The sequence below is a fragment of the Neolamprologus multifasciatus genome, chromosome 22 (assembly GCF_963576455.1).
Source record: "Neolamprologus multifasciatus chromosome 22, fNeoMul1.2, whole genome shotgun sequence".
NCBI lineage: Eukaryota > Metazoa > Chordata > Actinopteri > Cichliformes > Cichlidae > Neolamprologus > Neolamprologus multifasciatus.
Genome location: NC_140459.1, coordinates 15181065 through 15325243, shown reverse-complemented (window position 1 = coordinate 15325243; position 144179 = coordinate 15181065). Strand labels below are relative to the sequence as shown.

The 144179-nt window shown below is 40.6% G+C and overlaps 1 protein-coding gene and 1 long non-coding RNA gene across 6 annotated transcripts; both read right to left on the bottom strand.

The window, feature by feature from the left end:
* Positions 1-23477: 23477 nt before the first annotated feature.
* trps1 (trichorhinophalangeal syndrome I) lies at positions 23478-143533 on the bottom strand. Of its 5 annotated transcripts, none has more exons than XM_085147899.1 (11): positions 143066-143533; positions 123822-124342; positions 94518-95234; positions 94030-94145; positions 87888-88500; positions 87421-87635; positions 86738-86948; positions 86371-86611; positions 79875-80673; positions 37069-37191; positions 23478-32934 (listed from the first exon to the last, which is right to left on the bottom strand). In XM_085147899.1, exons 2-11 carry the CDS (start codon positions 123832-123834, stop codon positions 31318-31320), a joined length of 4665 nt encoding a protein of 1554 aa, XP_085004025.1. In that variant the 5' UTR covers positions 123835-124342; positions 143066-143533; the 3' UTR covers positions 23478-31317. The 5 variants fall into 5 exon arrangements, with proteins under 5 accessions (XP_085004025.1, XP_085004026.1, XP_085004027.1 ...); XM_085147900.1 differs by lacking the exon at positions 143066-143533 and adding an exon at positions 142539-143059; XM_085147901.1 differs by lacking the exon at positions 143066-143533 and adding an exon at positions 142543-143059.
* Positions 89329-94023, bottom strand: LOC146493195 (uncharacterized). Its single transcript, XR_014871838.1, has 2 exons — positions 90941-94023; positions 89329-90908 (listed from the first exon to the last, which is right to left on the bottom strand). It is a non-coding gene; the product is annotated as an uncharacterized LOC146493195 (long non-coding RNA).
* Positions 143534-144179: the final 646 nt, after the last annotated feature.

Below are 144179 nucleotides of genomic sequence, written 5' to 3'. Positions count from 1 at the left end.
AATTTTAGTGTTAAAGTGTGTAATGAATTCTTTGTAAATGAAATACATTGTCTTGTCGTTGGCATCTTGAAACACGAAAGGTCAGATCTTCAGATTCCATTTATTGCAGTATGTTCAATGTAAAATCAATAAATGATATTAGACACAGTGCTCAGTTCTGGTCAGATGTGTAGGTTGCCGTTTGCAACAGTGCCATCTCGGGTCTTGGTTAACTTAATTTGTGTTTTATTTTCAACAGCAGGGATAAAGCACTGTAATGTTAATGAAGTAGTCATATTCTAAATTTTATGTTGCCAATGCTTTTTTCAGTTTTAAACAAATGGACCCACATTGTTTGCTGCTATTATGCAACAAGAGCTCATTTAAACACTGAAAAAAATATTCTAAGTGTCTCATCTGTTGATCTGATATTCTTCTCTTCCTCGCCTCTCCAGGAACTGTTTTATGTACCATCTCTGTTTCTCACACTTGTTATTTCTTTTGCTCTGTCTTGTCTAGCTCACAGAAAGGAGGCAATTGGCAAATTTTTGGGATGTGATGATTAATTTATAAACCCAGTTTATTTATCCATTTAGTTTATAGATACAAAAACCTCTCCACTTACTGGTACACAACAGATGTTCCTTTGAAATTACTAAATTATTATTGCTATTTATTTTTTGTTTATTCTGCTATAATTAACATATTCCTTGCAATTAGTTGTTTCCAGCAATGCTGTGCATCATGACAAAATATATTTGAAGACAACAAGTAAAGAGACTAGTGCTTGTAGATGAAGCAGTCAGCGTCTAATGTTGAGCGCTTTTGCATGCGGGAAAAATATTTTCTGTTTTCAAGAGTTTTTATGAAAAACTGGCAAAATGGGCCTTAAGCAGTGCACATGTTGTATTTGTGTTCACTTAATCTCAGTTACTAACAGCAGAGCAACTGCTATGTTAGCTACAGTTGTACAAATACAGTCCAAACATAGCTTCATACCATACATATGCAAACGTGTCATAAGATAAGATAAGATAAGATAAAGACTTTATTGATCCCACAACGGGGAAATTTTTGCGTCACCTCAGCTCAGGTACAGATATCATGTGATATCATGTGTGTTGTGCTGCTTATGTCAACAAGATCTGCAGAGCTAATATTGCATTGGCTAATGACTTTGTCACTCAGCCCAGGAACCAGTCTGTGATCAACTGCAAGTAACTTTGCAGCTATTCAGTGAATACTCATTGTCCACCAACCAGTCTCTAAGACTGTGTAACTGGACCCTAAAGAATAAACTTTATTCTTATATAGAATAAACTGGGTCAAAATTAAAGAACCTTCTTAATAGAAACATGGTAATGTATATAAAATAATATATTAATGAGTGTTTGTCTTTCCGTAAGCTTATTAACCTGCTTTGCACAACTTGTAAACATGTAATAGAGTTGTGGTAGAGTAGGAATAGCTCCCATGATGAAAGAAGGACTAAAGACAACAAAAGGAAAGCAAGTGATAGACAGTGTAAGGCAGGAAAAAGGAAGCTCTTGAATGACATCATGACAGTGAGTGATAAAGTATGAGAAAATGAGAAAGGAAGTGGGACGAGGCAAGAAAGACCTCCACCTTTCTATCTCTGTTGTCATCTTGTACTCACCATTCATTTCCCTCTGTTTCCTCTTTCTCTGACACTCCCCTCATCCGTCACTCTCCCTATCTCCGCCAATTGCTCCTTCCTAATACTCTCCCCCTTAACTCCTCAAGGATCATTATCATTCCCTGCTTTCTCTTCCTGCTTCATTTATTCACTCTTTAACTCCCTCCGATGCATTTGTTTCCCATTTCTCTCGCCCTGACACCCTTCCCCTCCCTCTCCCACCACCTCTCTTTGATTCATTTATTCATTCTCCCGTCCTCTCCATGTTCACCACTTGGCCTCCCCCTCTCTCTCTCTCTCTCCCTCTCTCTCTCTGCTGTATCTCCCACACTCGCTGAAGACATTGAGTAGTTTATTCATATCACTTGGTGGGAGCTTTCATTTTCTTTACAATTCATGTTCTTCCCTCTTTGTCATGCAAGATTTTCTTTTCATTTAATAATTTATGCTCCTCTTTCATTGTCAGCCTCATCTCACCTCTGGACTTTCTTTGCTTTCCACTTTTTGATGTTGAATCTCCTTTTCTTCTTGCTCTCTCTTGCTTTTTTTTTCATGTTAACTCCTCCTTAATTGGCCATTCACACATAACTGGAGTCCATTGAATGTTATCTCACCTTACACTACCTTTATAACACTCTAAGTGTTGTTATTCAAGGCCTTGAACTGTAACAGCATTCTGATTCTCCGTCCCAGAGAGATTATCTAATCATCCATCTGCTGAGTTGAGTTTTTTAAATTCTTTTTCTCCTGATGCCAATACTCTTTCAAGTGTGTTTAGAATTATTTATTGCATGATCTGAAAGTCTTTTCACAGAAGACAAATATCAAATGGGAATTTATGATGTTGTTTCACGTTTTGCTATGTACTCTCTTTTTAAAATTTCCTTTTTATTTGGAGCCACTTTGTTGTATTCCAGTTGCTTTTATTGCCATTTGTTTTGTTTTACATCCGTTTTGAATACCCGCTGTGTTCAATCATGCAGTCAGTTCAGGTAGTTTATTTGCCACACTGTTACTCTCTGGAGCCAAGCATTCAAGTCTGTTTGTTTGTGTTGTCAAGTTTCTCATTAGATTCCATGTGTGTGATTTTTACTTTGACTTTAAGCTTGATCGTGTGATTTTGTGTTTTTGAACTATTTCTCTTTTTCTTTGTTTTGGTTTTGGTTTTTTGGGGGGGGGTTTGCCTTTCACCTCTAATTGCCTGACTGTCAACTTGTGTTTGGCCCTTGCTGTTTCACCTTGGCTTTAACTGACCCTCATGTCCTGTATATCAGTACATCTCCTCTTTTAACCTCATGTATACTGAAAAAACCTCATGGTTACCCGAATGTAAAGCTTGGCACTGCAGTAACTTAAGTATTTACAATTACTCGCAACCTCTCATAGTCATTGACTCCAAGCTTCTTTTTTCATTTGCCAGTGTTCACAGTTATCCAGTCCTGTGTCACTCAGCTTTGACAGATATCTAAAATCCACTCATTCTTGTCTTGGCCCAATTTAGAAAAGGTCAGTCCTGCTTTTATTTCCTCCAGACTTGACCACTACATCGCACTTTACTCCAGCATCAGTCATCATAACATGCACAGGCCACAATTAATTCTAAATGCTGCTGCCAGGCTTTTAACACATAGCAAAAGGAGCAGCCACATTACACCAGTCCTTGCAGCTGTTCACTGGCTGGTTAGTTTTAGAATTGAATTTCAGATTTTATTCTTTCTTTTTAAAGCCCTGCACTGTCAGGCTCCTGCCTACAACTCCAAACTGTGAATTCTTTATACGCTTGGACATTATCTCAGACCATCTAACATAGCCTTTTTAGTGGTCCCAAAGACTCGTCTGGTCACTAAAAGTGTTTGAGCTTTTGAAGTTCGGGCCCCACAACTCTCAGCAAATCACAGTCAGGCTAACTCTGAATCTTATTTTAAATCTCCTTTTAAACCCTGCTTTTTTATCATTTGGCTTTTTCAATTCATTAATGCTTACCTATGCTTTGTGTTTAATTATTTCCATTGCTTTAGGTGAATTTGGAACAGCTTTTAATTATTTTTTTTAAGTTAATTAAGTTTTTTTTTTAAGTTTTTAGTCTTAAGTTTTTATTCTTTTGCACTTAAACTTTATTTTGAAAGGTTTTAGATAAATACAAAAATATAAATGGCCTGTATTAGCCCCAAAGGACCCCAAAGCACTTTACACATCCAGTCATCCACCCATTCACACACACATTCACACACTGGTGATGGCAAGCTACATTGTAGCCACAGCCACCCTTGGGCGCACTGACAGAGGCGAGGCTGCCGGACACTGCCGCCACCGGGCCCTCTGACCACCACCAGTAGGCAACAGATGAAGTGTCAAGCGACGGGTAAGGTAAGCGACCCATGTTGTAGGTGACGTCAGACGCCGGAGATTTGGCGGAAAAAACAAAGCGAATGGTAGCGTAGAGTTTAACAAAGTTTCCTTAAGCTTCAGTACTGCCAAATAAACTAACCAACTGTCATATAACTAACAACATCTGTCTTATCATCTCTAACACCCTGGAGGACAACGGGGAGAGTTTAGACGCTCTCCAAGAATACATCGAACGCTGCTTCCAAGATTTAGTAATGAAGAAGGCCCAGAGTGCATCTTCCCCGGCCAAAACCGAGACGCCGTCATCGAAGAGATGTCGTCCGGCAGACTCCCCCGGCACAACATCGCCTGCCGGCAAAGACATCGCAGATATCCTGGAGTCAATCGACAAGCGATTGTCCAGTTTCGATGCGAGGCTGTCCCTGGTGGAGATTCTACACCGGGAATTTAAATCTCTGAGAGAATCCCTGGAATTCAGCCAGCAGCAGGTGGAAACGCTTGCCGCTGAAAATGCCACGCTACGGGAGTCGGTCAAATCTCTCGCCGATAACGTGACCCAGCTAAACACTGAAAATAAAAAAATAAAAGAGTCCGTTATCGATCTACAAGCCCGTAGCATGAGAGACAATCTTGTTTTTTCTGGTATTCCAGAATCTACCGGAGAGGACGCGGAGGCAACGGTGAAAAGCTTCATTAAAATCCACCTGAAGCTGCCGGAGGACACCGTAAAGAACATCGCCTTCGACAGAGTGCATCGCTTGGGGGGCGTGAGGTCGCGGACCGGGAGACCACGTCCTATTGTGGCCAAATTTGGTCAATTTAAACAGAAGGAACAGGTGAAGAGTCGCGGCAGGGAACTGAAAGGAACGGACTTCAGCGTGAACGACCAGTTCCCCAAAGAGATCCTGGAACGACGCAAGGTCCTGTTCCCAGTCCGACGTAGCTTCATGCAGAAAGGCTCCCGCGCTGTCATCGCCGTGGACCGGCTCTACGTGGACGGACAGCTCTACCGCGACCCCGGCACCACACCGTGGTTATATTGACTGCACTCCAGATAAGAACCCGCTACACTCTTTTCTTATTCATTCACACTTTCTCCTTTAACATGGGTTGAACCTAGTAATATCAGTATGATGTCATAGCAGATATAACACCGTCACCCTCCGTCATTACTTTAATTGGAATGTTTCCGTTTCTTTTCTTTTTTTGTTGTCGCTCACACTTTATGTGGTTTCTTTCTTTCTCTTGTCTTTCACTGCTGTGATCACCTACTTCCCCACTCACCTACAAACAACACCCTCTATTTCTCCATATATTCGCACCACGATCACGCAAACACACACGCTCAACGGCAGCACATTTACAACAGCCTCACAGCAAGCACAGACTTACAGGACACATACGCAAGCCACGCTTGTTCATATTAGTGAATAGTCACACACATAGTCAGACTTATGGAGCCTATCACCACACTTTTTTCTCTTTCTATTTACAAACAAGTGATGTTTCCACATTTTCTCCACCCGTCTAAACGGAACACCCAGCTTACATCATTAGACATACACACACAATTATGGGCATGCTGAGGTTTGTCACATGGAATGTAAATGGGGCTGGCACCAGAGGAAAGAGGTTAAAGATATTTAACCAGCTTAAAAAACTACAGGCAGATGTTGTTTTATTACAAGAAACTCACAGACCTGTTACAGGTTTAAACGAACTTAAAACACCTGAGTTTCCTAATGTGTTTGCAGCTTGTTATAATTCTAGACAAAGAGGAGTAGCAATTTTAATACATAAAAATGTTAATTTTACAGTACTTGATACAGTTATGGATCCAGAGGGTAGATTTCTAATTATTAAACTATCAATATTGAACAAAAAACTATGTATTGTAAGTATATATGGTCCAAATGTTGATGAACCCTCATTCTTCCACGGATTTTTTAGTGCACTCTCTGAACACCTTGATTGCACACTCATTCTTGGAGGCGACCTCAACCTTGGACTAAATGAAGAAATGGATAGGCTCAACACAACAGGAACTCAGCGCAATTGGCAATCCACAAATATAATCAAACAGTATATGAGCGACTATGGCCTTTGCGATGCATGGCGCTCCCTTCACCCCAACAGTAAGGAATATACTTTCTTCTCACATGTTCATCACTCCTACTCTCGTCTGGATTATTTTTTGGTCAGCAGCTCACTGCTGAGTGACATTTCAGACACTGAGATTCACCCTATAGCTGTCAGCGATCATGCTCCTGTATCTTTAACACTAATACACAAGAATAATACTACGCCAAGTAAAAACTGGAGATTTAACACATCACTACTTAAAGATGAAGACTTTATTAAATATTTTAAAAAGGAATGGACTTCATATTTAGACTTTAATGACACTCCCGGAACATCTGCTTCTGTTCTATGGGAAGCAGGAAAAGCTGTGATGAGAGGTAAAATAATTTCTTTCTCATCACACAAAAAGAAAGAAGAAAACAAAAATATTCAGGAATTAGAAAAAACCATCAAATCCTTAGAAGAAGCCTACGCGTTCCACCAAGATCAAGAAATAATGAACAAAATATGCAAAACAAAACTAGAATTAAATGAAATTATTAATAGAAAAACACAATTCCTTGTACAAAGACTTCGCTTGCAGAATTTTGAACACAGTAACAAACCAGGTCGATTTCTAGCAAACCAGTTAAAAATAAATAAAGAAAAAACAACTATATGTGCCACTAAAGATTTATCAGGGAACACAATATATGACCCTGGAAGAATAAACAAGATTTTTAGGGATTTCTATGAAACTTTATATTCACCACAAATAAACCCGTCTAAAAATGAAATTGATTTGTTTCTTGACAACGTAACTCTTCCAAAATTACTAGACAGTCAAGCAATGGCACTGGATTCGCCACTGACGCCAGGTGAACTCCAGGAAGCCCTGATAAGTATGCCCATTAATAAAGCTCCAGGTCCAGACGGCTTTCCTGCAGAATTCTACAAAGAATTCTGGACAATTTTGGCACCAGTATTCCATGGAATGTTGCAGGAAATCAAGAAAAATGGCAGACTACCACCAAATATGAATTCTGCTAACATTAGTCTCCTGCTAAAACCAGGAAAAGACCCTTTATTTCCCTCAAGTTATCGTCCAATATCCCTTATAAATGTAGACCTTAAAATAATCTGCAAAGCTCTCTCAAAGAGATTAGAGAAAATAACCCCCCTCTTAATTCATCCTGACCAAACTGGTTTCATAAAAGGTCGGCACTCCTCAACAAATACTCGTAGATTTCTTAATTTAATAGACTACTCATACAATAAAAACATTGAAACCATAATATTATCTCTAGATGCAGAAAAAGCATTTGACAGAGTTAACTGGAAATTTTTATTTGCAACTTTACACAAATTTGGTTTTGGAAACTCTTTCATAAATTGGATAAGAATATTATACAATTCCCCAACAGCTCGTATCAGAACAAATGACCAGACATCCTCCAGCTTTTGTCTCCTGAGGGGCACCAGACAGGGATGCCCACTCTCCCCTTCACTTTTTGCAATTTTTATCGAACCTCTAGCAGCAGCACTTAGACAGGCTACAACAATTAAGGGCATAAAATGTAATAACGTAGAACATAAAATCAGTCTCTATGCAGATGATGTGTTGCTTTTTCTGCAAAACTCACAAATCAACCTCTCTGAGGTAATTACTCTAATAAACTGGTTTTCAAGAGTTTCAGACTATTCAATTAACTGGCCAAAATCTACAGTTCTTCCCATTAACTGCTCCTTCCACAATTCATCTTCTGCCCCACTACAATCTGGAAATATTAAATATTTAGGTATTATTGTTTCTCCTAAGCTTTCAGACTTAATTAAATTAAACCACATCCCACTTCTAAAGAAAGTAGAAGGCGATCTGACTAGATGGAAATCTCTACCCATATCACTCATGGGAAGGGTCGCCACTATAAAAATGATGATCTTGCCAAAAATAAATTACTTATTTTTAATGATCCCTAACAAACCATCACAAGATTGGTTCAGATCTCTGGATTCACATATTTCTAAATTCCTTTGGAAAGATAAACCCCCGCGCATCAGCTTAAAAACGCTACAAAGAACCAAGGATAGAGGAGGACTAGATCTGCCTAATTTTCACCAATACTTCTTAGCCAACAGGCTTCAGTTCATCTCAGAATGGTTAAAATGTACCCTCTTAGATGAGCCCTGGCTAGATGTTGAACAGGCACTATGCAATGATCTAGAGATTTCAGACCTACCATTTATTAGCTCAAACATCAAAAGACATGAATGCTTTAAAAGCATCAACATCAGCTTTTCTCTGTCAGCATGGTGGGAGTTTCTAAAAATAACGGAGACTTCATTAATCCCATGCAAACGTACACCTATCTGGAATAACCCTGACATATTACAAAACAAAAATATGATTAATTTCCCAGAATGGAGTTGTAAAGGAATTAAATACTTAGAACATATATTAGAGGGAACAGAATTTATTCCATTTGACAGACTAGTTACACAATATGGGATCAACAAGAAAAGATTTTTAGAATATCAACAAATTAAATCCATAGTAAAAAAGAAATTTAACCTCAGTCAAGTTGAATTACAAACACCACCAAGTGTGGTTCAATTTCTTACTCTTAAATCCCCCAAACTATTATCTAAAATATACAGAACACTTTCTAAAATAGATGAATCAATATCCCTTCCTATTGCAAAGTGGGAAGCAGATTTATCAGTCAGCTTAGACCAAAACGTCTGGTCTCAGATTTGCTTAAAAACCTTTAAATTTATTAAAAATCCCAATCTGCAATTAATACAATACAAAATACTGCATAGAGTGCACTATACAGGTCATCGAATGTTTAAGATGGGCTTTACATCCGCCAACAACTGCTCACACTGTCAAGGCAATACACCAGACAGTTACATCCACGCTCTTTGGTTCTGTCCACCAGTGCAGAAGTTTTGGCACGAGATATGTGAGGACTTATCAAAGTGTCTGAAATGTAAAATTCCAACCTCCCCTTTAGTATGCTTGTTGGGAAATTTGGATGATATCACTACAGAAATTAATACAGTCCACATGGTTTTTATTGCCCTATGCATCGCCAAGAAAACGGTCCTCATGAACTGGAAAAATAAAAATAATCTTAATTCTAGCCAATACAGAAACTATCTAATAGATCACATTAGTCTCGATATAGCCTCTGCCACCACATTAGATCAATCCCTCTGGGCTCCTTTGATCGGCTCCATCACCTAGAGGGGGTGGGGGGTCGTGGTTTGGTCCCGCCTTGGCTATTGTGGTTGATGTGGAGGTTGGGATGGGCTTAGGGCACCTGGAGGACCCCTAGAGACGTTATCCCTGGAGGGCTTAACCCGGGGGTTGTGTTCATAACCTGGTTAGTGGCTCTGGTCGCTCTCAGAGGTTGTTCTCCTCGTGGCCGCGTGCAGCGGGGCTGGAGGATGGTCTGTGCTGGCGGACGTAGGTTACTGGCCTGGTGGCCTGGCTGCCCCTGAGTGGATCCGGGGCGGGCGTGGGGGTTTGGGGTTCGGGGGTGCTTCGCCTCCGTGCTGGGGCTCTGGCTGGGCCTTGGGGGCTTCGGTCCTCGTCGGTGTGTCGCCGAGGTTGTGGGCGGGTGGGTGCACGGGGGCTCAGCCCTGGTGCAGGGGGCCTCTTGTGCATCGGCCTAACCGGGGGGCTCTTGAACTGGCAGGGAGGTTGTTCCATCTTTGCAGGAGTCCACTCTGCAGGTGGGGGAGAGACATAGGAGAGGTGGAGAATGAACTTAACCTGGGTGTCTGTGTCTTGTGTAGTCTGGGAGATGATTGAATGTTGGGGTGGGTACAGTTTCCTCTGCGGTGGGGTAGAGTGGGCTGCCCCGGGTCCTGTGGGGCTTGGCGGTGTTGCTGCCGTAGGCCCCGGTCTGGATGGGCCTGGGCTCCCTTGCCTTGGTGGATACCAGAGGACGGGGGTGCATATTGGGGTCAGCGGGGGAGCTGGCCCTAGGGAGGGACACCCTCCCCTCCCTTCTTTTCCTCCCCATCCCCGTCTGCCTCCCTCTTCACGCTCCACCACACCCACCCACACAGGTAGGGCTTTGGGGTGCGGGTGTGTCACCAGGGTGCAGGGGAGACATTCCCCCCCCCCTCTGTCCTCTTCTGGCCACCTGTGCCTCAATTTTATCTCACAACTTAGACATCCACATTACTTACACTCTCATAACACACACATATATATATATATATAGGGCCTTGAGGGTGGGCACGTTAACGGCGTCCAGTAGACGGTCTGTGTATTCAAACCTGCCTCTGGCGCCGGTGCCCACCTCTCAATTTTAAATCCATGTAGACATTGAGGGTTCTCGGGAGGGGCCGTGCTAACACCTGCTGCTCTCTGGCAGCAGCACCATGCTCTCCCTTGTTTTAAATACACTTTAGAGCAACACGCAGCAACACTACACTTGAGCGGGAGGAGGGAGGTATGGGGTCTTAACACACCCCTGTTCTCTGCTAGCCATCGGGGCGGGGGGGCTGGGAAGAGATGCTGGCTGTCCGATTGGCCTCCCTGCTGCTGCGGAGCCTGGGGCGGTCTGCTTGCCTCCACCCCGGAGGGAAGGGTAACATCTCTTGGGTCTGGGTGCCGTTTCCATCTCTGGGGGTGAGGATACCTGGACCCGGGATATAGAGTATGTTTGGGGAGTGTGATTGTGTGTACATGTCCATTTACGTTTATTCCTGCGTTGGGTGAGTGCTGAGTGTTTGTATATGTGTGCATGAGGGTGGGAATGCATGTCTGTGTCTGTGTGTGCCTGTTTGTCTGTGTCTATATGTCAGGTCGGGTCTTAGACTTCACCTCTCTGGGAACTCCAAGGCCCTCCAAAGTGTGGAGGCCTATCTCCCCTCACCACACTCCCTGCCGGTGACTGATGCCCTCAGGGGTCGGTGCGTTGGTGGTTCTTGGTGTCCGGGGCTGGGCGCTCAGGTATGTACCAGCTCACTCCCGGTGACTACTTGGCGGGGCCTGGCGCCTGCTGCTCGGTCAGGCCTCTTCCGGGGCGCGGGGGGCCCTCGGGCCTCCGGCCTCTGTGCCTGCGGCTCGGTTCACTCTGGCACAGCTGGCTGCCGGCAGAGCCGGCGGGCACGCCGGTGCAGCCCCCTCTAGCTTCTGCCCGGTGGCTACTGGGTGACCCCTCATCTGGGGATCCTCAGCCCTTCCCATGAAGGTGGCACGGATGCCCCTCCGGTGGTCCTCCTTGGGCTCTTGCACTCTGGGGCCTCTGGATGTCTGGGGCCTGGATCTCCTCCATGCCTGCTTCATGCCCTGGGGGACGGGGCTATGGCTCTCTACATCCTCTAGCAGACCATTACATGGGGAAACCATTTGAATACAAGCGCGCCGATCCACACAGGTGTGCACATGGGTGTTCACTATTCGTAGACTTAAATCACACCTTTCTTGGCTGCTACTTCAAAGCACATTGTGCGCTGTCTGTCCTGCGTGCTGCACAACAACATTCAATATTTAGTATTTACTGCTGTTTTCACTTAGCTAGATTAATGCGATGGTGTTGTGTATAGTATGTTGCATTGTTTTGTTTTGTTTTTTGCTTGTTTTCTATTCTTTTTCTCTCAACAGGTGATCCCGGAGATATTTTTTCTTCCCCCCTTTCTCACTGTCCCTCTCCCCTTCTGTTTTTCTTTTCCTTCCTCTTTCTTTCTCCCTCTCCTATCCCTCACTCATGTCTGTCCCGTCTGTAACAACTGAAAATAAAATAAATAATAAAAACAAAGGTCGATCAAATGGACCAATACGGCAATGCCATGATGATCCATTTGGCAAAATAAATCCATTGGGTATCCTTGTTGGTCTTCAGACAACAATTCTGACGGCTAAAGAACCAAATGGGACAGGCGAGAAAAAAAAAAAAAAAAAAAAAAAAAAAAAAAAAAAAAACAGATGAAGTGTCTTGCCCAAGGACACAACGACCGAGACTGTCCAATCCGGGGCTCGAACCTTCCGATTACAAGGCGAACTCCCAACTCTTGAGCCACAAAATACAAGTAAATATGGTTTGCATATGTGTGACATCTGTAAATATCTAAAATCTTAGCAACACATTCATGTAGAACAGCAGAGAAAAATGGACCAAAACTTAGTTGGAGATAGAGCTTCACAGTCCTGCAGTGTTGCGTTCCTAGGCCTAAGTTACTTGATTAACAGTAGTACAGTTAGTCTGTAGGAACCCATCTGCTGATATAATTTATAAGGCCTCCCTATCAATATTGTTGTGCTCCCTTGAAATAATAAATTAGTTGAATAATTCTCAGAGGGAATAATAAATGAATGAATAAACAAATTGAAAAATTAAAACATGGAAATGGAAAGTAAATGAGGGGAAATAATACAATGATAAATCAATACAGAAGAAAATTAAAACATGAAAAAATCAACATCAGATTTAACAAACCAATGTCATTTTTTAAAATATTTTTATGCAATTTATTTCATATCCAGTTGTTTATCATTTACTTTCCATTTACTTTTGTTTGAGTTTGTTAGTTTGCATCACAGACCATGGATGGGGTCAAGGTGAGGTGAAATGCTGACATCACATATTCTCCATCACCTTGATTTCTTTAGGTACTGGTAGACCGATTCAGCTCAATCTTGTATAGTAACTTTGCTTTAGTATGCAGAAGATAAAAGATGGAAGGACTTATGAGAAATTTGCTGCACAAATCTTTCAGAAAGGAAAATATAGGTACACACATACAGGCTGACTCCATACTTAAATGAAGAAAAATTAAAGTGGCCATTGTTGAATAAAATCTGACACTTTCATATGTCTTTTTAAATTTCTTGCTGGTTTCGCTTTGCCCTGACTGTGTAGACACAGAAAGACAAAGAAGAGGCCAGCAAGTGATAAAGAACTTTTATTTGATGAAACAGTAATTAATTGATTAGTTTATTAAATTAAAAACCATTTAAAATGTTTACATCTGTGTGCATATGCCTATAATCAACCCTCCTCAATCCAAAAAAAGGGAAAAGAAGAAAAAAAGAATTCATAAAAGTTTGACATTTCACAGTAAGGTCTCTCATCCCAGAGGTCATTTCTGGTGAATATGAAAGGGTGACAGTCAGAGAGATGGAGAAAGGCAAGCTACAGAGCAGGGAGCTGGAGTGGAAGCTGCTGAATATGAGGAGGAGATGGGAAAGATGTCAAGAAGACACTGAGAGTTTGACCTGAAGGGATACTGAATAATGTATGGATGAGGTGTTGGGGAGAGGTAGGAGTTGGCATCACTTCATCCCCACTCTTGTGCTTTTCTTTGTCTCTGCTCATTTACTTTTTGTCCCCCTCTTATTTTTTTCTTTTCTCTTTTTAGTCTCATCAATACCACAAAGCACTATTATTATTAGTATTACTAAGTATATTCTTATTAAAATTATCAATCTTCTGATACCTGCCATAACTAACACACATTTTTATGCATATAATATTGATGAGATTTTACCACAGGAAATAGTTCTTTTGAATGAAATAAACTTTAACTGAACTAATCAAAACATTGCCTGCAGCTAATAACTTCACTATAATATGGCTAAACATACACAGCACTGTGGTAAAGTCTTGCACCACCTCTCATTTCTTTATGTATCTCTAAGAAAAGTGGTGATAGATTCAGCGATTCATCGAAATGCACAAACAGACTTTGAAGTACAGCATATAAGGCAAAAACAGAGTTTCTATAAATCAATATTTCCATAATTCAATATTTGACCTTCTTTATTCTTCGAAACAGCCTGGAATCTCTTCGGAAAACTTTCTTTAAATATTTTAAAGTAGTCTTTAGGAATAGTTCTCCAGGCGTCTTGAAGTCTCAAAGCTCTTCTTTGGGTGTTGCCTGCTTGTTGTTCTGTTCTCTGTTAAGATGATGCCGCACTGCTTCGATAATGTTGAGGTTTAGGCACCTTAGATATTGCTTTACAAAGAAAACTGGGTGCTGGTGGGAACAAGTTTTGTCTGTGTCCCACTGTTTAGTGTGTTTCTAAAAGCAGAAATTTTGGATAAAGGACTGTTACTCAAAAGCATATTGAATAACATGCTACATAACCTTGATAAAACAATGTGTCTTTTAAGGTAGTGAAAATGATGAAATGATTTATGGGGCAAGAAACCCACCACCAACCTTTTTTTATTTTGCTTTCTTTTTTTTTGGAAATCTTCTCTTATCGTTGTTGTTGGCCTGTAAATCATTAAATAATTATAGCTCATCAGGCCTGTCACAAATACTTCATTACAACATTGTGTGAAGGGAAAATTAGGCTGATTTGGGCACAGCTTGTTAGCATGTAGATTCAACCTTTGATGAGAAGCCACAGGTAGAACTATCTTCATTTTAAGAGGTCAAATATTATCATTTATTCTGATAGAAATAACAGATTTTGAAGCCTCAAACAGGCTTCATCTCTGTTTTCTTGTCCAAATTCCGTTTTTATAACGTTTTTATTGACGATTGATGTAAATCATTTACCAGCTAACTAACTGTAAAGAGTAATAATGCTGATTTTCAAGGTAACTTTGGTAGAACTTCTACCAATGTTACCTCAGTTGTGTTTTTACTCAAATTTCAGTACAGCTTTGGTGATGCATAGGGAGGAACCTTTGCCTGGAGCAGGCTGCCCCATTCACATCATTACTTCCCTTTTGGTTTATGTTATGTTATCAGTAAGTAGATCTCCCTATTTTTCCTCTAACCTAACTTGAATACATTTGAAATATTTGCTGTATTACTAGTTGTGGATGTGAAATGTCAATAGCATGAATCTAAGTTAAGATGAATTATCATAGAGGAAGTTAGTGAGTCATGAAGTGAAACTGCCCTCGGCTCAAATTTTTAAACCAGCAATTTTTTCTGTCAGTGCAGTTAGAAGTCTGATAAGCATGAATAGCAGATTAAATAACCCAATAAGTCACTCATTACAGTATTTTGTGGGCTATAGCGGTGCTGTGGAAGGTGCACAAGCTCCAATTGTGCTGTTAGAGGAAAGGTTTTACTTACCATATTAATGAACACCCAGGGAGAAACACAAACAAGAGAAAAAATTTAAGCTAATCTGACTGAATTTCTTCACTAAACTATCATAAGGTTATGTCTTAGACTTCATAATCATAAATAAATAACAGCAACCGACTGTTGAGCCATAAAAATGAGTACTTGGTGTGTAAAGATTTGTATTTGTGTTTTATATGTTATTTGTAATTGGCCCAGAAGACATTTTACGTGGCCTTACTTGAGTCTTAAAGCAGTTCTCTGTTAATGCTACAGTTAGGTCCATAATTTCTTAACTAAATAAAGTTTTAGTAGTTTTGCTTCTGCACACCACCACAGTGGGTTTTAAATCAAACAATCAAGATGTGATTGAAGTGCAGACTTTCAGCTTTAATTCGAGGGGTTTAACAAAAGTTTTTTGCCTTTAGCTGTTTAATGATTGAATTGTGGAGTTTTTATACACAGTCCAACATTGTCAGAAGCTCAAACTAATTGGACAATTATTTGAATTTTATCCAATTGAATTGTTTTTAGTGGATTAAAATATTTTGCAATCAATGACTGCCTGAAGTGTAGGATCCACAGACATCACCAAATGTAATGTATCCTCCCTGCAGATGGTATGCCAGGCCTTTACTGCAGCCACTTCAGTTCGTGTGTCCCTCTGCCTTCAGTTTTATCTTCAAAAACCGAAAGCATGCTGTGATGGGTTAAGACGGACTGGGCCATTGAAGAATCTTTGCTTTGAGATATTCTTGGTTTGCTTTGGCAGAATTTTTGGGTCATTATCCATTTGGACTGTGAGGGACTGACGAATCAGGTTGGCTGTGTTTGACTAACACTGAGCAGAATGGTACTACTTCTATCAGTATTAACATCATCAATAAACGCTCGTGGCTTGGTTCCACTGGCAGTCAAACATAACCATATCGTAACATTGCCTCCAATTTCTTTGACAGACGATGTGATTATGGTTTAGATCATGCCCGGTTTCTCTCCTTGTCCACACATTTATCTTCCCATCATTCTGGTACCAGTCTCTTTGGCTCTTTTAGATATTTTCTGAGAAAGTCTAATCTGGCTTCTATTTTCTGGAGTTTAACCAGTAGTTTGCACCTCATCCTTGAGAGGTGATATCATTTGATTGGATGTTGTAAAGTTGACTTGGTTATGGTTGTGTAGTTGTTTTTCTTAACAATGGAAATAATTTTGTCATTGTGCTCTTCAGTGTCCTCCTGTGGTCTGGCAGGCCTTTAGGCACTGCTGAGCTTTGACCACTCCAAAAGTTTTTGGACACAAGTTCTCTTGTGGTTTTAGACTAATGATGGCTTCCTTCACTTGAACCCTATAGGCCTGATATGTCAAATTTACATTGAAAGACTATAAAAAAATACAATTAATCACTTTAAGATGCTATGCCTATTTAATTTGGCATGAAATCACAGAGTTATGGGGCTTATCTGACCAGGAAACCGCCTAAATCCATCTTTATCCCTCTGAATTGGTTAGCTATAACCTTTAGTTATGGTAATACAAGATTTTACTTGTTACTTACTGTAAACACAGCCTGCATAGGCAGAGTAACATTTTTTATGCATTTTCTTTTAGAACATTTTGAATGTATCCTTCCACCTTGACTTTAGCTTCAACTTTCAAATTTCAAAAACAAGTTATTCCTTCTAAAAGTGCACTATGACTACTAATAAAAATCGACAACGCACAGTATTGAAAGGGCAAGAAATGCATGAAGCATCCTGTTTGGAAATGTGTCTTAAGAATAGTTTAGGCAATTGCTTCTCTTTTAGGGTTGCTAGAAACCAGTGGTAAGATACATTCATCTCACAAATTGAATCAAGGTCCAATTATTTGGGAGACATTGCACAATGAGCACATGGATGATTGGAAAGAAAGAGATTGCAGGAGGCAATAAAGTAGAAGGGAGGAGAAGTGTACTCACCGTGTGAGTGTACATCAGAGGTTTCTGCACTGAGAACAAAGGATAATGTGCTAACTGTGACTTAAGAAGATGCAAGACAGGTCTAACTTTAAGTGTAATAACAATAATGATAATAGTAATTGTACCTATGGGTGCGCTACACTTAAAGGGTAGAAAACACCTGGTTCAGACTGTGAGTTTCCCTCCAGCTTAATTCTGTTTCTCTTGATAGATAAAGAGAAAGCAATATTATTAATGTTTAAACATCACACACAGACTGTGCACACACTGAGTTTTTCTTTGATAAAACACATACACGCACAACACAGATAAACATTCCCATACACACCAAGAACCCCATTAAAGTTTAATATACAATGCAGAGTCATAAGAAGAAACTTTACAGGCTGAAAATATAATCAGAATAACTTGATGAAAAAAGAATAAAGATACCGATAAATACAGACAGAATTACAGCAAACGAAAATCTACCAGACAAAACAGAGAGAAGCTTTTCTTGTGAATTGTTCCGACTGCTTGTCCTGATGTCCTCTCATGTGCTCGGGAGAAAATTAAAATGCTTTCCATTAGAAAAGTGGGGGGGGAAGGTTATACGGTGGGGGTGTTGTGGGCTGCAGGTAAGGCTACAGAGCAAAAATCTTATCTGACTTATTCACAGAAATAGAAATAGTCTTTTGAGGACACAAAAACACACACTCACAGCCGCATACCATTATCATTGTTATTGTGCTGAGATATTATTAAGGGAATTATTATTAAAGAACTCCAGAGCCTTTATGTGAAGGACGGGGCAAGGAAAAGCTGTGTGTTTATGATGCAATGTGTGAATAATTGTGAGTGTGTGTGTGTGTGTGTGTGTGTGTGTGTGTGTGTGTGTGTGTGTGTGTAGATGCATAGTTCTATAAATCTCCCCTAAAGATTACTTTTACAGAAAAACAGTGTATTTGCATCCTCTATATATACATGTATGTACAGCCAGGTTTTGGTGATAGGTGTAGGTGTTTTGTCCTCATGAAGTCTACTTTGTTCATGTGGGATATAAAAAAGAAGTGGAGGATACCTTTTAGTCTTTTCAGCTCTGACAGTAAGCTTTGAAGAGGAAAGGGCAAATGAAAGTCAAAACCAAGAGTTCTCTGTCAAACCTCACTCAGTATTTCAGTAAGGAAAGAGCCTTCTGGCCTAATCACTCACGGAACCTCCATAACCGCTACATCTGTCAAGTCCAGACCAGTCATCTGACCATCTATATATATATATGCTGGATGCCCCATATCAGGTATTCTCAGTGTCTTCTTGCATGAAGATCTCCTGAAATTCTCAGTTGCCCTAAAGCTAGCTTAGCCATTTAACTATATACTGACTGGGCCATGGAGATAATCACTGAACTTTGAATATCTCCTGTTAGGATTTGCTTTTGCTAATTCTAGCAGGATAAAAATCACTTATGTCATGTTGGGGCCATTCTTTCTATCAATTCTATCACCATCAAGCTAGAACATCAAAGCAACTGTAGTGTCAATATTAAAAGCCGCCCTTTATCTCTCTGACACATCGGCAAAGCTAGACTCAGGTAGCTCTTACTCACTGAATATGATGGAAAACCCACAGTTGCCATTTCAAGGAAACTTCTAAATCCTGAGTGGGAGCTTGGAATCCAAACGATGCAAAGGGACTGTTCAATGGAAATCCCACTGTGCAACCCTCAGGACCCAAAGGATAAAGATATCCCTGCACCAGACTTTACAGAACATCCCCAGAGGTCTGTGCTGTACAGGTCAGAGCTATTTAGGTGGCACAAGGGTGTCCTTTACATTATTAATGTTGAGGGCGGGTATTTGCCATTTTTTTGTGAGTATATCTACAAAGTAGGAGGGGTATACATAAACCAGCAGGTGGGTAAATTCTCTGTGACTTTACACATGCTGACCTATAGCCTTATTATGTGGAGCAGTAAGCGCCTGTCATTATACACAGTGCACCTAAGCTGAGGTGCATTTGTCTGAGGGGAAGCCACTGTTCAACGAGTAAAGATGTATCTCCAAAGTATTTCACCAGCTGTGGGAGAAGAAAGCCTCTACACATTTTGTTTATGATGGCTAGTGCTGTGTTTGAGAGATGTTCTGCACACAGGAACACCATTTCTTTTAAGTGCTCTGTTCTGGTTCTTGCAGAATTTGCTAGAGAGTGGTAAGATATTTTCCACTATCAAGGCATGCATGGCTGTCATTTGTGTATGCTTTGGTAATATGCCAATAGGTTAGGAATTCATAATAAAGAGGCTTATTAAAGGAGATCATCAGTTGCACCCCACATTTGAGCTTTCTTGGGGCTGTCTTTCAAGCCCTTAGAGTGAGCTTACTTCAAGTTATTCACTGAAAAATAAGTGAATAACATATTTAATCTGTGCGTGTGTCCTGTCTGCAGTTTTGCCCAGAATACAGGAATGTGAAGTTGCATCCTGATCCTAACATAGTGAGTCTTCTAACAGCTACTCTGTGCTGGAGTAGAGTGCACATTTATTTTGTTCGGTACAGGTTTCATCCATCTATTTTCACAGTACTATGACTTTTAGAAATGGTTACCAGTAGTTTTTCTATTAAAATCTTTCTCATAGTTGCTCCACCAGCATCTGTAAAGGATCTCTGTGTAGTTTATGAGCATATTTTCCCAATTTAATTAGGTTTGACGACTGGACATGACCTCTATCAAGAGCTAGAGGTTTAAAGAGAACATTTGGTTATAGGGATAACCCTGGTTCTCTGAAAATAGACAAACAAATAGGCAATAGAGTTAGGGAGAGAAAGAAGAAGAAAGATGAGAGATCCTTTTCTCAGATAGACTGCGCTGCTAGTGACATTTGCTAGACTAGAAAGTGCAATTAAATTAATTACATTTTATTTATATAGCACTAAATCACAACAGTCACCTCAACCCAGTTTATATTGTAAGGTATAGAGCGTACAACAATACAGACAAAGAAAAAATCAAGTGACCCCTTTTAATCAAGCACTTGGTGACAGTGGGAAGGAAAAATGTCCTTTGTTGAAAAACAAAACCTCTGGCAGAGCCAGGTTTAGGGAGCGGCCATCTGCCGCAAGCAGTTAGGAGTGATGGGAGTTTAAAGATTCCAATTATAAAAAAGATGTTGGATATGTAGTGCATGAGGTGTTGCGCAAGTTATCTGTGTATTATATATACTGTAAACAAATTGAAGGATAATAATACCATGTTAATCAAAGTTTATAGATGTTGAACTGGTCCAGGGCAGAAAGTGGTATCCTTGGCCATTACTAGGTTAGGTAGCAGCAGATAAACACTTTTCTGAATTGAAAACTATGAGAGAATTATGTAATAGTGAAGTGTAACTTCTATTATTTGTACGCAAAGTCAGCTAACCTTTAGACAAATTTGATTATATTTGACTTACTGTTGACTTAATATATGTCCTGATGACCACTAATATTGAAGTTAATTTAGACAATGTTTGACAATAACAAAAAGGTGCTTAGATATGTTTCAATATGGCTGCTGAGTAACAGGACTGGTTTCAGTAAGGTCTCATCAATCTGAATTTAAGGTCATGAAAGAAGACTTATCAACTTGCGCCACTTTACTAACTTTATAATGGCTAAGGGATGAAAAACTACCATAATGGCTAATTTACCATGGGTTCATATTAGAGCTGCTAACGCCGAACAGGGCGATCTGCGCTAACTCGCCAACGGAGATTTGCTGCGTTAATGCGGTTATGGCGTTAACGTCATTTTAACGAGATTAACGCTGAGAGCACTAGTTCATAAGCAATATTATAAAATGAAGCTAAATGGCAAAATACACAAAGACCCTCAGAACCACCGGCAGGAAAACTCAGCATATCACAGCCTGGGAAAATCTACTGGAAATCACAACAAAATTTTATGGGACTTATTTCTAAGTAAGAAATTTTCCCCAACTGCCCCACCATACTGGTTCCCTCACCTGCCACATGACACTTTAACCTGCTTACAATGATCTTCTTGCAACATACATTTGGGTATAGTGTCAGTTTTTCACCAGATATAGAAGAGAAGAGAAGAGAAGAGAAGAGAAGAGAAGGTGTGCAGATAGTGTAGCTTTTAGACTAGTTAAGAGAAGATTACACAGTAAAACCCTGTGAAGCTGATGATATACAGACGACATACTGAGATGATGCAAAGCAGAAATTATGACTTCACTGAGGACTGGTTAGTTTTTGCTCTTATTGGAGCTGCTCAGACGAGTGGTTTAAGGAATTTCTACCTCTTTTGTATCTGTCTATCCATCCCAGCATAAAATCTAATCTCTCATAAAATGTCAGGTATCAGGTAACATCTCAATCAATGCTTATGACAACATGGCATGAATAACAAAAATGCAGGATGATACATAGGCACCTGTACATCAACACACACACACACACGCATGCAATAGTCTGTTGCAGCCAAGCCTTCTCTCAGTGGTGTAGGTTACTCATACATAAACATGACTTACAATAAACAGAAATGATGTTTGCAAGATGTTTAAACAGGGAGACAGCAAGCTGACAGACAGACCTGCAGGGGCAGACGTTGCATACAGAGAAGATATGCAAGCATGGTGCTGAAAAATAGAAAATTTGACTGGGTACAGGCATAAATCTTTCATTTGATGCATCTGTCCTTATACTACAGGCAGGTGACGAATTAAAGAAAAACCTCGAACCCGAAAAGAGAGGAATAATAAGAGGAAATAATGATGACATCTCAGAATTTTACAGGCTTTTTTGTGTTGTTTACTGTGAGGGTGTGTTGTTAGAAGGGAGGGTTTCTGCAAATCAGCGCAAAATTGTTCAACTTTTTTTGTCTTTTGTTGAATCCTCTACTATGAAAATAACATGATTCATGCTATGGTCTCTTACCAGATCTCAGCCCAGTTCAGACTAACATACTGTAGAGTAAGAGTGTAAAATAACACTGCTTTGTCAAAGCTGCCTCAGTTTGTGAAGATGGAGAAGTCATTCCCCACTCACTCCATGTATTTTAATTCAAACAGCAATGGTGATGGCCAGGCTGACAGTTGAGGGCCGGGAGGAGTCTCCATGGGACATGAAGTTTGCAGACAACATAATGATCTGGAGGTATGCTGTGGAGAGAAGAAGAAAGAAACACAGTAGAAGCAAGACTGAATACAGGTGTGTGAATGGGAGAGAGGAAAATAGTCAAGATGCAAGGACTAGAGGTAGTGAAGGTGGATTTAAATTCCTGGGGTCAACCATCCGAAGCAACAGACTGAACAAAAGAGGTAAAGAAGAGAGTGCAGGCAGGCTGGAGTGGATGGGGATGAGTGTCCAGGGTGATTTGTTACAGAAGGAAAGCAACAAGAGTGAAAAAGGTTTACAAGATTGTAGGTAAACCTGCTGTGATGTATGGTTTGGAAACGGCAGCAATGACAAAAATACAGGAGACCAAGCTGGACGCGACAGAATTGAAGATAATAAGATTTCCAATGGAAAACACAGTGGACCAGAAAACACAGAATAAGAAATGAGTACATCAGAGGGACAGCTCAGGCCTGTCCCCATAAGCAGATGAGGATGGATGGAGGAATGAGTGGATGGATGGATGAATGGAAGGGTGGATGGATGGAGAGGCAATGTTTAAGTGGTTCCAAAATTTGCAGTGGAAATACAGTGGATATATTGGGAAAATGGAATGAATATGGAGCTGTCGGCAGGAGGAAAACAGGAAGTCCTCAGAGAAGATTCACGGATGTAGTGAGGGAGTGCATGCAGAGGGTTAGTGCGACAAAAAAGGATGCTAGAGATAGGGTGAGATGAAGGTAGATCATCCACTGTGGTGACCCCAAAAGGGAGCAGCCAAAAGAAGAAGAGGGAGAAGAAATAAAATTACATGTAATTCCCGTAGTTTTAAGTGGCTAAACCAAACCAGTGAGTGAAAATGAAAGTAAAAAGCAAGCGAAAAAAAATGAAACCAAGAGTGGAAGGAAAACCCAACGTGCATAACACAAAGGGCCAAATGTAGCGCAAACTGAGGTCTCCTGGCTGAAAAAAAAGTGACTAATCCAGTTCCTTAATCTAGATTTGATAGCTTACCAAAATAATCGGTTATCTCTCTTGCTCATGCGTCAAAGCAATGTCAATTGACACCTAGTGTGTAGGGTATGGGAAGATGTAGGCAGTATCTGACAAAGCTGCATTATGCGATGCCCCGGGATCAGAACACATTCGTTACACAGCGCTCTCCGCCGCCATCATCAAAGGACTGCATAGGGGAATATCTTTTAAAAGTAGAATGACTGGAGTTCAAGAGACACGGAGAACTGATGCCAAAGCACATCGAAGCCCGACATCTCGTAACACAATTCATGTCAGTTTTTTCCTTTCATCGGTAGGTAAATATGTCTGTAAGTTGTTACATTTCTTCTGTTTTACTGTTTATGTGCTTATTGCATCTGTTTTGCCTTGAAAAGCTTTATAATTATTTCGTGTTGAGTGTGTCCGTGTCTTGACCTATTCGGTAAACATCGTAATGTTTAGCATTCTAGTCTGATACAGACTTTATTTAAATGGTGCCCCACTGCTACATAATTTCACTGCAGGCTCAAAGGCAGAGTTAATCAGCTCTTATCAATGTTCTCATTATAAACAGAAAGATAAATTGATAATGCTGAACATTATAGACCAAAGATTAGAAGCCTTTGTCTTCTGACAGATTGCACTTCTACACTGATTAAAGCTGTCAAACTTCGTGACCCAGGGGAGGGTTGTGAAAAGATTAAAAAAAGGTTCTAAAATAATATTAGTGTGGCGCATGTAGGTGAGAAATAAGCCTCTGGCTTTGTTGCGAATCAGTCTCTTTGATCTTTACAGTGAAATAACAGTAAATTAATTGTTAGTGTCACAAGAACAAAAGATGCAGTGTTCATTATACAAATAATTTTCCTCTAAAATCAGTTAAATCTTTACAGTAGTACATGCCATGCCCATGGGGGACATGTTTGTTTGAAAAAGAGACGATACGAGACACAAGACCATATGTTCCTTATTAGTGTCTTTACCATCACTTATTGGGCCTATTGAAGTGGTAATAAAAATGTAAGAGAAGTTGGTTGCAGTTAAAAGAAGTTGACCAAATCACAACAACAGTTGCCTCAAGGCACTTTATATTGTAAGGTAAGACCCTACAATAATACATAAAAAACAGAGAAAACCCCAACAATCAGATGTCCCCCTACAAGCATGCGCTTTGGCGACAGTGGGAAGGAAAAACTCCCTTGTAATAGGACGAAACCTCCAGCAGAACCAGGCTCAGGGCTAAGCAGTCATGGTCGGTCAGGGAGGGAAGACAGACCACAGACACAATGTGGAAGAGCACCAGAGACTAATAGTAAGTCATGATTAGAGGTGTATACACATCGTGAGTGAGAAAGGTCCCTGAAGAAGAAACCCTCTTACACTGCACACTGCATCATGGGAATCCACCAGCAGCCAAGACCTATTGTAGTGTAACTCAGGGAGGATTTAGGGTCACCTGATCCAGCCCTAACTATATGCTTTATTAAAAAGGAAAGTTTTAAGCTTAATCTTAAAAGGAGAGAGAATGTCTGTGTCCCGAATCCAAAGCTGGTTCCACTGAAGAGGGGCCTCTTCCAACCCAAGCTATGCTGACTAATAAACTGAACCCATCCATTAACCTACTGTCCCCTCTGCTGATCCAATCTAGCAACGACCACTTATGTAGATTTTTCTGTTTTTAACTTGCACACTGACACTATAGGGCTCCCCAGTGTGTTAAAATGTGATGGCTCAGGATCAATATAGCCATTAATATTACAATTTTATATTTCAGATCTGGTAATAAAATCTTCACTTTTATGAGGAGCTTGTCAGTGGGCTTCAAACCAGTAAAACATGTATCCTTTTAGGATCATTCACAGCAAATTTTATTAAAGACTTCAGCCATTAGGCTTCAGCATGCTGACCTGTTCAATGTCCAGCAGAATTAATCCAGCAGAAATCTTGTCATTTGTGTAGCAGAAAATTAAATTATTGGGAATCGACCTTTGGAGAACAGAGTCTTGCACTGTGATGAAATCTTCACTAGGGTATGTTGTGCAAAAGAAAACAGTAAAGTAAGTCCGACACTTAACAGAAAATGGAAAACAAGTTTGGAAAACACAGGAAGACTGCATGAAGAGCAGATCAGGAGAGAAATATGGATGATACGAGGCTCCTGGCCACAGTCTTGAGAGCGCAGCAGGAGGTAGGTTTGCAGGTTTTATTTTTACCTTCCCCGAAACAAATTCGCCTGACTGGGTATGAAAGCTTTATGTTTAAAAAAATCATATCTCAATATCTGTACCCTCCACAGCTGCTCCTTAAGTCCCCAGCTTGTGTAGGATAAGAACGCATTCATCTAAAACATAATGACAGGCATTTACATCCTGCAGGAAGGCCACAGATAGGCTGTTTTCTCGAGGGACGATTTATACATAATATAGGTTTCCTCTTCTTCACTGTTTATTAAATAAACACCCAAATGTCCATTTTGAGTACTGTTTGTTATTACTTTTATTAATTATTATCATCATTATCAACATTATTCTTCAAGTTTAGCTGTGTAACAAACTTTTCTTGGCTGTCAAAATATGTCGTTGAAATATGATTTTGCATGAAATAAAACCTAAAAACAATAACGTACAGAAAGGTAGCAGAATAAAATACAACATGAGAGAGAACATAACCTAAAAAAAAAAATCCCATTTCTTTTCTATAAAAAGCCATTCAACTGAACAGAGACAAAAATCTACTAAAATATACTGATTAAATGTACATACTTGCTGTGTGTATGCATGCATGTGTGTGTGTGTGTCTGTGTGTGTGGCCAAAAATAAACTGGCCTATGTTAACACTGTACACCCCAAAATGTACACTCGATCCGTACCGCTGTTTGTGTGTTTCTTATGTGTGTGTGTGTGTTGTCCCTTCCTTGGCAATAAGAACATAATAAATGGAGTGCAAGCAACAGCGTCATTTGTTTCTATAACAAATTCTGACAAAGGCAAAAACATGAAAGCACTTGTTAAGGCCTCCCATTGTAAACGCTGATTTGAAATGGCATCAAACCTAAAACATAAAGTCATTGCTGAAGTAACCCAAGGCCATGTTGTGTGTCCCACTTCGATTGATTGGGTTAAAAGTTCCCCCGAGATTCCTCTCACCCCAACATGAACATCTATTTATAATTTAGTTATAAATGTTAAACTCTCAAATGAACAACAGAACAGATATCTGCGGCATACTTAGAGTACGGACAGTGTGAATGAACAAATTTCATTAAAGGTTTCTTTATTTCAACTTAAAAAGAACCCAAGGATTTCACTTCAAAGGAATTAGTGAAACATTATGGCATCTGAAAATACATTTGTCTTCAGTCTACTGAGAAATCCTTTTGAGTTAGATGACATGTAAAGAGAGGTAAGTGAGGAATCCCATGACAATGTTGAGAACCTTTACCAAAGATTTTCTGATTTTCTTAAAAAGTATTTAAACCAACCAGAAGCTGATTTAATTTAAAGAAGCTTAACCTAAATAAAGTCAAAATAAACATATAGATCAGCCTTTTAATGTGTGGGGTAACTGAGTTTAGCTCAGCTTTTGGGGTGCAACATTACGTAATACAAACGCCTGTTTAAAACCTCCGTATTCTGTTTGTCTACTGAGAACATTTTGTACATTCATCAAATGATGGGATGCAGGAAAAAAATGGAGGAGATGCTAGAGTTGTAGCAGGTGAACAAAGAAAAACAAAGGTGGGATGGAGAGGTACAGTGAATAATACATTAAAAAATAATAGATGAGAAGGAAAGAAATAAAGTTGAAGGGAGGTAAAGAGACAATACAGAGGGGATGAATCATCCACTTTAGCCTCATTTGAACTCATCCTCCCTTTATTCATCCACTTCTCTCCACATATTCTTCAAAGGCACCCATCCATCCCTCCCAGCAGGCATCCATCCCTCCTTTTCTTGTGTCTTTTAAGAATGGTGAAGCGTCCTTTCTATTTTTTTTCTCTCTTTTTTTGCTACATTTATTAATGTAAACGTTTTTTCATTATTTTTTTTATCAGCAGCCGATAAAAAAAGTAACCAAAGAATTCATTCTAAAAAGTTTTAAAAAGCACAAAAATAGTTCTGAAAATAAAAACAATTAGAACAATCTTTCTGAAAACAAAACAAAACAAAAATAAAACAAAAACAATAAACCCCCAGATTTTTCAACCACTACCTTTTTGAACCGACCCAACTGGCACGTACAGTAATATGTTAAGACCTGGTCACCGAATGAAAGGCAAGAGACGAGAGAGCCATTAGACTTTGTAACTTAGGGAGTTAAGATGTTTTCACTTGACACGTGTGATTGGAGAAGTTAAGCAAACCCTTCTTATGCATTATCGTACAGATGATCCACTGGCAGTTTGACTGTGTAAAATGCAGCATACAGTGCATAACAAATTTAGAAAAAAAAAAGACCTTACACTACCTAATGTAAAGTTAATGCCACAGCTGTCCTATATTAACAGTGCTGATAATTACCAATGGTTAACCACCAGTACGTGAAAGCTCTTTAATAAAAATATTTTAATGCTAAAATATAATTATTGTTTTTAATCTATAATTTTCAAATGTCCTGCTTTAAAAAAAAGCAGAAAAAATAATAAAACACATTATTGTTGCAATGCAAAATTACAGTTATTTACCTGCTTTCTTAAAAAGAAAAAAGGTTTTGTGGTTGAATGATTTGCTTAATTAATTTCTGACCACTAAGAAGAAGTCTAGTATTCCTGCTTAATAAAAATACGAATTCCTTTTATTTACCAGAAAATTTATATAATTCTTAACTCTAAAGAAGTCTTTGAAAGAGCTCCAAAATATTTCCGTTTCTTGTTTGAAAGGTGGTCTGATGAATTTGTTAAGTGCTGTACGCAATTTTTTAAATGTACGTGCAAGTTAAAATACTGCTTCAAAATAAATTACTGAAGTATTAAAATTAGCCAAAAGTTCAGCTATTTCTTTTTGAGTTTTAAATAGAGAAGAGAATGAATTTTACTTTATAATTCTAAGCCTTACTTTTGGTTTAATTGGATGAGCAATGCTTAGGCTGTTAGCATCCTAGAAACCTATTAGCAGTATACTATCTCTGAAAACTTCAAAATAAAAATAAGCGAACAATTGTAATTCCAAACCAGTGATGGGAATTTTCTGAGGCAATCCACTTGGTAAAAAGAGCTACAACAAGCTACTGACAATGGTTGCAAATGCTCCGACATTCGCATCAAAATAAAATCCAACCTTAATAGCAATCCAATGTAATTTTACAGGGGGATGTGGTTGTGGATGTGGTTCTTATCTAGCTTTACATGGCAATGGACTGTTACCAATGCAGTAGAATAAAAACAGCTAATTTAAACTGTTTATCTGGCATAAATGCAAAGTTAGCTGTAATGCTAACCGTCTTAGAATAATGTGCGAATAATCAACAATGCATCCACCATGATATGGGAACTGGTGACATGGCCGTGTCTCTGTTTCAATCTCCAAATTAGGTCCTTTTCTTGGCATTGTGTCTCTCATACAAGTAACTGAGGCATATGGCTCAACATTCTACAAATTAGTGTAAATATATGCACAAAAATGAAAGTTTAGCACAGCAAGCAAACATGAAAAGTTTGAACAAACACCCGACCAATCGGTCAAGCAGAAATCGTAATCGATGACTCAGATGACTTGGTGGTGTGAGTGCATGGAAAGGAATATAGCAGTTTGCTTTCCCACCTTCTGTTCTACCCGACTCATTGCTTACATAACATTTTTAATGCAGACAACAAAACATATCGATTTGAAAAGTGGTACAAGTTACCAGGCACTAGGTGGAATATTTGTCATTCATGTCTTTTTGGATAAGCATAGAAAAATAGCTTTTTCCCCCCCTCACATTCTTTAGCTCGTTCCTTCCTGTCTTTTATATTTATATTGACATATTATGTCCTTCAACAGAGTCCATTGGTGTTTTCTTCTTTTGTCGCTGTTGTTTTCTAGCAACTAAGGCAACACGGCTAGAGAAGTCATCCCATCTTTATCAAAAATAAACAAGATGGCCACCACTTTGATATAACAGCGGGACTTTCAAGGACAAGACTGTTAGAAGTTTCTCACTGATGAAATTTGGTTTAAACTAAGACTCAGTTATGGAAACTGTTCCAAAAAAACAGCAACGAAATCACTGATGATGGCGAAATGTGCGATGGGTCAAATGGAGTTGCAAGCCACGTGAAACTTTTACTTCATTGAATTATTAAAACATAACTTTGCAATGTCATCTCATGTTCTTTCAGTATTATTTAGGTCTTTCATGTAACACCTCACACCTTTAGAAAAAAAAAAGCAACTTATTTTGTCGATTTCGCAGGTGCTAACATGCTACATAGAGGTAACCTAAGTTGTACCAAACTCTCAGTAATATGACATCAAACACTGTAGGCAAAAACATCTGCAGACTCAGTACAGAACAAAGGTTTATACAGATAACTCAAAACAGTTGTTCCTTTTGATAAGATTTGGGGTTTTACTCCCTAAGTTCCTAAGTCTTTCTGTAAAACTGTGCGACCTAACAATTCGTAGACATAGAAAAAAAAAGTTACATACTGAGACCATGTTGACCTATTAACACATAAAAACACAACAAGAACATATATAAGAGAACATAAGAGAACAATATGTGACATGCTAACACAATTAGGCCATGTACTGTAAAACTGATGTGTCACATGCTATGAAACAGGTGGGTTGGTGTGCAACATGTGTGACCCCTGAGGACTGAAAAACCAACTGCAAGCCTTCATTATGTTTACATCATCATTTGGGGACGGACACATCCTTTGATCCTTACGCGTAGAAATGCAATTACACAAATGCACACATGCACACACACCTCTCCCCCTCCCTCCCTTGTTGTACCATTTCTACTAGGCGGCTGTTATAAATGTAACAAGTCTCATTAAGAAGCTCAAAAACAAGAGAAAAAAACTCACATAGGCTAATTTTTATAGTACCATTTCCTGCAAAAAGCATTTTCCTTTACAAAATACCATATTATATATGAAAGTGTAGCAAATTGCATTTTTTTTTTTGTACGATAGCATCATCATCATCATTATTATTACCGTTATTATTATTATTAATATAAATGTTAAGCGGGTACTAGATGGTTGTTGGGCAGGCAGCCAGGCACATAGCTAGTATCATGGCACAGAGGAAGGTAGAAAATAATGTCACTTGGTTTAATCCAAACGGATAGAGAAAACACTTCGGTCCGGAGTTTAACCGGTTTTATCAAGTCAAACTGGCTCAGCAGTTCGAAAAAGTCCCAGCTGACTCAAAACCCGAGAACCAAGAACTTGATCAGTTTCAGAAAAAAACGGCTAAGTGAAAGAAATCAACTGATCACTTTTTACCGAGGTAACACCAACTCAACTGCAGCCCAGCATAAACTGGTTTCAAACTAACCAGCTTTAATTAGTCAAAAAAAAAGAAAGAATTTTGGTTTTAGATCCATTTGCACAGAGAAAAAAAAAACAGTCAAAAACATGCTCTGGACAAGAACAAAGCAATCCTAACCAGATCACATCTGGCTGTACCAAAATAAAACCGTCTTAATGATACATTAGACTAGTTTGGACCAGCTTTTTTTTAGTATGGTGCATAAGTAATCAGCCCAGCTCAGTTCAGTTCAGGTTAATTATTTTGCTTCTAGTTTCTTTTCTTTTTTTTTGCTCTCCTTTATGGTGGCCATGCAAGTGCTGAGCTCCCAAAAGTTATCCAAAATATAACCAGTTCAACTTTTAGCCCAGCTTCCAATCCCCTTATGTGGAAATCGCATGAAGTGGCTGCTTATTAAAGGTGATTTCAACTCCATGCCTGTTGTTGAATGCCTGCCACAGAGCTGTCAAGTGGCAGTCACTCAGCAGAGGATTCGGGCAATTTCTTCAACTGCCCCTGCTATAGTTCAGCTGGATCCTACAATGATTTCTGACCATTTGACAGCCGGGTGCTTCCAGCATAAGGATGTGTTCCTTTTAGTGCCCAGGATAGGCCCATTTTGACATGAGCTAGCCTCCAGAAACATGAAGGCATACAGCTTATTCATCCAAGAACAACGCTCTTAAAGGTTTGCATGAGTCAAAGAGATCAATTAATTCCCATCTGTGTTCTCATCTAATATTTTAGAGCCAGCAACAGTTGTGACCTCTGAGCTTCTCGTGACGTCATCGCTGATGTGCGACACCTTTTTGCCTCCCAAGTCCTGGTTTGTCGTGGCATTGTCCTCTCCTTTTGCTTCTTTTTCAGCCTCCGTTTCATTGTCAGTGCCATCGCTGCCTGTGTGTTGTTTTGCTTGGTTGTCATGACACGATTCTACTACATCACCTTCGCCGGTGGTCTCATAATGACCGTCTTCATCTCGTTCCTCCTCCGTCGCATTTTGACACTCGTGCTCCGACATTCCCGCAGCGTTCTGAATGTTGCCGTCTTGCATTTGACATCTCTGTTGTGTCGTTTTGTCTGTGTACCTGTGTAAGCCTCTCTGTATGTGCGTGGTGAAATCGTATCGATCCGCGCACACGTGGAGGCAAAAACTGCACTGGTATGGTCCTTTGTCACCGTGGCAACTCATGTGCAGGGCATACATCACCTCATCTATGAAGTAGATCCCACAGTGGACGCAGCGATTGGTCAGGTCATCCTGTGTGGCCACCTCCACCATTTTGCGATTAGACAGGACACTTGACTGGCATGTTGACAAACATTCTTTTTCTTCCTTCCCTATCTCCTCACCTGGATTCCCTCCTTCGTCTGTCCTCTCCTCCTCCTCTTTCTCTCCTTTCCAGTTACCTCTTAGCCTGTCAGTTAGCGGCGACTCCTGCTTTCGCCTTTCGGCACCATTTGTGGACACGTGCGCGTTTACAGCACTTGTATCTCTTTGTCTTATTGCGAGATCCAAAGGAGCATCGTTTTCTAATGATGATGAAGTAGGTGTTTGGACGTGAAGAGGAGGAGGAGGATAGTGAGTAGGAGCTGGAGGTGGAGGAAGAGGAGAGTAGGGAGAGGCGCAGTAAGGCACCGTGTAGCTTTGCTGATGATGCTGTACTGGAGTCACCATCGCGCTAAGATAATGGGCGTTATTTCCAAGGCTCCCGGGGCTGCTTAGATTACTGATGCTACCAGGAACCCCAGATGCAGCTGCCATCTTATACTTGGTCCAGAACCTGAGCCAATCTGACTCCGGGGTCAACTCAGGTGAAATGGTTAATGGAAGAGGTAAGGAGAAAAGAGGGTACTGATATTTTTCAATGGGTGAACCTGGAGGTGAATAACTAGACGGTTTGGACGGACGCATGTACTTTTCAATTGGACTGCCTCTTTCCGATCCCCCTCCTCCTTTACCCCCCTCCGCTTTCAATGTTATACCTCCCTCTGTGATACCGCCATTGCCCTCCGCTCCCACTGAGGAGGGGGCATGTGAGGGGAGGAGAAGAGGAGGCATACGCCTGTGGATCTCCAATGTTTGATTGGCCAAGAAGGCTTGCGTGGACCGTGGTGAGCGTGAGCGAGGGGAAGGCTGCTGGTTTTTGACTGACGCACAGCTCCTGTCTGTTTCCTCCCCGTTCATGCGCTCTTCGCTGGTGATGCGTTGTTGCTTGGGGGCAGGGTTTTCAGACGAAAGCGAATCGGGGTTGAGGCGTTTTCGGGTTCGACGGCGGATGATTTGCTCACCGTTGTTCTGCTTGATGATGTTTAGAGGTCTGGGTGTCTGCAAGGCAAAGGAAACACAGCAGAATGAGCAAGAGGGAAGGGAGTTAGACAGTTAGCAATATATGAGGCGGTAATTCGACTTCATCATGCTGATAACTTTGCTGAACTAATTAATAAATGTCAAGCACACATGCCCCAGCATTACTTGACTATGATAAAAGTCCTCCTTAATGCATAGGTGGTCTCAGAGATTAAATAACCATTGTGTATGCCTTTGGTGCAATCGACTGTGGATAAAAAATAAAGCTCTCTCTACTTTGACTAATCAGCCGAGTATAGCAATTATTTAATCATAAAGCTATCATAAGCATATTTGGTGAACGATGGAAAGCAATACGCACCACAGTCAAGTCAAGATCTAAAACAGTAGCTACTGGTTTTAGGTTCCCCAAAGTTCCCTAAAAAGCCTTTTGTGGCAGATTACAGTCTAACAGTCTTTCTTCTTTTATATAGATTTGAAGTATAACTAAATGCATCGCGATGAAAGAAAGACTGATGAGGTAACATATCCTCCAGATGACTGTCGTTTTTGCCCTCGCCACAAGGGGGTGCGGGTGGACTTACATCTGTTGAAAGTGCAACCCTCTCGCACTTACAGTGCACTATTTAATCGAGTCCTATAATATGCTTTGTTTCAGCGTGAAACACTTACTGAAAAATGTTTTTTTGAATAAAACAGGAACACTACAACCAATTACTAATGTAGGTTGTGAGCTTCAAAGAAGGCTGTGTTCTGGTTACAAGTGTTTTGGTTAAAAAAAAGGCAAAAGTCATGCATAATTCCAAAGAATAAAAACTGCTCATTTGCATCTAAAACACCAGATTTCTAAAACACTCCCCACTTATTTCATTCCCCACTGGGTTTAATAGTGTGAGTATAAAAAAAAACCCGAATGATGATGAAACTTTTTTTTTTGATGGTGATGCTAAACACATGCCAAAAAGACACACACACACACGCACACAGCTTGTCTAATACATTTCAAAACAAATCACTGAAAGGCTGTCTTTGCTCCTAGTAAAATAAACCGTTCAATTTAAACTGTCTTATAAGGTGCCCAATCAAAATAAATGTGTCGCTAACCCGCCATTATTCAAGAAAGACATTCACATTATGAGCAGTGACCTCTGCACAGCAATGTCAAATTCAGTTAGCATACAGGACATGGCTTTTCATAGCTTTAAAAACAGCTTTGCAGAAATTTGTCTTTGTACTGTGTAACTGTGTTCATATCTCCAGGTATACTTTTACATATTTAGAAAGAAACTTGTGTGTATATCAATGATGTAGGACTTTGAAATACAAAGTGCATATTTGCGGATGCAAGCCATCCACAGAAAACCAAGCAATTTATTGAGATGGATAGACACTTGGGTACAGGGAAAAAAAACTCCAATGCCTTCAAAATGTGTCCTGTGCCTATGCTGGGAAACTCTTGGGTGATTTCCGGTATCCTTTTGTGTATGGAAATGTATTCTTATGTTCGTGTTGATAGCCTGTGACCGAATGTGTGTCTGTCAGAGTATGTGCATTAAGTATGCTTGTGTGGGTGTACATGTGTGCACGCCAGTGTGTGGGTGAAAAGGGCAAAGACAATGTAATTTTCAGCGTGGAGTTTATCAGTCACTGTAGAGCAGCTAACGAAAATATTTAAGAGCAGAAGAGTCACTTATATTACATTTTTAATATTATTATAATGATTCGGGGATACTGTGCTGTGCTTATGTAAACATATAATTAGCACATTAATGTTAACAAGCAAAAACAATCGAATACGCTTATATAAGCAAACTCAGAAGGGCAAAACTCAGATTCAGGGACCTATTAATGCACATGCATTTCAGCCAAGTGTTTTCAGTCCTTCGTTTGGCAAGCTGGTAAAAGTTAATGAGAGAGTTGTCTCGCTGAAACTTCTTGACACATGGATCAATATCAAAAACAAGATTCCATCACTTGGCAGAGTGGCACTCGCATAATATAGCAGCAAAATCCACAAACATTTCTCTTTTTCTGGCCTTAGAATTTGTGTTTCTAAAGACCGACTGGTGCACAGAAGGATGGATAAAGGGAAGGGGGTGTGAAATAAAGAGGGAATGGAAGACGGAAGCACGAGACACAGTGATTCAGAGCATGATTTAAATCCATTCACACTCAGAGAACCACTGAATAAACTATAAAGAAAAGGCCTTAATTTTGGAGTGGGATACTCATAAACACATTTATCTCACAATGCAAGACACAAAGCAAAAAAAAACCAACTGCATGGAGGTGAAACACCTAGGAAAACATAAATTAGTTTCTTTATTAGAGTTGCAGTTTGACTGACATCCAGCGGCATCCAGTAGCGCATATTCTATGAAGCTCATACGTGGTATGGAATAGGGAAGCAGCACAAGTTTTTGCTACTTCTTCTCACTCAGTCACTTTTTTTGCTTCTGTTTTAGCAAGAATTTGACTTGATCTTCCTCCCTGTCCATTCCCTAATTATCCTTTCCTCCTCTTTACTTTGTTTACTTTGTATTGCCAGTGTCTTCTCACAGCAGGTGTGACCACATGGTGTTTTGCATGTTTTAGATTGGAAAAATGATTGGAAATCATATGCTTTCCTTTTAAAACTTCCTAGAAAAGCTTTTTATATATCTGTGTTGTATCTTTTCAATTACATGAGCTGTCACCTAAGGAACTGCAGAAAGTGATGCTTATTTATAGGGTTTTAATGTGTCTACAATCCTGTGGGTGCAAGTAACTCAAACAAACAGTGAGACACACACATGGCTGCTGTAATTTTGTGCACTTTTATGGTTGTAGGGGTGGCTTGGTAGAATACCTGGGCTGTGGTTGCTGCTAGCACACATCGCATAAATCTGCCTTTCTGTCTGTTCCCTTCTTCTTCCTAAATGTTGCTTCTGCATTCTCTTCTAATCCCTCCCGTCTTCCTCCATCTCTCACTCTTCATTCACACCCTGACCCTTCATTATCCTCGTCCTCCTTCTCACCTTAATCTTTTTCCCTTTCTTTGTCTTCCCCCTTCCTTTTTTTTCCCTCCACTTTTTTTTCCTGCCCCTTTATTCATAACTCTCCCTTCCCCTCTCTCACTCTCAAGTGTTTTACTAGCTGCTATCCTCTCTAATAATGTGTGTAGAGCATATAAAACTTTTATTATGGGATATAAAATATGGCCGTCGTGAAGATTGCCAAGAGTAGAGGGAGCCGGGACGTGATTGGAGCAGCAGATGAGATGAACGGGTTGAACCAAGGACATCTGCAGGGGCAGGAAGCAGTAAACTTCAATAGCTTGTCATCCTCCGAAAGGTCTTTAAAGCGCCATTGGATAATGGCAGCATATAGCTCAGGGTTGCAACACGGTCAGTCTACTAACGCATTTATTATCACTGTGATCGATCACGCAGAAACGTCCGCACTGAACTTTCGCACAATGAAAGCAGGGTTCGGCATATACAGCGACGCTCGGGGTTGCTTTATGTTGTTAGTATTTGCAAACCGCTGCGATTAATGAGTATGCTGAAGTGTGTAATTGGCTTAAACACTTTAAGAACATATCTGAGGTGAATAATCTTGATATTCTGAAGTCAACTAAATTCCAGGAAAGGTTTTATCTCATCTGTAATTCATGCAGTCTAATTAAATTTGGGATTTCCATAGACTTTCCCTAGGCTTAGATGGTAAAGTTGATTCATTCCATCATATTTCTCACTCCATGGATCTGGCTCCCTGTGACTGCTGAAACGGTCTGTAACTCCCACCAAATCAAATATGCTTTCTCCAAAATATTACACTTTCACAGCAGGACCCACAGAATATATACAAGAATCTACCCGCGGTGTGCAGCATTTTATTTGCTCCGTATGCTAATTGGCCAGACAGGAGGAATGATAATTAGTGGTCGGAACCACCCCCGTGGATGTAGTATAAAAAGACACCAGCAGGACCTTTATGAGGAAACATGTATATATAGGAAGTGGATATGAGTTTGGCCATTAAGAGCATATTAACTTCTGTATAACAGGACATTTGTAGGCATTTGCCTCCATTTTATTTCCTCTGCTTGCATTGTTTTTTAAAATGTAAGAGTGAAGCTGGTGAGGACAGAAACACCTGTGTGCGACTTACTGAATGTAGTTTTTGGTATAAACCACATGCGTTGCAGACGTAGCCTCCATTAGCATTTTTCCTCCACAGCGATGTCTTGGTGGTCAGACAGTTAGCGCAGAAAACTCCACTACCTCTGCGCCGCTATAGAGGAAGAAGGAGAGGGACATGTTAGAGAGTGAAAATAAAAACATGGTGTAATGAAGAAATTCGGTGAGGATAAGAAAGATGTCAAATCGCTGGAGGGAAAAAAGTGGGTGGGGGGGGACGACAAAAATGAACTTTTTGATTCCTTTGTAATTTTCATGCCACTCAAGTACAATAGGCTGGTAGTTGGGGCAGGAGACAGAGGGAGAGAGCGAGAGAACAGATTGGCTTGGTGGCAGAGAGATGATGGACTCTCATTTATCACACCTAATGGGAAATCCTATTGAGAACATTATTCTTCTCTACAGTGTTTTCTCTGCATAGAACAAGGTTAATAAAAAAAACTACCTCAGTGAAAAGAAAATGATGTAGTCGAGATGACTAAGTTGTTTTCGAATATTCGATAAGATCGAACATGGACTTATCTAAGAAAGACATAAGGCACTGCGGTAATTTTGTCACTTGAAAGACGTGGGAAGAGATGAGTTATGCTTTCACCTTGTAGCATAAAGCGTTTTAGTGTTTATCTGAACTGCAGCAGGTACTTTACAGGCAGGCGTTTGACTTTTACTGTATTAGTGTGCAAGTTCTCATATACACACCTCTGCAGTTCACAGCGCAGTGGCGCATAGAAAAGTAGTGTGTGCAAGGAGGGGTGGGAGGTGGGGGGTGAAAAGGCCAATTGTCGTGGCAACGTGCTCCATCACAGTAATGAGCCAATCACAACGTTTCTCCATCCCATTAAGCCTCTGGCCCCATTCACCACCTTTATGACCCTGAGAGGACAGCATACCTCATCTTTCTCCAGCGGAACTCCTCTGTCAGTTTCTCCCTCTGTGTGCCTATCTATCCTTTCCTGAAACATCCCATAATTGTTCCGCTCCGATCTCCGCTCTGATCTCTTTAGCCTTTAAAGTGCTCACTATTCCAGGGTTCTACTTTTCAGCTTCTTTTTAACTGATAGTTTTAGGTTATAAAATTCTTAACTACTTGGAGTTTTCATCACCTGCAGTACCATAAAAACTGGATATGATTCTGTAGAAGAAATCACAACAGGGCCTCAGGAACACTTCTGAAAACACATGGAGCATCCGGACGACAACACCAACCAACACTGTGTTCTAAATGAATGTCTCTGTGGTAAAAGAGTCCTTATACTGAATGGGCCCGCCTCATGTCCAGACATGTCACCTGTGAAAAATGTCAGAGGCCTGACGATGCAACAAAGGATGTCCCCAAAATGCCATCAAGAAAGATGAAGAAATAATTTGGCTTTCAAAACTAGAGCAGCTGTTCTCCTCTGTTTTAAAATGGTTGCAAAGTGTTGTTATATGGAAAGGTGATGTAACACATTGGTAAGCATGGCCCGCTTACAACTTTGTTTGAAATGTGTTTCTGGCATCAAATACAAAAGTAGCATTTAGCACAATAACATTTCACAGTTTCACAGTCTGACATGTTCACTCTGTGAAATTAAATATAGGCTTTTAAGGTTTTACAAGTCATACAGGCGTTATGAATGTTGGTAAAATCTGTATATGCAGTTTGTGTATCTGGTCTGCCATCTTTCTCTCTCTGTTATGTTACTCCGTGTTCCCTCCAACATCATGGGGCTTTGGTCCACTGGGACCTTCTCTCTGCTGTTTTGTTTTATGTTTATGACAGTGCTGAGAGCTTAGCATTTTTTAGTTTTAGTTTTTGGGCTCAGAGCATCCACTGTTCGAAGTTAAAGACATTTCAAGTTCTCACAAAAGAGTGCCACACTTCAATCAGGCTTTCTGTAGTCTCAGAGCTGCAGATGGAGGCACTACCGGCATTTCCACTGAGCATCTGTTTTTGAGCTACGAGCTAAAAGCAGAAGAGCCCAGTGGGCACAGCACTGTTCAGTTTATTTTGCAATCTAATGCACCGGAAAGATCACAGCACAATTAACCACTTAACATAACTTTGGGAACAGACGTTACACACTGAATGTGCATGGAGCATTCAGTCTGAGCAATCCAGTGCAAATACCGCACATTTGAATAGAATCATTTGACATGTTAGTGTAGGTGTGTTAAGAGCTATTGTCATAAGGAAAATTCCCATTGTTATTCCCAGCAAGAACATGAGATATTCTTTGAAATCCAAGGAAAATATTTAAATCTATTTGCTTTGTTCCAAATTTAAATGCAAAAAAGTCGGATTTTTGCCAATTTGTTTTAGAAGTTTGCAGTTTTAGCTGATAAACACAAATTTATGATGATGTTCTTCATAGTATCTGGATCACACTGGAGAAACATTGTCTCTCAGTTTCAATATGTGTACAAGAATCTTGCTTCCAATGTTTCTGCATGTATTAAACACCTGAGCTAAAACTACCAGTCTTTAGGGTACACGTGTTTTCATCCATCTGACATTAGACAGCACAACACTTACATTAGCAAATCCTCTCAGCGGCACACTGAGCTTGAGTGTGTATGCCCATTTGAGTGTGGTGCACACACCATACGGTCACCACATGTAGAGAGACTGAGCCAGGTGATTGATTGATGTATGCTTCCTCTGTGGATGTGTGTGTGTGTGCGTACGCATGTGTGTGTATAGTGTTGCAAGCCAAACAGTGCGTCTGTCATCAGAATTCAGTTTCCCTCTGAGCGCTCAAATCACTCACATATGGCCCCACAGCTGCCCCTGAGAGCAGCACACACACCTGAAAATATTGGCTTCCATTGACTAATGAAGCTAGATTTGGATGAGAAGTGGCAAGAAGTGTATGTGTGTGTGTTGGGGATATTTTGGCTACACCAATAGTAGACTACAATAATACTGCATGGTGTGTGTCTGTGTGTTTGTGTGTGTGTGTGAATGAGAGGTTCAAGTGTCAATTACACAGGAAACTACAGAAATAGCCCGCACCACCGTCCAAAATGTGCACGTGCATGCGCGAATGCTCTCTCAAAATGTGTCTCCTGATATCCAACTTCCTTTTCAATCATCAGCTAGTTGGCTTGACATTTGTGGAAATGTGCAAGCTCACATGCATCATCAACACACCAAACGTACATACACACATTTCTATAAACATACTGTACTGTATATATATATATCACATACTGCGAATACTTTGTCTGAATTTGTGAATTTGTCTTGTTTTTCTCGGACAACTAGTTTTGTGAGCAGGGTAAATTAGTGTGTACCTACAGTGTGGGTGTGCACTTTTTCTGATTCATTACGGATACCTGGCCTCTTCCGCTCACCTCCCCTTGCAGAGAAGGGCCGGCTGTAATTAGGGATCGGGGTCTTAATGACATCTATTTATCTGCGGCCTATAGCAGCGTTCAATCAGCACCGCAAACAACGCCCTCTGACGCGCACACAGGCAGTGCTCGTGCAAAGACAGAGGATCAGCGGGCCAGGAAATTAAACTCTTTATCGAGTTCTTCCTAATCAAGCCAAATTCAAACCAACAAATGCATTTCAAATTTATTTATTAACCTTTAAGGATATGTTATGGGAGAGTGCCCCGGGCCCAGATAGGATATGAAATGTTGCTATTCTTATGAACCTATAAAGACAGTTGGGACAAATACCTCTCATTAATTAATCGCCCGAGGATAAGGTCATTATAAACAGCGAGTATGCATTATAATCTAGCAATGAGAAGTTGGCAATATGTTCAGATTTTATCAGTCTCCTGATGCTTGTAAAAAAAAAGAAAAAACAGAAGAAATTAAGAGTACAATCTACTCAGGGAAGGCTGCATATAAAACAACATTTATTGGTTTAATAACTTCCACAATCAGTTTGGTCAGTCTGCGCTCGGATGCACAAGCAGCTCTAGCGGAAAGCTTTTCTCTGGCATTAGATTTAATGCAAGAATGCATAAACGAGGCTACGCGATCCGACTGCTGTTTGTTTGGGGAAACATGCAACATCTCACCGTTACATGTATATCATGACTTTAATATGTTTGCGATGCCACACCAGCTTCTCATTCAAGAGTTTGAAGTGGCTGCTTTTCTTTAAACTCAAATAGAAGTTGGCTGTTTTCATTGCCCTTTTTGGTGACTTTACTCATAAAACGCCCTAGTGAATTATAACTTAATTTTCGAGAATCTGATGTTGTACTCAACATCAAACATATGGTGTAACCACGCTGTGGCTGAGTGCTTCAGCTTTGGTTTCGAGTCCACTCTGATTTTCTCCTGAAGCCATAAATTTACAGATGTTATACCAACTGTTTACATTGCACAGTCTTTTAAATCTTTATGGAAGAAGTAGCCTGAATAGATAAGCATCCAAAGGTTTGGGTCTCATCGCAATACTGAGGCCCTCAGAGTTAGTTTAGCATCTGCAACCAATGTGCACCAGCATTTTAAAACTCTGGTGGTGTAGCTTCAGTTGAAGTAATTTGGCGAGGCCAACTGGTGGCCTTCACATGGGCTGCTGTTTAAAAATTCAACGTTTTTCATCTCTCAGCATTTTTCTGTAATTTCTTCATTTTAAACATTGAGCACGGTGAAGTAAAGGTAAACACGCAAAACATTTTAAATGGTCCTTGACGAAATGTGGCGAAACAGAGAGGAGACTGGGAAGAGAGAGAAGAAAGGCATCCATTTAGGCGCCCTGTGGTCTAAAATATATTTAAAAAGAGGGCTTTCCAAACAAAGTCTTTCAAAATGACATTACATTTAATTCACTTAAGTAGTAAGTCGGCCCTGCTTTTAACACACAGATGCACACACAAAAGGAGGCGCGTGCACGCACGCACACTTACACTGACTTGCATTAAATCAGCCATTATTTAATCAAGCCAGAAGACCAGCTGGAGGAATTAACTAAATTCCATACTGCCAAGACCAATATCCTATACACTGAATCAGAGAGATACGCATGCACTCGAACACACACGCAAGTTCTTACATAAAAAGGGGAAGAAATAGTCCTATGGATGAGGATGCAACGATAGTCTCAGATAAAGATTAGCTAAAATTAATCCTCCAGGCACACACAAACTCACTGAAAAGCATCTGGGTCCAATCTAAGAGAACCCCGTGCAGGTTCTACCCACCATTATCCGTTTGTGTGTGAAGGTCTCAGTACGTCGTTTGCATATGGCTGCAAAAGTCCATCTGTGTGGTTTTGTCTGAAACTACTGTGTGCCGTAAATGGATTCTTCAAATAGAATAACTGAATTTAAGTCAAATAAATTTAACTTGGATTTAATGACTTAAATTTTGTTAGTTTATTCTTACTGAACAACGAGAAACAATAAAACGAACAAAGCACATATTTGTGCACATGCACGCTTTCTTAAATATTTATTAAAATAATTCTTTTGCCCCTGAGCAAATATTTTATCAGTTAAGACAGATAAATAACTGAGCAATGTAATTAACTGCCTCTTCACTGAGTCTCATTGTTTTCATGGGTTCCAGTTACACAGTTTCAGACTGCCGCTTGCAATCGTAGCCCTTGTTCTGCTCCACAGCCTCTGTGATCTTGGTGTAGCAGCGCATGAAGCAGTTCTCCTCCAGCTGCAGGTTCAAGGCAGTGGAGTTGAAGTATGTTAAACCAGCAGCCGAGAATCTCTGAAGAAGCAGCTCAATGATATTGTAGATCGCCACAATAGCAATATACTGATATCTTTCATGTTTACTTTGTTTTCTTTCAGCTGCTCATCCTCCTCCGTCTCAGCCTAGCTCTAACATCCTGTTCTGTCTCACAAACCCTCTACATGTTCGCCTTCAATACATCCTGAGGTTTTCCTCTTTTTCTCCTGCCTGGCAGCGTCATCTTCAACATCCTTTGTCCAGTATATCCAATCTGCACATGTGCCCTCTGAGCCTTGCCTCTCTAACTTGGTTTCCAAACTGATCAACATGAGCTGTCCCTCTGATGTACTAACTTCTAATCTTGTCCATTCTGCTCTCTCCCAATGAAAATCATCATCTTCATCTTCAACTCTGCCACCTCCAGCTCCACCTTCTGTCTTTTTGTCAGTGCCACCTTTTCCAAACCATACATCATAGCAGGTCTTACTACAATCTTGTAAACCTTCCTTTTCACTCTCGCTGCTTTCCTTCTGTCACAAATCACTCCTGACACTCATCACCACCCGCTCCACTCTGCCTGCACTCTCTTCTTCACCTCTCTTGTGCCCTGTCCATTGCTTTGAATGGCTGAACCCAGATATTTAAACTCATCTACCCTCAGTGCCTATCCTTCTTGCATGTTCACCTGTCCACCTGTCTCCCTCTCATTCACACATGTATTCTGACTTGCTATATCTTCAGTGTTTTACCAAGCTCTAACTACATTTTAAGGAAATCAACATGTCAACCTGTGGCCACCAAGAGACAGAAAAACAACTACATCAAAGGGAGTAAATTTACTAACCGAGTCAGACTCCAAAAGCATTTTTAAAAGGACAGCTGTCCAGTAGGAGTCTCAGAGGACAAGGAGTAGTCTCTAAGCCACTTCTGAGGTTAGGGGAAAAAGGTAAAAAAATTTGAGATAAGCTAAGACATGGTAGGATTTCAAAGAGGATGAAGTCCTATGATAGTGACAGTGCATCAAACCCCTAGTGAAATATGCTAGTGGGAAAATTCAAATCTGGTTGAACACACGTACAGACCTGACTTCTCTCTGACCAAAAAGAAGAAGCAGGTTCAAAGACAACCTCCACCCTTTGGTTTGCATCTATGTGGAGAAGGATTCGTTCAGCATGAGGATAATATCCCCAAACACACCTCAAAGTGATGCAAGAACTACTTTAAGATCAAAGAAGACCAAGGAGTGATGACTTTCATGGACTTGGGTCCACCTGACCTCAACCCCAACAAACACCTGCAGTGCCACTGAAAAAAGCCACAGATTCCTGATATCACAAGAAGCACTTTGGATCATTGTCAAATAATGTCAGGATAATGTGGGTTGTAAGTTTTACACAAAGTTGTGAGGCATTAAGGTAGAGGGAGATGCAAATAGGGACATTCAATAGTTTACAAACACATTAGAATATGACTAACATTTTAAGCGTATGTGTTCATTCTTAAGTCGATTAAACTGTTTAAAAATCAGTTAATCTTAATCAAGTCAGATGAAATGAGAGAGATTCACACTACCAGCAATTTGTGATTTATTGCTTAAACAAACTAATTACAAGCCAAAGCCTGAGAATGTATTTTTAAGCAGGGAACACGTTTTTTTCTTAACTTCTTAAGTGAAACCTACATTTTCTGCTGATTATCTGCTCACATGATATTAGCAAGGAGGAAGGAAGTACAGCATTAAACTTCCAAAAATGCCCTACCCCAGTAGCTCTGTGAAAGGGTACAACCGAAGGACTAATTACCCCTTGAGGAATCAAGAGACCTTTTAAAAAAAAGAATAATGATGACGCACTGTAGAAAAACATTATAGTCTGCGGAGTACTTTGCCTTGACTCAGTACCTATAAGCCTGAGAGCCTGAAAGCAACAGGTTTTGCAAGTACACAGCTATGGAGCATTTGAGCAGTTTGCAATTCTAAAAGTACTTATTAAATGAGTTGTACATGTCACTAAAGCAGCGCAAACTAATGAGGGAAGTTGAGAGGAGAAAGGAATTTGAAAGAAACTGTTGCTAGAATCAAAATTGTCTGTTCTTTATCACAATACCTACTGTTCTGTCACAGTGAGTGTGACCTTGAGCTTCCAAGCACAGCCTGTACCAATAATACGACCATCTGCTTCAGCAGCCCTCAGACACCCACCCCATTCTCCATTATCTCCCCTCTTTAAAAGCAGCACCAACAGAACTTGAAGCAAATCAAATTTCAGAGCAAATGCACTCAGCAGTGAGCCTACTGTGGCACTGTTTATGAGCAGAGGTTGGCAGTTAGGATGACTCGCAAGTGAAATTTCCAAATAAAACACATCCTCAGACATTAGCTATGTAGGGAGAGCGGGACCAGAATATTAACATCCTGTTTTTGTAAATATCTAGTGAGATAATGCTGGAGAGGGCATCCCTTGCTGTGAATAAATACATACGGCATGATAACAGTGTTAGAGGCAAAGCCTAGAACTGGCTGACACTAAAGCATTTTCTTTAAAAGGAATGCAAGTGACTGCTTACAATATAGCTATGTGTGGAGATCAAAATCTAAACAGCTGTCATATATCAGACCACACAAGTCACATTCTCACTCCTGCCAAGAAGATTAGGCATAACAAGCCCTTTATCCCTGCTGCCTTAGGCCTCTACGTGACGGTATAAGCAGAATGAAGGCGATGATTGCTTGTCATTGATTGGTGTTGATGGCTTTGCAAATTGTGATAATGATGACAATGGTGATTCGTCTCATGGTTGTCGCCTGAAAGTCTGTATCAGCACCTTACACTGGTGACTTTCAGTTTCATGCAAGAAACTATCAATACCCGCCAAAGTGGCAATGACCAACCAGCACAAAAATAAGCTTGAAACATATTCTTAGTAACTTTGTTACATGACAGGTTGCGATAGTGGTGAAACTGCAAATACGCATGCGGATGCAACCGCAGAATAAATATTTTAAAAACAGTCTGGACAGCTGAGGTGCTGAATAAGAGTGAAGAAATGACAACCAAGATCCTTTGTTAGTAAGAAATGTCAATACACATACAGTACAAGTTCGACTTTGTGTGACAGTGAAATAAAAGGTGTCAGCTTACACAGCAGGTCTTTTATTCTAGGCCTGCATATCTCTCTATGTGTGTGTGCGTGTGTGTGTTTATGTCTATGTGTTTGTGCTGAAGCCAGACATAAGTGTCTAAAGCAGGGGAGAAGAAAACACCGGAACACAATGACATCACCATTACACGCGCACCTACGCAAACACATCTCCAACCGTCAGACGAGAAGAGTGAGGTCAATGCATCTCTCTCTCTTTTCTCTTCTCTCTCTCTCTCACAGACACACACAAACACACACACGCCAGATATGGGTCACACACTGTGGCCCACTTCCCTCATTTCATTCATTCAGCCTTTGCGATCACTCCTTTCCGGATCTTTTTCTCCTTCCCGGCTCTGGTCTATTCATCCTCCCTCCTTTCAGTTAATACGGCACGTTGTTGTTACCTTTGTTACGCTGCAGCGAGACTCTCGATTCCTGTGAAATGTGCAAAAACTGGCCTGTGCACAAACACAGGGCAGGCCACATTTTGGCGAAATCCTACTTCCATTGATCTAATTTTGATAAACGATCTCAGTTGCACTGACTTCACAGTTATGTGTTTCGGGTAAAAGTGTGATAACCGGCGGAGTGTATGAGAGGGAGAGAGAGAAAGATGGAGCGCAAGAGACGCAAAGGGAAGAAAGGGAAATCATTCTGCGTTGATCTAATTTTGATAAACAGCCTGAATGTATGCAGGCCTGGAGTCCGTAGACCCGGAGATCGGGGCTGTGTGTTTGTGTATCTGTATGAGGTGAGTTTCCATCTGGACTACTGATGAATATCAAGTTCTTTGTACTTCTGTTTATCAAGCAACTCGTTTTATAAAGCTAAAACTCACCGTTTTGATAAGATAGCGTGAGATAGACTGTGTGTATTTTCTTGTATTCCTGATTTAACCTTGGACTTTTTCTGTATGGTGATAGAAGAAGAAAAAAACAAAAAAAACAAAAAAAAACAATTCTCTATTTTGTGCTTTTTATCTTGGGAAATACTTCACACTGCCACCTCCTTAAGCATTCCAATTTATTCATTTTAAACAATCTAAGAGTAGAAATAAACATTAAAAAACGACATTTTGTTCAACTCAAATCAAACCAAGGGGTTTGCATTTTTTGCAAACCCCTTGGTTTGAATAACCACTTGCATGTTTTTAATCTGGCAATGTGCAAGACGCTCTCGATGATGAAGCCACACGTGCATTTCCTTATCTAAAATTACATTTTAATTTCCTCCTTTTAAAGCAGAGCACTTCATGACCCACTTCACACTGACCGGTATTCGACGTGTGTGTGAGCAGGATGTATACAAATGAAAGTCTGTGCCTGTGTGTGAATGACTGGGGAGGAAAAGAAAGAGAAAGAGAAAGAAGTGTGTATGTGTGTGTGTGTGTGTGTGTGGCGTCATGGGAAGGCCCTGTAGGTTGACATAAATACACATGCACGTGTACACGCACACAACACACACACACGGGCAATGTGCACATAATCTGGTGTGGAAACCAGGGCACTGAAACCTTAACTCACCCCAAAACGGAAAGAGAGAGGCCTAGAGAAAAAGAGAGAGCGAGAGAGAGATGGAAATATACAAAAGAGCCTCATTATAATGGTCATCCATAATACTTGTTGTTTTATCCACTGGTATTAAGTGTCTTATTAACTGTCTTTAGACTGTTTTTACTGTTTACCTGAGAATAGTTCAGGGGGCTGATTCCCACACAACAAAAAGACCCACATTATCCACTCAGGTGGTGGACTTTTGCTTTGTAAATTAAAAAAGTGTCTGTTTGAGGTGCTGAAAAGCTACACAGCCAGAGTAGTGCCAGCAGCTGATCAGTGTATGTTTGGCTGATCTGCTAGCCTCAGTTTTGTCCGCAATGGACGATATCCTGTTATCCAGTAGAGTCATGCATTTGTATAGATATGAATGAGGAGCAAAAAACAAAGTAACTTATGTGTGAATAGGTTCAACTCCCATGCACATATAAGGCAATTTACTTGTCATGCATCACTTAGCTGGTTGCTATAATGGCTATTCTATGATCCGGGCAGTCAACTGTAAGCTGCGGTTGGTTGCCGCTTCAACTGGTTGCCTCAAATTAGAAATGAGTTTAACTCAGTAATTGCACACAGTGACTCTTCCTGTCATTGCTACAAGACCCTGAATATCACTGGCAATTCAACATAGCTCCTAGTCTTCCTATGAGTACGGCCATGGCTACTCTCACTAGTTGTTCTTTCAAACTTGTGACCAAAGGCTTCAATCTTTAAGCACACGCATATTGTAACCAGATTTGGACACCCAAAGCTCTGATGTTGTATAGCCGGAAAACTGAGTACATATTCCCATCAGTCACAACATTAAAAGCACCTGCCTAATACTGTCACTAAAAACAGCTCTGACTCCAGTGGGAGTGGACACGTGACCTCAGAGATGGTCCTATGGGGTCTATAGCCAGGTAAACCTCTGCACTCAGGTTGTAAAACCACAGTGCCTTGTGGGAAGTCATGCATGGATTAAACTTCTCAGGAAAGCACATTTCTCTCTATTAACAGAGACACGAAAAGTTTTCTCAGTCCCTAAATGTTCATTTTGAACTGATGAGAACAGCTGTGATGCTAATTGTTTAATACTGTTTTAATTTAAACAAGTTAAAGATGGGCACTAGTGCGAACATGCACACAGACACACACACAGGCGTTACACGTTACAACTTCATTGCTAAACAACCCTGGACAGGCAAGATTTCCCTAAATGACAAGAGCAGAAAGATTAAAAAAAAAAACAGACTGAAGAACAAAATACAACTGAGAAGAAAAGGAAAAAGAAGCGAGAGAAGACTCAACCATGCTGCACAGAGCAGCGTATTACACCTCTAAACGACCTCACACAATGCCCTGCACACACATATTCTTGGCAGAATGACTTTATCTTCCCAATTAGCTGTAGAGGGGAAGTGTAAAAAAGGGGAGAAGAAGGGGAGGTGGAGGATGAGGAGGCCGTGGTTGAAAAGAGAGAATAGTGAATTGACTAGAAAAGAGGGAAATTTTCACATCATTGTCATTTCTAGTATTGTTAACTCCACAGCGCTAAGTTCTCTTCTTGACAGGTTTTAATTTATGTTCTAACATGGATAAATGAACTATTGTGGTGTACCGCTACATTTACCAATCACTTTCTCTACCAGTCATCCAGTTTAGCCATATGTGTCAACTCCTCGCCCACCTGGCCACACGCCTGTCTCTTTCTCTACGCCCTGTCAATCTACCAAGCAAATGCTGCAATTATGAGCACAGAAAAAGAGCAGACGGGAGGAAGAGATAGAGGTTGAGCAGGGTTCAAGACTTTGCTGAAGCTGAAGATTTTTAGATTCTCCTCAAGCTTCAACCTGATTGTAAATAGTGTGTTTTTTTCTGCTGTGTGTGAGCATCTGCACATGTATCTTAGTGGCAGAGGCCACGGCAGTGGGAAATGAGCAACACAGAGTGGGCACAGAGGTCAAGGTGATGCCTGGGAAGCACAGGTAGTATACAAAAAACACACATACACACACAGGATTCAGTAACACACGCTTAAGACACAGTGCACAGATACAAACCTACAACAACAGAGTAATAGAGGTAGTGAAATATAGGCAAGCAAAAGAATGGCTTTTCTCTGTAAAGTGTTAATCGACTAAAGTTGTGATAACTTTTACAAAGCATTAATAGTTTCAATCCCTGTGTTTACTGCAGCGGTACTCTTAAAATAAATTTTAAGCATAATGTATAAAAGTATTAAAAGGTCAAGTTAAAAAAAAAAGTCAACACTTTATAACCAAATCTGTTAAAAAACATAAAAACAATGCTGGAAAAAGTGCAAAAAGAAATTGTAACACTATATGCTCTGAAGCCCAGTTTGCAGTTGATCAACTTTACCCATCAAACTGAAGCCAAAAGGACAAATAATAAGCTCAGTCAGCTCATTAAGGTCCACTCATAAAAATTCAAAAGCCATACTGGAGTCAAAGCAAACAAATGAACACCACTTCAACAACCTAATGAGAGCTGAGCCAGGTTTTAAATGTGCATATAAAAAAACGAGTTTTAAAGAAGATGATGAAATTGAATCTCAATACATCTGCCTGTCTCTATCTATCCAACCAGTTTTTGCTCTGCATTCAGTCACTTGTGGAAGCAATTCACACCAAGAGCTCTACTGCCTGCAATAAGGAGTGCCTGAAATTAATGACATTGGTTTCTTTGAACCATCATTACTGTGGAACTGACGGCACTTTATAATTTCTTTATGCTCGTCTCAGTATGAGGTAACTGTTAGCTACTCTTAAACACGCTGCAGTGTTGACGACTGTATGCCGACATTAATGATGGAGAAGACAGTAGGCTGATAAGGTACTGCTGTGTCTGGTCCGTTTAAGACAATGTCTGCCATGCCAAAGCTAAGGATTTATTATTATTTATGCGGAGATGGCGAAGTATCTATGCTTGTTACTGCGAAAGAGACGGCTCGGAAAAATGTCCACAGTTTTGGTGCCTGTATACACAGACGCACAGAGAAAGCAGAGAGCATATCTAAGTAGTTTACTATGCTCCCGTATGAAAGACACTCATTTAAATGTGGCTTTTTATTCTGAATTTAAATAGAATTTGCATTCAGATTGATTGTAGACTTGAATTTCTATGAAGCATCTCTCCAAACCGAAGAATACGCAGGAGAAATGTTCGGTGGCTCAACAAGGTTGTGTGTAGCAAGGGTAAGACTCTTGTGAGATGAGGGGCCGAGCCACATTTCAGGTCTTTTGAGGTGAATGTTCTCCCTCAGATTCTTCCGGACATTACACTAAAACTTGACATTGACAGTCTGACCCAAGGGGGATGAAATCATGGTGTGCAACCTGTGGAGACAGCTGGGCTCTTACACTCAAGAATGCTATTAGGTCTGGGTTGTAGCTGGGGACCCAGCTCTCATCGACGGTGATGATCCTTGACATGAAAGTTGGGTCAGTTTGACATGGTGGACATGATGTTTGTCTTCAGTGGAAGTTTAAGGTCAATACGCTTGTTAAGCAATGACATATCTGGGTCCAAGATCCTATTGTGTTCAATGAGGTTGATGTCTGTTTTAACATGCTGTAATGATCAGAATTGAATCTTGTTTTATTTAATATAAACAAGCCCCTAAGAATAATCAGTGTATATTTCTGCCCTCTGTGACTTTTTATTAGCACTATTCATGTGCAGTATGTCTTTAAGCTCTGTTTTTACTGTCACTATAGCCCACGGGCTGTATTTTGAACACAGAAAATAATTACTCTCGTGCTTTTTAATGGGGACATGAAACTTAGGATCAAGAATTTTTCATAGGGTGTCATCCAGCAACATATTAATCACTAACCATGTGTTGCAGATGAATCATCTCATATGTTCTCTCGACTGACATTTAGCCCGTTTTCAGCATGTTCTTCCCGCCATTTGTCTCTGCCCTCATATTAACTTTTATTGAGAGGGAATAAAGCTAACCCTTCTCCTCCATCTTTACTGTGCTGAACCTAAGTCGGGAGCCACCAGGTAGCCCAACTTCAATAACCATACAAACATTGTTGCTGTTTAGTTTTCTGTCTTGATTTATGTCCAAAGTGATAGCAGGGCTTTATTTTATTGTGACACTGGAAACAATTTGACATCCACAGTGTTTGTTTGACTTTGTGACCCAAAGCAGAGTTTGTACCCGAGAATGGCTAATGACGTCAGACTTAGGAAGTGGGTGGGCAAACTGCAATCGGGAAATAAGAGGCAGCCTAACTGGACCTAATGCTACTCAGCATTTTAACACAGGGCAGCTGAGTATGGGTGGGAAAATAACTGTGCAGGTATAAACCACAACTGTAGACCAGTAAAGCCTCCATGTCTTTTTTCCCTGGCAGTTCACTCAAGATTCATTAAGAAAATTTTCAAGGAAAAAAACCATCAGGGGGTTATCAAACCCATAAGAATGAATCCTCTGGGCATCATGAATACTCGCCTTGAAATTTATGTTAATACTACATACAGTTACAATCAACATAGTTCAATTCAGATCATCTGCCCCACAGAATCATTTCTATACCTATTATGCTAGTGTGGCGCAGTCTAGTGAAAACCGCATATCACTCAGCAATCTGCATGCTTTAGGGTGCACCATTTGCATGCTACAGCATCCCTGTGTTTAGTATGCAAATGAGTATGAGATGCAAATGCTCTCTTGTGTATGTGTTGATGCATCTGCACGTTCACGTGGAAGCGATTGTGCCAAGTTATTCTAAATATCTCCGTATTTTAATGTATTCATTTGTTCTATGTCACCACTGAGGCTCCAGCGGTGCTAAATGGTGTGACCATCTCGGGGCCCATTTGACATTTTCCACCAAGGCAGGCCCTCAGGGTGGAGTTAGAGACTAAAACATCAATATCTGAATTACTCTAACCCCTTCACCAGCCCTTCCTCCCTTCACTCCTCTCTGTTTCCCAAAGTCCTTTTGCCGCATTGGGGCCACACACAAACACTTGTTTAAAGAAAAAGACACACGCACACACACTCGGGGTGTTGATGGCCATGCTCTAGCTGTCAAGAGGAACGGAAGAGATCAGCTATCCTCCAAGTAGTGTGCGTGTGTGTGTGTAATCGATGTCTCATCTTTGTTCCATTTGCTCCAGACAGAGCCATGTATGATAACCCTTGTTATCGGAGAGCAAGAGAAAGACAGGGCTGCTCGGGGACTATCACCTGACACCCTATTTGTTGAGAGATTTTCATACTGTTTTCACACAGTCCTCCATCTGTCGAGAAAACAGCGTTAACGTGCAGAGGTGTCCCAGCTGACTTAAAGAATTTGATGTCACCTATGGGGCTTTAATTGGACTTGGTGTCTTTTCACACATTGCTCGCAGCTGCTGCCAAAAGTCGGATCTATCAACAGGTTTGAAACCTGGCTTCAAATCCAACTTGGCTCTGACACCTTCATAGGCAGTGACTACAGCTACATCAAGAGCAGAACTGAAGATATAGATAAGCTTAATTTAGAAGAACTTCACTATTTACGCTCAGTGTATTTCTGCAATCTGTACGTTTCTGCTGACGGAATAAACTCATGTAATTCTGCAGTTAGAATCTCTTTTCAAGTCCTTGTTTATTTTTGTATCATTTCGCATCCCTTTAAATTCCTATTCTTATTTGTTTTTTTTGTGGGAGGGGTACTAGCTAGGCAGCCTGGTGGTGCAGTGGTTAGCACTCATGGCTCACAGCAAGAAGTTCCTGGGTTTGAATTTGGTGGCTGGCTGGGGTTTTTCTGTGTGGAGTTTACATGCTCTCCCCATGCTTGTGTGGGTTTTTTCTGGGTACTCCGGCTTCCTTCCACAGCCCAAAAGACATGAATGGGTTATGTTAACTGGCAATTCTAAATTGGCCATAGGGGTGAATAGTTTCTCTCTCTCAGTGTAAGCTCTGTGATTGGCTGGCGACCTGTCCAGGGTGTACCCTGCCTTTTGCCCTATAATAGTTGAGACAGGCTCCAGTTTCTCAGATGCCTGAATTCAATAAGTGAAAGAAAATGGATAGAAGGTATTTTATCCTATTTTTGACAGGACAGTGCAGAGAGTAGGCAGGAAAAGGGGAGGGAAACGAGGTCTCTGCAGCGAGAGCTCTAGCCTTCAGTACATCAGGTCATCAAATTAACCAGGTGATCAGTAGTGGTGCCATATTTTTGCATATTTAAAGTGTTTGAAGTCAGTTCAATGAACTAGCTATAGATGCTACAATAAGTAGGGTTTTATGTGGGAATGTTTTTTAGGCTACTAAATGTGCTGACTGGAAATTGGTAAAAGAACACAAGGTGCTAATTTAGAAATTTAGCATCTAATACACAATACCTATTTGCAGTAATCAATATCCTGGAAAAGGTACGGAGAAGCAGGATAAAACTGAGGAAAAATTGACCACATTACAAAAAAACTCCTAACAAAAATCCCTGAAATCAAACCAGTGGTTAGAAAGAACAGTGAAGAGTTTTTCTTCGTTTACAGCGAGAAATGCAACTGGGTCAGTCAAGGACAAGGAATCTCAATTTTTCTCTCTGTCTCAGCTTCTATACCACCCCTGCAGAAAACAATCTGTTTGAGAAAGAAGCAAAAGAGAGAGAGGGATACAGTGTGGGAGAATAAGAAGGAAACAGAGAGAGAAAAAGAAGGAAAGGGAGTGAGCAAATTACTACTTGTGAATAAAATTTTGTACTAACAGCTTGATATCATCCAACATAGCCACATACACACAGTCACACACACTATCATTCACCCGGATACAGCCTGAAGGCTGACTTATTCTCCTCAGAGTGCTTCATGCACTCTCATAATGAGACACACACACACACTCTTGTAGACTCACTAAAGACACCTACAGCTAGCAAATACCAAGACCTTCAAAGCGATAGTTAGCACTTAGTCATTACTGAGCGATAGAAAGAAACAGGGAAAGAGGAATGGGATGAGATAAACTGAGGGAGGTGAGCGTGTGTGTTTTTGAGAGAGAAGTGGAGAGAACAAAAAATATCGAGAAACATTCACAAAAAGAAAGAAAGACACAAAGGAGGGAAAAATCCAAAAACCTGATTTCTCTTCTTTTTTATTTTATCTTCTGGTACATCTTTTGTCTCATCTCATCACAGCGAGAGAACAAATAACAAAAAAAAGACACCCCACAGATTGGAGAGGAGTAAACAGGAGGGGAGGACAAAAAAAAAACACTTCCAACAGTAGCTATAACAACACCAGGAAAATGTGCTTTTACTGTAACTGATACAGAGAGCAGTCGGTCGAGCTCTTGCCCTGCATGTCCGTTGTTTATTAGAGTAAACGCAGAGTCGAATGGACAGGCGATGTCAGTAAAAAGCCTATCATCTTACATCACTCATTATTCTCTCTTTTTCTGAATACACACAGAATACCGAATAATCCTTTAGTTTTACTGTGCAGAGAGCCAAAATTCAATGCTCCCTCTAGTGGTTCAAAACTTTACTTGCAGATTCATTTTCATGCGTTAAGTGCCAATTTCTCAGTGGGGCTAAACCTGCAAGTGTGTGACAAGCCTACACTGAGATTATTGTCATCAACAAACAAACAGATCTACGATGAAATTTAGGCAAACTCGTTTTGGAAGGATTATTTCCTGGCAAAGACTTATTTCCTCCTGTGGGCGTCATGTGTCGGGTCACTGACAGTAAGCAGAGTTGTGGAAGTTATTTTTTTTTCCTTTCACATCTCAGCAGAAACTGAAACAATACCACATTAAGGCTTCGTGTGATGGATTATTTGCCATAACAAGTTGTTTATCATAATGTTCATGAGCGTAAAAAGCAAACAGCTTCATCTGCGAGTGAGCAAATGAATCGCTGTAGCGCTTAATTTGCTGACAGCAGGTATAGATATATTGATTCAAACCAGCAATATAATGAAATCTTGAAAGAAGACAGCAATTACACCCTTCAGTGTGGCTTTTTGTGCTGTGGATTGTGTAGTTTGTACAGCAAAAGAGCTGTACATTTTCAGAAGAACACATAAATTTAATTGAAGTCAATTTTCAAAGCATTAAAAATAATCAAACTATAATAATTATCAGTTAAAATATGAGTGTTTGTTATTAAAAGCCCGCTTTAGCTCGTTTTTTAAGCTGTAAGGAAAAAAAAATACATCAATAAACAACATTTATAGTTCAACAATATTTAGCTGCAATCGTGATAATCAGGAGTTATGATAACTGTCAACAGCTAATAACAACTGATTATCAACCGCACACAGTTTAAACCTTAAAGGGCTGACATCATCTTCACAAACTGACAGGACCAAACGTAGCACAGTCTCACTCAGAGCTTTTAAGGTAGTAGACATAACAGTACAAGTAAAATTGTAACGTTTCTGCGCAAGGGGGATTCGGCTTTTTGAGACTTGAACTACTCAAACCATCGTCTGTCATTTATCGCCCACAACTGCCAACTTACTCAAACTGCTTCTACCTGCCTGAGAGGAATTTAAGGGGATTTCACAGATTATGTGCAAAAGAACTCGACACTATGTGTTTATGTACAGCAAAAAGACTCATACAAAACATATCGTTCTCTAAATGTCAAAAAAATTATAGTACTGGCAGAGTATCGCTTCTCTTTAGACACTCTTTATCAAAATGCCAAATCAAATTTACGAGTTTCACCAGCTAACGGAATGTATGAATTACAGAGAGGTTCAATGTTTTTATCTAAAGGCTGCCATCGCAGCAGGCAGACCAACATGTTCTCGTCCTAGGGCATCGAATATTGCCTATTTCTCAGACGTGGCAGGCATCAAGCAAATCCCTGATGCATTGACTGCAGCAACACTGGATGCAGTGGGCTAACTGCCTGCTTTTGAGAAGCAACAGCAATCTCATCATGAGTCAGGAGGGGTAGCCGTGACTTTAAGAGAACTGCATGACCGTATGCCTATCCTACGCAGAGCTTAGCAACTTCTAAGGCAAAAAAAAAAACACCTTTGTAGTGAAGTCAAAGTGAGAAAAACAAAATTACCGCCATTGTGAGCACTGTGCTCTGCACTTCTGTTGTCATTTACTGACAGCTTGTGTGCTTACTTGCGTTTTACTGTTGCCCTCACCTGCTGCTTTGCTAGGTGTAGGAAACAAAAGTACTCAGTCATATTAACGAGTTATGATGTTAAATTTTTTGGTTTTGTTTTTTTCCACACTAACCCCACATATTGGAAAACAATCATGATGCTCAAGGCTACCCAGTGGGTGTTCCAAATTATAATCAAAATCACACTGAACATTGCGCTCTTACAAACCGCTATAGTACACTCTCTATTTTGACTCTGTGACAGGGCAATCAGACAAAAGACTGTTTGCTATTGATTCCAAATTACTGCCAGCAAGCTAAAAGATACCACCCCAGATGAACAAATAACAGGAGGTGGACATCCTGGACACAGATGGGAGTAAAGAGCGTGTAAATACATGGTGGAGCCAATTACACTGCAGACAATTGACTCTCATGGTTGCTCTTACAGTGTATGCCCGTGTGAAGTGTGTGCCTGCATGTGAGAGAGTGTCCTTGTGTTGGCTCTCCATCAGCTTGTAAATAAAGTGTTAGGACAAAGACAGGAAGCAGCGCACAGTAACACCAACCAAGCCGTCTCACACATACACACACACACGCACGCACACACGGTAAGCAACAATGTTATGACAATAACTCTGAGTTTTACGGCCCACTGTAGCTGCACATCTGGATAGCATCAGGACACACAGGCGCAGATAAAGACGCACACACACATATGGACACACAAGCAGAGTAAGCGAGAAGCACAGAGATGATGTCGTAGAAGAGAGATGGCCAAAAAAAGACGCACACACTGCCAAGAAAAAGGCAGAAACTGTGTTGCTGCTCTCTACTGCTCTCGCCGTCTCCCTTCCTTCAACTCATTTTTATCCCTCTTTCTATCTACTTCCCCCCCCCCCCCTCGTTCTCTCTCTCTCTCTCCTTCCGTCTGTTCTCGTCTCTCCTCTAATCCTATACGACAGAGACACAGAACACAAATCTCCCTGTTGGCAGTGGAAGAACAGCATGTTTCAACTGAGAGAGTCAGAGAGAGAGGGAGCGAGAGAGAATGGAAAAGAGAGAATGGGAGGGAGAGAGACCGAGATTGACTGTTGAACACCAGTCGAGGTGATTTATGAGGCTGGAATCTGTGCTGGAACATATGTAGACACTCCTTGTCTTTTCCTTCGTTCTTTCTAGCTCACACACACGCACACACACACACACACACACACACACACACACACACACACACACACACACACACACACACACAGCTAAAACTCTTTAGCCAAACTGAGAGTGTCTGGCAAGTAGGAGGTTGTTAGCTGGTGTACAGTAGACAGATACACATTGTGCAGTCACACACTACATCTTCTGTAAGTTAACTTGGAGCCTCTTCGTATGAACCCCACACAAACCCATACACACATGTGCGGAAGCGTTCGAAGGCAGTTACATTGGGAATCTCAGGGGAGCCACATGTCTTAATCATTTGAGGTGCGATCCAAAAACCTTAGCTAGAAAAGCATCCAACCTTTCAGCATCCAAATTATCGTAATGAGAAAAATCAATCAAGACCGTGTTTTTGTTCCAAACGCACCTCGACTCCCTTGCAAAGCTGTTGGTAATTTATGACGGCGCTAATATTTTTTTAATAATAAATGAACAAAAAATATTAGATAAGCAGAACTGTTGCTTCTGCTGTAGCAAATGAAATATCAGCAGAGGAGACATAGAAATATAGATTTTTTTTTTATGTATTTATATGATTTTATCTTACATGATCCATGTAAAGGAAAAAAAATTATAACAAGAAGTACACTGATCAGATGATATTGGTAGAGTATAGATATGTTGGCATCAATGTTCGCATTATTAGATGTGACAGCATGTGAAAATATATGAGAAAAATACATTTTAAGGTAATTAAATATTGGATTATGCACTATGATCATGAAGCTGCTTGAATGTACATGTTGTAACATCGCCTGTAAGTATAAACTGTCAATTTGATGGTTAAAATTGGACGACAATGGGAGAAAGTTGAACTTTGCGAGTCATCAAAGCTAGCAGCAGTTAGCAGGTATGTCAGTGTTGTTAGCCCAAGTTCACAAAAGGACTGCTCAGGGGTGACTGACAGTGATGAAGCAGAAATGCTGGCAAAACTAGACGAGGTACAGAGGAAAGTTGGCTGTGCTGTTTGAGTTCTCTTTTACAGTAAAAAGGTAAAGGATTGTGCACTGGATTCAACTTTTCCCTGTTGCGTAGGAAGACTGGCCTTTTCCCAAATGATCAGGATGTTAGGTATTAACTCAGGGTAACACAGTGACACCCGATCAGCCTGTCATTTATGACCAATAAATCAGAATCAGAACCGTCTGGGAGTTGGACTTTAACAACTCGATCACTGACTTCATTTCCAGGAACACCAGAAGAAAGTTGGTGCTGTGAGTAGAACATTTTTCACCACAGCTCTGTTTAGATTATAGTGTGTGTTTGACTACTTTAGATGTATATATTGCGCTGTACAAGGCAGGTATTGAGCGGATGTGCCTCAGGAGGTAAAGTGACTCCTCCACTAATCAGAAGGTCAGCAGTCATTGCCAGGTTTGACTGTGAAGTGATAGGTGCAACGCATTTAAAGTTTCAGAATAAAATGTGCTGTGTGAATGTGTGTTTGAATGAGTGAATGTGGACTGTGGTGTAAGAGCATTTTGAGTGCTCAGTAAGAGCAGAAAAATACTATATAATTTCCAGTCCATTTGCCAGTCCAAGGTAACAGAATAGTCATGATTTAATATGGGGGTAATGCACGCTTATATTTTTAAGTTGCCTAGTTTTATAAAGTGACCAAACTAAATAAGTGGTAGCATGAGTAAGTCCTAACAAGTAATGGTAATGATCCTCATAAGTACTAGCCCCCAAAGTATAATTTAGACACTACTTCCTATTGTGAAGAACTTGCAGAGAACTTGCTAGATAATGTTGCTTGCTAGATGTTTTCATCATGTACGGCATCATTTCAATCTGGATTTTTCTCTCTCCTTGGAATGAATGAACACCAGATCTTTACGAACTAGTAAGAATGCATGGTAACATTTGGAGGCAAAACAACATCCACAAAAGCTGCATTAGCAAGACAAACAAACGTCTTTCATATGACACATGAAGAAACTGCCCACAGGTGAGGCCGCAGAATAAATCTACATACGATGCTGACGACAAGAGCATACACAGCGATTCAGTTAATCAGTTATTTAACAGAAATGAATATTCTACAGTTTGACTGAGCAAATATTTATGGTGTCATTTATCAAGCTAAAAGGCCAAATTCCACCATTTATCTTTGTCATATCGCTGGAAAAAAATATGCTTAGATTTGTAGTTTTTGATTGTAAAGTTGAGTGTTACAATGAGCCTTTTGACCGATTGGTGGATCATCGGCTGCTCACCCTCTAAACTGAATGCTTCCATTTTATTATACTAAAGCAAAAAAGCAAAACAGTTCTGATATATCTAACTTTTATACTTCATCAGATACAGAACACTATCAACCAACTTGGGGGTAAAAAATGATAAAAGACACATATTTGAAGATTCTACAATAGACTTTAAGAAATGGTGACAGGCAACTAAATATCAGTGTTCTTACTGTGACCTTAGATTGTAGGGAACTATAGGAAACTATAGGGAACTGGAGTGGGTATTTCATTTATGATGCTCCAAATAAGAACCCCACCTATTTAGTAGCAAGCCAAAATAATCAGCCAATATGAGCTTTTTGCTAATCTATCAGTATTAGCCTTTATAAGAGCTGGGAGAAACACCCTTCAACCATGTTATGAGTGTTGGTGCCGCAAATTTTGTCCACCAGAGGGCAACGCCTGTTTGAAACGGAGCAGACTGTAGCAGCATTGTGCAAAGCCTAAAGAAGTAAATCAATGACCACATATAGCAAATTTTAGGGAAATCAGTTTTGATCTTAACAGTCTTATATCAGTGGGTTTTTACTGAAAACCGATATTAATCAAGAATAATGAAATAAACCAATAACAAAAATAATTGTTAGCTGCAGGAATTAAGTCATTTTATGCTTACGATTAAAAAACAAATACAGTGCAAATAAACACCGGAAAATGCAACCAGGGGCCATATTGCAAAGGAGTTGGTGGGGGAGCAGTAATGATCCCATAACGGAAATAGTGACGAGTGAAGAGTAGGCACATATAGGAGAACATGGCCAGAAAAAGAAGAAAAACATGAGCAATGACTGGCATTCATCTCACAAACTAAGAAGAGACTGAAAAAACAGATAAAAGAAAATGAAAGCGACAGAAATCCCAAACAAACACATACTTTCAGTATTTGTAAGAATGATTCTGTAATATGACTTTGTCTGTTTTACTTCCCTTTTATTTCCTCCCTATCAGTCGCCCTCCCAGGTTCCCATAGTAATCATTCAAACCTGATTGCTCTGATCCCTCCATTCTATTTGTCATTAAATACGACACATACACGCCAGACACACATTACCACACATGGGCACCCATACACACCAAGAGACAGAAACAACTGCCATTTAATCAAATTGTATAAATAAATAAAAGGTTTTTATTTCCCATAAGTCCATCTGGTCCCCTGCTTCTCATCACACACAGCCTTCATCTGCTGGTCAATAAAGCTCACACATATACACAAAAATACACACTCTCTAAATCAAAGGCACGGATGACCACACACATTGGCCGGTGAATCTAAATGTAGATGAGTTCAGTCTGCCAGAACGACTGGTGGCAAGAAGAAACCTTTATCAAGCAAATCTATTTGTTTTCTGTTATTTCGCTCACTGCAGTTGACCATCCTGTCAATCGGTTTAACAAAATGTTAGCGACACGTGTTTCTTCACTTTCATTTCACAGCAATCTGCGATTTGGTTCAAATGTGACTACAGCTGTGATCCAGAGCTTCCACATGACTAACACACGACTGTCAAATGGCAGCGAATGAAAATAAAGCCAAACTGAGGGCGGCACATAAGTTCAGGCCAGGAAGAAAAGATGTTCACACATTCATTTAGTCATTTATATGTGATGAATTATACCTTTCAAGCTTCTATTAACTTCTGGGGTTTTTCTTCGGCAACACAGAGAAGAGTGCGAAATTATGCTGAGGTCACCTGTATTTTCACTTCGCTACCAGACTAAACCCATGCATGGTTAACCAAAGCCAGACACTGTGTTTGAGCTGCTGTTTCTTTTTGTTCTTTTTCTTTTTCAACTCTGTTCCACAGTTAGGGTTAGGCGTTAGGGTTAGTACGTACGGACTATTTTACTGTCTATTTCCAGGTATCAAGCAGGAAAACTCAGGAACTTTTTATCAAATTGTCTCCCAAAACAGCAAATATCAGTAGAAGTGCTGAAATACTGGGTTAAAAGGATCTGCATCACTGAAGAACTTATACATTTAAAAAAACAGCCTTGAAGGTCAATGACAGAATAACTCACCTGTCTACTGATCCCAAATAATTCACAAGTTAGTGTAATGTATTAAGTACAGAAAGACAGTTAGAAAACTAGAAACAAGAGGCAACTGGACTTCTTTAACTCTGAAGACAATACACCTCTCATTCAAGAGGCTTCTTCAGCCTCCTCAGCCAACTGAAGAAGCCTCTTGAATGCGAGACATAATGTTTTCAAAGACTTAAAGAAGTTCAGTTGCCTATTGTTTCAAGATCTCTAGACTACCATGACTTGGATGACGGAGAACCTCTACTTCCATTGTGAAGCCATGGAGGCTCACAAACATTCATATCATGGGGGGAAAAATTACATCTGACCAATACTCAAGTGTTTCTTGTGAAAATGGAAAAGTGCAAAAAAGGCAAATGTGTATGGAAGCTTGTTGACGCCAATGGAAAAAAAAAAAAGAAAAATTCCAAGAATAGCTAAGTCAAATGTTCAAGTTACCGTATTTTTCAGACCATAAGGCACACCGGATTATAAGGTGCATCAAGGGAAACAAAACTTTACTCAACTCCAACTTCAGTAACCCTACACAAGTCACTGCTGTTTAGTTTTCTGTCTTCATTTTTGTTGCAAGTGATAACAGAGCTGTACGTTTGAATTTTTTCACAAATCTCTCAGTAAGAACATGCTATATCATGTTTAGGTGGAAACCAGCGAGCTAACTTCCAGGTAACTTCTAACTCCATTAAATTTAATAAATTCTGTTGTCATGAATGCCTGGATGTTAAACTTACTTGTTACACCTGGTAAAGATGAAAGAATTTAGACAGTGTTTAACTCTCGGTGATGCCGCAGTGTTCGTTTGACTTTGGGACATGAAGCAGTCGGAGTTTTGGATCCAGATTACTCTGTGTCCACGAGGCTCCTGACTACAGTAGCCGTAATGCTCCGACAATTTATCAAATGATGTGGCTTTGCAGCTTACCAAAGTTATACTAAAACATTTTTTGACAGATTTTTGAGTGCCGTGTACCACATAAAATTGGTTTGAGGTCAGTAAGAACAACCAGAATCCATACATAAGGCGCACTGTCGATTTTTGACAAAATTACAGGATTTTAAGTGTGCCTTATAGTGCGGAAAATACGGTATTATTTAAAAAATTTCAAGTTATATAGCTCAAAATTTCAAGTTATTTCTGTTATTTCAGTTGAAATTTCAAGATACTAACCCAAAATTTCAATTTATTTCGAACAAACATTTGTCAGTGGCAGAAACAAACTTCCATAAATATGACCCTGCCTTTAATGAAGACCCTTTCATTGATCACTGTGTGAAGGTTCCATAAAAGTCTGACCAATGATTGGGAAAGGCGGGCAACGTCTCAATGGTTCATCAGTCAGAGGAGCTAAAAACTAGAGTTCTGATGTTAATAATGTGTGACTCTACATACAGAATACAGAAAATGTGATTAATCATATGCTGTCTATCCCACCATTGTTTTCCTAATAAGAAAGTTTGAGCATTTTGATAAATTAGAAAACGAGGACTCATTAAACAAGCTGCATTTTTTAACAGTACTCCAGCTACACTTTGCGGAGCCTTTATGTCTCACTTGTTATTAACACTGAGCAGCCCTGATAAGAACCTGTCACATCCTAAGGTTTGGAGATCCTTTTAAGGCCACCGTTCATCCCGATATCCCTACTGATGGTTTTTGTTCACCAGTGCAAAGTTCAGCATCGCAAAGTTCACGGCTCTAGTTCCTAAATTATCTGGAAGTACTATTCAGTGCATCCAGAGAAGATGAAACAGTGGTAGGGGAACTAAATTTCCTCAAAAAGTTCCCCGAGATAGTTAATACTGTAAAAACAGCTTTTAATATCTGGTTTTATTACAAACTTTTATGGGGCTGGCCTAGAGAAATACAAGCTATGCCTAATACTGATCTCCAAATCAAAAATGAAAATAATGGCTCATTAAAGCAGAGCATTAATGAGTCTTCATAGTCTGTAACCTTTTACTACACATAAGAACCAATGTGATCTGAAGCGAATATTAAAAGGATAGAAAAAACTTTAGCCAGTTAGCACAACACTGGGTTTTGTCTTTTTCTTTTTTATGCTTTTGTTGTTGGGAAGGAGGGGTGGGTGAGCTTAGCTTGAATGGTTTGATTAATTCTGATGGGAGATATTGAAAGGTTCTCTCAACCTGCATTTACTAAACACATATCAAGGCAAGCACGCAAACACACACGCAGGCATACGCTCACACACTACGCCCGCTACACACACCAACTCCACCCCCTGCTCTTGTCTCTGAATGAATCGTTCCTTGTCTCTGAACTGATGGAGCGATAAAGTTGGTTTAAACAGCCGTAGACACACCGGCACACACTGTCGAGGCAGGAACATGTGTTTTACATCAAGAGCTCCCAGCTATACAAGAGCTAATGTTACCGTCTGTATGCGTGCGCGCGTGTGTGTCAGAACAAGAGTGCAACATGTCTTTGCAATCTCCTATCAGCTTTTAATCTCCGTTCAGCAGAGAAGGGGCGACTGAGTGAAGGAGAGAGAGAGGACTACAGTGAGAGAGAGAGAAGGCACTCAGTGAGAGAAAGTGATAACCACTCAGTGAATGGCGCGGGGGAGGGGCCTGAAGTTATCCCCTATCTCTCCTTCCTCCCATTACTCACTTTGTTTCGCACAGCTTCTTTACTTTTCCCTGCCTCTGGGGGAGAGGGAGCGTGCGAGCATAAGTTGCCCGCTCTGGTTTAGATGTGCGTGTGTGTGTGTGGGTGGGTGGGTGTGTATGCGCGATTTAATTTCTATTGTCTGAATACTGTGAAAAATGATGATATTCATTTTATCTTGTCGGGTTATTTAGGGGGCCTGCAGTGCAGGCAGCAATGTCAACGTTCATTCCTCACTTTGAGCTGACGAGGGCCTCAACAGTTATTATTTAGCTTGGAATGGTTGACTTGTTGAGTTTGTTCAGGCCATCCACAGTATTGCTGCTGTCCAATTTGCAAAGCGGTAGACTTTGTGAAGTTTGTGTTTGTTTAATACTTGTCTTGACGAGTCGTCTACTCGAGGAGACAGCGAGTGGATGAAAACATGGAAGTCAGGCGTGTAATTCCCTGGCCCATGGACTCACCGTACTAGTTTAGCTAAATATAAAGACTGGATCTTTACCAAAACCCGATCGTTCTTTGTCCAGCACAATTTTTAAACAGCTGTACTAAAAACACAACTACAGAGTGAGCGAAAGAGTAACCTGCAGCCTGCATGTTATAACATTAACACTTTAAAAAGAGATTAGGAACACTCCAATAAGACTGACTCACTAAGAAATGAAGCTCCAAACCAGATCACAACTTATTGCCAAGGTGAGAGACTGTGATTTGCACCCAATTATGGGGCAGATACAGCATGGTTTTCAGTGCGCTAATGTTTAAATAGATTGGAGATGCTTTACAGGGGCTTGTCCTCTAGCTGTTTCAGGAGATAACTAAAGTTTCAGGAGATAACTAAAGAATACCCTAGCAGTTTCTTCTTTAATTGCATTCAGAAAGTACACTATATTACTCAAGTATGTGCACTTGAGTGAGGTCCCATTCTTAATTCATAGAGTTTAATATGATGCCAGGTGTCCGCTCATGGTCTCTGCTCTAATTTGTCCCAAAGGTCAGGACACTGTGCAGGCCAGTCAAGTTCTTCTACACCAAACTTGCTCATGTCTTTATGGGCCTTGCTTTGTGCACTGGAGCCTAGTCATATTGGAACAGGAAGCGACCATCACCAAACTGTTCCCACAAAGTTGAAATTGTCCAAAATGTCTTGGTACTCTGACACATTAAGAATTCTTTTTACAGGAACTAAGAAGCCGAATCCAACTCCTGAAAACAACCCAACACCTTAATCTCCCCTAGACCAAACTTCACACGTGGCACAATGCAATCAGACGCATACTATTCTCCCGGCAACCAACAAACCTAGTCTCATCCATTGGACTGCCAGACAGAGAAACGTGGGTTACTTCGACAGAAAGGTTGGAGGACCCAGGAATCCAACCACTGCCTTCTGCTCTATCTCCTGAGCCACAGCCTCTCCGGTAAAAATTATTTAAAAAAATTAAATAATAATACTCGCTATTACCTTTTAATTGAGTGAATTTATGTGAAATTGGCATTACAACCATGAGAAATTTGTTTTGTTTCACCTGGTTAGCTCAACTAATGCCTAAACAACATAAAGGGAACATTTAATCTCAAACCCTTGCGTTTAATGACAGCCATGAGTCATTGCCTTTATTCCTGGAAAAGTTCACACTATATGATGCATTGCAGACGGAAGCTCTCGCGTTGCAAGTTTTCAGGTTGAAGAGTTTTATAAGAGCCATATAAGACACCAAATTACAGCACAACTAGTCTAACGCGGCACAAAATATAGACAACAGGCCACACACGCTGCTGGCAGGGAAGGAAAGCGATTGCAATCTCGAGCTCAAGTATGGCTTGATAGATAGCAGGTGAACGCGGCGAAATCAGCAGACAGGATACCTGCTCGTGTTGCAACACATCCTGTGGCCATCAATGTGTGAATAAACTCATAACAATTTTCACTCTTATTATTGCCTCCGCAGGTCTCCTATTATAGAAAAGCAAAGTGCTTTCATGGTCTTACATTTCCACAAATTCCCCTAAAAGACCCCCATGAATATTAAATCCTATGTGTTTTTTTTTTTGTTTGCTTTTTTTTTTGTTAGAAACGACACATGACAACCCGTGTAAATCTACTAGACTTGTAAATGATCCTACCACAAAAATAGCTTCAAAAATCATGTAGTATAAGGTCAGCAGAAGAAAACTCCTCCGCAAGATTTCAACATTATGCATCACAACAGCATTCAGCGTCGGAGGCTCTGGGGGCAGATGTGATTTACTGCTTGCTGTTGCTTACTGCAGAAACACAGATTTTGAACACAGGCCAAGTCTGTGTGTATGTGTGTGTCTGCGTGCACACTTTCAGACCTTATTAGGTTGTTCTTGTGGTGATGCTTAACCCCACTCAGAGTTTGGCAGCTGCTCCCCTTTCTCTCTCTGTCTGCCTTTATTTTTTTCCCTCATTCTCCCCGCGTCTTCTGTCTCCTCCTCATAGTTTTTTTTTTATTATTATTTTTGCCTCTCACTGCTCTTCCTCTCTCTCGCTCTCTGACTCTTACTCTGGTGTCCCTTGGTGCTCAATTTCTTTTTCTGCTGCTCACTCAGTGGTCCTGATGTAATGAAACGCTTCTTTCCTGGTTAATCTGAAAATAGCGGGCTTTACATAATACTAATCATTTACAAATGTTTGCAAGGTGTGTGGGAGCGTGCATGCTTCTGTGACGTGTTTGTACGCTTCATTCATATTTATATATAAGGTTCAGCGTTTTTGCAGCATAAAGCATGACACAACAGAAATTCCATTCCTATTTTGGTTGTAAAATGGACATAAAAAAACACAATGACACTAAGTGGAAGGACTAACGTTTCAATAAATAAGAAAAATTTAGACAAGATCACACTGAGAAAAAAATATATTGACAATTTAGACAGTATATCTAACCAGCCAACTTTGAGGCAATAAAAATGCGCAGATTTTTTTTTCTACAACTGCTGATTGCACAGGGACTGTCTGCTGCAAAACGCCTGTAGACTGTGAAAGAAAACACATGCAAACCTGCAGCTACAGTTTTACCAAGCATCTGTGCCTTTTTCTCTTCAAAGGTGTGACTTTTTTTTTAAAATGCATCACTTTAGTCTGACTGCTCATATTTCTTGAACTGTCTGACTTTTCAGCAATTAACACGGTGGGAAAATGCTGAGCTATTATTACTACATTAATATGGAATAAAATGGAATAAAAAAAAGTTTTGAAGACTAAAAAAGTACATAAATTGCAGTTGTTTTTATGGGATTTCTTTTGGCGCATTAAAGCTCTGACTACCAGGCTCGTGGCTATGAGAGAGAGAGCTGTGTTAGATCAAAGCAATAACAAGGATCCGCTTTCAGAAAGGACTTTCCCTCAAAAATGGGTTTATCCAAGTGACCTGAACCCAAAATACACAAATAAATGCTGGTCTGGAAGTGAATCCTATCAGACTTGGCTTAAATATAAGAAAAAAAAAACATTCTGTTACAGTTGGAAAGATGAATTATAGTTCCAAGATTTCTGGGAGACGGGGAGATAACAGTGTTGTAATTGTGTTGATCTAGTGGGAAAAGACATATGAGACCAGTCTCTAAGTTTTCCTCTAATGGGTAACATAAACACAGACTGCAGATACAACCAGATGCTATCTGAGTCAAAGTGTGTCTGCTTTGGGACATCTGATTTTAGTGAAGCGATATATCCTCCTTAGATGTTCATAAAGTCTACTTATAAAGACAACTTTGAAAAATAAAAACATTCAAGGACATGTGAGCACATTGGTAACGTACAGTGACACAAAGACGCGCACACACACAAACGGGGCATGCGTCCACACACCCATTGTTTGGCTGCACCTGGTCTATTAAGGAACAGGATAGATGGGACTAGGGGACTGTGTGAATGTTTGTGTCAGCATGCACGTGTGTGTGTGTGTGTGTGTGTATTCATTTGTGACTGTGCACAAGCTCAGAAGCCAAACATCTGCAACAATGATGCATCTTTGAATAAGAGTATACACACGCACACACACAGCATGCATATTATTAAAATGATGTTTAACAGCACATCCGTTGTAAAGTCTCACATTGCGTCTACTTCTTGATTCCTTCACTTTGTCTTTATATGTGCCTTTTAAAGAAAATTACAATTAATTAATTCTTAATGGCATTACCTGACAAATAATATGGGGGCTAATTAATGCAATTCAATTTCATTCATTTTATTTATACAGCACCAAATCACAACAACAGTCACCTTGAGGCGCATTATATTGAAAGGTAGACCCTACAATAATACATAGAGAGAAAAACCCAACAAGATCTAATATGAGCAAGCACTTTGGCAACAGTGGGAAGGAAAAACTCCCTTTTAACAGGAAGAAACCACCAGCAGAACCAGGCTCAGCGAGGGGCGGCCAAGTGGTTTAAATCACAGACACTGTGGTGTCAGACTGTTTTATTTAAAACATTAATAATGTATATTACTTACAGGACACAGAGCGAAATGTTAGGCTTTTTGCTGTGTCGCCCGCTTATGTTACTACAAGGTAATTAGCAGCCTAAGAATTATATGTTACCCACTCCATGCATTTGATTTCACAATGGCAATGGTAGCTGCCTCGCAAAAAACAATGCTAACATGTATTTTAGGATAACAACAAGAATATATACACCCAACTCTTTGGGTTTGTATTGAAAAGTTCAATGTTCTTAACATTGCAAAAAAACTACTAAGAATGCAAACACAGTTAAATCAAGCAGAAAGAAAAAAAAACCCACACAAAACCAAACAAAAAAACCCATTCATGAATTAATTACCACAAAACCTCAGTGACAAGAGGTTTCAAATTTTTGATTAGAAGACTTGAAAATTTCCTGAGGTTCTATAAATTACATTCTAAGCATTTTTTGTTCCCTCTGTGTCTGCATTTTTCATCCACTGGAACAGTTCTATACATCCGTCATACAGAGGTGTGAATACCATGCTGATGATGTTCACACTATCATTTCAGTGGCCATTTAGCGCACAGAGAATGACTGAAAATGAAGCTCCAAACATCTGTTCATGCTGGACAGGAAGTGTCTCATCTGTTTCATATGGAAAAAAAATCCAGTAAAGGTCTGCACCCACAGATGCACCGAGGACCAAACTCGGTCAGCTCTCACTAAAACTTCTTAGCAATACAGACAACACAACAGTGTCTTTAGCTTCGGCTCTATCCACTGAGCTACACAGGACAACAAGAACACAATACGAGTCAATATATATATATATATATATATATATACTATAGGAGCAAACAAGTCTGGAACAGTTGAAGCTGTGCTGAGTTGTGTCAGGCCCTGTTGTCTTGTACAGCCAGATAGTGATACAGGGAGAGAGAGTGAGAAAGAGAACAAAAGAGAAACGTTCTTAAGGGAAATTGAGTGTACAAGATGCATCATGCCAGTGGAGCAGAATTCATAAACGAACTAGCACACAGACAGACACACACACACACACACACACACACACACACACACACACACACACACACACACACACACACACAAACATGCACACACTAGTGGAGAATTCCTAATGAGTGAAGACCTCACATGGGACACAATGGGGGAGGCAGAAAGAAGAGGGAGGAGCAAAGGCTGAAAGAGAGAGGGAAAGAGACAGTGAGCGGGGAAGGAGAAGAAGTGATGTATCTTTCTCTAGCTTTTACTCCTTATCAAGTATGCATGCCACTGAGCGAGTGTGTATTATAACTTCAGGGGCGGATGTGAGTTTCCACCGAGACGAGTTAAAAGTGAAAATCTCTGCATTCTGCTCGCACACGCACACACTCGCACCTTTTTTTTTTTGGTGTGGGGGGAATTGGCGGCCGCACGCACACATGCCCTGGGCGATCTTGCTAACTCGCCAAGAGGTCCTTGGGCCGCCAAGGTTGCCATGGTATTACTTGCCCACAAACACACACATACACACACACATCCACTTCCGCACTCTCTCCCTCTCACTTTCCCTCTCACGCACACCAGAGCAGGGTGTGACTCGATGTCCTTAAGTGAAGTGGATTAAAGTGTCAAGATGACTGGTCGAGCCAGAGTCTGATCGTGCGTACTGTATATTTTTGATTGTGTGTGGGCCTGTGTGGTGTGAATATGAATATGGGTGCTGCACTTTTAAATTCTTCTCTAAATCTACTTTTTCCACTTGCTTTCTCGCAGTGAATTAGGTGCGGCACTGTGATGACGATTTCCGTGTTTAAACACGAGATGCACTTAAAGAGTTTGGGCGCGTCACAGCAAAGTGGTAATTGGCGCACGTCAGCAAAGATGTAGGTGGGAATGAACTTTTATCTTATTTTTTTTTTATTACCTTTTGGGTTTGGCAGGATATTTGTACTGCACTTCTTTTCAAATTTTAAAGTGTTCTCTTCTTCTTTTTAACATAGGCGGTTTTTTCGTAATGTTCCCTCACCCTGTCTGAACGCTAGAAGAGACACATCCTTTTGTTAAAATGCATGGGCGAAGTGTCTCTCCTGGGCAACTCACATGTTAGGCAGAGATCAGAATAAACCTTGTAAAACACTGAAAAACTGAAGAACTAAAGTTAAAAATAAAAATGAATACAACTAATACTACATGTTAATTTATTGCTCCTTACCGTGCTCCGTGTTTGTGGAAAGACATGTTTTCATTAATGAGCTCAGATACTTGGGTGGATAAAAAGAGAAAAAGGCATTAGTGGTCATTTGTCAATCAACTTTAAGTCATTTACTGGAAGCACTTTTGGTCAAACTATTTACCGTAATTTTCTCTAGCTTCTTTTTCTCCTATTTGTCAAATTGCATCACTCACTATTATCCAGACAAGGGCCGATTGTGTGGAAGAACTTGTGATTTAAAGAAGAGATGGGGAAAGGAAAGCAGAGGCAAGGCAAGAGAGCCAAGGGAGAGAGGAGAAGGGGAAGGCAGGCAGGGTTTTCAAATTAACTATTGGTCAGGGGTCAGATGGACATTTAATCTAACCAATCAGCTTCCTAATTACAGAAGTGCTGCCAGATTGGTGTATCATATGCATTTGTGTGTATGTGTGTGTGTGTGTGTGTGTGTGTGTGTATGTAGCTGGCTAGAGTTGCGTGTAGAGGTCTTGTTGTAGCAAAATGAACATCTGGCCTTAATATTGGTTCCATGTGTGAACACACACGTGTGTGTGTCTATGTCCATGCACATATGTGCACACACACAGCCTGCGGTGAATTGCTCCTGCCTTACACCAAAAATGAGAGAGCGAGTGCGGAAGGAAAAGAAGAGAGAGGGAGAGAGAGAGAAAGAGAGCCCGACAAAGAGAAACACACAAGGACCAATGGGCTAGATGTGCAAGCCATGGCAGAAAAACACAGAAATAGAAAAGGACACACATAGCCACACATGCATGCGCACATACACACACTTCCAGTAGTGTGTATGTAAGTTGATTGTAACAGTAATTGATGTAAACGTCTAAATTACAGCTAGGAGCTAAAATAACCACTGTGTTTTACCGTTGCCATGTCGACATGATGAAAAACACCTGGTTGGTTCTCTGCTGGGGTGGGTGGAACACATGTTTCACTGGCGCCCAGCTAAACCAATGAAAACGCTCAATGTCTAAGTGACATGCGCCTGAACGAATAATATGCTCCCAACAGCGAGAGGCCATCTGAACAGACGCCATGAATATATTATACACATATAAGATATTATAAGATATTTTTATAGTTCTGCTTTATCAGCAAAAAATATATAAATGAAGAAACAAATCAATCGAAATCTACACTAAAATTATCCAAATTGTTTTAATGGCTTTCCTAAAGCTGTGCCAGAGGGGTGTGGTTTGTAATAAATAGGACAATTCACTGAGTGCCAGTAAAGTTCATACAATCACAGGAAAGTGTTTCTTAATACCCCAGAAGGATCAGTGCCTTATCTCGCTGCTTCCCCTTAACAGGAAGTTTAGCTACATATGGCAGCCCTGGAGCAAATAATAATTCAATGTCAAGGACACTTCAGCAAATGAGACATGTCAGGCACATGGGATGGAGGCTGAATGTCATATTTGAGGAAGCTCTGACTAATCTAAAGTCTAAACCACGCTGCCAAATCCTGTGATTATAAAGTCAATTATGCGTCCTTTTCTAGGGCTGCTGACTGATTTTACGCTTTTGGAAATGGTGTGATGTGGCAAGCAGGTTGAGAAGAAACATTTCAGATTTTTTTTTCCCTTCTAACCCAAGTCAGACTTAGTCAATCAGACAATTCAAAGCAGTCCTAAACAGAGGATTACCATTCGAACATGAGCCAAGACCGAGTCAAGGCAAATTCTTGATTTATGCGAGCCAAAAATGCCAAGCTGTCACCTTCGAACTGCGCATGTTGTCAGCTGTAATGTGCGTGTGCGAGCGTGACATGTGTGGAAAACCCAAAATGGGTCTAAATGTGGTTAAAATGGTGTAATTTGTTTTTCAAGCTAAATGTAATATTCCTAGCAGACAATGAGACCGCTGTGAACTGTCACACAGCATAAAGCCGCACACTGGTTTTAACTGTGACGCGCACGAACATTCCCATCAGCGGACGGGCGCGCAGCTCACACATGAGGGACGTGCACGTGCTCACACATGAGCGTAAAGGCCACTGTTTCCACAGACAGACACATAAACACACGCAGGTAAAAATTATAGCAAACAGGTTGTCCGATTATGTTTCTGTTACGCCAAACACAGCCTGGGTTTTATACACTAGGCACATTACCACAAACACACACACACACACACACACACACACACAAAGACAGACACTCACACACTTGCGTTTTTTTTTCTTTCCAACATGGCCTGTGTTTATTTGAGTCTGTGTTCTGATGGGAAATGTGACTGCTACACAAACAAACCGAGCAGCCCAGAACAGACAACTTGGTGTGAGGGTGTATAAGAGCGAGAGGGAGAGAGAGAGAATGGATGAATATTAGTATGTCTTCCTTTTTCCGACACGCACACACATCTGCACACAACGCACACAAACTGCAGCGAGACACGGCGAACGCAGCTCTTTTAACCCTTCCCATAAGAGACAGTATATGGGATGCTAAAAGCGTGCACCAGAGCAGCCTCGTCTATGAGGTGAATTTTGTTAGGATGTCTGTAGGAAAAAAAATGTGCCTTTGAGCTTAGACTCCTCTCAACTGCTGTATTGATGTTTAATGGCTGTTGGACCTGTCGATAGTCAGCCGGTACTGAAGCAGTGGGTCGGATATGCAGTTTGCTGCCTCAGCATTGGCCGAATGCGTCGATAAATGAAGAAATCAAGTAACCAACATCAAAAGGGTTCTTTCTGTACACTAAATATTGCCTACTGTACACTGCCAGGACTGTGAAATAATTTGAAAAGATCAGAGCAGGAATCTGAACCATACTGACCTATATACAGTACTGTGCTGTGTGTCTTGAGTAGCGATTCATTGAAATATGTGCAAACATCTATGAAAATATAGTACATAAGGTAAAAACTGTACGATTCTAACAGCTTGAATGTGACTGTCTGAACTCTCTGAACTCTCTTAAGCAGCTTTCTTGTCATTTCTCTAAGTATTACAAGAAAGTATAGTTCTTGAGGCTTCTTGAAGGACATTCATAGCTTTTCTTTGAATGTTAGTGCTTTTTATTCTGTTCTCTGTCAAGATGATCCCACACTGCTTTAATAACATTGAGGTTTGGGCTCTGGGGATGGGTTTATTGCATTTATTGCCAATCAGACACTTTCCAGATGGTGTTGCATGGTGGATCGAAATCTAATGATACTTTTCTGCGTTCATAACAAGATCCTCAACACGACTGATTGAAATGCAGCCCCAAGCCATCACAGAACCTCCACTGTGCTTTACAGGTGGCTGTAGACACTTTTGGTTATGACGGCTTCTGTACATATTTATGACGATCCAAAATTTTCAACCTTGGATTCATCACACAAGACCTGTTGCCACTGGCATTTCTCAGCTTTTCCTTAAAAATGGCTTCTTGACAGCCACCCTTCGACTGGGACTTTACGGCTTTTGGTAACAGCTGAGGGATCACCTGAAGGGCCAGATGCATCGCTCAAAACAACATTCTTCAAAAAACGGTCAGGTGCAAGGACTAGAAAAGCAGCTGATGTGCTGTTTTCAAAGAAAATCTTTGAAAGATTCTCAGAAATGTTGGAGAACTACTGTTCAAGACTTTAAAAAAAATGAAAAGAGAAGATGACTCCTTGGAAGCGAAATATAAAAAAAAGAGTGGGCGTCTCAAGGCTTTTTGCAGAGTTCTGTACTTTACATAAACATGTGATAGAAACCGAGATATGTAAAAGAAGAAACTTGTCAGTGGCTGTTAGCCTCAAACACGTTCCTTTTTCTAACCTGTGGTGAAATTTGTTGATAATTAGATGGCGTAAACACAGGAAGAGCGGAGAAGCGATGTGCGTGCAAAAACCATCGTCTGTCGGCGAAATTCAGGAACTTGTGGTGCGGCACAAGTGAAGGGGTACCATGTTAACTACTGTGAGCTTTGAGGTGAGCAATTGCAGCAACAACCACTGGCCACAAGATACACTGTTTATTGACATATAACAGGGAGGGAAATATACAAAGGGGTTATGCACACAACCAGAATGTCCACTAGCATCCAGCTAGAAAATAATGGGCAATGACTGGATAGGTTTATAACTAAACAGGGTTGTTCAGGTGTTTCTCACCTCCTAGACAAGTTTTCCAGCTTTAAAATGAAACCACTTTTTAAAGTACTTTTCTTGACTCTCAAGGGATGTTCCATGAGGTAAACAAAGGTACACAAGTTCTCGAGAAGGAACGGTAAAGTATATCTTTATATCAAAGGCAATTTGAAGTTCACTCTGAGGGGTATTTGTAGAGAGCGAAAAGCACAGTGGCAAAAAAAAGCTCTAAAACAAAGATAATATTCAGATAACACAGATAAGTCAAAGAACACAATTTTTACTCCGTTTTTTGATTTTAAAAAGCATTAAGAATACAAATGCACAGGCTCAGACAAACACACAGTCTCTCTCTCACACACACACACACACACTGACTCGAACATAAGCTCTATAATTTCCTGTAGCGGATATAAAGGGATGCTAAATTATCAGCACAGAAAATAAGTTAAATTCACGCTTTAATTTCCTCGCAAAACACACACGCGTGCGCACACACATGCTCGGAATGCTCGGAATGCAAATGGAGACACAATGCACGTAATTAAGTACACAAGCAGGGGTAAGCACGCAGACACACGTGTACACCGAAATGTACGTGAAGGGAAAGAAACAGAAAGAAAGGATAAAAGAAAATTGAAAGCCAAGTAATGAGAACTTTATGGAATTACAGCTCTGTGTCTGTGTGTGTGTCTAGTCTGTGTGTGTGTGTGCGAGCGCGTGTGAGCGTGTGCGTCCTTTAAACATAATTAGCTCCATCGGGCAGAAATGTAAACGAGAGAAACTTTAATGAAACTCTTCTCTGATCTGCTGAAAGCACACATTCCCGTTTATCTCTCTCAGTTCGGTCTCTCTATTTTCTCTCTCTGTCTCTCACATGGAATTGAATGTCACGCATGGGACTTTTAAAACCTCAAATGCCCGTGTTTCAATACTGCAATATGACCGCGAGATTCACTGTGTTTGTAAGGCCAAATCCACACTTTCTTTTGCTCATGTGCATTTATGCAGTCCGTGTCGTCCTTGAGGTGGAATTCCCCTCGGAAACACAAGCTGGAATTTATTAGATGATGTACGTTTTGGACAGAGTCACACATGTTCGGGTATATGTACATATGTTCACATATGTTTGGCTCGGAGGCAAACCTTTCTCAGCCCTACTTAACTGGAAAAACCGCCATTACTCAAAGTCTGCCTCATTCCATTTATAAACTCAAACATCAACCGAGCTTTTAGCTTAATTTCATCTCTAAACCTCATTCGCTTTCTATCCTTGTCTCATACAGTCAGTAAAACAGCTAGAAAATAACATTTCAGACTGAGAAAATGTCTTCAATGTAATAAATCACTATGAAAACAAAGCCAATAGTGGGCCAATGTCTCAACAAGGCAATGCTGTGCGGCAATTATAGATCAGGGTTTTCAAAAGAAAATATTCTCTCCCCTCCACCGAGCGAAAAGCCTCACAAAACCAGAATACTAAGAACTGTGGGTTCTTTATGTGTATGTGTGAGTGCACACCTGCGTGGGAGCGTTTGTGCACATCTGATGGCTTTTGTGTGCGTGAGGTGTGTATCGATCCCCGCGTATTGGGCGAGTTGTCCTTTGAGGAAAAGAAGGGAAATGAAAGAAAAAGAACGAGAGGAAAAAGGAGGAGGAAGACGGATCGATGCAGCGGACAGTAGAAAGAACAAGTAAGGATGAGGGAAACATACAAAAACCACAGAACCACATGCACACACTCTCGCACACAGGTTGGGATGAAATGTGACTGGCCATTTGTTTCCATATTTGCCAGGTTTTAATCATATACTTCCTCCCTACTAAATCACTCCCTGCATCCCTCCATCACTGCCTTCCGCCTCCTCTTGAACTATTTGGATTTTGGATGGATTTTTAACAGACTCTGCCCTCTTGAGTCCACATGCCACATTTAAATTAGACCAAAAGTTTGTTTTTGTGTGTGTGTGTTCAAAGCTATTTCAGATTTTTTTTTTTTTTTTTTTTTGCATTAGTGCCCCTCCCTCACCCCGCCCAGTGATGAGTCAACTCCAGCCCATGTGTCTATGTGCGCCGGGCATATTTATGTTTGTGTGTGTCAGTGCAAGCCATGGAAACTGAGAATAAATATTGTGCAGTGAGAAGAAGAAGAAAAGGCCATATCTTATGAAGCTACTTAAGCAACAAGTCGTGTTCAGCTACGTCTCTAATAAACTGCTTGTTTCTCATCTCCTTTTATTCTTTTTTTAGTTGTTTTCATCTTCAAAGATTCACTCTGTGTCTTTGTCTGTTTATGTAAACATCTGCTCTTTTCTTTAGGCTCTCATAGGCAGCACGGATGCAAATGGAACAGTCAGAGATGGCTTATACGAAACTTGGTCTTCACAAAACATAGAAGATATTTAAAATGTGCTTCTACCCTTACTGGCCTGCTGATGGGTCGGGCATTGCAAACCTGCAGCAGCAAAATCTTTTTTAAGTCAGCGGTTCGCAGACGTTTTCAGGCCTGGAAATGGACTGACATTTATACAGCTCTTTTATGGTCTTACTGACCATTTAAAGCACTTTAAGCCACAGGCCACATTTGCCCATACAGAGCTTTAAGCACTTTATCTGCCTCACATCCACAGCAGCGACTCTATTCGCCACAAGCGACATCACCCCCACAGTTTGAGAACTACTGGTTTACATCTAGAGACAGACAACAATTCACACTCACATTCACACCTCTGAGTAATTTAGAATCACCAGTTAACATAGTCCCACTAACTGCACGTCTCTAAAGCCAGAGTACTTGAAGAGAACCGATGCAGACGCAGGGAGAACATGGAAACTCTCGACAGAAAGGCCCTAGCGAGATGGTGGATTCAAACCCAAGATCTTCTTGCTGTGGGGTAACAGTGCTAACCACTGTTCCACCACAATGCCCTCCTCTGAATGTGAATGTGAATGGTTGTGTGTCTCTCAGTGATAGCCCTATGATAGAGCGGTCACAGGGTCCAGGGTGGACCCCCCTCTAAATGAATGGATGAATGGTTTATATCCATAGCTTTGGAGGAAATGTGTATACAACAATGGAAAAAAGAGATAATATTCATCCTGATGGAATGATGATGGTTTAAAAAGCCTCAAATGTGAATATTTGACTCTACAAAAACATTTCATAATATTAGTGAATATCTAAAATAAGCATACATGTCAAACTGTCAGACTGTTAAGAATAACACTGAGTGAGAGTGAAAGTGAAAAGCGTGCTCGCCAAATTTACAAATCTATATTAACCAGTCTCGTTTTGTTCTGTACATTTATAATTTTGAAAACATTTTCTTGACTAGCTGCTCTTTCCTTAAAGAGCAAGCGAGAAAGGGGTGAGTGATTGGTTATATCTCCGGCGCTTATCTCCGTCTGACTTTCCCCGTCTACGTCTTTTTATCTTAATCTTCCACTGTTCTCTCTCACGCATGCACGCATGTTCTCTCTATCTGTGCCTCCCTCTTTCAGTCTTAGCCTCCCACTCTCTCACAGAGACACACTGCCCCACCCACGATAATGAGTAAACCTCTTGCTGCCCCACCCTGCCCAGCCTGCCAAGTTACTGCCAACACCTCACACAGACAAACACACATTCACACACATCCAAAAGGCCAAACCCCAAGTCCTACAAAGGGCCCATGGACTCGAATCACACAGCAGCATATCCGTACACACACTAAGAACACAAATATAACACTCAATACTACTATTTACGCAGCCCCATGTCAAACCCTGACACCACACACACTCTCACACACACACACTAACTCATACTTATATATATACAGAGAGAGAGAGAGAGAGAGAAAGTTCAGTCTATTCTGATCTAATGTGATCATAGCCAATAAGCTCTGTGGTGCAGGCAAACCACAGTTTGTTACTGCCAGTCAATGACATCACTGTGAAGTCAAAAGCATTGTGGTCCACAAAGTAGGGTGAGGGAGCTGACTGACACGTGGTAGCCATGGGAACTGTCAGTTTTCCTCCCCGTTTCCATAGCAGCGGGTGGTTTTCTCACTGTTGTGAGTTCAATTTTTTTTTTAAAGAAGATGAATGCCGCCTATGGGAAAGGAAATGATGTCATGGAATCATGTGCACAGGGACAGATATGAACACACGCAAGCATTTGGGTACACACTCTGCTAGCCAACCCAAATCTGCTTAAGCCCTCAAAATATGATGGAAGAATAAAAGATTACGGTGTATGGGCTCAATGCATGAGATCTAATCCTCACATCTGAGTGAAAGGAAAGATGAGTTTAAGATGAAAGTGTATTAATAGAAGGTCCCTAATAACTAAGGCTTCTCAGCAGGCAGGATCTGGCTACAGAGGCCTAGCTACAAAGGCTCCCATTCAGCGAGCTAAACGCAAAAGTCAGGGTGTAAATGAGACAAAGAAGAAGGATTTTCATCTCATTAGAATGAGATGAAAAGCAGGGGGTTTTGCATGTTCCACCTTACCCTTAGCAAGGACTGGGATTCCTCTTTATTGGCTCCTCCTTTCCCTTCCTGTCCTCCGCCACCTCCGCCACCACCACCAGCACTTCCTCCTCCTGTGTACTGCTGGGGGGTCATCTGGCTCTGCTTCTCGCCAGCTCCTGCCCCACCTGAAGCGGTTGATCCTGATCTCCCTCCTCCATACTTGGCATCTGCCAAAAAGGACTTTGTATCTCCCAAAAATGACTTGGTGTCTCCCAGGTAAACCATGCTAGGTGAGGCCACGCCTCTTTTCTGCTGTGAGGCTTCGTGATTGGCTGAGACAAAAGACAGCGACAGTGGGGAGGTGAAAAGAGACGGGCTCCCACTTCCTGCACCTCTTTCAGGTCCCATTCGCTCCTTAGGCACCCAAAGTAAGCCGTGGGCCTGCTCACCCCCTCTTTCCCCCAGTCCTCTTGTCTCACCGAGAACCCAGCCCTTTTCCCGTTCTCTTTCTTTCTCCTCACCACCCTCACTTTTTACCAGCCCGCCTGCCTCTTCTCTGCCACCTTCGGCCAACCGTCCCTCAGGCGGCGCCAGGGAGTAGAGGAGGCGGATATCCCCTTTGCTCTCTTCTTTAATGGCTAAAGTAGAAGGCGCTGAGCAGCCATTGGCCAAGAGTGTTAGGGAAGGAGTCAGTGAGGTGGGCAAGGAGGTCGTCGTGAATGAGCCTAACGAGGGAGAGGAGTCGTGACAGTGAGCTGAGTTGAAATGGTCGAGGAGGGCTGATGAATCTGGAGCCGTGAAGTCGCAACGTCGACAGCGACAACACGCGTGGACACGCCTGGCAAGAGAAAAGAGCAGTCCGTAAATTACTCATGAATACAAAACGGACCTTCAGAAGGAACAAAATATTCAGCATTAAAATACACACTAGTACATATTGTTTGCTTTCATGTTAATCATAAAGCAATACTGCTAATTGCAAAAATAAGCAGTTTATTCTTGAGTTGCTCAAACCTTCTCTGAACAAATGCATTGCAAGTCACATCGGAGACGTGACTTTTTGAAAAGGAGATCCTGTCATCAGTGGTTATCTTCACCGTGCATGAGTCACAGTGAAGTCAAAGTAACACTAATAAGGCTGAACGTAAGAGGAAAGACTTAAGTAACTAGTTTTGTTACTGGCGACAAGAGAGTCCGTTCATGTTTGAATCTATTGCTCTAAAATGTAAATACAATTAATTCCAATAGGATTTTCATCACTCACAGTTTGAAGAAAATCCACCCCCTGTACTGACTAAATCTAAAGTGCATTTGCCCCTGCCTAAATTCCCCCAAACACTCAGGTAGAGTTTCACAGAGCTCGAGGCCAACAAAGTGACTCAGTGCCCCACTAAATCACAGTGAATTACTTCAAAATCGTGAGGACCATAAATGAATCTGAATGACAAGTACTGGATCGCCCATCAATAAACCACCTTCATTTCCTGCTGGCGAGGGCCCCTGAGTGACCAATGATATATCTGACACACAGCGTCAAGATTTTTTCCTGGCACACACAACAGCCGTGATGCTTCTTGTGCAGGCCAACAAGCAAAGCATTAAACCATCTAGAACAAGAACTTGTGTGTTGTTTACACTGGACCTCGGCAGGCTCAGTTTGCCCCGCAGCTGTCACAGACAGATATACCAATACATTAATAAATGTTTCACAGAATAATGAAGCTGTTCATTTTGTCTGCACTTGGATTATGTAATTGTTTTGCTGGTATATTTATTAATGATGGTAGGCCACAGTTTAACAATTGGTATCTTGTAGTTATTCATATTCCTTTGTCGATATCGTCATTTACCACATAATTCACTTTAATCCAAAATTACACTTGCCTAATTGCTTCATTCAAATGTCATAAGAAGACACAGCTTTTCTCAACACTGCCTGTTTTATTCTTTTAGGCTTTTCCCACCAGTAGGTTATTATCGCTGCATATTACAGCAGAGTGAGGGTTTTACAATAGCAGACAATAAACATGGACTAAAAGTCACTGAAAACAGGAAAAAAAAGCATATCCAGAGTCATTTTTCTCCATTTTGTGACTCTCATCCTCTGGTTTCTGCTTTGAACCCTACCATAATAATTCCTCATCCAGGAAAAAACAAAAACAAAACATTTAAGGCGTGAATTTGAAAACAATGAGAAGATATTGCAGATTCAGACCCACACAAATATTTACAATACGTCGAGATATATAACCTCTCAGAATACTCTATGTATTCCTCTTTGCTGTCTTGTACGTCTGATGCATGATTTCTATACGACAGCAAGTGAAAATACTTAAATAAATATATACTTCTGACATAAACTTATCTTATTCATCATCCTGCCTCATATTCTCCCTTTATTAGCTGTTGAAGAATATATAAAAGGCCTGCACCTCTAGCAGATCACAGAAGCTGAAATATTTGCAAAAATCTGTGAGAACGTGTGAATGAAAAAGCATATAGTGTGTCCATTAGACTTATGTCTCCAGATGCTGAACGACACAGCAGCGTTTATCATCAGCATCCACACGTGGACTGGTGTACCTACTGATTTCATCATTTACTGGGTCTGTCACTGTTAACACTACACATGTAGTGATTGCTGATCTATCTCAGTAACATTAATTCAACTTTTTTTCTATGGGAAATATTGAAGCAGACATAAAAAATATGCTTCTTCTATCTGTATTTTAATAATAATTTATCCATTTGTAATAAACACTTTCTAGTTTGCACTAGAATTATGTCCTAAAGCTTGTTTTGATAAATCTGGCACTGTGAATCCGTGGACTGAGTCTGATTAGTGCTGTGCATGTGGCTAATTTGGGGAGTTATAGTGAGTTAATACACAACAGAGCCAGCACAGATTCAAAGTCTTATAGTTTTGCTAGTGTTTACGCTCAATGCCGCCATCTTGGATTGTTAACTCTGGGTTACTGGGGCCCCTCAGTTGAGTTCCAGATTCAAATTCTGACTTGGAACTCGGAAATTCCGATTTCTGACTCCTTTAGGATTGCAGCATTGTTCCATCAGTAGGGTAAGAAACAGCGAGACAGTGGGAAAAAAGTTTGTCTCTTTTTTTCTCCAAATATCTTATTATAGCAATGCACTCTGCAGCATCCGGAAGCATAATTCAACTCACTAGCCACTTCATTAGGTTCAGCTGTTCAACTGCTTGTTTATGCAAATGTCTAATCAGCCAATGATCAAGTTCAAACCGAGCCAAAAATGGGGAAGGAAGGTGATTTAAGAGTGTCTAAATGTGGCACGGTTGTTGAGACACATAGGCTAGTCTGAGTATTTCAGAAACTGCTGATCTGCAGGGACTTTCCCACACAACCATCTCTAGGGTTTACAGAGAGTGGTCTGAAAAAATGTAAAATATCCCATCAGTGGCAGTGCTGTAGGTGAAAATGACTTGATGAGAGTTTAGAGAATGGCCAGACTGCTTCAAAATGATAGGAAGGCAAAAGTAACTCAAATAACCACTTGTTACAACCAAGGTATACAGAAGAGCATCTCTGAATGCACTCCTACCAGCTAAGAGCAGGTGCTGACCTTGTCCATCACGTTATAACCACAGTGTACCCGTCTTCTGATGGCTCCTTTGAGCAGGATAACCCATCGTATCAAAGCTCAAATCCTCTCAAACTTGAACATTACAATAAATCTTCTATACTCAAATGGCTTCTTTGGGATGTTTTGAAAGAGGAGATTCACATCACAGGATGTGCAGTCGACTGGGGAATGTTTCCACACCGGAATTTAGGCTGTTTTAAAGGCAAAAGGAGGTCCAAAGTGGTACTAGCAAGGTGTAACTAATAAAAATGACCGGTGAGTGTAGTCCACTGTGGCTTTACCATTGGTTGGCTCCCCATTTGTGGACAAAATCCTTTTTACTGTGACTGGCTCTACCCGGACCAATACATATATATCTGATATGTGAGTAAAGAACCTGTGTGACTGGCTGCTATGGGTGTAATTTTAACATGACCACTGTCAGCCATCAGATTGTACTTAAGTTGTATATTAGCAGCTAGGTGAGAGTTTATCTATAAAACTTATGGATTGATTGGCTTCCCTCAGCTGACAATCTTTTTCGCATTACACAGCACCATCCTTTGATCTGAACACCCTATAATTACATGTTGCTTTTTGTTTTCTAAGACTTGGCCTTCAGATGAAAAAAAATAAATAAAAATGGTTGTTTTTAGATGTAGCATGAAACTTTCTGGCTTTATTTCACTTTTATTTGATTTGAGCTCCAAGATTCAGGGCTTAGATTTTGTTAAGGATGTGAGTGAACTGTTAAATCGCCTGCAAACTCTGCTTTGTCACCCTCTCTCGCTCTCTGCTCAGCACCCTTCTCTCTGAATTTCTCTCTCTGTATTTCATTCACCTTCCCTCTTACATTCCTTCTTTTAACCTTCTTTCTTCCCTTCCCGTCTTTCGGTCCTTGCCATCTGCTGTTCTCATCAGGCTGTCAAAAGAGAAAAGTTCTCGAGCCGCAAACTGCGACAGCATTGTTTTTCGACTCAGGAAAGGCTCATCTCTGAATGTGCTCCCGATGTGCGTGCTCAAAAACCCTAACCGAGAACCGTTCAGATACTCCTGTGAACATTTTAGCTTGAATTTATGAATCCATCCGTAGCTTAACACACAAGCTGCGCTATATCATCAATCCAATTTCGTGTAATTAAGTTATCTCAGTGTGTGGGCTCTAATCTCACACACTGAGTATCCATAACATACCTGGGGCAACGACAGAAAAACTAACAGCTAGGCAGACAAAAACTGTGAATTCCTCTGCATTTAATATCTTCACATATTGCTTGTGTTTCTGCCCTCGCATGGAAAGAAATTGTCTTTGGCATCACTTCTCGAGAGGAGTAACCACATTTAAAAACTTTAACACTGGCAGAGAGTTTGAGGCCCTGTGCCTGTGTGTGCTGCATGGTGCTGCAGTTTAAGGGAGTGACAGCTGCCTCTGCCCCAGGCACACAGGCTCAGAGAGGAGGATCTCCATTCTTCATGGGAATAAAGAAAGTGCAGCATATTGTTTTAAGACCCTGACAGCAGAAACGATCACAGCTCATCGATACTTTGTTCTTTGATAATTTAGCCTGATTTAGATACCAATGCCAAGTGACAACATATAATAAAACATTCCAATCAGTAGTGTAGATTAGTCACTGCAAATCTCCACACAACTATCTCCACTTTTTTGTGTCTTTGGCCCCAACTTTCCCACGCCACTCCCCTTTTTCCCACCCCAACTCGTCCTTTCATTTACTTTTTCTATCACAAAATCTGAATCTAAAGAACAGGATTGGCTGTAGTGAGTTTTTGTTTTTGGTATTTTTTTTAGAAAATATACATATAAATTTAGTGTATACATTTACATGTGCAAATAAAAAAACTAATTCCCACCTTCAGGGAAACTTAAATCCTTCTTGCACTTGTCAGTGCGAGACAAATGTAATATTTTTGAAACCTAGATTTCATTTTGCGATTAAGACCTTGCTATTTTTTCACGTAGTGCAAGGCAAATTCAATAGAACCTTTCTGACCACTCACTTTCAGACAGTGAGCAGACGTGGGTGAAATGTCAAAGACTGTAAAGCTTGTTGCAATATTGGGGTTTTGGCTTCACAGGCATCCAAGGTGCATTTAAAGAGGAATGCGTCTTAAGTCGTCTAATCTCCAGCAATGTACGACATGGAGTAACTTTAATGTGAACGTAAGGCCAAAGCCTTTTGCCCCTCAAGAAAACAGCCCATAAGCCACAGCATGGTGCTTTCATAGATATTCGAATCATGGACTTCATCACAGACGGGTGTGTGTAATATCAGTTTGGAAATCTGTAACACGAGCTATAAATATGTGATCATATCTGTGCAGCTTCCAGGTGAGAATGTCAAAATGGTGTCTGTGAGTAGCTTAAGCGTACAATTTTCTTTCTTTTTTTCCTCTCACTGAACATTTACTTGATAAGGGAGTGCAACAAGGAAGAATCACAGGGGTCTGAAACAAAGCACAGGAATTAGCAACTAACTTGAACAAAATTTTTCAGATTCTTGCCTTTTATTTCCCCGTGATAAATTCAATCAAAGTGAATACTCAGTCTGTATGAGATTCTATGTCTTAAAAAGTTAACTGACTGCATGCACGGCAAAAAAAGCACAGATTTTTGAAGATGGTAAACTGAATGGCTCAACCCTTGCAGAAAAAAACACTACATAATGTAAAAAAACATCATCAAGAAGCTACTTTTGGCTGCTCCCTTATTTACAAGGACCACAGGGGATAGCTCTGCATGTTTGATTGATTTGGCAGATTTCTTTTAAGTCAGATGCCCCTCCTACCATGACCCCAAAGGGATTAGTGTCTCCTCCTGGGATCAATTGGGGCACTGTTAGCTTATTAGCTTATTAGGCAGGGGGAAAAAAAATACATCCTATCAAATAACACAATTATAATGACCATGCAATCTCACCTGTAGTGTCTAAAAATCTCTTCTTCCACTTCTGTAATGAAGTGACACTTTGTACATGAGTACTCCCTCTCTCCTGCGCCTCCTCGCCCTCCTTCCTTGTCTCCCGCAGCTTCTTCCTCAGCTTTGACATGTGGGGGAGCCCCCTTTAGGTTGATCAGGTTGTGGCAGCTTTCATAGTGTTGCAGCAACACGTCAATGTCAGTGGTAGCAAATGCACACTGGTCGCACAAGTGGGTGACGCCTACGACAGGAAAGCGGGACCAATCAGAAGCAAGAAGCGAAGAATTTAGGATCATGCTGGAAAAGCTCCAGAATCAGGCTTCTGATGAATGTTATATATATATAAATAACATATGCCTCCAAATACCTTGTGTGACAACAGGATGGGCGGGGTTAGAGGGGTGAAAAGTAGAACCAGAAATCCCACTGTGGTCGCCTCTAGGGTTAGGAGGAGTCACGCTGGGTGAGGTGGTGACAGCGGGTTTTGAACCAATGGCGTCCTGCTGTTTGGCGAGTTGAGGGAACTTTGAACAGCATTTGGGGCAGGTGGGCTTCCGACAAGCGAATGGGTGGGATACCTGTTGAAACAAATTAGAAAAAAAGGTAAGAGCAAAAGTGGTTTGAACCTTTAAATTATTTACTGATTACTGCCGATATAAGAAGAATCTCGTTTTGATGCTGTGGCGTAGCCGTGTATTTTCTATGAATCTAATAAAGAAGTGGAAGCCAGCAGTACCAGTATGAATGTGCATTATTAACTAAATGATGCCACCCTCAATTTTGGATGTTAACCATCCTTTTTGCATTTTTAACAGCTGCAACAGAACTGTTGGCAGCTGGCACAAAAGGAGGGAGGGGAGAATGCGTGGGTAGACTGGGGAAAGCAAGGGAATTTTAACTAGGCAGGAAATTGGAACAATTAACTTTACACTTGTTCCTATATTACGTTTTATTTTTCCTTTGCTTGCAAAACAGCTCTTTTTTTCCTTCTAATTAACAAGCAGGCAGCAAAACAAGCAAATAAACATTTCAATATTTTATTTATCTCACCTCCCCTAGGTGTTTTTGTGGCTGACAGAGACCCTGTGGACAATACATGCAGTGTTGAATGCTGCAGCGGTGGATGGAGTGGTTATGCTGGTAGTGCAGTAGTAATGGTGCTACTACGATCACATCCGCACTGTGGGCCATGGAGTACCGGAAATCACACAACTGACAGTTATAACTGGTCACAACTGCTTCTGAATCACTGCTGTTTGGGTCTCCTAGGAGCAAAAAGCAGAACAAAAGTAAATAAAACCTGGGCAGAATTTCAAATATTATCACGTATAATTTCTATTATGATAATCGAGGCAAACAAACACGAGGTGACAAGCACCACAAACAATAATAGAAGACTCATTTATTGAGGGCGATCATGTATTGAGGGCGATCATTTATCTTTGCTTTAAGCAGATACAATCTACCAGCAGTACCGAACATCATCTTACTGCCACGTTCCAATACATCTTCATTACCTTGGCTGGTGCTGGAGAGGTTGGATGGCTGATCTTTGCGGCCTTTTGATACCATTTGGTCTCTCTCTCCTCCATCTCTCCTTCCTCCTCTTTCTCGCTCTCTGTCCATCCCACCAGGATTAGAGTTGTTGGGGCTCGTAGTACCACCGGTGTTCATTTTGTGTCTTTGCTCATAGTGCTCTAAAAGCTTTGCAGAACCCCCCGACCACTCGCAACTCCAGCTGCAGGATTTACACCAATAATACGTCTGCACGGCGCCTCGACCAGCCTCCCCCACCCAGCCCGATGAATCCGAACAAGACCTGACTGGGATGAAGTACCCGACCAAAGAGTCGTCCTCTGCGCGCACCGCAACTCGCTCGGCCCCGTCTAAGGCTTGACTCCGTCCCTTCAGCTGGTTGTCGTGCGTTGCCAGGTTATTTGTGGTCAGCAGGGGTGTGGTCGGCGGTGTTTTGACTTTGTTTGGGTGCGAGGAAAGGAAATGTTGTTCAAGTTCCAAGGAATTACTGCCCATGTACGTGAAGTTGCAGAATTTGCAGCGAAAGTACTTTGTGTTTCCTTGGCAATCCGAGGTCTTCCGACCGATTCCAATGAGCGTGCCACCCAATGTCACCTGTTGATAGGCAGAAAAGAAAAAGACAATAAAGAAGGAATAAAAATATATATTTAATGCATAAACAGTTTGATTAAGAGGCAGTCTGCATGTCTGCATTTCCTAAAATTGCTGCTGCAAATGAATAACTACATATCAGACTCTTAATCTTGTGAAATAAAGAGCAATGCGGGAATTTATTTATAATTCTTTAAATAGTTAAAGTTAATGCTAACTTTACATTTATTAAAGTACTTTACAGGATTCAGAGAAGGAAAAAAAAAGACAATGACTGGTTATACTGCCTTTTCCTTTAAACAGACAAACATGAAAGAAATTAGATACAAGGCAGTTATTTTTGTGTTCCTAAGCAGCAGATATTTAAAGGACACATGGCACAAGCCACCAATCGTAGAGCTGTGCAGGATAATTATGCCTTAGCTACTCAAACCCACAATGAACATAATCCATCATTTTCCGTATGTAACTGTAGACAATTAAAAGGCAACTGTAAGTCTAACTAACCAACCAATAACAAAACTACTAGGCTCTACTGTAGTGTTTAGGGTCGACGCCAAGGTTTTATATAACTAAGTCAGTAACCTGGCACTGTTTTTTGTTTTTATTAAGTTAGCCTCTAGACAGTAGGTGATTACACTGTGCTCATCGTTATGGTAGTAATGAGGCAATCTGGCACGCCATACAGTAGCAATGGACTCACTACTGTACAATATAGATATGTCTCTAAATCTGAGGTTTTAAGATAACTATGGGCAGTGTGGTAACAGAGCTGCATGTGACATGAGCAAAGATGCAAAGCTCCACAGATAACAGAACGCCAAACAGACGCAATACTAGGAATTAGATCTCAGAATCAGCGAATGTGCAGCATGGCAGTTACGTCAATTGGTGTCAAGAACAGATTAGCGGGGAATGCTCTGTTCAGCTTTTATGTCATGTTTCCTAGTATAATGGATTGCTAGTATGCATTTTTTTGTGTGTGTGTGAGTTTGACAGGTTGTATATGTTTATATATTTTTCCTACTTGGATTTTTTTTAAATAACAAGAGATACAAGTTTGTATCTACTACTATTTTTTGTTCATGTTATACAAATACCGTCTGTTGTTTGGGATTTTTTCCCAAAATCTAGCACAGAAATTAGTTTTTAAGACACGCAAAACTATTTATTTGCCTAGTTTTATGCTTATGGTTAAAATATATTGGGATTAAAAGTGGGAGTGAAGGTAAGATAGAGGGAAATTTGTAGTTTTTTTATGATGGTACAAGGACATTTTTGAAGATGAAAGGTGTAAAAGATTTTTTTTTTCTCTGTGTGTTTGTCTTTTTTTTTAAAAAGAAACTACAATCAGTTCATAGGACAGCTGAAAATCTGAACTTTCATAGACAACAAGAGTGACAGTAAGGCAATCATTTTGCCAAAAAGGGTGGAAAAAGTAATATTTGTACAAAGAATTAAGCGTGAGATGGTATACGTCAACTCAGCTAAAGAAAATAAATGTTAAAGTCTAAATTAGAGTCATTACTGTACGTGATCTCACGACAGAAATTCAACAATTATCTCATCCAACAGACCCTGCCCAGACAATTAGCAAAGAGCAAAGCATCAAGTAATTTCACCAGGCAGAATGTGCAGGAAGACATGACCGAGAATATGAGACAGAGACAGAGTGAAAGAAAAGAGGCAAAGGGCGAATGGGACAAGATGAAAGAAAAAATTGTAAGTTGAAGAACAGAGCTGCAGAAAAAGAAAGAGGCCAAAGAGAGCCGGGAAGCAAATTGAGAAGTTGGAAAAATGGATTAGATAAAGTAATAGAGACTAAGAAAGACAAATCAAAGAAAGAGGGCAGAGCAGAGGAGAAGGTGAAGGAGAGACAAAGACATGATAAGAGAGACAAATGGAGAACCAGGAGAGAAGAAGACAGTTAAATATGTCTGACAGCTGTTTCATTACACTCCCTAACAGCCGATTATAACTACTGGTTCTCCGTCTGCCTCTGTCACTACCTTCTCTCCTTTCCTCCTCCATCTCGAGCACTCTCACTCATTCCTTCTCCCTTTTCTCCACTATGACTTTTTTGGGGGGGTCTGGAATCTCATTGGTTGACATGGAATCTTGTCTTAGCAAATGACAGCATGGAATTTTCCAAACGTGGGCGGGAGAGAGAGAAAAAGTGAGTGAGGGATGGAGAGAATAGAGACCCCTTTCATTCGTTTTTTTTTTTAAGTATATATATACTTTCACTTTTTCTTCATAATGACGACTTAAGCCCACTGGATTTTCTATTTGTGATTCGGTGTGCGTATGTGTGTGTGTGTCTGCGCGCGTATGTGTATTACTGTGTCCATTACGTGACTTTAGATCATTACAGGCTGCTGGTTTAAATGAAACTAAACTCCTTCACTATTCTTCACACACACACACACACACACACACACACACACACACACACACACACACACACGTTTGTTGAATCATCCCACTAAATCTTTCACACAAAAACATCACAGTTCATGAATACTCGAAATCCTAATCCTTGACTCAGTTATTGCCAAAAATGAGCTTATATTTACAGCATATTGTAAACATTTGACGATTAAAAAATTTTCCAAGCGAACCTGTAGGTTATTACTGAAAATACTGTTAAACTGATAGGTGATTAGATATCACTGATTTAATTTAAGATCTCATTTAAACTTCGTAGCTCTTGAGGTAAAAATAGCAGACACATGAGCAGTTAGTCTGAGGCTTTAATGTTCAGTACTAACATGCACGGCAAATCAATACTGGCGCTGCTGATTTCACTGATTATGGACGCCTGGTAACACAAAGAACAAAATTATTGAAAACTACTTTTATCCTCAGATTGATTCGGTAATCTGTTGATGTCAGGTACAAAACGCATCTCTTTTTTTAAAAATGTTTTTTGATTATTTATGATTAGAAGTTTGAGTACAGCGTCCTAGTATATCTACGACATTCACCTTGTAGAAGGAATTTTTAGTTGCACCTGAAAGTTTGCAGCATCCCCTTCATTCACCTAGTTTTATAAAATGAGCCCTCAATATGGGGATGAGCATGGATTTTATTGAATTATTTAACAGCTAGAATCATGCATTTGTCTACGCACGCATTCCCTGCAAAAGATTTGGGAAGTCGACACTATGGCTTTTGTATGCGCGCGCACGTACGCTTGAGTATGCATACCCCCATATGCGCGACTTGTCTGCCAGGTGCCCCGCTTGTCTCACTTTCTGTGTCTATCCATCTGTCAGTCTATAAAATTTTATAACTTGCAGCACAATGACTCCCTGTCCAAATAAGGCACACCCTATGTTACAAATCAGTTGCAGATTGCTCTACCCAATAAATTATTCCATTCAGTTATGAGCCTAACTTTGCAGATTTATTACAACCGTGATTACAGCAAACTGTTAACTAAATCAGTGTTACTTGTATTGGATCAAAGTTTATAACTATGATTACATAAAATGTTTCATATACAGTATGTCGCACTTCTTCGAGTTATTATGACATACAAATGTAATAACTGTAACTTTGATGTAAATGAAATTACTGCAACATTTTTGAGTTTTCTTTTAGAACTTTACACCAGTTTTACTAGTGCATGTTGGTGCACACAATGATGCGCATTAAACATACGCAAACAAGACTGAGACTGCATTGCATCCATTGCATGCATATTTCTGAAGTTACTGTTTTACCACAAAATAAAAGAAAATTGTTGTATAATTAATTATAAGATTATATAAAATGTGCTGGAGCCCTGCTATAATCTCTAACACTAATTCTAGTCAACTTGTGTTTGTTATCTTAAAAAAAAATCTGTTTCCAAGGTAACCCACGTGGAAAAGAAATACAACAACAACTTTAAAAAGTTTCATTTTTGCTTCCAACTGTAAACTTTTATGTTTTATACGCCGATGACTCAGATGATGTCAACGTGGCCACTTTCACCTTTTTCTCACACTACATAAAGTTTACTTGATTTATAACTGATCCGTATAAATACGTGGCATGTGCAAAATAAAAGTATATTTAAATAACATCATTTGTACGTGTGTAATAACAGCATCATTATAAGCCTAACAGGAAATACACATCAGAAATACATGTTTCTTTACTATTTCTTTGTAAAGGTTTTAGTTTTCTATTAGTTGAATGCACACTCGCAACATAAGGCCTAACCGCAGTTCTGACAGTAAACCATTATATATTGTTGGAGCTCACACCCTGATCCTTGTCATTGTTTCTCTGCATTTCCACTGCGGTAAAGAAAAGACTAGGCCCATCACTTTAGCTGTTTTAACATGTGGGACGTCTGAAAAAGTTTAGTTGACGTTCCATCATGCCTCTTTTCCGCGCACATACACACACAGACAGAGCATCAGCGGCGGACAGGCTGAAGCCTCCCCTTTGGTTATAAAAAAAAAATCTAACCACGCACCTTCCCGTAGGGTTGTGAAACAATATAAGCCTGTTTATCACTACTTCAGAACGCAACCACTGAGAAACAACCAGAAAATAAAGTTTGGTTTGTCTGATTCACGGGTTTGTTCACATTCACTTTCTAGCATGCTTGACCACAACTGCTCAGTCTCTCTCATTCCCTCTCTCGTTCTTGCGCTCTGAATCAGACATGAAGGCCCGAGTTACAATGTGGTATTTACAAGCAATACTCAACAAATTCTGCGGAATACCTTGAAGTAAAAAAACCATCTCAAATGACTGTGAGATGAGACAAAACGCTGCAGTTAGGCTACTTGACAAATGGAAATATATTGAGTCCCTCCAAAAGTTTCTAGACCCTGGGAAAAGTTCCTGTGGTGGAAAAATGGCTTATGAGCGCTTCCACGCTGCAGAAACTAACTCCAGGGGCTATTAACAGTTAACAATTTCTACTGCGGGGAAATTATTCTACCCCTGAACAAAAGAAAAGAAAAAAAAACTCCCCGGGAGATTAATACTTTTCAATAGGTACAGAAATTTCTGGGTGAGGCTTGCAGCACTTAACATTTTTGATCGCACACACACGACATTTCAAGGGTTGGAAATATAGACAGTCAACCGTCTGAAGCATGTCTGGATGGCTTAGGATTCGTGAGAGAAAAATCCTTGGGAGTTAAATTTCCTGGTACTTTGAGCGGAAGCTCTAAATTATTGGGAAAAGAAATGCTTTTTGCAGTCTGGCATGCTGGCAGGATGAGAGTCACCAAATCTGAGAGCATACTGTGGAAAATGGGCCACAGATACCAAAATTAGCAAACTTCAAGAAAAATAGTGCTTTGGAATACCACACTGACTTTTATGAAAGCCAATCAGTTTCAAAAATTAAGTCTTTCTGTGGGACTGAGGAGGTTTTTATTTTATTTTATTTTATTTTAACCCCTTTTAAAATTCCTTAAAAGGGCTACTACAGCACATAGTTTTTGTTTTTTAAATATATTCAGTTATTAAAGTATGGAGTATTTTAAACACTTTTATGAGTATTTCACACCCAGTACTTACCTGTACGTCATATGTGCCATTCATCATAACTGTCCTATGCTGCTGACTCTGTATCTCTGGTCTTGTCTTCCCCAAGTCTTTGGCTTGGCTCCTCTGCCCTTGTCCCGCCTGTATGTCTGACATGAGAAATGCAAGAAGGGGTCAGACTGGTAGAAACAGATAAACAAAGAGGGCTCAAGCTGCTTGAGGCAAAAAAAAATGTGAGAACTAGCCTGACATCTGGGAAGAAGGAAAACTAGACTCAGAATCAACAAGCTGTTTTTCTAAGTAACTGGTATGTCCTTACTGGAAGACAAGTTCAAAGTATATATATGTATATATATATATATATATATATAAAATAGATGAACTCATATGTATTTTTGGCAGTTTTCTCCTGTACTGGTTCATATTTGCTATGATTGTCCAGGTCTTTAGGGTCATACATTTCATTCTCCATTATAAAGTAATTTCTATAATAAGCGCTGGAAAGAGAAAGCTGAAGTTACCAATAGGTGTGTGTTGGGGAGCCATGTTGTGGAGTGCCAGGATGTGTGTGTCCAGAGCAGCATCCTGCCGTGTGCGGTTGTGCAGGCCCAGGTGATACTTCCGAAAGTGCTTCACCAGGTCAGCCGGGTCGTTTCCATAGTAACCGTAGCCACACACATTGCACTTGAAGTCCTGGAGTTTAGGAGAGGGGCTGGAGGAAAGCGGAGGGGTATCGGTCGTGGTCTCCTCCCCTCCTTCCTGTCTTGGGAGGAGGTGCGGGGCAGAGAGGAGAGGAGGGGTGAGATGATCTGCCTCCCCCCTTTCTCTGTCGCTTCTCTCCCCTTCTTCTACCGCTCTGTCCCCGTCCTCAGGCTCCGACTGGCTCTCCGGCCTGTCCGTCAGCGCTGCTCCTCCTTGCTTTGCCCTTCCCCTGCCTCCTCCTCTCCTCCCCCCTCGCTCCTCATTACCGTAGCGATCGCCAACAGACGAGGGAGAGACAGACGAGGAAATGCACTCGCTCTCTCCCCCCTCCTCCTCCTCCTGCTGCTCCTCATCTCCTCTGACCCGCTCGGAGGATTCCGGCTCAGAGGGTCGGTTTATTCGTTCGGCCTCTGCTCCCACTCTCCCTTCCTCTTCGCCTTCTTCTTCCTCTTCTCCCGCTGGCCTCTTTCCTTCTTCTTCCTCTTCCTCCTCGCCTCCCACACTCCGGATAGGGGGATTCTTCTTCCTCACCATTTCTACAAACATGAAAAATAGAAGAAAAAATAATTATGATTTGTTACCATGTATTAAGGGAGGAAGAAGAAGAAGCTTGGGGATAAAAAAACAGCAAGCTGACTTCCCTCAAGACACTAAAAGATACAGAGCCTTTCAAACTCCAGTAATATTCTGCATATAACGCCACACATGCACACAAATACAATTATCTGACAATGATGTACAGTATGTGCGCAAAATAGCTTTGATTTAATTTACAGACTTCTTTGAACACCAAAATCTGCGACAATCCTCGACCACAAACCTCGTCAAAGAAAAACAGGCGCAACAAATCAGAAACATCTCAGCTGCGAGAGATTTTTTTTTCTTTTTCAGGATTTTTTTTTTTTTTTTGGAGGGCGGGTGCTTGCTGAAATGTGACGGCCACCCCCCCACCAAAAAAAAGCACCCATCGTACAACGATTTTTTTTTCCTTTTTCAACCCAACTGGGGAGTGAATCTTTTTATCGTTATGGAAACCATCCGTGAGAATCTTCCAACACGTGACCACATCAAGAACCCAAACCATATCAGAGAGACGGGAGAGACAGCGAGGGGGGAGGAGGGGGAGGCGCGGAGAGAAACGGGGGAGACAGATGAAGGAGAGGAGACGGGGAGAATGGCCAACGCACAACCACATCAAACCGAACGCCCCATATCAGAAAGATGGATGAGGGAGGCGGCAGACTGCAATTCATTCCCTCAAGCGCTCCAAATTTCTCCTTCCCATTTTGCTCCTCTCATTTTTTGCTTTTTTGGGTGTTTTTTTTTTAACCTTTCATTCATTTTCTGGCTTGCAAATTCTCATTTTCTCATTTCTCACTGTCTCTCACACTTTTATCTGCATCACCTCCTTTGGTTTCCTCTTTTGATTGCCTACCATGTCACATTTTACTTTTGTCCCGCCCCACTCATCCTCTTTCTCTCTCTCAACCTTTCACCTTTTTCCTGCTTGTGCATCCTTGTGTAAAACACCAATGTCAAAGAAATGAAGTGCCAAATCATTTTTTATTTTGTGTTGCCCTCTTTCACATGCAAGAATAATTGCAACAATAACTTAAGTAATTCCATCATTAAATGTTTTCTTTCTGTTCCTGCCATCCCAACCCCCTCCCCTCCTTCCCTTATAATCACTGTACAAAGCCATCAAATAACCAAACATGTGTTTTATGTTAAACCATAATCTTTCTTTTGTTCAAAAGGGGAACAATTGTGGTTGTAGCGTTCACAACAGTCGTGACAGGGAGATGCTGCATACGTTTTGTTTTTTTGCTTTTATTTTGTCTTCCTTGCATAAGTGTGTGCGTGCGTGCGCATATGCGCGCATCTGTGTTTATTTGTGGTCATTCAGTTCATTTTCGGGGGTGCACAGTCAACCCGGAGAACCCATTTCTTTTGGTCATAAACAAAGTCAAACCCAACCGACGCCTGATCGACGCCAAAACTGATCACTTTTAGATCAATGCAATATGAGGGGGGAAGACACTGGATGTCTTTGAGGGTTTTATGTGTGAGTAATGCATTATTTGATGATAAACCCAGAAAGCATGTGCACCACCCTGTGAGCATCTGTGAGAGACAAAAGCTTGTTGTTATTTACTGATAGCAACCTGCAAACAGTTAAAGCGTGAGAGAACTGACACACACACACACACACACACAGACATACACCGCTAAAGAAAATATGAGAATAAGTTTGAAAATCCATAATCGGGTGATGATGCACAGTGAAAATACCCATATTTGGGCAGCGTTCTGTTGTTATCTAGAGGATTAGAAAATACTTAATAAACAGAGATAGAGAGAAGAGCAAAACAGAAAATGAGAGAGGGGTGCTGTTTTTGTTGAATCCAATTTTCTCTCTGTGGCCTTTGTAGTATTTGCCTTTTTCTCCCACTCTCTCTCTCTGCCATACAACTATTAAAATAAAGCATTTATGTCTGCAAGGGCCCACGCCTAGACCAGCCCTGGCACTCGCCCTGTGCGTGTGTGTCTGTGTGTGTGTGTCTGTGTGCGTGTGTCTGTGTGTAGGGAAAGAGAGGGAGCGGGAGAGTGTGAGTGAGTGCAGGGAGCAGGGGAAAATCTCATCTGATGTCGACCACACCCAGTCAGAATTCATCATTTACACACACACACAAACACACACACACGCACACACACACACACACACACACACACACACACACACACACAGTGGAAAACTACAGATCGTTGTGGTAAAGCAGTGAAGCTGAAACCCCGACCTAAGAAGCACTGACTGACCTAAACTATGTTTCCGTATGCCCTTGTATGATCCATCCGACTGGTGACTTAGTAAGTTCACCGGTGATGACAATTATTGCATTAACACAGCAGCAAGTAGAAGGAAGGATTCTGTAGCCCGTATTTATTTACGCTGGAATCATTTGGTCTTATGCATACTTCAGTGCCACTTTTATTGGATGCGGGCAGGAAGCAGAGGTGTGTGTTTAAAGGCCCTACTGTGTGTTTTTTGGGTGTAAGCATCTGTATGTGTGTGTGTGTGTGTGTGTGTGTGTGTGTGTGTGTGTGTGTGTGTGTGTGTGTGTGTGTGTGTGTCTCTCAATGTCGCAGCAGAGCTTTTGTCTGCTCCAGGCTGTATACACAGACTGGAACCATTACTATCAACTACAATTAGGTACAACCCACCACAACATACCGCATAACAACTACTGCTACTAGCTACAATTAGCCCTTATACAACACACTGGCCTCAATACCTCAGCAAAGATAAATGTGACAGCTAATCATTTCCATCAACTACAATTAGTCCCAACGCCAGTGAGGCTTTTATCTAAAATTGCCAATAATGATCCGACGTCAACTGCTGAAAGACGCAGCAACAGGAGTATGGTAAGTTTCAGAAGCACGTGGCAGACGGAGGACCATGTTGGGGAACTATGTTGTAAAACGTACTCTTTCGCTACATCTCAGCGTTTCTTAGTGTGACTCGCTCGTGTTATGTCAGAGAAGCGCTATAAATTAACTTCAAAAATGTCATCGTATTCAAGCAGTTCAAACTCAAACCAGCAGGTATTTTCAACCAAGCGCTTGCATGCACGCTAAACAGCATTTGCTTTTACGTCAGTTATTTACAAGAAGACTTTTCCAGAATCAGAGCTGACGTGTTCAAATTTCTTGTTTTGCCTTGTCATCAGTCAAAAATCCAAAGATATCTGCAACAAACCCTCATATTTGAGGGGCTGTAATCAACAAAGGTTTGTCAATTCTGCTTGTTCACTTACTCCAGTGATTAATTGTCGGCAATTAATTTGGCCATTCATACAATCTTTGTCATAAAAAGAACAAATTAATCAGCTTGTTTCAACACTACGAACAACAACGGAGGTCAATCCTGTCGTTTGTCATGCGTTTTGTAGGGGTCTAACACATGTTGCTTTAATTATGTTATATAAACAATATCTTACTCCATTTCAACCACATCATGTTTACGGCATCTTAGTGCACCGCCAGCCTGGCAATGAATTTTCATGCGACTCATAAGAAATCAAAAGAGGCCTTTGTCATTCAGAGAACAAAGTTAGATCTCTCTAATGGAGGAAAACAGATTACGAGTACATCTCAACCATTTTACACAGTGACTCCAAGCTAATTCTCTAAATGCATATTATTGAGTCACGGTAATGGATGGGTTTGATACCGAATCTCAACACGAATCTCAATCCACATATCTCTGCTGCCTCCAGATATCTGTGCTCTCTCCCTCCCCGTGGGACAGCTGTAGCTGGCATCTCCATCTTTCATAAACAAAGGATTAATGTGCAACATATGAAGAAATAAAGCTAAAGGCAAGGTCTTATTACAAAGACAGACTTCTCTCTGGCTTTTCTTTCTCTTTCTGTCTCTTCGTGTCATCCTCTCCCCCTCTTTGTCCCTATCTCTCCTGCTCCTCATTATCTGTCCTCGCTTTCTTCTCGCGGTGCCATCTCTGTTCCTCTCTTCTGATTTACTGGAACTTTGTGAGATTTGGAAAAGAGAGAACAACTTACGGGTAAGTAAGGTGCACATAAAGGAGAGGTACGAGTCAGGGAGAAAGAAACGGACGAGGGAGATGGTGGGTAAGGACTTTTAATTAGAATAAGAATCCTGGCACTGTGAAAGGGAGGTAAAAGGAAGGAGCGTAGACGTTTGGAGGGGATGAGAGGTTTTAGACGGGAACACAAATGTGTTTTCTTGTTTTAAGAAGGAAAAAAGGCTGATTGTCTTGGGAAATGGATAGACAGGAGCAAAGAAAGGGAGAATAGGAGGAGAGAAAAAGGCAAGAGGCAAGGAGCAGATAAGCTCCACATACTAACAAGACACCCCCCCAACACACACTCACACACACACATAAAAAAACAGTAGATGATTTGAATATAAACCTTCCTGTGATGTCCAAAACAAGTTCACATTCTGCATGTGGAAAATCAGTGTTTATTATCACTTCATAGGTATATTTCATAAACCACCTCTTATTTATTCAAAGTCACTGCATACCCACAAAAGCAAACTCATTACTGAATGCTTTAAAGAGATTCTCACCACATTTTGGGCCTATTTTGAACACTGAAGATCGAGTCACGCTACAGGTGTCAGGCTTCCCGCTGGGCACCCCTCGTACAGCCTGCAATATAATGACTATGGGGTTTAAAACTATTCTGCAAGCCGCAATTTGAACTCAGGTTTATTTTGACTAATTTAGCAAAACAATTCCCAAATATCTTGCTCTGGGTCTGAGTCTGTGTGTGGAAGTTTAGCTGAGAAAACCACAGACAATGACTGACTTTGCAGAAATGTGAGAGCAGGTTCCTCTGAGCCTCCTCATTAGAGCTGCTGGAATATTCATACATCTTGTGGCTATCAGACACTTGCATTTCCAGCTTCATATCTGAGACTGGATCCGGTATGGCTCATGTATGCATCACACATGGGTGGTTTTAAAGACGTGCTCACTTTCGGGTCCATTACGCAGTCAACATTTCAGAAATGTCCTTTTTAAAACTGCAACTTTGTGTCAGTGTAGAAATGTTTTTTATTTCAGTAAAAAATTGAAAATAACACGATCACCTTATCACGATGCGCTACTGCCCAAAAGAGCAACTCTAGCTTCTCAAATAAAAGAAGACAAGAAAAAGTTTTTTTGTTAATCGCTTCAATTTTATGTTCAAAAAATGTTCTCACGAATGTCTTGTATCACTCAGCAGTCATTTATTTAGACAATTATTTCTTCTAGGAAGTCCACCGATGCACAAAATGGCAGTCACGCTGCAGTGCCTTGTAGCTTTAGGTCATGAGCCAGTGAATGAAAGCAGCTGAAGACAATATTAATGAAAGCGTGCAAGTAAACGGTTTAGTACCCACTGAGACGAAACAGATCAGTCCCCGTGAAACCGAGCCTATTTAGAGCGGCGGAGCAATAATAGGAAATGGTCGCGAGCGAGCACGATGCTGCGCTGCGCTGCGCTGCGCTGCGCTCCGTTCGCGTCCTGGATGGGAGGGCGGGCGTGTCTGGCCTCTTCGAGAAACACGGGGATAAGGGAGAGAAAGTTGGCCAAGGGGAGGATTTCTTTTTTTCGGGAGAACCAGTAACAGCTGGGAATTGATTTTGCAGAGGCAGGAGTCTAATTGAAAGTAGGGAGGGGGGTTCGAGAGCCAAACAGAAATAGGGAGAAAGAGGAGGACAACGTAAAACCACCGCGAGACAGAGTCCACCTGCCATTTTAAGACTAAAAGCTTTCAGCTGACTACCAGGTCCCTAATCAATGCCAGAATTTTTACTTACACACACATTCTCTCTTCGTCTGCTGTGTAGCAGGGGCCCAATTCTTTCCTGCCAAGCAAATCACACACACGTAGACTCAGTTGCAGACCCACTCTACCACAGTGTAGGACTCATTTGTAATGGGGTAACAGCATGCAAAATATGTCATCTTAAATGTCAAACTTAATCAGAGGTTCACATTTCAATACCTTTCTCTCATTATGAGCCTCCCGTTCTCTGTTTCTACCTCTTCTTCACTCTCTCTAGATGGCTCCCCTCTTACTCCTAGCTATATGGGTCCAATTCTCACTCACTCACACAGAAACACACCTCACTTCTCCTCCTCCTCTCCCTATTTATCCATCTTTCATTCACCATTCTCTCAATTAATCTCTTATCCATTTCCCACCCCCTGCCTGTCAATCCCCTCAATCTCTTTTTCGCTCCTCCCCTCGCTCCTGGCCTATCCTTACATGAACCTTGATGTGTTGATGTGTTTGTACATGTGCCTGCGTGTAAAGGTGTAATTCTCTACAGCACAGCAATCCCTTTACGTGACTGACAGGCAGATAGCTATCATTAAATGTAGGAAGATTTTTTTTTGTTTTTTTAAATAAAAGAAGTACGCACTGTATCCCTCGCTGTTCTTTCTGCACACGGTTTGCAAAATGCAGAGACTTCTAACACCTCTAAAACCAGCACCCTCTATCTTGGCTGTGCCAAGAAATTGTCTCCATAACTAATTTACTGACAGGCTGCTGTTTACACCTTTTGAGCATTCCTGCCTGGCTACCTGATCACGCTTCTAAACATTATTAGCACGATCTGTACCAAAGGGCACCCCTGGTAAAGTCCAATGCCTACCGGGTACAAGTCCAAGTTCTCGCTACAGTTGCACAGGGGCCATTACAATGAGCCCCTTAGAACAGCCTCGGGGTGCGGTTGCTTTGGAAATGGATTAATTATTGATTGATTATGTATTATGCCATTAACATTAGTCACATGTCTAGGTTGGGTTGACCCATTAAGATCCAGGATACTCATAATACCAATAGTGCCTTCTTATCAGAACTATCACTGACACTTTTATAGATTTCTGACAAGTATTCAAATGATATGTCGAGACATCCCAGTTACTGCTATTATAAGATTAATTGTAAAATAAATCTTCTATTATCAAATAAACCAATGCTGTTAGGCTGAATTTACCCTGTTATATATTGTGCTAAAACTATCCGCCAGACACAGATTTCAGACGCTCAAATACGACTGTGTCTATCCTGTACACACAAACAACACCCCCCCCCCCCCCCCCTTCAACACCCCCTCCCCCCCAACACAAACTTTATTAAAAGTCTATTAGAGGAGTCTGACCTTGAATAACTACATGGGATTACTGCACCACACAGGGTCTGGGAAACACTGTACTGTGTGTGCTGTGTGTATGTGCGTCTGTGTCTAATACTCGGTAGGAGGGCTACCTAACCCTTTGGGGAGGAAAGGCAGAACACTGCTTAACACCACATGCAGACATACAAAAATAACTGGCAGCTGTCCAGTGCAAGCACTATCCTTTGGCTACAAAGCGTTTTGGGATTCAAACCACTGTTCTAGCAGAGAAAATTCAACAAACAAGATTCTTTTAAGTGATCTGTTAATTGAAAAGAGTTAAATTTCGTGCTCAACACGCACAAATATTACAAGTCCCAGAAATTCTCAATTATGACTCATGACAGTAAGTCACAGGTGACACACTAGCTCTTTTGGTCCATAAAAACATTATTTTGAAGTGAACACCAGAAGCCACAGGTGGGTGAAAAAACAGGTTACTCACTTCTTCTAAAGAATGTAAACTGTTTCCTACCGAGATTACTGGAGATTAGGCCTGTGTGCCTCAGTCACACAGACCCAGTCCAGCAACCCCCAAGAGCTTGGTTAGGAGGGGAAAAGCTGTAATCCTCAACTTCTTGCTGAGTGGGGCTTGCTTTAGGTTGCTGTCTGTCACTGGGTGAAATTGGTCGCTAAGAGGGTGCTGCACAAAAAACCTACGAATGGTTTGCTACTAACTAACCACCCAGCGGTACTGAAACTCGAAACAGAGACTATTTGTTTTCAAAGTGAAACCAGCACCTTTTGGAAGATGTTTCTCTGTTTGAGTCACACTTTTCAAAGCTTCTGAACTAATTATTGAGTAGTTGGCAAGTGTTCGGAGACAAGTCATCATCTGCCATGCAAACTACTATTTCGACACGTTCTCACTCCCAAAATGTAATATTTTACGCTAGGGGACAAATCGTCAACATATTACGCTTCCGGGCACCCGACACGTCCCTAAATGACGAGATCGGAAAAAATGAGGAAAGATGAGAACCGTTTGGAATCAATATACACATGTTCATTCATTTTACTTAAATCGCTTTGGAAAACACTATTTAACGTCATTAAAGTGCTGGTTAAGGTTAGGGTTATTCTACTGTATTTCACCCATAACACTAGCATGTAGCATAAGAACGTGGAAGGTCAACTTTTGTGTTCCTCAGGAACGCCACGGGACGTGACAAATCGTCAGGATGTTACGCCTCGGGAGTGAGAACAGGCTGACTATTTGCCTAAGGTGGTTTTCAGTACAACACCGGATACCTTTTTGCCACCAATTTCGCCTCACAACAGAACCTGGCTAAACAACTTACCAACTGGTCAGGGAACACCAGTGGTTACCAGGTGGTCACTGACCAGTCTCTAGGACTGTGTAACTGAAGCTTAGCAATCGATATCACAGCAAATGACAGCATCCACTACAACTGGTTTGGAAATACGTGTTTTTCCCTAGCAACCAGTGGTTGCATGTGGTGCCTAACGCTGTCTGCCTGGGGCCTTAGTAAATCAAACTAAAGTATATTTTGTTAGACTTCCCAACACAAAAAGACATCAAGTGTTATACTACTATAAAAGGTTACCTCCCAGGGCATTGCTGTGAAGTTTTCAGTGCAAGTTTAAATAACACTGAAATAAATCAGTATGACAACACGGACACATACAAAGATAGATGGCGCATAAACACATACATATCTGCATCCAAATCTTTCTTACACATCTGCATTATTTCATTATGTCACAGCCATTACCATTCACTTTCACATGTGTTTGGATTTCTGGTTCTTATAAAACAATTTGTGCAGTTTTAGTAAAATAGTGAAACAGAAGACACACACACAGGCACAGACTATATATCTCTTCTGCTATTTCAATAATCTGTGACCTGAGAGTTTATAAGACTCAATAGTCTGGCCGTTGGAATGGCTGTCTGGATTTTAACTTTATATACACACACATACACACTCATATACAGACACGGCTCCCCTGCTATGGTCCTCGGAGCATACTCTGTCTGCGAGCGAATGTGTGTGGGGAGCATACCATGTGTGTGTGGTCACGTCTAAGAAAGCCGCTTTAAAAACGGATCTCTCTCCGTCTCTTTCCCATTACCACTGACGATGTCACCTTTGCCATTTTTTTGTGATGTGCAAATGATGGACTAAAGCTATTTGCTGTGTGTTTCTCTCATTTGTGACTATAAGAATAAGTCATACACCTGTCATAAGAGGGAGAGAGAGAGCGCATGGTTTCAAACATGCAGCAGCATGGAAACCGCCAGCTCACAAGGAGTGCGTGTAATTAATTATTGCTAACTGGCTGGCAGGAGAAACAGGCTGGCAATGAGACAGACAAAAACGCAAACGCGCAGAAAGGGAAAACACATGTCAACATAGTTAATCACACTTTTGAATTCATCTTCAAAAGGAAAATGTCTCGCAGAGTTTGAAAACATCACTAAAAGATATAAAAGGAAAAGAAGAAACACAATAAATGCACGTTCACACAGCCCTCCAACAGACTGATCAAATGAACAATTACATCTCGCTGAATAAGGGATGGCTGTAAATAATTATAAAAAACAACTGTTTTATATCTGCTTAAAAAGATGAGTTCCATCATTTGGATCTAACATTTACATCATTTAAAAATAATCCCACTTCATTAAAAACTCATTCATATTCTCCCAACGCATCAACTGAACACCACGCACTCCATCCTCCAGTTTAAAATCTAAAGTTAGTAGATACTGAAAGATTAATATTCTGGAGCGGAATGCATTTAAAATGAATTTTTGAACGCCAATGAAAGGTATGTTACACTGGGATAAAAACATAAATACCTAAGCCTCAATGCCTAATGAAGCAGTGTCTGAAAACTAATTAAAGGGCGCCCTTGATAGAAAACTCAACTGAAGGGCATCCTCCACATCCTGCAAAACAAAACCAAAAAAAGTTTTCTGCACTGAAAAGACCTTTTAAAGGAAATGTGAAGAAAAAAAACGTGCCCTATGAAAAGAGGAGTGAGAAAAAAAGAAACAGTCAATGAGGATGCCTCATGTCAAAACCACAACCCTGTGAAATGTGAATACTAATCAAAGACCAAACCACAATATCACGCTACACCAGTGCCAAGAATTGCCTCAATAATACATATTTTATGCCCAAATATCTATTTCACTTGCGCTCACAAATGTGCATATTTGAAAGGCTCACAATTTAGGCTGCATCTCTTGAAATGTTTCAAAAGTTTCAAAGCAGGAACTCTAGCTTTCTACGCTTGCTTGAAAGACAGAAAAAGTGAGTGATATTGATATTGATTTACTGTGAAACTATCAGAAACAGTTTAACTTCGCACAGTGAAGGCACACACATCTAACAAACACCAAATGTAGCAGTCGAAAAGCCAAAAAAACACAGTTTGGCTTCCCACGCCGAGGGGACCCACTGCACTGTTCCAAAGCTACACTAAAAGGCAGCATTTGATGCCTGTGGTGTGGGTTCTCCTGCCATCAGCTGCTAGATTTCTTTTTTTTTAAATTTTAAATAACCTGCAGTTGTGCTTTAAACTTTATGCGTCTTAATGATTTCGATTGTGGGGATGAGTTCTTTGACACATGACTGTCACGTTTTCCTGTCGTGGTCTTTGTCATGTGATACCCATAAACACCAATAGAAATATGAAGTACGTGGCCACACATTTCTGTAAGCTTCTCTACTTCTCCAGGGTCCTTAACGAGGCTTCTAAGAGCAGCCGATGAATGAAATGCATTCTTTTAGTTTGCTAAGGAGTGCTGCTCTTCACCCTTTCATTCACTCCCCACTACCATTTCTTGTAGAGGTGTGAAAGCGTGGGAGGAGGCAGAGGTATGTATGCGCGCGTGTGTGTAGCTCAGAGGTTGCTGGGGGACAAACCAGGAAATTACACGCATTCTCACACATACACACAGGATATGGGTCAGTTTAAATGGACACCAAATAAACGTGTAAAAAGTGAATACAGGTAAGTCACACAAAGCAAATATAGCGCTCATGTTATCCCCTGTAGAGTATATATAAGAGAGCCCAACATTGCATCCACTATATGTACAAACAGAAAGATACATACATGGAGACTTTGGGTAAGTATTACAAAGGGCACCATTATTAAAGTCAACACCTCTGATAAGCTCTGACTTGTGATGCGTTATTGCTATTCCCAACCCAGACGAGAGGTCTCTTTCTGTGAAAGCGTGAGGGGTGGGGGCAGCTTATCTCTCATATGCTGTACTGGCACACACAAACAAAGAGGCATGCTGCACTTAAGCTGACAAACCTAAAAGCAGAAAAGTGTGGTTACATTTCACTGAAATGGGCGCTGACACTGCCTGTTGTCTCAAGTCTTTTGCAAGTTAGGATGGCCTGCACGAGCAGCCTGTCAAAACATCGAGCGAAAGCGCACCCCATAAAGTCAGAGAAATGCATAGTCTTGAACTTTCCACGCTCATTGTAAGCCGTTTTTGCACCAGTTGTCTTTATCTGCGCCGTCAGCTTAGAGCCCAAACATATCATATAGTTGACAAAATTACAGCTCATTGTAATAAATATCATGCATTTATTATATATATATATATATATATATATATATATATATATATATATATATATATATATATATATATTATATATAAAAATTAACATGTTTGGATTACAATTGAAATCATGATTTTATATATATACAGTAACATTGTGAATAATTCAATTACTTTACACTACCTTACTCTTAAAATATACAAAACTTTAATTTAAACATGTGTTTTAGCTTTCATTTTATATTCAGGCCAGTTAACATGCTTGATATAGACACACTAATTACCAAATTGTCACTGTGATTTTTATTCAGTAACTGACTAAACTGTAATGTAATCTGACTCAACTCTATGTAATGGTGCATAGAGGTGCCATCATCTTAACTGTCACCCAGGAAGTCACAGTTTCAGTTTCAGGCCCCCCGGAGCAGAACGGCTTTAGTTGAAGGCTTAAAAAAAATGCTGTTGCACTTTGTTGCTTTATATGTAAACCTGTGCTCTTTCTGTCACGTTCCTGTCATTTACAACAACGAGGATCGATGCGCGGTATTAGTAAAAGTAGAAGTACAGTTCAAATGTTAATGACACCCATGCAAAGAGCAAAAAAAGGAAGGAGGTAGCAGCTATGGCCGCTATTTCACAATTATAACTGAGATTCATTCACTTCCTTACACTATGTGTGCATCTCTGCATATTTGATTGCATGTAGGGACATGTAACTGTGTGTGTGTGTGATGTCAGTATTTGAGTCTAACAAAAAGAGACAAAGAGACAACATGAGTGTATTCTTTTTTTTTTTTTCTTTTTTTTTTTAAGGACACTAACACAGAGACACACAATCACAGACAAAAACCCAAAGCAAAAGACACTGGGGCAGTTTGAAAAGGCTTGGGGCTAAGTCTGAGCTTTCATTTCCTCTATCCTGCATCACAACTGACAGATACACACACATGCACGTAAGCGCACGGATATATAGAGACAGAAGGAGAGTGCATCATTACGAGACTTTTGGCCTGCCCAGAGCAATCGCAGAGGTAGACAGCTCTAAAAGAAATAACTACACAAACCCGCTCTATAGTTAAACATTCAGCTTTTTTCAACAAGTTGAGTCGTTTGGTCCGGAATGAAAAATTACTTTAAAAAAATCAGTGAAAACAAAATTCCAACTTTTTTTTTACAATAAAAACGAATCTGCACATTTACTGCTACAGTGATTATATGAGAAAATGCGACGTAATCTTAAAGCGGATGCCGCAAAAAGGCAGACGATAAGTTAATGTAAAGATAAATGCAAGTTTAAGATATTTCTTTTGTAAGCCACGAAGTTCTTGCTTGCTACACTCCATCACACATGCACACGACTACACAGACTCACGAACACAACTGATGTTATGTAAAGTTTTCCAAAAATTACGTTGATATAGTGTTCCCGGCAGTAATATAAATAAACATGACTAACTTGCTTAACCCTAAGACTAACCTTTACACTACTCTTATCTCAATTCTATTTGTAACATAAAGATAGAACCACATCTACTTTTTAAAATATTATGTTTTACATCACGGGGACTTGCTTGTTGTCCCCACAAGTGAGGTGGTCCCCTCAATCTCACTGTGTGAAGAGATTTGTGTCCCCACAAGATCAGTAAAACGAGTACAGACACACACAGACAAATGTGCAGACTGTTAGCCTTCCTGTGCTAGGGGAAGTTGCAGGTTGTTGCGACATCAGCACTTGAGATAAAAGCTCTATCACTCTCTCATACACACACACACACATAAAAACACACAACATGGACTCAGTGTGAAATTTGCTTAGTTTTATCATAAATTTGGCTTTTAGGAGAAAAGAAATCAATGTTTAGCCATCGCCCTGTCACAGTGCAAAAGAACTTTATTTTCATTTTAAAAGAGCCGTTACCAGCAGAGCACATTATGAAGTGAACCGGTTTTTATGACTGTGATGCTGCGACGTCACTCGCATGTCAATAGATTGCAAGGCAGTCATGCGGTTGCCTGCATACACTGTGAGAGATGTGGAGTAAACCCATCACAATCGTGAATTTAAATAATGACTTCTCTCAAACCACTGATATGCACTGAGTTTCAACCATCATTACATATCACCACAGGGAAAAGAGCACTGTCTTCCTCGGTATTAAATTAAATGTTCGGACAAGATTTCATTTCATGTTTGAAAATTATGTGGAACAAAAAAAAAGACTTGAAATAATGAATTCTCAGTATTTTGAGGGTAACTAAGTTTTAAAATTTTGAAATGATTCAATGTTGTTAGAGAATTGTTTAAATATATCTTGTCATTTAAAACTGCTATTCAATTTAATTCGGTTTTATTAAGGTACTTTATGTTGGTAAGGTAAAGACCCTACATTAATAATGAGAAAACCACAACAATCGAACAGCCCCCCCTTTGACCAAGCACTTGGCAACAGTGGGAAGGAAAAACTCCCTTTTTACAGAAAGAAACTGTCAACAGAATCAGGCTCAGGGAGGGGCAGCCATCTGCCGCGACTAGCTGGGGGTGAGGGGAGGAAGACAGGACAAAAGACATGCTGTGGAAGAGAGCATAGATCAATAAAAACCTACACATAGTGAGTGAAGAGGAAACACTAAGTGCAGTAAACGTCCAACATCCTACATCTACTGCAGCATATTCCAACCTGTCTAGCATCTGCTAAGCATACCAGCTTAAACTAGAATAACTTTATTGCTCCAGCTTTCACATCAAACTGCACAGCTCATAAATACCGAGGATGTCACCCTAATGTACGCTGACCTGATTTGATCTAATTCTGCATTCTCAACATGATAAGCTGAAATCGATCAACTGTGATTATCTGTCTCAGCGTGCTCTGGATGATTTTATGGAGGAGGGTGAAGCAGAGGCTTTGTGAGCGGGATGAAGGTGGCGATTATTCCAGGAGGGTCGTCTTGACTCAAGTCCTCTGGCTGCAATATCGACAGAATGGTATCGACCATTAATCGTGTATTGTGGAGCTGGCGTCAGCATCCCACCTGCAATGCACTTTGGATAATAAGTTATGTAGAAAAAAAGAGAGCGAGAAAGAAGTGAATGTAAACAGAGCCTCCTGTAAACACCTGCTAAGGAAATTCACTGACCTTAGGCGGGTTTTCATCATATTCTGGACCTGAGGGTAAATACAGCATTACGCTCGGTCTTGTCTAAAATATGTTTGCCATTTAGAAACTGGCACTGTGAACGGATACAGGGCTCTAATCACTCTGACATCTGGCATCAAAAAGGAAAGGCTACGAGGTAAACTTTCAATATTCCTGTGCATTTATTTTGCATGTCAATTAAAGTGACTACAAAAGACAGCAGTATGCAATGGCTGTCAGCTACAATACCCAAACTCCAAGAAGGCATATTTTGTCACCTACAGCATTGAGCAAACTCTACCCGTGATTACAAAACACTGTCAGAATTCAACAAGGGAGGCCTGTTTTCTGAGGGCGTGATTCCAACACGGTTTAGCTATCAGCTCGCCAGGCCTCAAACTAATGACATGATCACATTTGAAAAAGAAGAGCTTAACACGCCCTATCCTACCTGTTCTGCCAGAACTTATCAGCCTCTTTTGCGTGTGTGTTGAGGTCGTGTGTTCTCAACTAGATTAGGACACCTTAAATAGGTCAGAGATTTACAAGAGATTCGGGTGGATCAGTAGTAAGAGCACAGGTATGTAATGTTTAGTTCTCACACCCATCTAACTGCTGGTACACCCCTAAAAAATTCCACATGCATACGAACAAATACAAGCATGGACGCGCACCAAGCGAAGAGTTCAGCGCTTAAACCTATCTAGCTGATACTACACCCTAAATCCTTTCATCTCTTATTTTATACCCAGCCCCTCCCTCTGTCTTCCCTTCTGTTTGTCTCTTTTTGTTCTCCTCTTTAATCTCTCTGATCTATGATGAATAGCATTAAAAAAAATGGCGTACCCTTGGTGTGCTGCTGAAAATCTTTTCCTTTTATTTTTTAATATGTTCAATTTTTACTACAATTGGCAGCCTAAGCTGTTCTCCCGATGTTAAAGATTGTCCCATAGACCTGGAGCAACACAACAGGTATAAAATTATCAAATACACATTGGTAGTATTTGGGAAACTGGCAAGCCGAACAGCTATCGGTTACCCTCTATCTGCACCTTTTAGCTAACTTGCTCTCAATATTACCTGTTGTCAGCATTTAATATTTGTACTTGTGCCTTTTCGTCCCAGTTATGCATGAGTCAAACATAACAAACCACAAGTCTGGCAAGGACTTAAAAAAGTGAAGGCATGCAAAACTGAAATCGCTGAAAATGCTTTGCCATTCACAATTGTTTATCCTCTGGGGTTGATTAACCCAAAAAATAAATTACAAGGCTGTTTGGCAGCTGATCTGAAGGTCTCTGACATCAGATCCTTGCACGTCCTAAGACTAATCAACTTGTATTTTGTAAGATGACCTTCTGATGAGAAGACCTACTGACGTTAGAAAAAAAAAAGGTAGGGAGACTGAGAAAGAGAGCTTTAGAAAGACAGCCTGAAAAGGAAGAGACAGGGAACCAGAAAGAGGATGAAATGCGAATTCATTGCCTTAAAAGCAGCTCTGAGTAAAACAGTTTGATAAGAATCAGACTGCACACGCATATGTGCAGACACACACACACACACACAACCATTTACTCTGAACCTCTTTGGACAGATACGCAGATAAGATGTGTTCAATTAGTGTTCAATTATGGCGTGTGTGTGTGTGTGTGTGTGTGTAGGAAAAGAAAGCCAGCATGAGACAGAAGCAGGGATAAGATTCTTTCCACCTATGTGTCATTTCCTCTCTCCCTCTCTTTCTCCCTCTCTCACCCCCTCTATGTGTGCATTACATTATTCCTATGTAACGAGGCTTTCGATCACTCCCTCTCCTTCTCCGCAAGCCTTTCCTTATCATCTCGCGATTCATGGCACATCTCCCTGAAGCAATAAGTTCAACTATCCTCCAAAAAAAAAAAGACTTAAAAAAACACACAAAAAAAACTACGCTGTCAATTTCTAGCCATGTGACAGTGTGTCACTAGATGATCACATGAAAAGGAGTCTTGTGTGATGTGATACTCAACTGATCCCTGTAATAAAATTGTCTTTTCTCTTGTCTGAGTTTAACGGGAGGGGTTGGGGGATCAGGATCAGCTGTGAGCTATGCTTCAGAAACTGGCATGTACTCTTTGACCTACTTCAAGTTATGTTAGAAACTGAAAACTTTAAAACAATGGTTCCCAATGTAGGAATTCCAACAAAGAACAGCAGAATTCATCTGGTCCTTGCAAACTTGTGTGTAATGTTCTGTCTTCTAAATGTCAAATAACTCTGACTTGGAATATTATCAATCAAAACTGTTTAAAGTGCTTACACTGTGCTCATTTCCTTTTGTTTTAAGAGTAGCTTTGTATGATTGTCAGATCAAAAAAATCCTGAAATGCAAAGCTGTTTAGGCCTCAGGAAAACAGACCTATAGACTATATGACTAGATTGTACTATATAAACTGGCAAAAAACTAGTTGCTAGGAGAAAAAAATTACTATTTCCCTGAGTAGTTGTGTGTGGTTTTAAGAGGATTCTTACTGTTGGTAAAATTTGTTGCGAAGAAGTAAACAATGCTGCACTGAAAGTAGGGTGCTGCTGTTGCTAGACGTTTGTAAGGAAGATGCCAACTTGTCTGCAAACACTCACTAACTGCTCGCTAACAGTATTGAAAGCTTAAAAGGTGTGACGCAAACTGGAAGCGAAATGGCACAACTTACACACTTTTTCATGTTTCACTACCTTTCAGTGGTTAGTTAAGAACTGTTTGCAGATAAGTGAGTATCTTCCACGCCAATGGCAATTTGCTAAACAGCAAAAACTTGCCAACTGGTCGGGGAATATACAATTTTTCCTAGTGACAGGGTCATTGACCAGCGTGTGTGACTGAGGTCTTAGCTCTGTTTCTATTCGTTATTCTACCATCATAGACAGAAGCAGGCATGTCAAGCTTCTGTGCTAGTAGGCAGAGATGTGTGCTGAGTTGACCATATCAGGGATATCCACTGTCTTTGACTTCATACAGAGGCAAGAGTAGAAAAAAAACTGTCTGCATCCTTTCATTTAGAGCAGTGTGAAACCCGAGGGGCTCCTTGCACATATGCTAAACTCATTATTTGAAACCTTGGATACCTTTAATATAAGCTTCCACCGTTAAGCCGGGAATTAGAGAAAATCATAATAAGTCAAATGTTTTAAAAACTTTTTATCATATCTATCCATTTGGTTTTCTGAAAATTTGAGAATTCCTGCTTTAAAATTCTAAGCTGTGCAGTAACAGCGTGCAGTCCTTTTCAATCCGTCCCTGCTGAGTACAGCACAGGGTGGAGCCACTGGTCCCAAAGGTGTTTTTTTCCATGCTGGAAATTTGTCAAGAGTTTATCAAGATAGGGCAGCGTTCAAGCATACAAGCCAAGGGTAGCGGGGAAGGGTGGCAGAGTGACTCAAGAGTAAAGCATCCTTCAACCAGAAGGCTAAGTTATCTCCCTCGTGACTGTGAAAATCCAACCTGCTAAAGTGTCCTTGAGCAAGACACCAAATGCCTACCAGTCCCAGGGGTGCTGTTCTGTAGCGGAGGTTGCAATCTACAGGGGGAGATGAAAAGAGACGATTTCACAACTGGGGATCACTGGAGTATCACAAAAAAGCCTGTGAGCTAAAGTCACCAGTTCCACGCCTCACCTCACCACAAAACACTCTGGTGGCAAATTATCTGCCTCCCCCTCTTTCTGTCTATGTGGCACTCTTTTCTCTTACTGCTTTCCTCTTTCTCTCTCCTCCTGTCCTATTATGGACATAGCAACAGTGTTGCTGTCAGGACGACTAAAGATTTGATTCAGTGTCTGTCCCTGTCTGAATGTGTGTCTGTGTGTGTGTTGTGTGCATGATAGCAGATAAGAGCCATATATAAACAGCACTTAAAAGCAGAAATGTAAATGTTTAGAAGTCACTGCAGAACACAGACCATATCAAGATACCAGAGAGAGCAAGAAAGAGAGAGAAAGGAAGATTAAAGCAGAGTTCACACCAGGAGAACTAGCAGACTGCAGTTGAGACTCAAGTTGGATTTCAGTCATCAAGAAGACTTGGCGGAATTTCACATCTCAAAGCATCCAAATTGTTTAATCTGCTGCTGAAAGTGAAGAAAGTTTTGAAAAACTGACCAGGATGCATTAGCACCTGTGTAGCCTGTTCAATTCAAGGCATCATATTCATAGGTAAAATAGTACAGAAGCGACACTGGAGTGTCCGGGCAAACAGGAGTATAGGCACGTATCTTTTACAGAGGAGGTTTCTGTATAGGCATAATGCATCAAACGCTTAAAAAATATCCAAAACATCATTTAAGACAACTCTTTGATTATTTTATAGACATTTTTAGAAACTACTGCAATGACATAATGACTGAAAAGGCACATAAACAGCAATTAACCTCAGCAGTTTCACTCATCAGAGAGGGGAAACTATCGTTTTATGCCGTCAATCAAAATTTTAAGCTATGAGACTTAATAGTGAGTCACACAGGTCTCGAGACGGGTTGCTGGCTCTCTAGCAACCATCGTCAACAGGGAAAATTTTTGTTTCCGCAGCTGGTTGGTGAGTGGTCAGTAGAGGTTGCTGGCCATCGCTAGATAAAATTAGTATACAGAAATGAAGAGGTATACGGTTTGCTTTGGTTGCTAGTAGATTGCTGTGGTTGCCCATAGTTACATTTCAACAGCCTTTGTAGTCTACATCTTGGGCAAGATGGTGAACCCCAAGTTGCTCTCTGATGTGTTCCTCGGACTATGAATGTTGAATAGAGAGCACTTCAGCATAGGGAAAAGTGCTTATACACCGAATGAGGCATGTTCTATAAAGTGCTTTGTGTGCCCAAATAAAGCGATTAGATGAGAACCAGTCCACTACCACTTGGTGAATAGTTGGCGAGTGTTTGCAGGCATGTCGGCATCTTTCATGTGAGTGAGAAAAGCAATAACAACAGACACCTTCAGATAGCGAACAAATTCTACAAACAGCTTCACATCAGAAACGTTGGGAGTTCCTCTTTAATTTCCCAACTTTTCTACTTAGAGACAGTGATACATGAGCATTTCTCAACACATCTGACAAAAACCCAACACAAATTATTTGTTGAAACATTGCCCTTTAGACTAATTGGCCTTTTTGCTTACAAATTCACTGTAACTTTGGATCCAACACTTGAACCGAAGCTGTAAAGAACTTCATGAATCAAACATGACATGTTTCTTTACCATAATATCAAAGCCTGCACATTTTGTGAAAGGCTGCTGCAGATGAGGGTTAGAGCGGGCACGCTTAGGTGTGCGAATCCTCGAAGGAACAAGCAGGAACAAGTCCATTTTCACATATATATGTGATCTAAACGTACTTATTGTGCTCGCTTGAGAGTTTGTGTTTGGTTACACAAGTGTGTGGCTGCGCAAGCGAGTGAGTGATTGTTAGCAGAAGCTCGTTAACCTCAGAAGTCATTACCACAGCCTCGAGGTTTACGGCAATTAGACAAAATAAACGGCAAACGAAAAAACAAAAAAAAGGATAAATGAAAAACAAGAGGAGAGAAGAAAGTGATTACTGGAGAAAAAATTAAAGTGATTATTTTCACCAATTTGAGAAAACAATAACCCTCCCCGCTCAGCTCTATCCCCCATGAGAGCGGCAAAACACAATTGCTGGAAAGAAAGTAATAATTGGAGAAAAATAGAAAGCGATCATTAGAGTTAAGAAGAAAAAAACACATTCGTTTTGACAATTTCTAATATAGCTAATGCGAAAGAGGAAAAAAAGGCAAATGTTGTAATTTATGAGAGATGAAAAAGGAAGTGCAGTGAATACGCATGTATGTGTGTGTGAGTCGGAGGAAAAGGGGTAGTAGTTGACATCACTGCTCCTATGTAGACTTTTTTTTTTTCTCTCTTTTCTCAAGACGTTTTTGTTTTTACAGCTTCACTCTGGGCAGACCAGACCGTTGTACACACGTTCATGCGCACAAACACACATACCCTCGCTCGCTCTCCCTCTATCTCTCTCTCACTCACACACACACATGCACACTCCCATACATATTCCCATACGCACAGACCCCTAAAGGGGCCTTTTTTCCACATTGGACCATATGGTGCAGACAGGCGCACGGAAACAATTCTCTAAAAACAACACACATTCTACACTTAGAAACCTACCACACACACACACACACACACACAGGCTCATAGATTTTCCCTCTCGCTCTCTCTCTTTCAAACACACACACAAACACATGCACACACCAGACAGTTAAATCTGCTGAATGAATTGCTGCCTTGTTCAGCAGTGCACTAATGGCAAGAACCTGCTATGGCGATTACCACACACGCACACACTTACACACACACACACACACACACCGGGGCTTAGCATTAGGCATTCTAGGGCACTTATCCATTAGAGAGGTTAGTTATTTTCCTCACTCCAAACGTAGGTATTCAGCTTAATTCAGCTTATTCCAACAGTGGTGGTTGTAAATCTACTCGGTTAAGGAGCCGGGGCAGATCTCTCCGAAAAGCTGGATCTCCTTAGTACACCAGGATGGAGCTCGACCAATTATACAAGCTAATAAAAAGGCTGATATTTTACTTGTTTTTATTTTTATTTTACTATAAGAACCTGACGGTGAAGCCTTGAAATCTTTATTTTAAAAAAAGTTGTAATTATGATGTATTAAGTTGCGTATCCTCGTAGCTTTCTTTCTGTTTCAGTAAGTCTTGCTTACCGTTTCCATTAGCTTACTCTACTTAAAAAAATCTTCCCACATATCCTCTAAGTCACAGTTTTGTTTTCTCTCACAGTCGTTAAATCCACTTTTCTGCCAGTCTCTCTGGTTCCCTTTTTCTCTCGTGTAATCAAAGACGCAGCAGGTTCTCCATTATTCTTTAAATTTGGCACTTTTCATCTTTCATTTCAGACAATTGGCACTGTAAGGATTGAAGAGTCAAATTTAACAGTGTTTGTTATTGTAGTCAAATGTATCCGATGGACTCAAAGCAGCTGGAGACAAGAATGCCCAATTTTTCAGCTCCACTTACTCAGCATTGATTTGTTAAGACTGAAAAAGTGACTTCTGTAATGCGCGATGCCGAGAAAGAGAGCACTGAGTCATCTCACTCAGAGGGAAACTTCCTTTCATACTAATGGGGAAGAAACTGCACAGAATAAAGAAACGTTTCCATAATGTAAAAGTTAGGGTTACAAACATTACTGTCACAATTATTTTCATTCTTAGTCATTTGCTATTTTATCCTGTGATTGTTTATTGCTAAGTAGTACCATTAACTGCTATTAACAGCTTTGTGTTTTCAGCTGAACAGAAGTAATGTCAAACCTAAAAAAAACCAAGAGATTTTGCATGAAAATACTTAAACAGCCACCCCCAACGACACCAAAACTAAAGCAATGCAGAGGCTGTTTAAGCATAAGGCAAGTATGTCTTGCATAAGTAATAATCAACAACGCACTGCTCGACATAAACTAGCAAATCTAGGATACCCCACGTTATAATGTTTTTAGAAATGCCATGTTAGACCCATAAAAGTTCCTGAAAAGTTCCTGCAGCTGATTTAAACCACACCTTTACACGTTTAGTTCTCTCTAGCATTGTCACTATGAGCAAGGACTATGTGTGTGCATCAGTCTGTGTGCTCTGCAGTGATTGACAGCTGCCGTTGCCGATGCTATACATCCTTCATGAGAGCACTCTCTCTTCTGGATTAAGGAAACGAGATAATGCATCATGGACAAATGTCTTAATCGCACTTAATCTTACTGAACATTGTCCACTTTTTTTTTTTTTTTTTGGGGGGGGGGGACGACACACAAGTGAGAGCCACTGCACAGTTGTAATTTTGTCACACAGACTTGTGTTGTAAATGACACATAAATGTTATCTTATCAGAACATAAAAAGGTGTCTGTGGTGCTTTTTTAGTCACAAAGCATCATGTTCAGATGCCGTCAAGCTAGTATTTAAAAAAAGGATTTGAGGTTGAAAGTGGCTTTAGTCAGTTTATCTTTAATGACAATTTTGCTCCTGCATTGTTCCACACAACACCAAGCAGTCCCTCACCACTTGCACTGGCATTCCAGTCAAACAAACACAGCCGTGTGCTGTGAAACTCATTGCATCGTGGTGACTGTCTGGGTTGCATTTGGCTTCAGTGAGCACCTGAAAAAACTACCGTTTGGAACTATCTGTCAGCCCCCAGCTACTCTGTTTTTATTGTTCTGGCAACTTGTTCTGCTGCTGCCAGGCACCCTGGCTCCTTTGGATGGCTGTGCTGGCTGCTAGTTTTAGCATCACCACCAGCAACTGGCCTGTCAGCTCCCAGCAACTCTGTCTTTATCGTCCTGGGTAAGGGTTCTGGTGCTGCCGGCCTGGCAGGAGTACTATCAGCAGCAGCCTGAGCTTCTGTCTTCCCCTTTGTTGTTCCTCATCAGTGGACTCTCTACAGAGTCTGTCAACAGTTGAAAATTTGATGCAATTCACAAAATCAACTCCGTATTAAAAAAAACAGTGTGGTCGTTAATTTTGTCCAAACTTCCAATACGATGTCATGTTATATAAATGAATGGGTCAAAGGTGCTACAGTGCACTGCGGTGATAAAACATTTACAAGCGATGCCAGTAAAGACACAGCATTCCTACGACTAATACACGGGTGGAAAAAACTGAATATCAGCAACATTTGATTACAGAAAAAAATGACAGTATGCAGTATTTTGGGGGAGAAACTTCATTCAAGCTGACTTCAAACTTTCTGCAACTCCGTCAAGGCTGCAACTGCAAAGAGATTTTTCCTTCCAGACATACTGGGGCAGCACGCAGCTGTATAGTTCACCAGCATATGGATTAAATAAATACAGTCTGCACAGAGCTTGTTAACACTTGTTCACTTGGATCCAGCACAAGTTTTAGGCAAACCCAACAAAAAAACATGCACTCACATCTGTGCACACCCAGACCAAAGCGTACATGTAACTTATATGCACACAAAGAAGTATGACACACACATGCAAACATCCTTAAAGGAGTAAATGTGTAGGTAAGTATTGTGAATCCAGATAGAGTTTTGCACAGACAAACTTGCACACACATAAATATATAGAGAAACTGTAGGGAACCTTTTGATAAATTTACCACACTAAGGCAAGTCTGTTTGTATGTCTGAGTCCAATTTAACCACTTTTCGAATCAGCATAAATTAACTGTATGGGAGTCTCATCTAATCACACACTTGGTTGGATATAAAAAGAATAAATTGTACATTTTAACTGAATCTTTTATCTTTTACATGCGCACTAACATCTTACGTGTATGCAACAGTTACTTGTTGAGGTAGCACAACTCTCTCTCACACACACACACACACGCAAAACTGTTGGTTGGGGTCTGATCTACTTCTGGCTATGTGGTCAGTTGCTAACAAAATCTGATTAATGGATTTCAACTCAGTCTCTCCAACAAACACAGAAGCAGACTGAGAGGAAGATGAATTGGTACAAGCTTTGAAAACTAGGTTAGGTCTACTGCCCCAGCTTTGCCTAGTTACCGTTCTTAATCTGATTAATCAAATTTTTTTCCTCCTAGAAAGGCTTTGGAAAATGAGCGCACCAAGCACCGAATGCTAGTCAGGTTTTGCTGTGTGAATCTGACCCTCCAAACAATTTGGATACGAGGAGAAACAAACATGAACTGTGCCGTGCGTGCCTGCATTAATGATAACATTACTTCAAGCCATCAAATTGTTCCAGCATCAGTTTATGTCGTAAGATATACGATATGCCATCTCGATCCAAATGTTAACCAGGCTTATAGGCCTACCCCAAATCTAGGCATGATATGCCCAGATTTGGGGGTTGCAAGCCTGCTGGCATCTGGGCTGCAATGTGGTAGTATGGACAGCTCAGGGCACAGTTACATAAGCTAATGAACCATCTTAAGAGCCATTGGAGAATTTTTTGTAAACCAAATGCTATATTTATAAACTAACAGCCAATATACAGTACACTGTTGGTCGAGTTTTATCAATATATTACAGACAATGCAATCAATTCCTAAACAGCAACTATTATTGGCCAGCAATCTCAGAATAAACATGTCAAAACAGCTGCACCATAAAAAGATAATTATTCAGTGTGACAATGCAATCAGGTCTGCTTTCTCAATGTAGTTACAAACAGAGTTACTGCAAGCATGCAAACAGACCATAATTGAGATAAAACAGACTTATGCAAAGAATTAACACACATCTGTCACCCTGATCTTTGATTGATTCGGTGTCCTTTAAAGTACTCGATCATTAACAAACTGACAAATTAAGCCATTAATAGCAATGACACCTGGTGACACCTCCTTTATTAATCTTTGCCTGGCTAAATAATAAGTCTTAATTGGAATCTATTAGAATGAATTGTTAGTTGGGATGTCAGGGACAAAGAAAGAGACTTGTGTGCATGAGTTTGTCCATGTACGTCTTTGCGAGAAGATAAAGGTTTAATGCCCTCTCTACTTATTGATGAATGGGTATGTCTCAACGTCCTACACACACATACGCACACGGAAACACTGAAAAGGAAAAAAAAAAACACGCGCATATGTGTGTGTATGTGTGTGGAAAACTAACAGCGGTAGAGCGCGCTGTAAAGCTGCGAGAAGATGAGATCATCACACACACTGAGCTACCTTCTGACCCATTTTGGCAACAGTCAACAGGTAGTTTACACGCGGATGTTCAAACGTTTTCTAAACCAGGCTCTGCTCTGACTTTTGCTGTTTGAGGCCGACACACACAGACAGTAAGAGGGTGACGCAAAAAGAGAGAGAAAGATCTGCTGACAGACAATGGGGAAGGAACACATCAGGAATCACCACCTCAGAGGAGCGAAACTCTTTTGTGGGCTACTATGTCACAGGAACAAAACTAAAAAAAAGTCTTTATATGTGCACGCTGTGCTGCGTGTTGCGTGCAGGACCAAATTCAAATGGCTCTAACTCTACTCAACATTGCTCAGTTTTTTTAAAGCCTCAAAAAAAAAAAAACTGGCACATGTGACTAACATATCAAAGCCTAGGAGATAACCCAACATGCACGCACACCACTGCATCTATGAGAACATTTGTATACACACACTTGAAGGCATGCAATCATGCACATGCATACACACAATTGAATAGACACACACACACACGACCACAGCTAAAAGCATCAAGCAGCTCAAAGTAATCCGCCCTGCTGAATAACATCACCAAGCAAAGCCACCGCACCGCATAATGAAAAACATGCTAACACACACACAGATGCTCGCACACTGTGCAAAAGGACATACGCAAATTTGCATATCCATTATCATTCACTATGGTGCATGCAAAAGAGCTACGTAGAAAGATATTCATAAAGACGCACCAAAAGTACAGAGACAGTCTCAAAGACACTCTGCAATGATCGTGCAGTCTCTGAGTCACTTACCCTCCATGCATTTACAGTTAAAGGGTCATTTCACCAAAAAAGACCTGCGTTTTTTTAGCCTTCCAGGCCGCTTGGAGTTCACTTTAAAGAGATTTCAAGAAATCTGCTAGTACTCATATATTGAGCTATACAAATAAAGAGGATTCATACACTTCCTAAAAAATCAACTTATCTTACATAACTCAATGTATAAGTCATGCAGATCATTCAGAAACCTTGTTCTGGAGAGTTTTGAACGGTTGAAACAGTTCCCAATAAAAACTGTTGAGACAGCAGAAAGAGCACGAGAGTGTGTGAGAGAAAGAGAAAGGAAGCAGACGTCGAGAGCTTCAGCGTGCGTTGTGACACAGGTAAAGGAGGATACGCAGCAGCTGTTTGTGCACCTTTGTTTGTGTGTTTTTGTGTGTGCTCAGCACAGCTGATGGCTGGTGAAAAATGGAAATAAATAAATTCAGAAATTTAAAGCGTGTCAGTTCTTGCAGCTTGTTAGTAACACAAAAGCCCCGATAAGGCAAAATACAGTGCGGTTAAATTACCGTATGTTAGCGTCATAATGCATACAAATGTACACGCCCACATATATACATATATCTATACACACACACATCTAGACGAGAATAATTCTCTATTTACATGGCATAATTCAACAATATGGTTGTATGTACTGTATGGGAAAAATATTTCTTGATTTGCGAGCGTTTGGATAAAGGCAGACAGTTCGGCACATACGGTATTTAAACCGAAATAAAATAATACGGTACTGCTATAATTATAATGTATGCTACACCACAAACCACTGCAGCTTTTTGCACATGCTTACATAATAACCTCAGCTGTAAATATACGTACTTCCTGCAGTACAATAACCTGTGCAGTGCCATTACGTTGTAGGATCCATGAATGCACATAGCAAAAGGAAAAAGTAACCTTTTCAGTTCAAACACTCTGATATCTGAACAAACAGATCCTGTTTTGGTGTTGTACAAAACTCAGCATTTAATTGAACAGGCACTCTTATTCATATGTTACCATCCCCTAATTGCAGGCTCACCATTAACGGTCTCTATGTAGCATGTGGGCTTCTGTAAAACCTTGGAGATCACTGGTACTAATCGACATTACTAGTAGTTTGCTGTGGTGGTGCTGGAGTCGACGCTTGAAAGCGTATTTATGGGATCTGAAGAGCGAAATTAAAGCAGTTGTGTCAGAAACCTCTTGTTAACAGACATCCCTGGTAACAATTGCATATTTTGGAAGCAAACCAATCAAACAGTAGATCAAGTTGCTCCCTCTAAACTTTACAAAGTGCGAGGAACTAATGAGCTCTGCTAATGAGGTCTACTGAACCAGAATGCAGCAGATGCTTACTGGAAGAGCAGGTAATGTTTCGCTATGAGTAAACTGCTCCACTGCTTGATGTCAAAAACAATCTTTTAACTTTTATTTCTGCATAGGAATCATTTGAAACAGCGCAGTATTCGAGCGATATTTAAACAGTTTTCCACCCTCACTGGGTGCCACCAGGCAAACATTAAATACCACAGCGTATGGAGGAGCGATTCAAGGCAACGTGCACGGTCACTTCCTCCACAAGTGATGACTAAGAGCAGTTTTTCATAATACTTCGTTGTTCTGCGTGTACGCCATTTTATCTGCAGTCGCTTAGTAAACTACCCCCCTGTACCCGCTTTGGCTGGAGGTGGTTACATCAGACCCACAAACTGGCCGAGCTCTGAGAACGACGGATGTCTGTTAAAGCTTTTTTTTTTTTATTTCTCTTGAAATTGTTTGTGCTTGTTGACTTGTTGTGCACACACACACCACAAAAACACGCTGAATTACTGCAGAAAAAGTATATTAATTTTTTTTTTCAAGGAATGAACGCTGATGCTGCAGAAAAAAAGTGAATTATTGTTTTATTCCTAATGAAAAATAATTCATAAACAACTATTAGCACTTTAATTTAATGTAAAAAAATCCCATTAACATTTGTATTAATATTGTATTAAAGATTAGTGTCTAATTAAAAAGTGTTTTATATACATTTAATTACTAAATGTTACACTTGATAAACTGACTTTGTAAATATTCACGGTAGTTTTGTCAGAACATGTAGGTCAGAAAGCAGCAGAATCCTGAATATCAGCAGTAAAAACATTAAGTTTAAAGTTGTTAACTTTCCTATTGAGGGATTGAAAGTGAAAATATATATGTCCTACCTCTGCTGATCATCGGGTTATATAAACATCATGGCTGGCTCCTGGCTTTGGCATTGGTTCTGATGAAATGGCTCGGTTTAACCTTACGCCGCAGCGGTCCGTCCAGCAGCGCAGTTCGGCTACTGGCCTTCTGTACTCCACAGCGTAATGGAAAGCAGAAACCAGGTGTCAGACCAGAGCTAGTATCCTTCCATTGCTTAATCAGGTCCACACAACTCCTCGCAGGTCCGTGAGCATCCGCGCTGAAATTCTTCGGCTTCTTTGACTTTTGCTTGTGAAGGTCTTCAACTGTAAGTCGCATCAGCTACTTTTAGTCCACGGCTGCTGCCCCCCCTCGTACGCTTAACAGCTGGCCATTACAGCTTTGAGTTTGATCAAGTGTGTGTTCTGCGTAAGAGCTGTTATGCAAGCTGTCACGTTTGCTGTCCGGTCCTTTATTTTTTGTTTTGTTTTTTTTCGTAATTCAATTCTGGCTAAGGTCCTCAGTCATGGTTGTCAGACTCCACTATCATCTTAACAACCTGCAAAAAGACAGAAAGACAAATATTGTTAGAAATGGGCACATGCTGCAGAAGTTAATGAAACCTATTGGAGCCAGATTTCAGACATTTTTTCCATACTTTACGTTTACGGGAAACAATTTTGCCTGGACTTTAGACGTCTACATTAAAATGGTTGATCAAAGGTGCACAATAGCCAAGAAAACATTCAGTGCCCTGCTCAGACCCCGGCCGGTTTGAGGGTTTTTTTTCTTTTCTTTTCCGATATGTGACAGCTGACAATGCCTTTCACATGTGAAGTCAGTTTTGAGGTCTTTTTAAAGTCGGGGCCACGGGTAATTTACAGTACAATTTAAAAAAAAATAATAATAATAATAAATGTGATTCTTTCCCAGTGAAAGCATCGTCAGCTTTCCGTGAACTAAGGAAAAAAAGTTCAATTTTCAACCAAAATCTACAATTAACAAACATGTCTGTGCTTGACAACTGTAAACTCGTTGCTTTTTTGCACATGTCAAATTATATTTTCTTTGTACCACAGAAGGACGTGAAGCACAACAATCAGCCCGGACATTAACAGTCAGGTAAATAATGAGAAAAAACTGTGCAGGCGCAAAACTACTGGGGAAAAAAAGGGTCACTAATAATATCCCAAGGATATAATTAACAGCAGAACCCATGTATGATTTGCTCACTTTCAATTGTGATTGCTTAATGAATCACAACAAGGCCGTCATTGATGAATAACTTCCAGGAATCAATAAAATAAATGATCACTTATTGGATTTCCAGCGGCTGTGCCCGCTGACGAGTCTATTTTTCTTCATTCTGTAATTCTAACTGTTACAAGTTACACTCTAGTTCTCAGTTCCCCCTTTTGTTGCCCCAACCGCAAAAATAACCCCACCCTCTGTGTCAGTAACACTCCTCTCCGCTCTCTTTTTTTTTTTTCATTCTCACTCTGCCACCCTGTCTCCTTCTTTCCATCCATCTCGGCTCTCTCTACCTCGTACCGCAAATCAAAATGTTAGTCTGTATTTATAATAAACCGTTTTCCTCCGGTCAGTCTGGCCGGTGTGTGCGTGTATCTGTAGATGCCTGCATCAACGGTGGATAAAGATTCAATACCTGTTCAGCGGTCTTGACCACTTCCACAGACAGTTCTAACTTTGTTTGGGCTATAGATAGAAAGTTAGCACACCAGAACTGGAGGCTATCATTATCTGAAAATGGATATCTGCTGTTTCGCAAGGAAAAAAAAATTGCTGGCAATAAAAGCCAAGAACATTATGAGTCATTACTGAAATTATGAGTCATTTTAAAGACCCTCCCATCTTAAAACAGTGCTGTTTTTCAGGATTAAAAGCAAACTTCTCAGAAAAAAACACAGTTGATGATTTCCAGGTAGGCACTTGGAAAAAAGTTGTCCATAGGTAACCTTATGAAAGTGTCCACACCACAAAAAAAAAAACAAAGAACACAACAAACAAACAAAAAAAAGAAGGTGAGAACTCCAGTATCACATCAAGCAGACATGCTTCCGGTTACTACATAATCGACCACATCATGTAATAACAGCGTTATAACGGAGAGAACGAATGTTCTTTTCAAAGCAGAAAAAGAGAAATCTAAAAATCAACTTATTCATTAGCAGTTCTCACAAAAGGGAAAGAAAAGGGGAAAGAAAAGCTTTCTTTATCTTAAGAGTGAGTGTAGCTTTAAATATTTTTTTCCTGTGGAACTCTGACTCAGTCAGCCCCTGCTTACTCATTTTCTCAATCACTGTTTTTGCTTCTTTGGTGTTTTTCTCTGTATTCTCTGTTTCTTTTTCTTCCTTTCTTTTTTTTTTAACTTCCACTATGACTTTTCTTGTTTTCTTGCATTCATTCATCTCTTTTTCTAGTATAACTTCCATTTCCCAAGCTCACGTCCATCAACTTCACATTTTTCTCCCTCTCTCCGTTCCATGTCTCTCTCCCATCAATTCATCACTGAGCTCGCTGTCACATTAATGTGTTTCTTCTGACTGTTTTTCCAACTGTCATTGTGGCTGAGATACCCCCCACCTCCCAACCACCGCCACAGCCCCCCCATCCCTTCTGCGCTCACCCCCGCAGCCCCCCACCCCCCCATACACACACACTTTGTGAATGCGTGTGGTCCAGTCCGGCCATAGACTGTTACATTGTCCCAGACAGGTTGGACTGCGCCACTAGCCAGCAGACGAGGGGGGGATGGGGGGAGGCGGAAAGCGGGGGTTCCTAGGCAATGTTTGTTTTTCTGTTTCCAATTTGGTCCAGCCTGAGGAACTCCACACTCCGCTCTGTCTCAAACACACCATTCATGACGGCCTGACGTACATGATTACACACACATGCCCACTCGCCAGCTCTCCGCTCGCTCCGAAGCACGCACACACATGCAAACAGACGCACACACGCGTTACATGCTCTCACTGCCTCCAACAGACACACAGACTTAGTGTAGATCCACGGCGACAAACATAGCACTCAAGTTCATTTGCGATCATTTTTGTCACGAAACGCAAGACCCTCAATTTATCTTTGTCCTCATCTTTTATTGTTTTCTGATTTGTTATTGCTAATGCCGGCTCAAATGACATGGTGGTCAAACTAATTACACTCGTTTCTTCCTCATCTTTCAGCGATTTTTTTCCCTCTGCTGTCCCAAGGAAAATAATTGTCTTTGAAGGGCTGTTTTGATGTGTCTTGTTGCCTTTTCAGATCTTATGTAGACAGAGTTATGCTCCATGTTTCACCAATTAGAGCACAGAGAATACATTGTTTGATATTCAGTTCAACTCAACCGTTCCAGCTGAAATGGATTATTGTGTTCATTTTTGCTGTTAGGATTTTAAATACACTAACTAAAGATCTTTCTATGTACTAGTAAAATCGTTATCTTGGATCAATACAGACAAACTGTGCTGACAGGTAGTTATCAGTCTTTTCAGATGTCAATTATCGTCCCCCTGTTTGGTTTAAGCATCAACGATGTACAAGCAGGCACTGTATGCAAATGAGGTTTACTATGATTCAGTGCTTTCCGGCTGGTTCCCTGCAGATCATACCAAAAAAGCAGTGCAAAAGCAGCAAGAGCTGCACGCAGAGCTTTGCCGTTCTATCCGCGGCATAAAGCGTACTGAGTAGCAGGTGCAAAACCGTAAAGCTGGCTGTGGAGCTTTCCAATTTTACTGTCAGGTAAACAAAGGAAACTATTAAACTACTCTTGAGATTCTCATAATAATTTGTTTAGTGATTGCAAACAGCTTGTCAATCAAAGAAAGTTGGCTTCTTCCAAAATCGTTAAATTAAATTAATATTAGGAGAAGAGACGAAGCAAGTGTTAATCAAAGCAGTCAATGCCCCAACACAGCAGACGATCTCTTACAGTGACGAGACAATAGTTGGCCTATGGAGAACATCACATAACCTTAACCTTAAGGTCCTGATGAAACAAAAAATGAACTCCATTAAGATCAGGTAAAATACAGCCAGACACTTTTCGGAAGTGTTGGCATGCATGACAAAAACAATATTCTGATGACGGCATCTAATGTAACAAAAAGAATATTTCCATGTTCCTAACAGATCACTAAAATTCACACTGTTAAATAAAACCAGAGCTGAAAAAGTCAATTATCTGATAAGCTGATCATCGGAGTGTGTGACCATTCAAACGTTCCAATTCATTGGTTCCCCCTTCCTAATCTGAGAATTGATTTTTTTTTTCCACAGTGAATTGAATATTTAGGTGGATTGACTAACAAATCAAGAAAAGTGACGGCAGATTAACTAAAATAATAGTTAAAAATAGATAGATAGTTAATAGCTAGTTAATAGACAGATAGATAGGAACGTCATCCTATCAAGTATGCACATGTTCAACCACACCAAAGAACACAATTAAAACTTCTGCTCTACATTTTGCATTGATCTGACTGTCTGCACGGCAAGCGAGCAAACACACTGTGCCAGTGCTTCTGCTCTCTTGTGAATCACACCACTAAGTGACCTTGATCAACCAGATCTTTCAGCTGCTGAGGTTAAAGCTGAGGGAGTGGCTTACCTATTCATTACTGTATGCAACACCCACAGCTTTTAGACTTTTCTCTGACACATACGCACGTGCAAGTTGCTGACATAGCACAGCTTTCCTGTGATACATAGGTTCCCCCTGAGTGGATAAATAAACAGTTGTAGGACTGATATTAGTCCACTTCTTCCTGTGGGGTTTGGAAATTAGTCTAAAACAGCATCACTGTTGCCACCAGTAACACTAATAATATAAAGAAAACTATATTTTACTACATAGTGTTACAAGTGGTTTTGAAACTGCTGAGCAAATTAATCTGCTACATCTTAGAAAACAAGAAAAGAGAAAGCCCAACTAATTACTAGTTAACTGCAGTTGTGGCTGGTAGAGGAGACAAACTTACCAAACACAGTCAAATGAGTATCCACATTTGCCTCGTGGACGGTGCTAATGTCCCGCCTTGATGTACGATAGTAGCAGGAAACCAGGAGATGCATAAATCAACAGGGGACTGTTGATTCTGACCTTGCTCTCCACAGCTAAGACTCTCATACATCAAAAATAATGGAGAACAAACTCTGCTTCAGTGGTAGTTGTAGGCGTAATGGAAGGAACTAGTAGCTGCATAAATCAACAAGTTGATTGTTGACTCTTGCCTAGCTGTCTTTTCCCCCAAAATACGGAAAACAAACTACAGCTCTGCCAGAAACACACACGCATTACACACATGCATTCCACAAGCCTGCCGAAGTCTGCCAGACATATCTGATGATTTTAAGTACACGCACACACCCATGCATGCTTGTGTTTGTGTGTGTGCGCCTTGGTTTGGTTTGTCTGTCTGGGTAGGCTCAAACATTACATCAGTCATACACACTCACATCCACAAACTGAAACAGACAAATACACTAGATCATGCACGCACTGCGCCACATTCGCTATTCAACACTCTGTCTCTCAGGAATACACACACATGCACACGAAGACAACCACACACACACACACAATTTCCACTGCTGGAGAATCGGACGTTTCCTGCAAGCGGCCGGGAAAAATGTCTGGACAAACTTAAGACGCACACGCGTACACACAACGGAACATTTTCAACCCACAATGTTGACATTATATTCCTTTCCAGAGCCCTTCTATCTACAAGCTGGCCAAGTGAAGCAGCGTTTCTCCATTGAGCAGTATCGGGAAGCAAGACTGGAAGACTGTCAGTGATGTCAATCCAGGGCTGGGCTCAATTAAAAGAAAAAAAGGGCTTTAATCAAATCTCAAAAACAAGTATAATCAACTTCTCATAACGGCTTGCTGTAATTTTTATACGGGATAATTTTAACTGCAGTAAAAACATCTTTAATGAATCTTTTTTCAGTGTCTCAATCAAAGATATTACTAGTGCCTAAGAGATACTGTATTAACTTACCTTTGATATCATGCGTGTATGAGGGTGCAAAACTGATCTCCACTGAAGGCCAAAGCATCTTTCATTTTCTTAGACTGCAGCAAGGTTACATTTTCAGTGATGCAGTGTTCATTTGCAAAGAGATAGAAAAAGTGACGTACCGCCTTAGAGTCATATCACCGCCTTACATAGCTGAGGTTAACAATTCAGATTCAGCAAACCACATTTAAAAAGCACTTGGTAAAAACTTTAAACATACTAATAAGAGTGCCCCTCTTTTTACCATCTTTTCCTCACAACGCATTAATCAACTCAGCTGGTCGTTATCAATTTAGTCACATGAAAGTTATCTGCATAAACTCTAGTAAACTGTTGTTATCACTGAAAAACTGCAGTTGTCCCTGGTCGTGCAATGTGTTAGAGGTGGAATCGGTCTAAAGGACAATGATAAATACAAACCTATAAGCCAAATGAGCAATCAGACCAGTTCTGTTAATGTGCATGACTGCTCAAATATATTAAAAGCAAGCTAGCATTAGCTGACACAAGCTATAGATTCTGTATTGATCCCCAAAGCAAAGGTTCCTAGATTTCCCCAAATTTTGGTAAAATTCCAGTTTGAACAAACAGACTTCACTGTTTAAAACTTGACTTTATTTTGAGTGTTCTCTAAGGCATAAATTGCTAACTGGCTAAGCCCCATCCCTTCCTTGCCAATGCTCTCAATCACAAAGTACTATTTGAAAAAAATTATAATTTTCTTTTGCCTTATGTGGAGTTTGTTTTGAAGCCTGTATTACTTGTTTATGCTGACAGCAAGATTAATAGGCTTTCCAAGAAAATATTAGCTAGTGCCTCTTACTGGTGGCGCTATGGTGGAGCAGAAGATTGGCACTGACGTAGACACTCAGGACATAGCACAAATATATCATTGCTATAATTGTCACAGAAAATTCCACCCTTCACAAAGAAAATCACACAGGCCTACAGGACGGTTGGCAGCCCTCTGGCAACAATGTGTTGCAAGGGGAAAAGATGTATATCTCAAAGGTTAGCAAGCGGTTGTTGACAGTCGCTACTTGAAACAGGTCACAGAGTGGTGCGCAGTGCTACACAAAAACCTGCTTGGGATTGCTTTAGCCACTCACATATTGCCACAGTGGCGGTAGTTTGTGTGAAAAATCCTGACATGTCTGCAAACAGTTGCTAACTAGTCTAGGAACAATGGTGCCACTGTGAAAAGTGTAACACAAAATGGAAATGGAGACCGTTTGCCTTCAAAGTAAAATCTGTGCCTTTTGAAACTCACCCGCAAATGGCAAGGCACTTTCAAAGGCAAACATTTTCCGTTAGCGTCACACTTTTTCAAGTTTCACCAATCTTTGGCAGGTTGTTGGATGAAAATTTGCAAATGACAGCTATCTGCTAGCGACCAAAGCAATCCCAAGGAGGTTTTTGGCATCGCACCCCCAACTTCCAGGAGCCAGCACCGGGAGTATAGAATTTTCCCTGTCAACCGTGCTGACTATTTTCTAGGCCTGTATGACTGAGCTCTAACAGACCTTAAAAGACAACATTTACGATGACATTATTAAGTTATGTTACCATCTGTTTTAAAGCATGAAAAATGCTACAGACAGATTATTTTAACCACAACAGGTGTGACACCAAACAGGTAACCCAAACCAGCACTAACTAGTACAGCAGGGAGGTTCATGTGCGACGGGCAAACACTTTTCTCATCATTTAACAGAATCTATTCAAAAGGATTTTCTCAGTGCACAAATGGCTGTACTTTCCTGTGGTGCCGATATTCGACACATCTTCAAAGATGATCTCTAATGAGTTTAAACATCATTGCAATGCTCCTAACTTCTCTCTGCTGTTCTATCACCTCCTAGTCCTCATGCTGGTTTTCTCAATTCTCTTTGCTTTCTCTATCTCCTCCATAATAATCTGTAAATCAGACACTGTCACAGTTGCCTCCTTCCTAAGTGTTATTCAGATGGGACATTTTAAGTCTCTGTAACTCCTTGCTTTATTATCTTATACGTATATTTTAAGTGAAGTTGTCAGTCCACGGTATAAATCCACTCGAATGCAACAAGAATATATTCAGGAAACAAATCAAGAGAACTTTGTTTTATGTTAACCTTTATAGCATGGCTTAAGCTGATTTACGTACCTCTAAAGATAAGGTACATTTTTATTATTTAAAAAATAAAAATCTTTATCATAATGTAGAACAGACAAAAAAACTGGGGTGTTGGGTAATCTGACACATCAAATGGATATCAAGTATCAGAAATGGCAAGTTTTACACAGGTGTTAACTGAAAGAACACATAGCAGCGAAGGGAGTGGCCACTTGAAGAGATTACAAATCTCTCATCGCGCAACATTCATCCTGATTTTGTAAACCTCCTCCCAAAGAAGGTAGTTCACACATTAAACTGACATTTTTTTTATGTGGCACATGGGAATCTGATCATTTCACTGACTCACTGACTTTTCTAAAAGAGCAAAAGGGAGGGGCGAAAAAGAGCGAAAGAGAGAGTGGAGGCGAGAGAGAGATTCTCACAGCTAGATGAAATCAGCCTGTAAAGAAAAGGGAGAGGACAACTTGTGTGTGAAGCACTAAAAAGCCCAAAAGCCATGTTTCAGAACAAACGCCATGCACCCCACTGTGCTTTTCCAACCACCGCAACTCACACACTCACATCCACGCACTCACACACACTGGCCTGAAGAAAATTTAACTGTCAGCCGTAAAGTTTTCAACCACAGTAAGTGATCTTTTGCCCCCTTTCTCGCCCCACTTTTCCCCCTTCCTCCTCCTGCCTATGCAAAACAGTCCCCCATCTATCTTTCTGTTGTTCATCCTTCTTTCCTCCTTTCCATTTCTCTTCTTATTCTATCTCTGTTCTATTGTTGCTGTACATATTGAGCTTCATCTCCTTCTCTATTAATGTCCATCGCAGCCTCCTTTTATTTCCTTTCCTTTCGCCATCAGTGTGTCCATTCATCCATCCATCATTCTATGAGGACCAAACCACTGTCCAACACAGACAGGCAGACACCCTCGCTATCCTATTTTCCTTATAAACTCTTTCCTACCACAAAAAATGAGAAACTATCCCTCTCTCTGTCCATTCTTTATCACACCAACCCCCCACTTACTGCATCCACACATATATCCACACACTTCTGACTGTGGGCCTCTGACACCCACCTCTTCGTCTCCCTTCACAAAAGTCTCAAAGACCCCCAGATGTGTGCCCCCTTAATTTCCATTTCAAAAAAGAACCACCTCCCTCCCTCCATCATCCATCTATCCGTGCATCCACTTCTTCAAACACACTGCAGATACTTCAAAAACACACTATTACACACAACTTATCAATGACAAGCCTTTTTTAAAGAGACAAAGAAAAAGAAAAAGCTGCCAATGAAAAATATCAGATCTTTGAAAGGGGAGTACAGGAATGTTGCAGATACAGACATATATGTTTATGCTGACCATCACAAATACCATTTATCCATAAGGAGAAACATGCTGATGGTAACAAATTCTCTTTGCATTTCAAATACTTGTTTGGGACCCAAAGGTGAGCCCTGAGAAAACAATCCATTTAGGTTACTTCCACAGTAGTTCAAACGCAATAATCTTGCATTTGAGCACAGGTTCATCGTTAGGTGACGTTAATTAAACTGATAACCTTTTTCTTCTTTAACAATACGACTTGCTATTTGCATTCACAATACCTTTTACTGAATTTTTTCTGCACTCAAGGTAACAGTGTAATTTAATAGTGAAACTGCAGGCACTAAGGTTATTTCATTTTGCTGGGGGGGGGGGGGTCATTTTTTTAGTTGTTGTTTGTTCCACGGAAACAATGAAAACTGTGTTATAGAAAGTGACTGAACTGTTTCAAGTTTTTTATATTCACAGCCAATTTATAGGTATACATTTAAAAAAAATAAAATTTAAAACGATACTTGTGCAATACTGCAAATTTATTCATCTAATTCCCTGTTTATTTTCTACACTTCTAATGACTTGGCACCATATTTCTGTTGCTAACTTACCAAATACAATTGGTAAGTTCAGCTACCGCGTTCCTGTTTAGCTGCTGGTAGACTTTTCTCATCTTCAGCCTACTGAACTATGAATAGTTGCGTTATCCTGTTAAATGAATACTGTCTGTCCACATTACAGACAGGCAGAAGTGATAACACTTGTTACCTAGCTCAGAATTTCACCATTTTAATAATTAGCCACTGCCACCAGATGCTACATTAATGATAAATTAGCAGACGGCTAATGTTGTTATCAGGCAATTGCTAATAGCTAATTAGCTGAATTTAGTATTCATTAGTATTTTTATACATTTTTTCAAAGTTCTATTCAGTACTTACATTGACTATGGTACTTACAGTCAAAAAAAAAATACTGTTACATTTTTAGAATTTTAGAATTTTGGTATCAATAAAGAGTGCTAACTATCCATTCCATTACTATCCAAAATAGTAATAGCTGGTACCAATCCCTATTGCATGATACACGATACCCAATTTTACATCAGCCCGAAATGCAAAATCCCTTTAAAACAATATTATTCTTAGATCACATCATTTAAAGCCATTAACCACAAAGCATGTTCAATGGCTATATCTAACCATTAACCATTCAACATTGTCAAACAGCCACAAGACAACCCTGTTACCCCACAGATATACAATTCCAAAAGGAGGGAGGGAATACTGCAGCCAAAAGGTTGTGGCTTGGTGCCCAAAGTCAAGTGTTTCATTTTAACTCAAACAATTTACTGCATTAGATTTCATACATTTAAAAAGTCCTTGTACCAGAACAAGCTACAACACCTTCAAATGTGCTGATTAAGCACTCTTCACTGCTGGGAGAGAAGATTAGTCCCTGCCTTTTCAACGTTTATGTGGCTTGAAGAGAAGCCCTGAGGGCATCTGCTCTAACTGTCTGCAGGGGTGTACCCTCTAAAGCCCAAAGCAGCTATCGCACAATTACTTTACAATATCAAAAACCAAGCCCAGCACCATCCTGCAGAGAACAGGTGAGGCAGTTAGCTATGTCTAACTTCATTTTTCTGCTTCTTTCAGAAATGTCAAGCCAGACCAGAAGCAAGTTGAAAGGGTGTCATATCTCCCTGTGCTTCTTGCTGCCTTCTGTTATAAGGCAACCAGCCAGGGATACATGAATAAAATAACACATCAGGCCAGGCTAGACTGGCCCTTCATGAAATACAGTTACAGCAGAATTACACTCCTAATCCGTATTCCCTCATCTTTATTTTCTACAGACTAAATAGTCCACACGGCCACAGGCAGAAGAAAAGAACGAGAAAAAATAAATCAGGAGAAGCAAAGTGTGGCTATGTGCTTTAATGAAAAAAAACAATGTTAGTCGCTTAAATCATAGTTTTAATTTGACGGGACGCCATAAAAAGTCTGCCCCTTCTAACACACAACCACACAGAGAAAAGCGCACAGTGAGAGACACACGCATACATGCACCAGAGTGAGGACAAAGACCACTTTGAAAAGTTACTCAGCCACCAGATGTTTTAGTCTGATCCCAGACTACAATACTAATGGGGCTGTACGCCGCACATGTGTGTGTGTGTGTGTGTGCGCACATGCAGAGAGGAGAGAGGAGAGAGACAAGCCGATAGTTTTAAGACAGTAAAAGTAAAGTTTGTTCCTCACCAGGTATATAGTAGTAACAAGGACATGCAAACACTTTCAAGGTAAACAAACTGCTTGGCTGCAGATAATCACAGAAGAGAAACTACAGATTCACGTATAACAAAATGGCAATTTTTATATTGGACAGACTTGAAACTGTAAGCATATGTCAATGCAATGAGAGCTTAAGAGTATATCACACATACAATTACACCCATCCATAAAATAAACAGGCATTAGGCAGCAGTACTGTTGTATGACTGCAAGACAAGCACTGGATCGAGCGTCAAACGCTGCCACAGAAAAGTGTGCCTCATCAAACCTCAGAATCACGATTGCGAATGAGAGAGCGCACAAGAGCAAACAAATGTCAGCTGAAGTGAAAGTTAAACGCAATCTTCAAGCAAGTAAATTAGGTGTTTTGACAGTGATTACAGGATGATTGGGCACACATGACACTAACAGTCCTTCTTGTCTTGCATTACAGTAAAAATAGGAGGCAGAGATTTGGAGATAATGAAACAGAAAGAGGCACTTCAAGAGCTAAGAAATCTAAGCTGTGCGTACGTGTTGTGCAGGTTCTTGATTTGACTGTTGACAGAGCAGACAGTTAACCTTCAGTGTAGAAATAAACAATCAGTGAGTCAATTCAATCATAGCCATGCAGCGAATGAGATAGATCTGACCTCAAGAGGAGAAGATAAGCGCCAGTGGGCTCCTACAATAACTGATAGCTATCTATCAACAACGCTGAACTGTCTGGAGATGAATGTTTATTGATACTGCAGGCCAAGCATGTGAAGATGTGCAAAGATATGCTGCAGGAACGGATGCCATATTAAAAATATATAGTGAACAGTGAACAGTCAACAACCACCTCAAAAATACTGTAGTTATCACTCAGAAAATTATCAGTCGAATTAGCCCAGATTGTACTAAACTAAAAACTGATTTGTAACACAAATGTGCCGCTCACTTTAGAACTTGTTAACAGAAAGCAAATCTCCAACCCTGAACACTGGAAAAAGCTTGATCTTACAATTTCTTACTACAAAACAGGTGGATTTTTTTCTTATTTACAGCCATGAAAAAATATATAGAATGACTTTCTCATTCACAATCAATCTTTCCTCCCTTCGGAGCAAGATAACTCGTTTCCAAGCAGCTTCCTTGATTTAAAAAAAAAAGACACTTCTTCTACTTGAGAAAAGTCTCACTGAATTACGCATACAGTACTTGAGAAAAATGGTGCAGCACCCTCCATCTGCGTGTTGCACAGCCGCTTCAGCTTCAACACAAAGAAGCTTACAACATAAATCACATTCAGATTCCTGCCACTTATGCCACTGTCACAATTTCCATAGTTAATTTTCGCTGTCTGCCTGCTGGGTGCTGTGTGAAAACGGCAAGAAATTACAGACGGGGCCATGCTCATTACTTAAGACGGTTAAGAAGAACAGTAAAGAAACGCACTCGTAATGTTGTATTTCTGATGTTTGCAACGATCAAAATCATCCAGCAAAGTAAGTCTAAATGCAGACAACATGTACTTACTTTTTGGAATTAAATTGATGTTTACATTTAAATCAGTGTAACTTTACATTTTTATACAGAAATTAAGGATTTTATAGAAATGCCCTACTTTACGTGAAGCGTGTGAGTTCCACATTTTAAGTGATTAGACCGTATCCTCTCTTCCTGATCTCTCTGTTAGTGTCAAGATACAGACCAGCAGCAAAGCTTTACATAATGTGTCCTCTAATATGTGCATACAATGAGATAAACCTAAAAACACCTACAAACACCTCAACCTGCATGTTTCCTGTGATGGATCGTCTCGCTCTTGACCCTATGTCAAACCGGCCCGGGTTGCTTTTTGACATTGCGCACTAATAAATCAAGTCAGCAAAAGAAAATGACGAATGTAAATGAAATGCAACTGACAGCAGCAAGTATCGTAGAGCCACTACAGTAAGAGCCAAGGAGAAACTGGTTTTGCATGGGAAATCTCACTGATGATTCACTGCAATTACAACTTTTATTCCTTCTTGATTGCAACAGGTAATTGTCACCTTTCACCCTTTCTGCACTTTTATGCAACTTTCACATGTGAAACTATTTGGTTGCTTTCTCAAGGAAACTACAAAAATCTAGCATATTAACTTTTAACACAAGAGTGTACATAGCTTGATGGAATATGCAAGTCCCAATAAAAGACATTTTGCTCCCATCTTGTTATGCAGAGTTATCAAAGGTCTTTGAGGGACCAAGATTTGAAACACATTAAGGTCTCTTTCATTCAAGTAAACCTGATCAGACTTCCAGGCTCTTTACTTATTCTCCAGAGCATCACTGACAGCTGTTTATAGGCTACAATTCTCTCTTAATGACATATAGCTGTCAACTTTTTTTTCTTCAAACCAATGGGAGTGCCTGCTGTAAACCTCGAGAAAAGGTAGAAGTCGAGGCAGCATTTTCAAGCCACACAATGACTGTCTGTATGAGTAAAGCATAAGGTCAAATCTCTCCAACATCTGAAATGTTCAACAACTTTTGTGGAATAAATGTAACAATGTTCCATATTTGATGTACATATTTTATAGAGCAGCATGTGAGATCTTTGTTTTTTAACTTGGTACTTGTTTAAAACTTCATTTATCAAAGGGTTGGCTCAAATGTTCCACAGCGTTTTGCACAACTTCAACGCTCAAATGAAATGTGATTGATATCTGAACGCACGGGTGTATGGGAGACATCAGTGTGATACTGCTGAGTCAAAGCAGGCAGGGCTCGCCACTCACTCAACCTGTAGGTTTCATTTACCAACTGCCCTGACACAACTAACAAGCCAAAGATGGGTTTCGTACTTAAATTCTGATCATGGGAAAGACAGATTTAGAACAACTGCTGTCTACGGCACAGTTGAGACATTTAAGTGATGCACGGGAATTCGCATGGTGTCGGTGAGTTTAAAAGTTACGCGTCTTTTGGTAACAGGAAAGCCTGTATAACCACAGGGCTGTACTGCTGCTTTGTCACTACTTTCGGCGGGTACACGTCTTAATCCTCTGCCCCACCACTTCATCGGTCTTTACAGTAACGTGGCAGAAGGATTTTTATTATCTTAGATCAAAGGAGGGCAAAAATGCCCCATATTTAGGATTCGTGTCCCCCCCTCCGCCCCACCCCCAAATAAATCTAAATACTAAGAGAGAAAAAAGAATCATTTCACCCTAAACCAAGACCATGTGCTCGTTATCTGAAGCAGGCGGTCTAAAAAGACAGACTTAAAAGTCTAAAATAGACCAAAGACATTAGAGACAAAGTCAAGCCTAAACAAGACTACAGTAACCACAGACAGAGTGGGGATGACATTTTGGGCATTTAGCAGACACTCTTTTCCAGACTGACTTCCAGTAAATGCAACGAGAGAATAAGCTCAAATCCCTGTATAACCAATGCTGCAAGCACGAAATATAAGCAATAATAGACCCAAAATATGCACACACAGTAAAATAATTTAAAAACAATTGTGTCCTGAGGATATGAGCAAAACAGAAGACTTGTTAATAAAAAAACAAAACAAAACAAAAATGTGCTAGCTAGAGAACTCTGAGCCAAAGAGCCAGAAGCCTTACAGAAAGCCTTGTTTTTCTTTAAGTAAACTATCAGTGACAAATGGATGTTTCCTTTAAATGAACTGCAGGCAGGCTCGAGATGAATAACGACTGAATCTCTAATAGATGCTATCTTTTCCTGCTATTGGAAACAGTGAGTGTTGGGAGTAGTTCAACATTTGCCATAAAGTATTTAAGAAAGAGTTTCCTTATAATTTGCAAAAAGTGAAAGAAAAAGTGTTCTCGCAGACTGATTCGTAGTGGTCAACAGGTTTGCGATCACATAGATTTTTTAAACTATTCAATATTAAAACAAAACAAATTACTCCAATCAACTCTTTGTTAGTTATGATGTACAGCTTAACAAAATGCCGCAAAGCTCGGAGAAAGGACGCACATCAGTCCGGACCAGAAGGAGAGAGACAGCAACAACGGATTAGAGGTCAAATTATTACACTGCATTCCCTTTACTAGTGTTAGACCTCAGCGTTAGGCAAACATACTTTACTTCCCCCCAAAAAGCTTTTACTGTAGCACGAAGAGGAGAAACAGCGGGGGCTTTGCTGAAAGTTTTACAAACTTGCATCAATCCTGTTAACGTTTTTAGGGTAGGCAAGATTGTCGATTTTACTTTGGAAAATTCACAGCCGCATCAGGTTTGTACAGCTTCCCTGGATCAACAAAATCAATCACACGTCTACCAGTTTAATCACTACTATCCCCCCCCCCCCCCCCCCCCCCACACACACACACACACTTCAAAAAAAAAACACTTGCTCTAAGTTAAAGTCTCCCTTTACACTCCATTTCGCACTGGCCTTTTTTCCCCCCATGTAATGCGGCACCGCTTTGAAACGACCAAAGACAAATGCATGGCAGCCCACAAAATCACTACAGTTGTTCCTCATGTCTTACAGAACATCAAACCATCAATAAAACACAGGAGATACATTCCAGCTAGTTGAACAGGACATTTCTGACTTCCCTCACGCCATGTGTGCTCTCTCTCTCTCTCTCCCTCTCTCTCGCCGTCTCTACAAACTTTCTCTGTTGCGAGTTCCACCACAGAGAGACTTCACATATTGCAGCCATATGAGCGAAGCCACGGCTGTCTCCACAGCACATACAGACGCACAGGAAAAAGTGCTGCGCTGTCTCCCGCTCTGTCTCACACACACACGGGAATGAGTTTTACAAGCGGGGGGGGGTTCTCTTTAGGAAGTTCTCAACTGTTTTGACATTTAATAGCGGCTATGAACAAAGCTGTACGATACAATAATATCCAGTGTCTGAAGAGCGGAAAATGTTTTAACGTTACGGAGCTGGATTGACACATCGGTGGATAAAGTGTTTTAACTAATTTTACAGAACATTGGTTGAAGTTATAAAAAGTTTGACAGGGACTCATTACATGCACGATGTCTTCGATTATAGGAACAAGTTTTTTGTTTTTCTTTTTTGGTGAGGGGGGGGTTTGGACTGTCTGCAGCGACTATACCCAAAGCTGAAGTGTAGCGGATCTAAAGCAAAAAAGATATAGTGACACAATATGGCATAAAAATGTTACCTCAATCTTTAAAAAAGATTTAAAGTAGGATTTCTTTTCTGATAAAAATCACTTAATCCAAGTTTATTTATGTGCTGTGATAAAACTAACTAAATCGTCCCATTCAGACTTTTTAACAATAATAAAGAGCAGAAGACAAACTTGATTGCGCATACTGGAATTTGTGGAACTGTTAAAAAAAACGCCAATGTTATGCATGCATGCATTGGAAAGCAGATGTGAAAGCACTGCTCGAAAACGTTACCCACAAAGCTGATTAAATCACGTTAATGTACTTTTTTTTCCCCCAAAGTAAAAATAATCTGTCATAATCCCATAATTTACAGAATACGTGTGACTTACGATGCTGCCAATCGCTCGTGCATGAAGGAACGGCTTTTCTGCTGAAGAAGTCCAAACAAATGCTCAATATTTGAAGTTTCAAGAATCAGACGTGTGTCAGACTGCTGCGGCAAATGCAAACTAAACCTTAAAAGTTTCACAAGTTGTATTATTTTACTTTTTTTCCCCCCTCAAACGGTCCACACAGTTTTGAGTTGAAGGGAAGCGACTGTGAAACTTTTCCACCGTGTCGTGGCCAAGCAGTTGGGCATTTAAGATACAAATAAAAACTCAAGATATCAACTTGAAATTGCTTTTTAAAGTCTTTGCAGTGGCTTTTAAGCATTTTCTGCTTAACGCTGAAATGCCATGGAGCTACATTTAAAGGGCTGTGGGACAATTTTGAAAGGGCCCAATGAATAAATTAATTGCTTCATAAAAAAACAAAGTGAAACCTCAGACAGCTGTGAACAAGTGTCACAGTTAAGTCTCAGGGTCTTGCTTTTCTGTAAGGAAAAAGAAGTGGGGGGGGTGTAGAAAAAAAAGCCCACTGAGGTTATCTGCTGAATAAAAGTTGCTCCACGCATAAGGGGTTCTTTGGGGGCCAGAACTGGAGAACTCTGCTGAAGGACTATGTAAAAAGCTTCCTTGCAGTGTGTGCCTCATTGTGCTGGCTTCACATACTCTGCTCTCCCCACAGAGTTGTCATGCCTACCCAGCTCCCCTTATCTCAAAGGAACATCACAGTTTCTTACGACCGAAGAGCGAGAGAGAAAGAGGGGGGGGGGGGGGAACTTTTTCAAAGTTAAGTGGAAATGCAACTCATGCCTTCCCGGCATCACTCGTGAAACGTCCAACAGCGAGGAAACCAATAAATTCGCAAAGATTTGAGCTAAGAGGCACTTGTTTTCTTAAAAAGTTGATAAGAGAGAGGATGATCGGGGAGGGGGGGTTGGAGGAGGAGGAGGAGTGGGTTTGGGGGGGGGGGGGGTATCCTTTACGACAATTCACATCCACCATGCGCTCGCGAGTTTCCTAACAATGAAAGAGGTGCAAAACAAACAACGTAAGAACAAACAAACAAACAAACAGCGCCACATCGGCTTTGAACCGGTTGATAAACGCAATCTCTGTGATGTGGACTCACGCTTCTTTCCGCTTTAAGTCCAGAAAACAACAAGCAAGTTAACTGCGTTCATCTTTCGGCTTCAAAACCCCCTTTTCCCCCCTCTCTCTGTCCGTCTCTGTGTCTCTGCGACGTGCGTCATTCAGAGAAGCAAGAAATCTGAACTTGAGTATCAAGTTTGCAGTCAGAATAGCAATGAAAAAAAAAGTTATCAATGAAAATAACCAAGAGGTAAGCGTGCAGTTTTAGTAGTTACACAAGAGTTGTGCTGACACAAAAATAAATAAATCACTCCAAGTCACTGGCTTCTAGGAAATCGGTGTCATTTAACGTGACTTGACGCGACACACGTAAATAAATAAAATCAAGAAACAAAACTTTGAAAAAGGAGAATACACAAACCTACTTGAGGCGACTAAGTCACTCCACGTCCCCTTGTTGCTGGCTTCAAACTCAGTCTTAAAATCAGAGCGGTTCCCCCAGTAGCCCCCCAATTTGTATTTGTGTGGCGTTTGGGTGTCCTAACCTAAATGTAAATTGCCATGTGAATTCAAAGCGGTGCTGCTCTTTTCCCTCTCTCTCATTCAGCAGATCCCTCTTTCCTTACCGACGCCGCTCAGGCCGTTAGTTACATAAGACGCAAACCGACTGCTGCCCGTCGTAAAACTACCAACAGCTAACAGAGCGATATTTCGCCTCCTAATCGCACACGGCTTCCCTTTTAAGACGAACACATTACATCTTCCCACTTGTCCGAGAGCATGCATTTCGCCGTGTACAACTCCAAAGCGTTCATCGCCGATGCATTTTTTTTCTTTCCCTCACTCTCTCTCTCTTCTTTTGCCGTTTACAATGCCTCTGCACCAACAGAGAGGGCTGTATGCATGGTGTGCATTTGTGCTGGAAGTGTTTCTTTTGGTGCTGCTTACCTGTTGATCAAAAATAAGCATTAGCCTCTGTTCTCTCTGTGTGTGTCTCTTTCAGCAGCCTGTTAAGATGGTGGCTGGCTGGCTGGCTGGCTGCTTGGCTGGCTGCTTCGTCTCTTTGTGGGGTTTTTGTTTGTTGATGATGTCGGACGGGGTGACTGTGTCTTGGCTGTCTCTCTCTTTCTTTTCTTTTTTTTCCTCTTTGGTCTGAGAGGGAAAGAGAGATAGTTAAGGCTTCGCGGTAGCACATGAAACTAGGCTAATACCGACTCATTACTGAGTGAGTTTGGCTCAGGTATTGCAATATTCCGACGGTATAGTTATGTTATTCAGCCATGGATGGGTTTGCTGGGCACAGCAAACAAAAGTAGATCAGCTGAAAAATCTGTAATTTTTTTTTTCAGACTAGTGTTATCGCTTTGCTGTGACAGGACCTCTCTGCCTGTCTCTGTAGGCTGTGGGCATTACGTCAGAGGAGGAAGACACAGCAGCTCTATTAATATCAAGAAGCCATCCGAAGACTGACTCTTAAAGTGACACACACTGTAATCACACTTATTTACACAGTTAGTACCAAACTGAATGTATTACTCGAGCGAAATCAAAAACACAGATTCTTAAAGCGAAAGTTTGCTGTAATCTCAGGATTGCATTTACACAGTAAACCCAAGTAACCGCTCGGTCGACATCAAGAAACCCGTCGTAAAACGATATACTGTAATGTCACTTGTTTGGTTATTGGGAAACTGACATAAGATCACATGAAAATAGAACGAAGCGACTTTAACAGTTAATCTGTTCAAACAGAAATCATAAAACTGCTAAACGAAAATCCAAATACTAAAGTCGAGGTGAATGGCAAAAACTCCAGTGTGTGTAGTAAAAATGTATTCTGGTATTTTTCATATCATTTCTGGCATTTATTTCAGTTGAGTTTAAACCAAAACTCAATGTTTCTTTTTTTTAATTATGTTTAATGCACTTCAATGTTTTAATATCTACATTGTAATCTATATGTATTATTATTTTTGTATGAATTTCTGTCTTTATATGGTTTATAAATTTACATGACTATACTCTCTGCATTAACCATAAAAACTATTTGTGTAACAACAAC

Coding starts and splice junctions, on each gene's coding strand:
- trps1 (XM_085147899.1), bottom strand. Junction 94,146..94,517: donor TCCCCAACACACACCTATTG/GTAACTTCAGCT, acceptor TTCTCATGTCAG/ACATACAGGCGGGACAAGGG. Junction 86,949..87,420: donor CACAAAAACACCTAGGGGAG/GTGAGATAAATA, acceptor TTGTTTCAACAG/GTATCCCACCCATTCGCTTG.